The 144179-nt window shown below is 44.6% G+C and overlaps 4 protein-coding genes across 4 annotated transcripts in view; 1 reads left to right on the forward strand and 3 right to left on the reverse strand.

The window, feature by feature from the left end:
* Positions 1 to 59004: 59004 nt before the first annotated feature.
* Positions 59005 to 95445, reverse strand: LOC308172272 (pre-mRNA-processing factor 40 homolog A-like; the record flags this gene model as incomplete). The annotated part of the gene is made up of 2 exons (XM_080550783.1): positions 59005 to 59159; positions 93951 to 95445. 2 exons carry the CDS (start codon positions 95443 to 95445, stop codon positions 59005 to 59007), a joined length of 1650 nt encoding a protein of 549 aa, XP_080406909.1.
* A 16980-nt stretch (positions 95446 to 112425) lies between these two features.
* On the reverse strand, positions 112426 to 118004 carry LOC308172270 (caspase-8-like). Its single transcript, XM_080550781.1, has 6 exons — positions 117911 to 118004; positions 115886 to 116171; positions 115478 to 115554; positions 114671 to 114773; positions 113507 to 114089; positions 112426 to 113257 (listed from the first exon to the last, which is right to left on the reverse strand). The coding sequence occupies exons 2-6, from the start codon at positions 116151 to 116153 to the stop codon at positions 113113 to 113115; spliced, it is 1176 nt and encodes a 391-aa protein (XP_080406907.1). The 5' UTR covers positions 116154 to 116171; positions 117911 to 118004; the 3' UTR covers positions 112426 to 113112.
* A 5272-nt stretch (positions 118005 to 123276) lies between these two features.
* tmem70 (transmembrane protein 70) lies at positions 123277 to 125569 on the forward strand. The gene is made up of 3 exons (XM_080550782.1): positions 123277 to 123535; positions 123943 to 124051; positions 124803 to 125569. The coding sequence occupies exons 1-3, from the start codon at positions 123362 to 123364 to the stop codon at positions 125246 to 125248; spliced, it is 729 nt and encodes a 242-aa protein (XP_080406908.1). The 5' UTR covers positions 123277 to 123361; the 3' UTR covers positions 125249 to 125569.
* Positions 125570 to 135673: 10104 nt separating this feature from the next.
* Positions 135674 to 144179, reverse strand: part of jph1b (junctophilin 1b) — a gene marked incomplete at both ends in the record, with an annotated part of 15075 nt that continues 6569 nt past the window's right edge. Inside the window, 3 exons of the mRNA XM_080550779.1 lie at positions 135674 to 135754; positions 135928 to 136619; positions 143348 to 143466. Of these exons, the coding sequence (XP_080406905.1) occupies positions 135674 to 135754; positions 135928 to 136619; positions 143348 to 143466 (892 nt within the window). The remainder of the gene's footprint in view (positions 135755 to 135927; positions 136620 to 143347; positions 143467 to 144179) is intronic.

The raw sequence follows: 144179 nt of genomic DNA on the forward strand, positions 1-144179 counted from the left end.
TAAACCATAAAAGAGTTTTACTGAAAAGAAAAAGGGAAACGGCTAGAAGCAATATATGAAATCTGTAGCTTTATGTCTATACACAGTAATGTATAAGAAAAAGGTTATTTAAACATGTGACAATGTGCTGTATGTTTCTACGTTGAACAGTTGTTGTAGAAAATGAACAAACAAATTAGTTTAATTAATTCTATTAATTAATTTCTATAATAAGTTGTTCTATGCTACTTGGAAGTTTTGAGTCATATTTCAACTTGTCTGATTGCGATGACATGATTTGTGATGAATATAGGTCAACTCTACAATTTTATTATTCATGTTAAATACATCTGCTGGAGAAGGAATTCCTCATGAACCCCTAAATAGGTTTGCTGACAAAATGGACCCTGGCTATAACTGTGAGGTCACAGTGTCTGAAGTTAGAATTCTTCTAAAACATAAGTGATTGATGACAACCATAGAACATGCAGCTGGAGTTCTAGAATCCAGCTAGAGTACACATGCCGTTCATTTACCTGCAATTCATCTGTGAAGAGCTAGATAGATAAACGTTATTCGTTCTTTTCCCCCAAAAAATTGAAGACATGAATCCTAGTGCGCCTATTCAATGGATGGGGTCGTCAACATTCAGTGGGGTCGGCAACATCTTCGTTAAGGATTTAGTGGAGACGTTCAACAGCAAGCACCTCTACGACACGTTCTCGGAGTTTGGGAGCATCCTTTCCTGCAAGGTAGCGTCTGACGCGAATGGTAATGCTAAAGGCTATGGCTTTGTGCAGTATAACACCAAGGAGGCTGCTGAGAGAGCGATTAAGAGACTCAACGGCACGTTATTGAACGGCAGAAAAGTGTTCGTCAGAAAAGTGTTCTTCCAAACGCGCAAAGAACGAGAGGCTGAACTCGGATCCAGGGCCGGAGAGTTCACCAACGTGTATGTCAAGAACTTCGGAGAGGATATGGACGACCGACGCCTTCAGGAGAGGTTTGAAAGATTTGGACCAGTCCTGAGTGTCCGTGCCTTGACCGATGACGCTGGTAAATCCATGGGTTTTGGATTTGTCAACTTCGCAAGGCATGAGGATGCCAAGAGGGCCGTTGATGAGATGAACGGCCAGGAGCTAAATGGGAGGCGGGTCTACGTGGGCCGTGCCCAGAAGAGAGGAGAGCGCCAGACTGTGCTGAAGCGCCAGTTTGAGCATATAAATCAGGGCCACAGGACCAGATACCAGGTGTGTGTGTATATGAACAAACATAATACTGTATCAGAAAGCTCATAATCTTGGTAAGCATTGTTGATGTATTTGAGGCATGAAAAACATCTTAGTAAAACACAGTTTCTCTCTACCAGGGTGTCAATCTTTATGTCAAGAACTTGCACGATTGTTTGGACGACAAGCAGCTGCACAAAGAGTTCTCCCACTTCGGAACAATCACCAGCGCAAAGGTGATGACGGAGGGCGGACGCAGCAAGGGATTCGGCTTCGTGTGCTTCTCCTCCCCCGAGGACGCCACCAAGGCCGTGACCGTGATGAACGGTCGCATCGTGGCCACCAAGCCCCTGTACGTGGCCCTGGCCCAGGGCAAGGAGGAGCGCCAGGCTCGCGCAACCAACCAGCACGTGCAGAGTACGGCCAGCGGCTGCGCCGTTCCCAACCCAGGCATCAACCCCTACCAGGTTGCTCCCCCACCTGGGTTCTTCATGGCGGCCATTCCACAGGCCCAGAACTGTGCTGCACCGGACTTCACCAACCAGCTGGCTCAGCTGAGACCCACTCATCTCCTAGACACACCTCCTCAGCACTTCCAGAACACGCCCACCAACGCCATGTGTCCGTCGGCTACCAGGCCTAAGACCTTCAACGTTCCCAACCCAGGCATCAACCCCTACCAGGTTGCTCCCCCACCTGGGTTCTTCATGGCGGCCATTCCACAGGCCCAGAACTGTGCTGCACCGGACTTCACCAACCAGCTGGCTCAGCTGAGACCCACTCATCTCCTAGACACACCTCCTCAGCACTTCCAGAACACGCCCACCAACGCCATGTGTCCGTCGGCTACCAGGCCTAAGACCTTCAACGCTATGAAGGCCACGCCCTCCCTGGTTCCCCCTATGATGACCTCTCAGCGCGCGGGTCAGTATATTTAGTGAAGTAATCCTGCCCCAAAGAGCACTATCCAAACATTTGCCATAAATATCCCTTTGATTATGATTATCTTCCCTCTCAGCTACCCAGGCCTTGAGAAAGCACCCTGCCAGTGCAGACGCAGCTACAGCACGGATGCACACTGTGCCCCGTAACAAGTACACAGCTGGTGTACACCTCCTGCAGCACATGGCTCCCCAGCCACAGATCCCCATGAAGCAGCCTGCTATCCATGAGGAGCTTCGGACTGACTCCATTTTGGCTGCCGTTCCCCATGAGGACCTGAAGCAAATGATAGGCGAGTCTATTTGTTTGTTTCAATGAATCCCCCATTAGGTTAGTATAATTACTGTTACTGATATTTATTCTCCCCCTCCCTGCCCATCGCTCCCAAGGTCACTGGCATGCTGCTGGAGATGGACAACTCTGACCTGCTCCGCATGCTGGAGTCTCCACAGTTCCTGCGCTCCAAGGTGGACGAAGCGGTCGCTGCGCTGGAGGCCCACTCATTCATTCATTCATGGAAGACCATTCATTCATTCACTGGGCTGAGGAGGCTGTACAGAAATCTGGCCACGTCCCAGTTTGAGTTTCAAGCGGCTAACGCGTAAAAAAGGAGACGCGGACTTTGAAACCTACTTCACCGATAACTATGCAAAACGAATAAATGACTTCATCACAAAATGAAATCGATTGACTCAGCTATGTCTAAAAAAAGGGTAAGCTGTACCTCGATGATGAATGTAAAAGCACTGGTTGGACCAGGCTACACGTGAACGCGCAAAACGGAGATTAGGGGTGAAAACCTGTCAACATTGGGATTTGAAAATAAGGGATATTTCCCCGAAAATAAGGGATATCCCTCGCACGCCCCCGGGCCGTCCCCACCCCCACCCCCACCCCACCGTCCACAAACCATACCCCTTACATTTAGACAAGGGTACACACAGTCAATCCTAACATCACCACTAGACAACCATAGGATACCTCGATGGAGCATGCTGGTCACTTGTGGGGGAAACATGCACTGATCAATGGGCGAACCACTGCCACGTGACCTATTTTGATCTACAAGGCTTCTCACTCCCTCTCTCTTATTCATACAATACGATATTACAATATATTAGAAATATTGGTTTTAACATTATGTAGTTTTTTTTATTTTTTTGTGCTTTGCATTCATAACATTATAATGTACAATTGTGATTAAAATGCAATAGGAAACTATCAATTAAAATGTGGGTATGAACGACTGTCTGTGTTTTCTTTTTGTATAGTGTGTCAACACATTTTCGACCTTATCTGGACGTGTAGAGCACATCATATAATGTGCAACAATACTATGTGCAATATGACAACCCTTGTGTACATAAGGTTCAGATATAGGACTGCAAGCAGGATGCCATTTAATAAGTAACACCTTGACATTTTGTGTGGATATGCTCAGATCATAGTTCAGAATGACATACTACACATGATTGACAAAGAGACAAAGTAATTCATAATTAAATGAAAGCAATGAAGATTGAGAGCTGCTCGAATCTTAAAAGTGAGGCTAGCAGAAAATGGACCCTGATTCATTATGGTCGCAGTTGTGTGCACTGATCTCAAGTTAAGATTCCACCCATAGAACCCAAGGTATGGGCTCCAACTAATCATACCATTGCACAACCCTTTTTCAAAAGTATTCCTTTGTGCATCCATTCCAATTTAAGTCCACATGGGGGAGCTAGAGCATACTTCAGGAGAAGGGTGGGGCTGAAAAGGAAATAACATGATAGCATGATACCAAGACAGTTCACCTACATACACAAGTTGTTTCCTAACTCGGTTCTACTGTTTTTGGGCTTCCAGTTAACAAAATAACATGTAGCCTATGTTTTTAGTATAGCTCAACTTCACTATCCAAGGTTAGTGTGGTGTTCTCTCTGTGACCGTACTTCAAACTTCCTGTGATTGTGAAAAGAATACTCTGAGATTTACTGTATTTCTGCATTATAACTGCATTATTACAGAAGGTGAATTTCATACTTCACGGCTTTCATGATTTATTACTGTCTTTCCTGTGCACTCACAAATGCAATGTTGACCCAATGTGGGTGTGGCACATAATGTGCAAGTGTCCAGAAGTGTTCTAATTTTCAGTAGAAAATAACTTCACTGCAACTTTTGAAAATACATTTATTCTCTGGTATAAAAGATTAACAAACGCAGGAAAATCTTATAAAAACATGATTTAGTACATTTTTAAACCACTATTATGACCCTGAAAACATTTAACAGCTAAGCTGAGGCCTATTATAACACATTTTCAGTTCAAGCCAATGTCTTGGCAAAAATAGGGGTCCAATTCAATTACAATGTTTTTCATGATCAAACTGCATTTTGGGCCTTTCCTGATAACCATGTCAATGATGGCACGGGCTCTGTCTGCCCTTATCACTTTAGACATTACTGCCTCTGCTTCATGTGGATTCATCACTTTCTCTAGTTGAAGTTTGTCCAGTAGAGAGTCAAGATTTGGGCCTGATACTCCGTTCACAAACTTTGGCCGCACAGACGTCAGAGTGTCTGCTGCTGAAGATGTCTGACTGCAATCAGCCTGTGGCCTCTCCACTGATGCAGCACCTTGTATGGGAAACAAAAAGGGACATTCATCTAGTCTATGACGGTTGTGTTGTGCTATGTAGTCTATGACCAAACCAGTGTTGGTGAAGTGAAGACAGTTTTATGGCAGGTTGAAGTTCATCCGTTCTGCATTTACACCAGCTAATGATCAGCTAAGTCCTATTTCTTAAATCATCTTTAACCTTGAATATAGGGAGGGACTGATTCATTTCAGATCGGGGATACAAGATGAGTGAACTGACCAGGTATTATCCTGAACCTGACCACCAGACTTTAGGGTCAATTCCATTTCAATTCAGGAAGTCAGCTGAAAGTCTATTGAATTCTAATTTAAATTCCTCATTAAAAATAATGTTCATCTTCACAATACCTTCATGATTGAGTAATTAGCTCAACCAGATGGACTGGGCTAAAACTAAAATATCCAGCCTAGGGTGACAACATGATCTACAGAAACAGCTACAGAAACAATATTTGTACAGAATGTATCTCCACTCAGACTTATAATAGGTGAATTTAACTTAGAAACGTATTTTCTTTCTATTTCTATCTATTAGCACCGCCAAAGCCAGCCTGGCCTGGTTTACACACGTCCGTGAAAGTGAAAGTGAAACTAACAATTTCCCTTTATTTTCCATATTTCTACATAGTTCGTAATAGATAGTTGCATATTCAATGTTTTTTGTGTGTAACTAAACCAATTGCTGTTTGCTTCCCCAGCTTTTCCACATTGTTTTAATAAAATCATTTGGACAAGAGAAGTCACTTGTTTTGACAATTTCCATTCTCGACAACTTACATTTGATAAATTCCTCCAGTTCCACTGCCGGCTGGTTGTAGCCATTTGCCTTTAATACCTCAATCGCTACAGGGATGGCACCAGCGTCAGTGAATCGTGTGATTAAAAGTTTAACGATGTCAATAACATCCTTATCCTCCACATCGTTCTCGAAGATGCGCCGTTCCTGACCCTTCTGCGCGCGGTCGCAACGTTTAGATAAAAAGTTGCTGTTGTATAACTTTAAACATTGGATTAAAGAGATTATTAAGTGGATACAACTATATATTAAGCATTGTGTCCGTATTGAAATTGGAAAATGTAACCCTTGAGAACGAAACTTACAGAGCCATGCCTACATAACATGATGTGATGTTTAATGCTGAAACCCTAACTGACCTGCCTCTATTTTGCAACTTGCCTGCCTTGGCCCTATCAAAAAGAGCCTGAGTGTTCTACAGTGGCCTTCCCAATCACCGGATCTGAATCCAATAGAACACCTTTGGGATGTGGTAGAACGGGAGATTCACAACTTGAGAGTGCACCTGAAAAATCTATCAAGTCATGATGGACCAGAATCTCAAAGGAATGTTTAACATCTTGTGGAATCTATGCCACGAAGGATTGAGACTGTTTTGAGAGCAAAGGGAGGCCCTACCCAGTATTACAGTAGTAGGCTATAGTGTTCCTAATAAAGTGAGTGTAGTAGCCAAAGCCACGGTGTGGTTTTATTGGACCATAGCGAAAGTGAGGTAATGCAGAAATGTAATTCATCTAAATGTGATGTAAATTTGACTGAATTCCTGCCAGTTTACATTAGGGATGCAACCTCAGCAAATATGTTCAAGTCAAGACTAAAAACCCATCTTTTTAATATTGCCTTTAAATGACTAAATAATTAAATTATGATTATATAATGATTGGAGCACTTTGAGCTGCAACGTTTGCAGGAAAAGCGCTATACAAATAAAAAGTTATTATTATTATTATTATTATTATTATTATTATTATTATTATTATCTGTTTACTGTAGTTATATCAGTATTACAAAGCATTTGAGATGGGACAGTTCTGGTATTTTTGCCACCAAAATGCTAACTTTGATACACTTGGGTATCCATAAACCATAAAAGAGTTTTACTGAAAAGAAAAAGGGAAACGGCTAGAAGCAATATATGAAATCTGTAGCTTTATGTCTATACACAGTAATGTATAAGAAAAAGGTTATTTAAACATGTGACAATGTGCTGTATGTTTCTACGTTGAACAGTTGTTGTAGAAAATGAACAAACAAATTAGTTTAATTAATTCTATTAATTAATTTCTATAATAAGTTGTTCTATGCTACTTGGAAGTTTTGAGTCATATTTCAACTTGTCTGATTGCGATGACATGATTTGTGATGAATATAGGTCAACTCTACAATTTTATTATTCATGTTAAATACATCTGCTGGAGAAGGAATTCCTCATGAACCCCTAAATAGGTTTGCTGACAAAATGGACCCTGGCTATAACTGTGAGGTCACAGTGTCTGAAGTTAGAATTCTTCTAAAACATAAGTGATTGATGACAACCATAGAACATGCAGCTGGAGTTCTAGAATCCAGCTAGAGTACACATGCCGTTCATTTACCTGCAATTCATCTGTGAAGAGCTAGATAGATAAACGTTATTCGTTCTTTTCCCCCCAAAAATTGAAGACATGAATCCTAGTGCGCCTATTCAATGGATGGGGTCGTCAACATTCAGTGGGGTCGGCAACATCTTCGTTAAGGATTTAGTGGAGACGTTCAACAGCAAGCACCTCTACGACACGTTCTCGGAGTTTGGGAGCATCCTTTCCTGCAAGGTAGCGTCTGACGCGAATGGTAATGCTAAAGGCTATGGCTTTGTGCAGTATAACACCAAGGAGGCTGCTGAGAGAGCGATTAAGAGACTCAACGGCACGTTATTAAACGGCAGAAAAGTGTTCGTCAGAAAAGTGTTCTTCCAAACGCGCAAAGAACGAGAGGCTGAACTCGGATCCAGGGCCGGAGAGTTCACCAACGTGTATGTCAAGAACTTCGGAGAGGATATGGACGACCGACGCCTTCAGGAGAGGTTTGAAAGATTTGGACCAGTCCTGAGTGTCCATGCCTTGACCGATGACGCTGGTAAATCCATGGGTTTTGGATTTGTCAACTTCGCAAGGCATGAGGATGCCAAGAGGGCCGTTGATGAGATGAACGGCCAGGAGCTAAATGGGAGGCGGGTCTACGTGGGCCGTGCCCAGAAGAGAGGAGAGCGCCAGACTGTGCTGAAGCGCCAGTTTGAGCATATAAATCAGGGCCACAGGACCAGATACCAGGTGTGTGTGTATATGAACAAACATAATACTGTATCAGAAAGCTCATAATCTTGGTAAGCATTGTTGATGTATTTGAGGCATGAAAAACATCTTAGTAAAACACAGTTTCTCTCTACCAGGGTGTCAATCTTTATGTCAAGAACTTGCACGATTGTTTGGACGACAAGCAGCTGCACAAAGAGTTCTCCCACTTCGGAACAATCACCAGCGCAAAGGTGATGACGGAGGGCGGACGCAGCAAGGGATTCGGCTTCGTGTGCTTCTCCTCCCCCGAGGACGCCACCAAGGCCGTGACCGTGATGAACGGTCGCATCGTGGCCACCAAGCCCCTGTACGTGGCCCTGGCCCAGGGCAAGGAGGAGCGCCAGGCTCGCGCAACCAACCAGCACGTGCAGAGTACGGCCAGCGGCTGCGCCGTTCCCAACCCAGGCATCAACCCCTACCAGGTTGCTCCCCCACCTGGGTTCTTCATGGCGGCCATTCCACAGGCCCAGAACTGTGCTGCACCGGACTTCACCAACCAGCTGGCTCAGCTGAGACCCACTCATCTCCTAGACACACCTCCTCAGCACTTCCAGAACACGCCCACCAACGCCATGTGTCCGTCGGCTACCAGGCCTAAGACCTTCAACGTTCCCAACCCAGGCATCAACCCCTACCAGGTTGCTCCCCCACCTGGGTTCTTCATGGCGGCCATTCCACAGGCCCAGAACTGTGCTGCACCGGACTTCACCAACCAGCTGGCTCAGCTGAGACCCACTCATCTCCTAGACACACCTCCTCAGCACTTCCAGAACACGCCCACCAACGCCATGTGTCCGTCGGCTACCAGGCCTAAGACCTTCAACGCTATGAAGGCCACGCCCTCCCTGGTTCCCCCTATGATGACCTCTCAGCGCGCGGGTCAGTATATTTAGTGAAGTAATCCTGCCCCAAAGAGCACTATCCAAACATTTGCCATAAATATCCCTTTGATTATGATTATCTTCCCTCTCAGCTACCCAGGCCTTGAGAAAGCACCCTGCCAGTGCAGACGCAGCTACAGCACGGATGCACACTGTGCCCCGTAACAAGTACACAGCTGGTGTACACCTCCTGCAGCACATGGCTCCCCAGCCACAGATCCCCATGAAGCAGCCTGCTATCCATGAGGAGCTTCGGACTGACTCCATTTTGGCTGCCGTTCCCCATGAGGACCTGAAGCAAATGATAGGCGAGTCTATTTGTTTGTTTCAATGAATCCCCCATTAGGTTAGTATAATTACTGTTACTGATATTTATTCTCCCCCTCCCTCCAGGTGAGCGTTTCTCATCTATCCACAGCATGCACCCCATCGCTCCCAAGGTCACTGGCATGCTGCTGGAGATGGACAACTCTGACCTGCTCCGCATGCTGGAGTCTCCACAGTTCCTGCGCTCCAAGGTGGACGAAGCGGTCGCTGCGCTGGAGGCCCACTCATTCATTCATTCATGGAAGACCATTCATTCATTCACTGGGCTGAGGAGGCTGTACAGAAATCTGGCCACGTCCCAGTTTGAGTTTCAAGCGGCTAACGCGTAAAAAAGGAGACGCGGACTTTGAAACCTACTTCACCGATAACTATGCAAAACGAATAAATGACTTCATCACAAAATGAAATCGATTGACTCAGCTATGTCTAAAAAAAGGGTAAGCTGTACCTCGATGATGAATGTAAAAGCACTGGTTGGACCAGGCTACACGTGAACGCGCAAAACGGAGATTAGGGGTGAAAACCTGTCAACATTGGGATTTGAAAATAAGGGATATTTCCCCGAAAATAAGGGATATCCCTCGCACGCCCCCGGGCCGTCCCCACCCCCACCCCCACCCCCACCCCACCGTCCACAAACCATACCCCTTACATTTAGACAAGGGTACACACAGTCAATCCTAACATCACCACTAGACAACCATAGGATACCTCGATGGAGCATGCTGGTCACTTGTGGGGGAAACATGCACTGATCAATGGGCGAACCACTGCCACGTGACCTATTTTGATCTACAAGGCTTCTCACTCCCTCTCTCTTATTCATACAATACGATATTACAATATATTAGAAATATTGGTTTTAACATTATGTTGTTTTTTTTATTTTTTTGTGCTTTGCATTCATAACATTATAATGTACAATTGTGATTAAAATGCAATAGGAAACTATCAATTAAAATGTGGGTATGAACGACTGTCTGTGTTTTCTTTTTGTATAGTGTGTCAACACATTTTCGACCTTATCTGGACGTGTAGAGCACATCATATAATGTGCAACAATACTATGTGCAATATGACAACCCTTGTGTACATAAGGTTCAGATATAGGACTGCAAGCAGGATGCCATTTAATAAGTAACACCTTGACATTTTGTGTGGATATGCTCAGATCATAGTTCAGAATGACATACTACACATGATTGACAAAGAGACAAAGTAATTCATAATTAAATGAAAGCAATGAAGATTGAGAGCTGCTCGAATCTTAAAAGTGAGGCTAGCAGAAAATGGACCCTGATTCATTATGGTCGCAGTTGTGTGCACTGATCTCAAGTTAAGATTCCACCCATAGAACCCAAGGTATGGGCTCCAACTAATCATACCATTGCACAACCCTTTTTCAAAAGTATTCCTTTGTGCATCCATTCCAATTTAAGTCCACATGGGGGAGCTAGAGCATACTTCAGGAGAAGGGTGGGGCTGAAAAGGAAATAACATGATAGCATGATACCAAGACAGTTCACCTACATACACAAGTTGTTTCCTAACTCGGTTCTACTGTTTTTGGGCTTCCAGTTAACAAAATAACATGTAGCCTATGTTTTTAGTATAGCTCAACTTCACTATCCAAGGTTAGTGTGGTGTTCTCTCTGTGACCGTACTTCAAACTTCCTGTGATTGTGAAAAGAATACTCTGAGATTTACTGTATTTCTGCATTATAACTGCATTATTACAGAAGGTGAATTTCATACTTCACGGCTTTCATGATTTATTACTGTCTTTCCTGTGCACTCACAAATGCAATGTTGACCCAATGTGGGTGTGGCACATAATGTGCAAGTGTCCAGAAGTGTTCTAATTTTCAGTAGAAAATAACTTCACTGCAACTTTTGAAAATACATTTATTCTCTGGTATAAAAGATTAACAAACGCAGGAAAATCTTATAAAAACATGATTTAGTACATTTTTAAACCACTATTATGACCCTGAAAACATTTAACAGCTAAGCTGAGGCCTATTATAACACATTTTCAGTTCAAGCCAATGTCTTGGCAAAAATAGGGGTCCAATTCAATTACAATGTTTTTCATTATCAAACTGCATTTTGGGCCTTTCCTGATAACCATGTCAATGATGGCACGGGCTCTGTCTGCCCTTATCACTTTAGACATTACTGCCTCTGCTTCATGTGGATTCATCACTTTCTCTAGTTGAAGTTTGTCCAGTAGAGAGTCAAGATTTGGGCCTGATACTCCGTTCACAAACTTTGGCCGCACAGACGTCAGAGTGTCTGCTGCTGAAGATGTCTGACTGCAATCAGCCTGTGGCCTCTCCACTGATGCAGCACCTTGTATGGGAAACAAAAAGGGACATTCATCTAGTCTATGACGGTTGTGTTGTGCTATGTAGTCTATGACCAAACCAGTGTTGGTGAAGTGAAGACAGTTTTATGGCAGGTTGAAGTTCATCCGTTCTGCATTTACACCAGCTAATGATCAGCTAAGTCCTATTTCTTAAATCATCTTTAACCTTGAATATAGGGAGGGACTGATTCATTTCAGATCGGGGATACAAGATGAGTGAACTGACCAGGTATTATCCTGAACCTGACCACCAGACTTTAGGGTCAATTCCATTTCAATTCAGGAAGTCAGCTGAAAGTCTATTGAATTCTAATTTAAATTCCTCATTAAAAATAATGTTCATCTTCACAATACCTTCATGATTGAGTAATTAGCTCAACCAGATGGACTGGGCTAAAACTAAAATATCCAGCCTAGGGTGACAACATGATCTACAGAAACAGCTACAGAAACAATATTTGTACAGAATGTATCTCCACTCAGACTTATAATAGGTGAATTTAACTTAGAAACGTATTTTCTTTCTATTTCTATCTATTAGCACCGCCAAAGCCAGCCTGGCCTGGTTTACACACGTCCGTGAAAGTGAAAGTGAAACTAACAATTTCCCTTTATTTTCCATATTTCTACATAGTTCGTAATAGATAGTTGCATATTCAATGTTTTTTGTGTGTAACTAAACCAATTGCTGTTTGCTTCCCCAGCTTTTCCACATTGTTTTAATAAAATCATTTGGACAAGAGAAGTCACTTGTTTTGACAATTTCCATTCTCGACAACTTACATTTGATAAATTCCTCCAGTTCCACTGCCGGCTGGTTGTAGCCATTTGCCTTTAATACCTCAATCGCTACAGGGATGGCACCAGCGTCAGTGAATCGTGTGATTAAAAGTTTAACGATGTCAATAACATCCTTATCCTCCACATCGTTCTCGAAGATGCGCCGTTCCTGACCCTTCTGCGCGCGGTCGCAACGTTTAGATAAAAAGTTGCTGTTGTATAACTTTAAACATTGGATTAAAGAGATTATTAAGTGGATACAACTATATATTAAGCATTGTGTCCGTATTGAAATTGGAAAATGTAACCCTTGAGAACGAAACTTACAGAGCCATGCCTACATAACATGATGTGATGTTTAATGCTGAAACCCTAACTGACCTGCCTCTATTTTGCAACTTGCCTGCCTTGGCCCTATCAAAAAGAGCCTGAGTGTTCTACAGTGGCCTTCCCAATCACCGGATCTGAATCCAATAGAACACCTTTGGGATGTGGTAGAACGGGAGATTCACAACTTGAGAGTGCACCTGAAAAATCTATCAAGTCATGATGGACCAGAATCTCAAAGGAATGTTTAACATCTTGTGGAATCTATGCCACGAAGGATTGAGACTGTTTTGAGAGCAAAGGGAGGCCCTACCCAGTATTACAGTAGTAGGCTATAGTGTTCCTAATAAAGTGAGTGTAGTAGCCAAAGCCACGGTGTGGTTTTATTGGACCATAGCGAAAGTGAGGTAATGCAGAAATGTAATTCATCTAAATGTGATGTAAATTTGACTGAATTCCTGCCAGTTTACATTAGGGATGCAACCTCAGCAAATATGTTCAAGTCAAGACTAAAAACCCATCTTTTTAATATTGCCTTTAAATGACTAAATAATTAAATTATGATTATATAATGATTGGAGCACTTTGAGCTGCAACGTTTGCAGGAAAAGCGCTATACAAATAAAAAGTTATTATTATTATTATTATTATTATTATTATTATTATTATTATTATCTGTTTACTGTAGTTATATCAGTATTACAAAGCATTTGAGATGGGACAGTTCTGGTATTTTTGCCACCAAAATGCTAACTTTGATACACTTGGGTATCCATAAACCATAAAAGAGTTTTACTGAAAAGAAAAAGGGAAACGGCTAGAAGCAATATATGAAATCTGTAGCTTTATGTCTATACACAGTAATGTATAAGAAAAAGGTTATTTAAACATGTGACAATGTGCTGTATGTTTCTACGTTGAACAGTTGTTGTAGAAAATGAACAAACAAATTAGTTTAATTAATTCTATTAATTAATTTCTATAATAAGTTGTTCTATGCTACTTGGAAGTTTTGAGTCATATTTCAACTTGTCTGATTGCGATGACATGATTTGTGATGAATATAGGTCAACTCTACAATTTTATTATTCATGTTAAATACATCTGCTGGAGAAGGAATTCCTCATGAACCCCTAAATAGGTTTGCTGACAAAATGGACCCTGGCTATAACTGTGAGGTCACAGTGTCTGAAGTTAGAATTCTTCTAAAACATAAGTGATTGATGACAACCATAGAACATGCAGCTGGAGTTCTAGAATCCAGCTAGAGTACACATGCCGTTCATTTACCTGCAATTCATCTGTGAAGAGCTAGATAGATAAACGTTATTCGTTCTTTTCCCCCCAAAAATTGAAGACATGAATCCTAGTGCGCCTATTCAATGGATGGGGTCGTCAACATTCAGTGGGGTCGGCAACATCTTCGTTAAGGATTTAGTGGAGACGTTCAACAGCAAGCACCTCTACGACACGTTCTCGGAGTTTGGGAGCATCCTTTCCTGCAAGGTAGCGTCTGACGCGAATGGTAATGCTAAAGGCTATGGCTTTGTGCAGTATAACACCAAGGAGGCTGCTGAGAGAGCGATTAAGAGACTCAACGGCACGTTATTGAACGGCAGAAAAGTGTTCGTCAGAAAAGTGTTCTTCCAAACGCGCAAAGAACGAGAGGCTGAACTCGGATCCAGGGCCGGAGAGTTCACCAACGTGTATGTCAAGAACTTCGGAGAGGATATGGACGACCGACGCCTTCAGGAGAGGTTTGAAAGATTTGGACCAGTCCTGAGTGTCCGTGCCTTGACCGATGACGCTGGTAAATCCATGGGTTTTGGATTTGTCAACTTCGCAAGGCATGAGGATGCCAAGAGGGCCGTTGATGAGATGAACGGCCAGGAGCTAAATGGGAGGCGGGTCTACGTGGGCCGTGCCCAGAAGAGAGGAGAGCGCCAGACTGTGCTGAAGCGCCAGTTTGAGCATATAAATCAGGGCCACAGGACCAGATACCAGGTGTGTGTGTATATGAACAAACATAATACTGTATCAGAAAGCTCATAATCTTGGTAAGCATTGTTGATGTATTTGAGGCATGAAAAACATCTTAGTAAAACACAGTTTCTCTCTACCAGGGTGTCAATCTTTATGTCAAGAACTTGCACGATTGTTTGGACGACAAGCAGCTGCACAAAGAGTTCTCCCACTTCGGAACAATCACCAGCGCAAAGGTGATGACGGAGGGCGGACGCAGCAAGGGATTCGGCTTCGTGTGCTTCTCCTCCCCCGAGGACGCCACCAAGGCCGTGACCGTGATGAACGGTCGCATCGTGGCCACCAAGCCCCTGTACGTGGCCCTGGCCCAGGGCAAGGAGGAGCGCCAGGCTCGCGCAACCAACCAGCACGTGCAGAGTACGGCCAGCGGCTGCGCCGTTCCCAACCCAGGCATCAACCCCTACCAGGTTGCTCCCCCACCTGGGTTCTTCATGGCGGCCATTCCACAGGCCCAGAACTGTGCTGCACCGGACTTCACCAACCAGCTGGCTCAGCTGAGACCCACTCATCTCCTAGACACACCTCCTCAGCACTTCCAGAACACGCCCACCAACGCCATGTGTCCGTCGGCTACCAGGCCTAAGACCTTCAACGTTCCCAACCCAGGCATCAACCCCTACCAGGTTGCTCCCCCACCTGGGTTCTTCATGGCGGCCATTCCACAGGCCCAGAACTGTGCTGCACCGGACTTCACCAACCAGCTGGCTCAGCTGAGACCCACTCATCTCCTAGACACACCTCCTCAGCACTTCCAGAACACGCCCACCAACGCCATGTGTCCGTCGGCTACCAGGCCTAAGACCTTCAACGCTATGAAGGCCACGCCCTCCCTGGTTCCCCCTATGATGACCTCTCAGCGCGCGGGTCAGTATATTTAGTGAAGTAATCCTGCCCCAAAGAGCACTATCCAAACATTTGCCATAAATATCCCTTTGATTATGATTATCTTCCCTCTCAGCTACCCAGGCCTTGAGAAAGCACCCTGCCAGTGCAGACGCAGCTACAGCACGGATGCACACTGTGCCCCGTAACAAGTACACAGCTGGTGTACACCTCCTGCAGCACATGGCTCCCCAGCCACAGATCCCCATGAAGCAGCCTGCTATCCATGAGGAGCTTCGGACTGACTCCATTTTGGCTGCCGTTCCCCATGAGGACCTGAAGCAAATGATAGGCGAGTCTATTTGTTTGTTTCAATGAATCCCCCATTAGGTTAGTATAATTACTGTTACTGATATTTATTCTCCCCCTCCCTCCCCATCGCTCCCAAGGTCACTGGCATGCTGCTGGAGATGGACAACTCTGACCTGCTCCGCATGCTGGAGTCTCCACAGTTCCTGCGCTCCAAGGTGGACGAAGCGGTCGCTGCGCTGGAGGCCCACTCATTCATTCATTCATTCATGGAAGACCATTCATTCATTCACTGGGCTGAGGAGGCTGTACAGAAATCTGGCCACGTCCCAGTTTGAGTTTCAAGCGGCTAACGCGTAAAAAAGGAGACGCGGACTTTGAAACCTACTTCACCGATAACTATGCAAAACGAATAAATGACTTCATCACAAAATGAAATCGATTGACTCAGCTATGTCTAAAAAAAGGGTAAGCTGTACCTCGATGATGAATGTAAAAGCACTGGTTGGACCAGGCTACACGTGAACGCGCAAAACGGAGATTAGGGGTGAAAACCTGTCAACATTGGGATTTGAAAATAAGGGATATTTTCCCGAAAATAAGGGATATCCCTCGCACGCCCCCGGGCCGTCCCCACCCCCACCCCCACCCCACCGTCCACAAACCATACCCCTTACATTTAGACAAGGGTACACACAGTCAATCCTAACATCACCACTAGACAACCATAGGATACCTCGATGGAGCATGCTGGTCACTTGTGGGGGAAACATGCACTGATCAATGGGCGAACCACTGCCACGTGACCTATTTTGATCTACAAGGCTTCTCACTCCCTCTCTCTTATTCATACAATACGATATTACAATATATTAGAAATATTGGTTTTAACATTATGTTGTTTTTTTTATTTTTTTTGTGCTTTGCATTCATAACATTATAATGTACAATTGTGATTAAAATGCAATAGGAAACTATCAATTAAAATGTGGGTATGAACGACTGTCTGTGTTTTCTTTTTGTATAGTGTGTCAACACATTTTCGACCTTATCTGGACGTGTAGAGCACATCATATAATGTGCAACAATACTATGTGCAATATGACAACCCTTGTGTACATAAGGTTCAGATATAGGACTGCAAGCAGGATGCCATTTAATAAGTAACACCTTGACATTTTGTGTGGATATGCTCAGATCATAGTTCAGAATGACATACTACACATGATTGACAAAGAGACAAAGTAATTCATAATTAAATGAAAGCAATGAAGATTGAGAGCTGCTCGAATCTTAAAAGTGAGGCTAGCAGAAAATGGACCCTGATTCATTATGGTCGCAGTTGTGTGCACTGATCTCAAGTTAAGATTCCACCCATAGAACCCAAGGTATGGGCTCCAACTAATCATACCATTGCACAACCCTTTTTCAAAAGTATTCCTTTGTGCATCCATTCCAATTTAAGTCCACATGGGGGAGCTAGAGCATACTTCAGGAGAAGGGTGGGGCTGAAAAGGAAATAACATGATAGCATGATACCAAGACAGTTCACCTACATACACAAGTTGTTTCCTAACTCGGTTCTACTGTTTTTGGGCTTCCAGTTAACAAAATAACATGTAGCCTATGTTTTTAGTATAGCTCAACTTCACTATCCAAGGTTAGTGTGGTGTTCTCTCTGTGACCGTACTTCAAACTTCCTGTGATTGTGAAAAGAATACTCTGAGATTTACTGTATTTCTGCATTATAACTGCATTATTACAGAAGGTGAATTTCATACTTCACGGCTTTCATGATTTATTACTGTCTTTCCTGTGCACTCACAAATGCAATGTTGACCCAATGTGGGTGTGGCACATAATGTGCAAGTGTCCAGAAGTGTTCTAATTTTCAGTAGAAAATAACTTCACTGCAACTTTTGAAAATACATTTATTCTCTGGTATAAAAGATTAACAAACGCAGGAAAATCTTATAAAAACATGATTTAGTACATTTTTAAACCACTATTATGACCCTGAAAACATTTAACAGCTAAGCTGAGGCCTATTATAACACATTTTCAGTTCAAGCCAATGTCTTGGCAAAAATAGGGGTCCAATTCAATTACAATGTTTTTCATTATCAAACTGCATTTTGGGCCTTTCCTGATAACCATGTCAATGATGGCACGGGCTCTGTCTGCCCTTATCACTTTAGACATTACTGCCTCTGCTTCATGTGGATTCATCACTTTCTCTAGTTGAAGTTTGTCCAGTAGAGAGTCAAGATTTGGGCCTGATACTCCGTTCACAAACTTTGGCCGCACAGACGTCAGAGTGTCTGCTGCTGAAGATGTCTGACTGCAATCAGCCTGTGGCCTCTCCACTGATGCAGCACCTTGTATGGGAAACAAAAAGGGACATTCATCTAGTCTATGACGGTTGTGTTGTGCTATGTAGTCTATGACCAAACCAGTGTTGGTGAAGTGAAGACAGTTTTATGGCAGGTTGAAGTTCATCCGTTCTGCATTTACACCAGCTAATGATCAGCTAAGTCCTATTTCTTAAATCATCTTTAACCTTGAATATAGGGAGGGACTGATTCATTTCAGATCGGGGATACAAGATGAGTGAACTGACCAGGTATTATCCTGAACCTGACCACCAGACTTTAGGGTCAATTCCATTTCAATTCAGGAAGTCAGCTGAAAGTCTATTGAATTCTAATTTAAATTCCTCATTAAAAATAATGTTCATCTTCACAATACCTTCATGATTGAGTAATTAGCTCAACCAGATGGACTGGGCTAAAACTAAAATATCCAGCCTAGGGTGACAACATGATCTACAGAAACAGCTACAGAAACAATATTTGTACAGAATGTATCTCCACTCAGACTTATAATAGGTGAATTTAACTTAGAAACGTATTTTCTTTCTATTTCTATCTATTAGCACCGCCAAAGCCAGCCTGGCCTGGTTTACACACGTCCGTGAAAGTGAAAGTGAAACTAACAATTTCCCTTTATTTTCCATATTTCTACATAGTTCGTAATAGATAGTTGCATATTCAATGTTTTTTGTGTGTAACTAAACCAATTGCTGTTTGCTTCCCCAGCTTTTCCACATTGTTTTAATAAAATCATTTGGACAAGAGAAGTCACTTGTTTTGACAATTTCCATTCTCGACAACTTACATTTGATAAATTCCTCCAGTTCCACTGCCGGCTGGTTGTAGCCATTTGCCTTTAATACCTCAATCGCTACAGGGATGGCACCAGCGTCAGTGAATCGTGTGATTAAAAGTTTAACGATGTCAATAACATCCTTATCCTCCACATCGTTCTCGAAGATGCGCCGTTCCTGACCCTTCTGCGCGCGGTCGCAACGTTTAGATAAAAAGTTGCTGTTGTATAACTTTAAACATTGGATTAAAGAGATTATTAAGTGGATACAACTATATATTAAGCATTGTGTCCGTATTGAAATTGGAAAATGTAACCCTTGAGAACGAAACTTACAGAGCCATGCCTATAACATGATGTGATGTTTAATGCTGAAACCCTAACTGACCTGCCTCTATTTTGCAACTTGCCTGCCTTGGCCCTATCAAAAAGAGCCTGAGTGTTCTACAGTGGCCTTCCCAATCACCGGATCTGAATCCAATAGAACACCTTTGGGATGTGGTAGAACGGGAGATTCACAACTTGAGAGTGCACCTGAAAAATCTATCAAGTCATGATGGACCAGAATCTCAAAGGAATGTTTAACATCTTGTGGAATCTATGCCACGAAGGATTGAGACTGTTTTGAGAGCAAAGGGAGGCCCTACCCAGTATTACAGTAGTAGGCTATAGTGTTCCTAATAAAGTGAGTGTAGTAGCCAAAGCCACGGTGTGGTTTTATTGGACCATAGCGAAAGTGAGGTAATGCAGAAATGTAATTCATCTAAATGTGATGTAAATTTGACTGAATTCCTGCCAGTTTACATTAGGGATGCAACCTCAGCAAATATGTTCAAGTCAAGACTAAAAACCCATCTTTTTAATATTGCCTTTAAATGACTAAATAATTAAATTATGATTATATAATGATTGGAGCACTTTGAGCTGCAACGTTTGCAGGAAAAGCGCTATACAAATAAAAAGTTATTATTATTATTATTATTATTATTATTATTATTATTATTATTATCTGTTTACTGTAGTTATATCAGTATTACAAAGCATTTGAGATGGGACAGTTCTGGTATTTTTGCCACCAAAATGCTAACTTTGATACACTTGGGTATCCATAAACCATAAAAGAGTTTTACTGAAAAGAAAAAGGGAAACGGCTAGAAGCAATATATGAAATCTGTAGCTTTATGTCTATACACAGTAATGTATAAGAAAAAGGTTATTTAAACATGTGACAATGTGCTGTATGTTTCTACGTTGAACAGTTGTTGTAGAAAATGAACAAACAAATTAGTTTAATTAATTCTATTAATTAATTTCTATAATAAGTTGTTCTATGCTACTTGGAAGTTTTGAGTCATATTTCAACTTGTCTGATTGCGATGACATGATTTGTGATGAATATAGGTCAACTCTACAATTTTATTATTCATGTTAAATACATCTGCTGGAGAAGGAATTCCTCATGAACCCCTAAATAGGTTTGCTGACAAAATGGACCCTGGCTATAACTGTGAGGTCACAGTGTCTGAAGTTAGAATTCTTCTAAAACATAAGTGATTGATGACAACCATAGAACATGCAGCTGGAGTTCTAGAATCCAGCTAGAGTACACATGCCGTTCATTTACCTGCAATTCATCTGTGAAGAGCTAGATAGATAAACGTTATTCGTTCTTTTCCCCCCAAAAATTGAAGACATGAATCCTAGTGCGCCTATTCAATGGATGGGGTCGTCAACATTCAGTGGGGTCGGCAACATCTTCGTTAAGGATTTAGTGGAGACGTTCAACAGCAAGCACCTCTACGACACGTTCTCGGAGTTTGGGAGCATCCTTTCCTGCAAGGTAGCGTCTGACGCGAATGGTAATGCTAAAGGCTATGGCTTTGTGCAGTATAACACCAAGGAGGCTGCTGAGAGAGCGATTAAGAGACTCAACGGCACGTTATTGAACGGCAGAAAAGTGTTCGTCAGAAAAGTGTTCTTCCAAACGCGCAAAGAACGAGAGGCTGAACTCGGATCCAGGGCCGGAGAGTTCACCAACGTGTATGTCAAGAACTTCGGAGAGGATATGGACGACCGACGCCTTCAGGAGAGGTTTGAAAGATTTGGACCAGTCCTGAGTGTCCGTGCCTTGACCGATGACGCTGGTAAATCCATGGGTTTTGGATTTGTCAACTTCGCAAGGCATGAGGATGCCAAGAGGGCCGTTGATGAGATGAACGGCCAGGAGCTAAATGGGAGGCGGGTCTACGTGGGCCGTGCCCAGAAGAGAGGAGAGCGCCAGACTGTGCTGAAGCGCCAGTTTGAGCATATAAATCAGGGCCACAGGACCAGATACCAGGTGTGTGTGTATATGAACAAACATAATACTGTATCAGAAAGCTCATAATCTTGGTAAGCATTGTTGATGTATTTGAGGCATGAAAAACATCTTAGTAAAACACAGTTTCTCTCTACCAGGGTGTCAATCTTTATGTCAAGAACTTGCACGATTGTTTGGACGACAAGCAGCTGCACAAAGAGTTCTCCCACTTCGGAACAATCACCAGCGCAAAGGTGATGACGGAGGGCGGACGCAGCAAGGGATTCGGCTTCGTGTGCTTCTCCTCCCCCGAGGACGCCACCAAGGCCGTGACCGTGATGAACGGTCGCATCGTGGCCACCAAGCCCCTGTACGTGGCCCTGGCCCAGGGCAAGGAGGAGCGCCAGGCTCGCGCAACCAACCAGCACGTGCAGAGTACGGCCAGCGGCTGCGCCGTTCCCAACCCAGGCATCAACCCCTACCAGGTTGCTCCCCCACCTGGGTTCTTCATGGCGGCCATTCCACAGGCCCAGAACTGTGCTGCACCGGACTTCACCAACCAGCTGGCTCAGCTGAGACCCACTCATCTCCTAGACACACCTCCTCAGCACTTCCAGAACACGCCCACCAACGCCATGTGTCCGTCGGCTACCAGGCCTAAGACCTTCAACGTTCCCAACCCAGGCATCAACCCCTACCAGGTTGCTCCCCCACCTGGGTTCTTCATGGCGGCCATTCCACAGGCCCAGAACTGTGCTGCACCGGACTTCACCAACCAGCTGGCTCAGCTGAGACCCACTCATCTCCTAGACACACCTCCTCAGCACTTCCAGAACACGCCCACCAACGCCATGTGTCCGTCGGCTACCAGGCCTAAGACCTTCAACGCTATGAAGGCCACGCCCTCCCTGGTTCCCCCTATGATGACCTCTCAGCGCGCGGGTCAGTATATTTAGTGAAGTAATCCTGCCCCAAAGAGCACTATCCAAACATTTGCCATAAATATCCCTTTGATTATGATTATCTTCCCTCTCAGCTACCCAGGCCTTGAGAAAGCACCCTGCCAGTGCAGACGCAGCTACAGCACGGATGCACACTGTGCCCCGTAACAAGTACACAGCTGGTGTACACCTCCTGCAGCACATGGCTCCCCAGCCACAGATCCCCATGAAGCAGCCTGCTATCCATGAGGAGCTTCGGACTGACTCCATTTTGGCTGCCGTTCCCCATGAGGACCTGAAGCAAATGATAGGCGAGTCTATTTGTTTGTTTCAATGAATCCCCCATTAGGTTAGTATAATTACTGTTACTGATATTTATTCTCCCCCTCCCTCCAGGTGAGCGTTTCTCATCTATCCACAGCATGCACCCCATCGCTCCCAAGGTCACTGGCATGCTGCTGGAGATGGACAACTCTGACCTGCTCCGCATGCTGGAGTCTCCACAGTTCCTGCGCTCCAAGGTGGACGAAGCGGTCGCTGCGCTGGAGGCCCACTCATTCATTCATTCATGGAAGACCATTCATTCATTCACTGGGCTGAGGAGGCTGTACAGAAATCTGGCCACGTCCCAGTTTGAGTTTCAAGCGGCTAACGCGTAAAAAAGGAGACGCGGACTTTGAAACCTACTTCACCGATAACTATGCAAAACGAATAAATGACTTCATCACAAAATGAAATCGATTGACTCAGCTATGTCTAAAAAAAGGGTAAGCTGTACCTCGATGATGAATGTAAAAGCACTGGTTGGACCAGGCTACACGTGAACGCGCAAAACGGAGATTAGGGGTGAAAACCTGTCAACATTGGGATTTGAAAATAAGGGATATTTCCCCGAAAATAAGGGATATCCCTCGCACGCCCCCGGGCCGTCCCCACCCCCACCCCCACCCCACCGTCCACAAACCATACCCCTTACATTTAGACAAGGGTACACACAGTCAATCCTAACATCACCACTAGACAACCATAGGATACCTCGATGGAGCATGCTGGTCACTTGTGGGGGAAACATGCACTGATCAATGGGCGAACCACTGCCACGTGACCTATTTTGATCTACAAGGCTTCTCACTCCCTCTCTCTTATTCATACAATACGATATTACAATATATTAGAAATATTGGTTTTAACTATGTTGTTTTTTTTATTTTTTTGTGCTTTGCATTCATAACATTATAATGTACAATTGTGATTAAAATGCAATAGGAAACTATCAATTAAAATGTGGGTATGAACGACTGTCTGTGTTTTCTTTTTGTATAGTGTGTCAACACATTTTCGACCTTATCTGGACGTGTAGAGCACATCATATAATGTGCAACAATACTATGTGCAATATGACAACCCTTGTGTACATAAGGTTCAGATATAGGACTGCAAGCAGGATGCCATTTAATAAGTAACACCTTGACATTTTGTGTGGATATGCTCAGATCATAGTTCAGAATGACATACTACACATGATTGACAAAGAGACAAAGTAATTCATAATTAAATGAAAGCAATGAAGATTGAGAGCTGCTCGAATCTTAAAAGTGAGGCTAGCAGAAAATGGACCCTGATTCATTATGGTCGCAGTTGTGTGCACTGATCTCAAGTTAAGATTCCACCCATAGAACCCAAGGTATGGGCTCCAACTAATCATACCATTGCACAACCCTTTTTCAAAAGTATTCCTTTGTGCATCCATTCCAATTTAAGTCCACATGGGGGAGCTAGAGCATACTTCAGGAGAAGGGTGGGGCTGAAAAGGAAATAACATGATAGCATGATACCAAGACAGTTCACCTACATACACAAGTTGTTTCCTAACTCGGTTCTACTGTTTTTGGGCTTCCAGTTAACAAAATAACATGTAGCCTATGTTTTTAGTATAGCTCAACTTCACTATCCAAGGTTAGTGTGGTGTTCTCTCTGTGACCGTACTTCAAACTTCCTGTGATTGTGAAAAGAATACTCTGAGATTTACTGTATTTCTGCATTATAACTGCATTATTACAGAAGGTGAATTTCATACTTCACGGCTTTCATGATTTATTACTGTCTTTCCTGTGCACTCACAAATGCAATGTTGACCCAATGTGGGTGTGGCACATAATGTGCAAGTGTCCAGAAGTGTTCTAATTTTCAGTAGAAAATAACTTCACTGCAACTTTTGAAAATACATTTATTCTCTGGTATAAAAGATTAACAAACGCAGGAAAATCTTATAAAAACATGATTTAGTACATTTTTAAACCACTATTATGACCCTGAAAACATTTAACAGCTAAGCTGAGGCCTATTATAACACATTTTCAGTTCAAGCCAATGTCTTGGCAAAAATAGGGGTCCAATTCAATTACAATGTTTTTCATTATCAAACTGCATTTTGGGCCTTTCCTGATAACCATGTCAATGATGGCACGGGCTCTGTCTGCCCTTATCACTTTAGACATTACTGCCTCTGCTTCATGTGGATTCATCACTTTCTCTAGTTGAAGTTTGTCCAGTAGAGAGTCAAGATTTGGGCCTGATACTCCGTTCACAAACTTTGGCCGCACAGACGTCAGAGTGTCTGCTGCTGAAGATGTCTGACTGCAATCAGCCTGTGGCCTCTCCACTGATGCAGCACCTTGTATGGGAAACAAAAAGGGACATTCATCTAGTCTATGACGGTTGTGTTGTGCTATGTAGTCTATGACCAAACCAGTGTTGGTGAAGTGAAGACAGTTTTATGGCAGGTTGAAGTTCATCCGTTCTGCATTTACACCAGCTAATGATCAGCTAAGTCCTATTTCTTAAATCATCTTTAACCTTGAATATAGGGAGGGACTGATTCATTTCAGATCGGGGATACAAGATGAGTGAACTGACCAGGTATTATCCTGAACCTGACCACCAGACTTTAGGGTCAATTCCATTTCAATTCAGGAAGTCAGCTGAAAGTCTATTGAATTCTAATTTAAATTCCTCATTAAAAATAATGTTCATCTTCACAATACCTTCATGATTGAGTAATTAGCTCAACCAGATGGACTGGGCTAAAACTAAAATATCCAGCCTAGGGTGACAACATGATCTACAGAAACAGCTACAGAAACAATATTTGTACAGAATGTATCTCCACTCAGACTTATAATAGGTGAATTTAACTTAGAAACGTATTTTCTTTCTATTTCTATCTATTAGCACCGCCAAAGCCAGCCTGGCCTGGTTTACACACGTCCGTGAAAGTGAAAGTGAAACTAACAATTTCCCTTTATTTTCCATATTTCTACATAGTTCGTAATAGATAGTTGCATATTCAATGTTTTTTGTGTGTAACTAAACCAATTGCTGTTTGCTTCCCCAGCTTTTCCACATTGTTTTAATAAAATCATTTGGACAAGAGAAGTCACTTGTTTTGACAATTTCCATTCTCGACAACTTACATTTGATAAATTCCTCCAGTTCCACTGCCGGCTGGTTGTAGCCATTTGCCTTTAATACCTCAATCGCTACAGGGATGGCACCAGCGTCAGTGAATCGTGTGATTAAAAGTTTAACGATGTCAATAACATCCTTATCCTCCACATCGTTCTCGAAGATGCGCCGTTCCTGACCCTTCTGCGCGCGGTCGCAACGTTTAGATAAAAAGTTGCTGTTGTATAACTTTAAACATTGGATTAAAGAGATTATTAAGTGGATACAACTATATATTAAGCATTGTGTCCGTATTGAAATTGGAAAATGTAACCCTTGAGAACGAAACTTACAGAGCCATGCCTACATAACATGATGTGATGTTTAATGCTGAAACCCTAACTGACCTGCCTCTATTTTGCAACTTGCCTGCCTTGGCCCTATCAAAAAGAGCCTGAGTGTTCTACAGTGGCCTTCCCAATCACCGGATCTGAATCCAATAGAACACCTTTGGGATGTGGTAGAACGGGAGATTCACAACTTGAGAGTGCACCTGAAAAATCTATCAAGTCATGATGGACCAGAATCTCAAAGGAATGTTTAACATCTTGTGGAATCCAGTGGCGGGCGGTGCATTTCACACCTAGGCCTTCAGTGATGTCCGACACATTCCTACCTGAATTATTCTACCTCTTAATACCATCGTTATGACGCCATGGCTCTAGAAACTAGACAGAAACACAGTATAACCGGGCGTTGCATCACCTTAACATAGTCAGACAAGTACAACAGAGTTATATTAATATTTCCGAAGCATTTTTAATCAATAAATCCGCATTTACAATGAAGAGTGTTAAACTAACATCTTTAAGATCGCTACATTACCCACTTCTGTCGTCTCGTCCACCATAATAGCGACAAAGGGTGCCTTTTTAATCTCCATTTTGATCTCTTCTTCCATCACTTCAGCAATAGCAAAAATCAGGTCGTTTTGTATTTTGCCTGACGTCCCAGTAAACACTTTGTTTGTGGACAGGTGGTAATGTAAATCTGGGTTGTTTTCAGCCAGAAAAGAAAGAAGCTCAACGTAGTTTCCTCTGTTTGTGGACTTGGCGCTTTCATCCTGTCCCCTAAATGAAAGTTATTGTTTACCCAAAAACAGGACACAATCGATCAGTATTATCGATCAGTCAACGAAAGCTTTCGTTCTGAGGCTCCGTTTCCCTGTGCACTTTCAAAAGTTTCACATCTACCGGCATAGTTCCGCATCTCAATAGTGAATATCAATAGTGCGTAGCAATAGTGCGTAGCAATAGTGCGTATCCAATCAAAAGACGTGCTGGGTGCTGACATCATTGAGCCTTACAGCAGGCGCCGTTGTTGCTTTTGCTCGCATCTACGTAGGTTTACTAGGTACGCCACATGTTTTCTCGTTCCAACGTTAAGTTACAGGTCGAATCCGCTTCACCGTTTAATGTGAAGGCGGGCAGATTTTTGAGCCCCCTAGCAACACATTTTGATTGGATAAAAGCTCTAACATAAAGGCCAGCCCTCCAAATCTCAATCGGAGACTGGAAGCAGCGCAACCAAGAGGAAAGCTATGAAATGAAGAGAATAGACTATGGGGAATCATTAATACATATTTGTGGAAAATATATATTAAAATAAAATGTATATTCTGATGATGTTTAGACCAGCAGAGAAGGCCTTGCTGGCCCTGACGGCACACCACTGGTGGAATCTATGCCACGAAGGATTGAGACTGTTTTGAGAGCAAAGGGAGGCCCTACCCAGTATTACAGTAGTAGGCTATAGTGTTCCTAATAAAGTGAGTGTAGTAGCCAAAGCCACGGTGTGGTTTTATTGGACCATAGCGAAAGTGAGGTAATGCAGAAATGTAATTCATCTAAATGTGATGTAAATTTGACTGAATTCCTGCCAGTTTACATTAGGTATGCAACCTCAGCAAATATGTTCAAGTCAAGACTAAAAACCCATCTTTTTAATATTGCCTTTAAATGACTAAATAATTAAATTATGATTATATAATGATTGGAGCACTTTGAGCTGCAACGTTTGCAGGAAAAGCGCTATACAAATAAAAAGTTATTATTATTATTATTATTATCTGTTTACTGTAGTTATATCAGTATTACAAAGCATTTGAGATGGGACAGTTCTGGTATTTTTGCCACCAAAATGCTAACTTTGATACACTTGGGTATCCATAAACCATAAAAGAGTTTTACTGAAAAGAAAAAGGGAAACGGCTAGAAGCAATATATGAAATCTGTAGCTTTATGTCTATACACAGTAATGTATAAGAAAAAGGTTATTTAAACATGTGACAATGTGCTGTATGTTTCTACGTTGAACAGTTGTTGTAGAAAATGAACAAACAAATTAGTTTAATTAATTCTATTAATTAATTTCTATAATAAGTTGTTCTATGCTACTTGGAAGTTTTGAGTCATATTTCAACTTGTCTGATTGCGATGACATGATTTGTGATGAATATAGGTCAACTCTACAATTTTATTATTCATGTTAAATACATCTGCTGGAGAAGGAATTCCTCATGAACCCCTAAATAGGTTTGCTGACAAAATGGACCCTGGCTATAACTGTGAGGTCACAGTGTCTGAAGTTAGAATTCTTCTAAAACATAAGTGATTGATGACAACCATAGAACATGCAGCTGGAGTTCTAGAATCCAGCTAGAGTACACATGCCGTTCATTTACCTGCAATTCATCTGTGAAGAGCTAGATAGATAAACGTTATTCGTTCTTTTCCCCCAAAAAATTGAAGACATGAATCCTAGTGCGCCTATTCAATGGATGGGGTCGTCAACATTCAGTGGGGTCGGCAACATCTTCGTTAAGGATTTAGTGGAGACGTTCAACAGCAAGCACCTCTACGACACGTTCTCGGAGTTTGGGAGCATCCTTTCCTGCAAGGTAGCGTCTGACGCGAATGGTAATGCTAAAGGCTATGGCTTTGTGCAGTATAACACCAAGGAGGCTGCTGAGAGAGCGATTAAGAGACTCAACGGCACGTTATTGAACGGCAGAAAAGTGTTCGTCAGAAAAGTGTTCTTCCAAACGCGCAAAGAACGAGAGGCTGAACTCGGATCCAGGGCCGGAGAGTTCACCAACGTGTATGTGTAGCGGGTACAAATATATGCTGCGCCTTTAAGACGAGGTCACATGAACGCGCAGGTGTGAACGCGCAGGTGTGCTTGAGAGAGGAGCAGTGAGTTGGAACGAGCAACGTGGACGGAGCGGTAGCGGTGTGGGCTCTTTGCAAGTATATAGTTTTGATAAGAAGATATTGCCGAGTGGTCATACAAAGTACGGGATACGTTGATTTGCGAGTGTTTTGTTTGGGAAGAGCAGGCCTGAACGTCGTCGGTATCGAGAGGTGAAGCGTGCGCCAGCTCACCCCTCCCCCACCCCGTGTGTGAACTGCGAGAGAAAGGAGCTACACGTGGTTGGTGTTCATTGTCCTGTACAGAGGAGAAGCGTGCGCCAGTGAAGCGTGGGTTCAGCGAGGTTTCTCGGAGTTTGCCCTGCCAGCCATCAGACACCCTTGACGTGCGATCTCTGCTGGATGGGTAATCTCTGCACTACACCTTGCCATTAGCACTGGCCAACCACGCATACCGTGCGCGGACGAACAGAACTGTGAACTGAACGGACTAACGCTCGAACGCGCACAAACCCACACTGGGAGAAAAGGACTGCTCATTCAGACTGATGTTGTTAAATGTACTCTCTGTGAGACTGCTAGACTCTCTGTGAGACTGCTAGACTCTCTGTGTGACTGCTAGACTCTCTGTGTGACTGCTAGACTCTCTGTGAGACTGCTAGACTCTCTGTGAGACTGCTAGACTCTCTGTGTGACTGCTAATACATTACCATATTGAATTTATTGACCCAAATGTTAACCGTTTTGTGTTTGGATAATTTTCCATAAGCTCTGTGTTTATTTTTGAGTAAACATTTGAATGGAATAACAGCTGTAATTTCCCATTTAATTTACTTACCTGGGGGTAGGGGCGCCTCACCTGTTTAGCTAGACCTAGGTAAAGTAGGGGGTGGTGTCAGGTCAGTTCGGCACTTACCTCGCACACACTGCACACACTTTTCACGGCCACCTACTAAAGCCCACTTTACCCCGTCTAAGAGGTTGACGTTAACCCAAGCTACTAAACAGGAAACAACTTGCTCACTCACCTGAACATTGAGGCCATAGGTATTGGGTGTGGGGGACCTAGATCCTGTCCCACTCAGTCCTCCCCAGACTAAGTACTTTGTAACCCCTACAAGGCGGCGGTAATAATCCCGACCGTCACAATTGGCGTCACGAACAGGATAGAATAAGCAACCATTTTTAAGTGGAAGCCATGGCAGAATTAGAGGAACTTAAGAAGCAATTTGAGAGGATGATGGAGAGGTTCAATGACCAAGCTGAGGCCCTGATACAAGCTAGAAGCGAGCAAAGAGAAGCTCTGGCATTAGCTAAAGCAGTCATAGATCAGCAGAAAGAAAAGCCCCCTGCATCTATTGTGTATATCCCCAGAGACCGCAAGATTTCAGATTTCAGTGGTAAACAAGGTGATGTAGATATTGAAGAATGGATCACATCAATTAAATCTGCCCTTCAAATCATGAAGGTCCCTATAGAGGACCAAGCCGAGTTCATCAAGCAGCATCTTCAAAACGAAGCCAAACTCACAGTCAAGTATATGGCAGACAAAGCTAAGGATGCAGAGACCATATTTGAAGCACTGCGTAAGACTTATGGTGACAAAGTCCCTTTAGGCACCCGGCTCAAAGAATTCTATGACCGCAAGCAGTTGGCAGGAGAGACCATACGTTCTTACGCCTATGACATTCAAGAAAAGCTAATGCGAATTTGTCGTAGAGATGCCAAGCGTGTCCCTGATTCAGACGGAATGCTGAAAGAACAGCTTGCTCTTGGGCTTCGAGATGATATCTTAAGAAGAGAGATCAAGAGGAGACTGAAGGAAAAGGAGAGTCTTACTTTTGCTGAGCTAATGCAAGACGCCATCTCATGGTCTGAGGAGGAAGAGGTTCAGGGGTCTGATAGTGCGCAAAGCAGTTCCCGTGCCAAAGGTGCCATTAATGCTACCAGGGCTACCGACGAACCTGCTTCGCAGTTGACAATGGAGATGTTGTATGAAGCAATACAAAAGTTAGCCATCCGTCAAGATGAACTGTTCCAGATGATGGGCCACAGTGGCACTGGCATGACACAAGGGAAAGGCGAGAGGGCAAGAAGCCCCCCTTTGAAAAACGAAGATGGGCAGTTCATCTGCTACACGTGCAATGAGCCAGGACATACCAGCAGTAGTGCGGTGGCTTAAGACCATATTTGACAATAATGGGGACGCGCCGGACAAAAGCACCAAATTTTTTCCATGTGCTCTACATCACCATAGCTTTCAATTTTTGGTGGGAGCCACTTCATCAAGATGGCCGATGGCGGATTTCCAAGGTGGCCGCCATGTAAAATCTATAAGTGCAAATATCTCGGCTTCCAAGCCACTTAGAAGGTCAATCTTGGTGTCAAAATATACATTTTCTGGGTCAGGGAATGCATTAAAGCTATTGAGAATATCATTATGTGATTATTTTATATTTTTGGACCACTGCACTGACTGAGGCTGGTATCGCATCCTCTGGCACAGCTGACTCTTTCCTCAAAGCATCCCACCTCACTAGGACAAGACATGCCCACCAAGTGAGCGCTCTGGCACTGGGGAAGCTGCAGCAGGATGCCTTCTTGGACATGGTGACTGAGGGACCACGTGATGAGAAGATCAAGTGCCCACAGAGAACAGGATTTCCCCCTCTATGTGGAGTCACTGAAGGCTCTCGTCCCATGGTTCTTCGCCCTTGATCACCAGAACTATGCCAGATGGATTCCTGTCCACATCCGCGACATGGAAAGCTTGCCCACGTCCATTCACAATGAATTTGAAGAACATGGTCACTGGGTTATTCCCAAGACCACAAACAGATTCTCAAGCATACCGATAGACCAGGCTCATGAGCAGAATAATGATCTGGTGAAGGGTTCTGGGGGTGCAGTGGGACTCACCGAGAATCCCTCAGCATTCAAGAAGTGGATGATCGCAGGGCCTGAACAAGCACGACTCCTAAAAGAGTTTGAGCAGGAGTTTATTTCAGAAGAAGGCAATAAACAACAACACCATGAAGAAGGAATGTCTACACAGAAGACATTCAAAGAACAAGCACTAGCTCTGGTGCACACCATCACTGGGATGAGCAATCCATTCCTAGATGATACCCCCGAGCTTCTAATGCTGGACACACAAAATATAACTGACGAGTCTGTGGTTAACACAGTCCGCAATGTGGAATCAGTGGGCAGAGATCAGTACAACAAGTACCATGAGAGAGTGATCAGGAACCGCACACACTCCATTCACGAGCCCATCAAAAATAACTCACTGCCTCTCTTCAGATGCCCAACACCCAAGACCAAGACCAAGCAGGCAGGGCAGATCTCAATGTTGAAGGATGATGTTGCACTCTTCTCCCAATTATATATAGCCATGCAACACAGAGAGGGTGACATGAGCACCTTTTTTAAGCACGAAAACCATCCATACCCTCCCTCCCTATCTGACAGAGGGAAACTACGCTTGGGAAAGAAGTCAGATCTGCTAATTGTTCTGACAGAGAAGACACAACAGGAACCTCCAGGTACTTTTTTTTTTTTTTACAAACAAGTTGTAATCAGTCAGTGGCATTAAGTAATATCAGTAATAATCAGAAAAAATTGCATATCATTCTCTTCAAGGTCTGTAGAGAGTCCTTATTTACAGTTTGTTTTTCGTTTTTTAACTAACTTTCTTTTTTACCTCCAGGGACTTTTGATGTCAAAGTACTCGACGGTGCTGCTGTTGTGCACTTCCTGTCCACCACCAACATTACCACATTCGACGAATATGCCAGTTGTGTCTTTGTTCCCCACATCATGAAGCACTTGGAGACCTCTGCAAGAGTTGATGTGGTCTGGGATACTTACATCACCAGCAGCATAAAAGAGTCAACAAGGGAGAAACGAGGCAAAGGGATACGACGGAAGGTGGCTGGTCAGAACAAGCTGCCAGGGAATTGGCCAGATTTCCTGCGTGACCCTATGAACAAGCAGGAACTCTTCACCTTCCTCTCCAGGAAGATTGCATCCATTGCCTGGCCAGATGGTAAGCAGGTCTTCATTACATCTGGCACCAGAGTGGTCGGCACAGACACCAGCCACTTCATACTGCCATGTAACCATGAAGAGGCCGACACCAGGATACTGATTCATCTGCTTGATGCCCTGGAGCATCGCTCTTCTACCTGCTTGGTACACACTGTGGATACAGATGTTGTCGTTATCCTCATCGGCAAGTTCCATGCCCTGCCCTCCAAGTATCCAGCTGCAGACATCTGGGTCGCTTTTGGCACTGGCAAGAACTACAGATATCTTCATATCAATAACATCTGCCATACTCTGGGCAAAGGTAAGTCCACAGCACTTCCAGTCTTCCACTGTTTCACAGGCTGTGACACAACCTCAGCATTCTGTGGGAAGGGGAAGAAGTCAGCATGGGAGGCTTGGAAGTCCTACGCCGAGGTCACCCAGGCCTTCAACTACATGGCAGCGAATCCGCACAGTCCCGTGACCATAGATGCCCAGCAATTTCAACTTCTGGAGCGCTACACAATCGTCCTTTACGACAAGACGAGTGATGTGGAATCTATTAATGAAGCACGGAGAGAGTTGTTCTGCCAGAAGAACAGAACCATGGAACACATTCCACCAACACAAGATTCCCTTCTGCAGCACTTGAAGCGAGTTGTCTACCAGTCTGGGATCTGGGCAACATCTGAACTGGCTCAGCAGCCGACACCCAGTCCAGAAGGATGTGGATGGACATTGGATAGAGACAGCCAGGTCTGGCTTCCTGTGTGGAGCATTCTACCAATGGCTTCGAAAGCCTGCACTGAACTGGTCAAATGTGGCTGTAAAAGCGCAAGTGGCTGTGGTGCAAAGTGCTCATGCAAGAAAGCACACTGGAAATGCACAGAGCTTTGCAGTTGTAAATGTGACCGATAATTTGATGATATAAAATGCTTTGTTATGTTAAAAAGTGAAGCACATAAAGTTCAATTCAATTAATGCATGTTGTCCATTTTTCAATATACATGCCATTGAAAACATACATATTAATATATGTCCAGCTGCTTAGGAACCGAGTTGAAAATTATGGATACATTGCCAGAATGAACATATTTATTTGATCTTGGCACAAATAATCATCTAGTGATATTCTCAATAGCTTTAATGCATTCCTTGACCCAGAAAATGTATATTTTGACACCAAGATTGACCTTCTATGTGGCTTGGAAGCCGAGATATTTGCACTTATAGATTTTACATGGCGGCCACCTTGGAAATCCAAGATGGCCGCCATCGGCCATCTTGATGAAGTGGCTCCCACCAAAAATGTAAAGCTATGGTGATGTAGAGCACATGGAAAAAATGTGGTGCTTTTGTCCGGCGCGTCCCCATTATTTTGCTAAGCTGCCGCACTACAGACACTGTCCTCTGAACAGGGGAGCTATGGGCATAGCACGTCCTCCACTCAGAAGGGATGGGCCATCTGGGCCTGCAGGAAACGACCCCGGAGGGGCGATGCGCCAGAGTCCAGGTACCCCTGCAATTAGAAGTCACCTGGCAAGGCAGCCCTGTAACACTTCTCAAGCCTCAAGTGTAAGTGCCTTTGGAAACTGCTTGGTCGTTGAAGTGAAGATAGCAGGCGTGAAGACTGACTGCCTGTTGGACACAGGCTCAGAGGTGACCACAATCCGGGAATCTTACTTCAGAGAGTACTTTGGGAAGTCGGCGTTGTCCTCAGCCAACTGGGTCCAGCTCGCCGCTGCCAATGGCCTCGAAATTCCCGTCCTTGGATGCCTGGAGGCGGAGGTAGAGTGCATGGGGAAGACCGTTGGCAGGAAGTGTGTCTTTGTCCTTAAAGATGAAAGCCCAGATGTGGAAGAGATGAGAGGCCTCCCAGGTATCCTGGGAATGAATGTTCTAAGTGAACTGAAGGATCTTTTCGTTGCCACGGACGGCATGAAGAAGATGAATAAGTATCGGGAAACAGAGGCTAAGGTCCACAGGGTGCTAGCGAACATCAGAAAAGAGGCAGGGTCCCTCGGACAGAGTGACCGAATAGGATATGTTAAAGTGGCAGGCAGAGAGACAGTCATCATTCCTCCACTCAGCGAGCGCATCCTGGAGGGTTCGCCTCGCCTACGGAGAGGGCTCGCCTCGCCTACGGAGAGGGTTCGCCTCAACTACGGAGAGGGCTCGCCTCGTCTACGGAGAGGGCTCGCCTCGCCTACGGAGAGGGTTCGCCTCGCCTACGGAGAGGGTTCGCCTCGCCTACGGAGAGGGCTCGCCTCGCCTACGGAGAGGGCTCGCCTCGCCTACGGAGAGGGCTCGCCTCGCCTACGGAGAGGGTTCGCCTCGCCTACGGAGAGGGCTCGCCTCGCCTACGGAGAGGGCTCGCCTCGTCTACGGAGAGGGCTCGCCTCGCCTACGGAGAGGGCTCGCCTCGTCTACGGAGAGGGCTCGCCTCGCCTACGGAGAGGGCTCGCCTCGCCTACGGAGAGGGTTCGCCTCGCCTACGGAGAGGGCTCGCCTCGCCTACGGAGAGGGCTCGCCTCGCCTACGGAGAGGGCTCGCCTCGCCTCGCCTACGGAGAGGGCTCGCCTCGCCTACGGAGAGGGTTCGCCTCGCCTACGGAGAGGGCTCGCCTCGCCTACGGAGAGGGCTCGCCTCGCCTACGGGCAGGCACCCGTCCGGTAAGGACACCGACCCTGACATTGGCACAGGCTGCCCTGACTTCATATGCATCCCTGCCACTACACACATGCCCCACACAAACACAGGCCTGGGTATTAGAGAAGTAGTCGAGGAGCATTCAAATGATGAGGGTCAGATTGATGATGGGGCCATAGGTGAAGTTGCTAGGCCCATACATGAGGAGCTGGGAACTATGGGTGGGTCAGATGCTGGGATTGAAAGTGAGAGTGTGGCTGAACCCAGACGATCTCAAAGACAGACCAGAGGTAGAATTCCCTGTAGATTCAGGAGTGATTATGTTTTGAAATAATTTGTGCAATTGTAAATGTTTTATACTTACCTTCATGCATGTCCATGTTTTTAGGTATTGAGGAGTGAAAAGTGTTATGATGCCGTGTTTTATTGTTTTCAGCTCTTCTGAGGCATCCTTATGTACTGGTTGAAATGTTACCTGTGTTGTGAACCTACCTGTGGGTACTGTCGTATGGAGTGACATGTTGTATTTTTATTTCTTCTTTTACTGAGGTCGCATCGTCATTTGGATGTTGGATGGCATGGCAGGGTTTCGCAGGGGGGAATGTAGCGGGTACAAATATATGCTGCGCCTTTAAGACGAGGTCACATGAACGCGCAGGTGTGAACGCGCAGGTGTGCTTGAGAGAGGAGCAGTGAGTTGGAACGAGCAACGTGGACGGAGCGGTAGCGGTGTGGGCTCTTTGCAAGTATATAGTTTTGATAAGAAGATATTGCCGAGTGGTCATACAAAGTACGGGATACGTTGATTTGCGAGTGTTTTGTTTGGGAAGAGCAGGCCTGAACGTCGTCGGTATCGAGAGGTGAAGCGTGCGCCAGCTCACCCCTCCCCCACCCCGTGTGTGAACTGCGAGAGAAAGGAGCTACACGTGGTTGGTGTTCATTGTCCTGTACAGAGGAGAAGCGTGCGCCAGTGAAGCGTGGGTTCAGCGAGGTTTCTCGGAGTTTGCCCTGCCAGCCATCAGACACCCTTGACGTGCGATCTCTGCTGGATGGGTAATCTCTGCACTACACCTTGCCATTAGCACTGGCCAACCACGCATACCGTGCGCGGACGAACAGAACTGTGAACTGAACGGACTAACGCTCGAACGCGCACAAACCCACACTGGGAGAAAAGGACTGCTCATTCAGACTGATGTTGTTAAATGTACTCTCTGTGAGACTGCTAGACTCTCTGTGAGACTGCTAGACTCTCTGTGTGACTGCTAGACTCTCTGTGTGACTGCTAGACTCTCTGTGAGACTGCTAGACTCTCTGTGAGACTGCTAGACTCTCTGTGTGACTGCTAATACATTACCATATTGAATTTATTGACCCAAATGTTAACCGTTTTGTGTTTGGATAATTTTCCATAAGCTCTGTGTTTATTTTTGAGTAAACATTTGAATGGAATAACAGCTGTAATTTCCCATTTAATTTACTTACCTGGGGGTAGGGGCGCCTCACCTGTTTAGCTAGACCTAGGTAAAGTAGGGGGTGGTGTCAGGTCAGTTCGGCACTTACCTCGCACACACTGCACACACTTTTCACGGCCACCTACTAAAGCCCACTTTACCCCGTCTAAGAGGTTGACGTTAACCCAAGCTACTAAACAGGAAACAACTTGCTCACTCACCTGAACATTGAGGCCATAGGTATTGGGTGTGGGGGACCTAGATCCTGTCCCACTCAGTCCTCCCCAGACTAAGTACTTTGTAACCCCTACAAGGCGGCGGTAATAATCCCGACCGTCACATATGTCAAGAACTTCGGAGAGGATATGGACGACCGACGCCTTCAGGAGAGGTTTGAAAGATTTGGACCAGTCCTGAGTGTCCGTGCCTTGACCGATGACGCTGGTAAATCCATGGGTTTTGGATTTGTCAACTTCGCAAGGCATGAGGATGCCAAGAGGGCCGTTGATGAGATGAACGGCCAGGAGCTAAATGGGAGGCGGGTCTACGTGGGCCGTGCCCAGAAGAGAGGAGAGCGCCAGACTGTGCTGAAGCGCCAGTTTGAGCATATAAATCAGGGCCACAGGACCAGATACCAGGTGTGTGTGTATATGAACAAACATAATACTGTATCAGAAAGCTCATAATCTTGGTAAGCATTGTTGATGTATTTGAGGCATGAAAAACATCTTAGTAAAACACAGTTTCTCTCTACCAGGGTGTCAATCTTTATGTCAAGAACTTGCACGATTGTTTGGACGACAAGCAGCTGCACAAAGAGTTCTCCCACTTCGGAACAATCACCAGCGCAAAGGTGATGACGGAGGGCGGACGCAGCAAGGGATTCGGCTTCGTGTGCTTCTCCTCCCCCGAGGACGCCACCAAGGCCGTGACCGTGATGAACGGTCGCATCGTGGCCACCAAGCCCCTGTACGTGGCCCTGGCCCAGGGCAAGGAGGAGCGCCAGGCTCGCGCAACCAACCAGCACGTGCAGAGTACGGCCAGCGGCTGCGCCGTTCCCAACCCAGGCATCAACCCCTACCAGGTTGCTCCCCCACCTGGGTTCTTCATGGCGGCCATTCCACAGGCCCAGAACTGTGCTGCACCGGACTTCACCAACCAGCTGGCTCAGCTGAGACCCACTCATCTCCTAGACACACCTCCTCAGCACTTCCAGAACACGCCCACCAACGCCATGTGTCCGTCGGCTACCAGGCCTAAGACCTTCAACGTTCCCAACCCAGGCATCAACCCCTACCAGGTTGCTCCCCCACCTGGGTTCTTCATGGCGGCCATTCCACAGGCCCAGAACTGTGCTGCACCGGACTTCACCAACCAGCTGGCTCAGCTGAGACCCACTCATCTCCTAGACACACCTCCTCAGCACTTCCAGAACACGCCCACCAACGCCATGTGTCCGTCGGCTACCAGGCCTAAGACCTTCAACGCTATGAAGGCCACGCCCTCCCTGGTTCCCCCTATGATGACCTCTCAGCGCGCGGGTCAGTATATTTAGTGAAGTAATCCTGCCCCAAAGAGCACTATCCAAACATTTGCCATAAATATCCCTTTGATTATGATTATCTTCCCTCTCAGCTACCCAGGCCTTGAGAAAGCACCCTGCCAGTGCAGACGCAGCTACAGCACGGATGCACACTGTGCCCCGTAACAAGTACACAGCTGGTGTACACCTCCTGCAGCACATGGCTCCCCAGCCACAGATCCCCATGAAGCAGCCTGCTATCCATGAGGAGCTTCGGACTGACTCCATTTTGGCTGCCGTTCCCCATGAGGACCTGAAGCAAATGATAGGCGAGTCTATTTGTTTGTTTCAATGAATCCCCCATTAGGTTAGTATAATTACTGTTACTGATATTTATTCTCCCCCTCCCTCCAGGTGAGCGTTTCTCATCTATCCACAGCATGCACCCCATCGCTCCCAAGGTCACTGGCATGCTGCTGGAGATGGACAACTCTGACCTGCTCCGCATGCTGGAGTCTCCACAGTTCCTGCGCTCCAAGGTGGACGAAGCGGTCGCTGCGCTGGAGGCCCACTCATTCATTCATTCATGGAAGACCATTCATTCATTCACTGGGCTGAGGAGGCTGTACAGAAATCTGGCCACGTCCCAGTTTGAGTTTCAAGCGGCTAACGCGTAAAAAAGGAGACGCGGACTTTGAAACCTACTTCACCGATAACTATGCAAAACGAATAAATGACTTCATCACAAAATGAAATCGATTGACTCAGCTATGTCTAAAAAAAGGGTAAGCTGTACCTCGATGATGAATGTAAAAGCACTGGTTGGACCAGGCTACACGTGAACGCGCAAAACGGAGATTAGGGGTGAAAACCTGTCAACATTGGGATTTGAAAATAAGGGATATTTTCCCGAAAATAAGGGATATCCCTCGCACGCCCCCGGGCCGTCCCCACCCCCACCCCCACCCCACCGTCCACAAACCATACCCCTTACATTTAGACAAGGGTACACACAGTCAATCCTAACATCACCACTAGACAACCATAGGATACCTCGATGGAGCATGCTGGTCACTTGTGGGGGAAACATGCACTGATCAATGGGCGAACCACTGCCACGTGACCTATTTTGATCTACAAGGCTTCTCACTCCCTCTCTCTTATTCATACAATACGATATTACAATATATTAGAAATATTGGTTTTAACATTATGTTTTTTTTTTTTTTTTTTTGTGCTTTGCATTCATAACATTATAATGTACAATTGTGATTAAAATGCAATAGGAAACTATCAATTAAAATGTGGGTATGAACGACTGTCTGTGTTTTCTTTTTGTATAGTGTGTCAACACATTTTCGACCTTATCTGGACGTGTAGAGCACATCATATAATGTGCAACAATACTATGTGCAATATGACAACCCTTGTGTACATAAGGTTCAGATATAGGACTGCAAGCAGGATGCCATTTAATAAGTAACACCTTGACATTTTGTGTGGATATGCTCAGATCATAGTTCAGAATGACATACTACACATGATTGACAAAGAGACAAAGTAATTCATAATTAAATGAAAGCAATGAAGATTGAGAGCTGCTCGAATCTTAAAAGTGAGGCTAGCAGAAAATGGACCCTGATTCATTATGGTCGCAGTTGTGTGCACTGATCTCAAGTTAAGATTCCACCCATAGAACCCAAGGTATGGGCTCCAACTAATCATACCATTGCACAACCCTTTTTCAAAAGTATTCCTTTGTGCATCCATTCCAATTTAAGTCCACATGGGGGAGCTAGAGCATACTTCAGGAGAAGGGTGGGGCTGAAAAGGAAATAACATGATAGCATGATACCAAGACAGTTCACCTACATACACAAGTTGTTTCCTAACTCGGTTCTACTGTTTTTGGGCTTCCAGTTAACAAAATAACATGTAGCCTATGTTTTTAGTATAGCTCAACTTCACTATCCAAGGTTAGTGTGGTGTTCTCTCTGTGACCGTACTTCAAACTTCCTGTGATTGTGAAAAGAATACTCTGAGATTTACTGTATTTCTGCATTATAACTGCATTATTACAGAAGGTGAATTTCATACTTCACGGCTTTCATGATTTATTACTGTCTTTCCTGTGCACTCACAAATGCAATGTTGACCCAATGTGGGTGTGGCACATAATGTGCAAGTGTCCAGAAGTGTTCTAATTTTCAGTAGAAAATAACTTCACTGCAACTTTTGAAAATACATTTATTCTCTGGTATAAAAGATTAACAAACGCAGGAAAATCTTATAAAAACATGATTTAGTACATTTTTAAACCACTATTATGACCCTGAAAACATTTAACAGCTAAGCTGAGGCCTATTATAACACATTTTCAGTTCAAGCCAATGTCTTGGCAAAAATAGGGGTCCAATTCAATTACAATGTTTTTCATTATCAAACTGCATTTTGGGCCTTTCCTGATAACCATGTCAATGATGGCACGCGCTCTGTCTGCCCTTATCACTTTAGACATTACTGCCTCTGCTTCATGTGGATTCATCACTTTCTCTAGTTGAAGTTTGTCCAGTAGAGAGTCAAGATTTGGGCCTGATACTCCGTTCACAAACTTTGGCCGCACAGACGTCAGAGTGTCTGCTGCTGAAGATGTCTGACTGCAATCAGCCTGTGGCCTCTCCACTGATGCAGCACCTTGTATGGGAAACAAAAAGGGACATTCATCTAGTCTATGACGGTTGTGTTGTGCTATGTAGTCTATGACCAAACCAGTGTTGGTGAAGTGAAGACAGTTTTATGGCAGGTTGAAGTTCATCCGTTCTGCATTTACACCAGCTAATGATCAGCTAAGTCCTATTTCTTAAATCATCTTTAACCTTGAATATAGGGAGGGACTGATTCATTTCAGATCGGGGATACAAGATGAGTGAACTGACCAGGTATTATCCTGAACCTGACCACCAGACTTTAGGGTCAATTCCATTTCAATTCAGGAAGTCAGCTGAAAGTCTATTGAATTCTAATTTAAATTCCTCATTAAAAATAATGTTCATCTTCACAATACCTTCATGATTGAGTAATTAGCTCAACCAGATGGACTGGGCTAAAACTAAAATATCCAGCCTAGGGTGACAACATGATCTACAGAAACAGCTACAGAAACAATATTTGTACAGAATGTATCTCCACTCAGACTTATAATAGGTGAATTTAACTTAGAAACGTATTTTCTTTCTATTTCTATCTATTAGCACCGCCAAAGCCAGCCTGGCCTGGTTTACACACGTCCGTGAAAGTGAAAGTGAAACTAACAATTTCCCTTTATTTTCCATATTTCTACATAGTTCGTAATAGATAGTTGCATATTCAATCTTTTTTGTGTTTAACTAAACCAATTGCTGTTTGCTTCCCCAGCTTTTCCACATTGTTTTAATAAAATCATTTGGACAAGAGAAGTCACTTGTTTTGACAATTTCCATTCTCGACAACTTACATTTGATAAATTCCTCCAGTTCCACTGCCGGCTGGTTGTAGCCATTTGCCTTTAATACCTCAATCGCTACAGGGATGGCACCAGCGTCAGTGAATCGTGTGATTAAAAGTTTAACGATGTCAATAACATCCTTATCCTCCACATCGTTCTCGAAGATGCGCCGTTCCTGACCCTTCTGCGCGCGGTCGCAACGTTTAGATAAAAAGTTGCTGTTGTATAACTTTAAACATTGGATTAAAGAGATTATTAAGTGGATACAACTATATATTAAGCATTGTGTCCGTATTGAAATTGGAAAATGTAACCCTTGAGAACGAAACTTACAGAGCCATGCCTACATAACATGATGTGATGTTTAATGCTGAAACCCTAACTGACCTGCCTCTATTTTGCAACTTGCCTGCCTTGGCCCTATCAAAAAGAGCCTGAGTGTTCTACAGTGGCCTTCCCAATCACCGGATCTGAATCCAATAGAACACCTTTGGGATGTGGTAGAACGGGAGATTCACAACTTGAGAGTGCACCTGAAAAATCTATCAAGTCATGATGGACCAGAATCTCAAAGGAATGTTTAACATCTTGTGGAATCTATGCCACGAAGGATTGAGACTGTTTTGAGAGCAAAGGGAGGCCCTACCCAGTATTACAGTAGTAGGCTATAGTGTTCCTAATAAAGTGAGTGTAGTAGCCAAAGCCACGGTGTGGTTTTATTGGACCATAGCGAAAGTGAGGTAATGCAGAAATGTAATTCATCTAAATGTGATGTAAATTTGACTGAATTCCTGCCAGTTTACATTAGGGATGCAACCTCAGCAAATATGTTCAAGTCAAGACTAAAAACCCATCTTTTTAATATTGCCTTTAAATGACTAAATAATTAAATTATGATTATATAATGATTGGAGCACTTTGAGCTGCAACGTTTGCAGGAAAAGCGCTATACAAATAAAAAGTTATTATTATTATTATTATTATTATTATTATTATCTGTTTACTGTAGTTATATCAGTATTACAAAGCATTTGAGATGGGACAGTTCTGGTATTTTTGCCACCAAAATGCTAACTTTGATACACTTGGGTATCCATAAACCATAAAAGAGTTTTACTGAAAAGAAAAAGGGAAACGGCTAGAAACAATATATGAAATCTGTAGCTTTATGTCTATACACAGTAATGTATAAGAAAAAGGTTATTTAAACATGTGACAATGTGCTGTATGTTTCTACGTTGAACAGTTGTTGTAGAAAATGAACAAACAAATTAGTTTAATTAATTCTATTAATTAATTTCTATAATAAGTTGTTCTATGCTACTTGGAAGTTTTGAGTCATATTTCAACTTGTCTGATTGCGATGACATGATTTGTGATGAATATAGGTCAACTCTACAATTTTATTATTCATGTTAAATACATCTGCTGGAGAAGGAATTCCTCATGAACCCCTAAATAGGTTTGCTGACAAAATGGACCCTGGCTATAACTGTGAGGTCACAGTGTCTGAAGTTAGAATTCTTCTAAAACATAAGTGATTGATGACAACCATAGAACATGCAGCTGGAGTTCTAGAATCCAGCTAGAGTACACATGCCGTTCATTTACCTGCAATTCATCTGTGAAGAGCTAGATAGATAAACGTTATTCGTTCTTTTCCCCCAAAAAATTGAAGACATGAATACTAGTGCGCCTATTCAATGGATGGGGTCGTCAACATTCAGTGGGGTCGGCAACATCTTCGTTAAGGATTTAGTGGAGACGTTCAACAGCAAGCACCTCTACGACACGTTCTCGGAGTTTGGGAGCATCCTTTCCTGCAAGGTAGCGTCTGACGCGAATGGTAATGCTAAAGGCTATGGCTTTGTGCAGTATAACACCAAGGAGGCTGCTGAGAGAGCGATTAAGAGACTCAACGGCACGTTATTGAACGGCAGAAAAGTGTTCGTCAGAAAAGTGTTCTTCCAAACGCGCAAAGAACGAGAGGCTGAACTCGGATCCAGGGCCGGAGAGTTCACCAACGTGTATGTCAAGAACTTCGGAGAGGATATGGACGACCGACGCCTTCAGGAGAGGTTTGAAAGATTTGGACCAGTCCTGAGTGTCCGTGCCTTGACCGATGACGCTGGTAAATCCATGGGTTTTGGATTTGTCAACTTCGCAAGGCATGAGGATGCCAAGAGGGCCGTTGATGAGATGAACGGCCAGGAGCTAAATGGGAGGCGGGTCTACGTGGGCCGTGCCCAGAAGAGAGGAGAGCGCCAGACTGTGCTGAAGCGCCAGTTTGAGCATATAAATCAGGGCCACAGGACCAGATACCAGGTGTGTGTGTATATGAACAAACATAATACTGTATCAGAAAGCTCATAATCTTGGTAAGCATTGTTGATGTATTTGAGGCATGAAAAACATCTTAGTAAAACACAGTTTCTCTCTACCAGGGTGTCAATCTTTATGTCAAGAACTTGCACGATTGTTTGGACGACAAGCAGCTGCACAAAGAGTTCTCCCACTTCGGAACAATCACCAGCGCAAAGGTGATGACGGAGGGCGGACGCAGCAAGGGATTCGGCTTCGTGTGCTTCTCCTCCCCCGAGGACGCCACCAAGGCCGTGACCGTGATGAACGGTCGCATCGTGGCCACCAAGCCCCTGTACGTGGCCCTGGCCCAGGGCAAGGAGGAGCGCCAGGCTCGCGCAACCAACCAGCACGTGCAGAGTACGGCCAGCGGCTGCGCCGTTCCCAACCCAGGCATCAACCCCTACCAGGTTGCTCCCCCACCTGGGTTCTTCATGGCGGCCATTCCACAGGCCCAGAACTGTGCTGCACCGGACTTCACCAACCAGCTGGCTCAGCTGAGACCCACTCATCTCCTAGACACACCTCCTCAGCACTTCCAGAACACGCCCACCAACGCCATGTGTCCGTCGGCTACCAGGCCTAAGACCTTCAACGTTCCCAACCCAGGCATCAACCCCTACCAGGTTGCTCCCCCACCTGGGTTCTTCATGGCGGCCATTCCACAGGCCCAGAACTGTGCTGCACCGGACTTCACCAACCAGCTGGCTCAGCTGAGACCCACTCATCTCCTAGACACACCTCCTCAGCACTTCCAGAACACGCCCACCAACGCCATGTGTCCGTCGGCTACCAGGCCTAAGACCTTCAACGCTATGAAGGCCACGCCCTCCCTGGTTCCCCCTATGATGACCTCTCAGCGCGCGGGTCAGTATATTTAGTGAAGTAATCCTGCCCCAAAGAGCACTATCCAAACATTTGCCATAAATATCCCTTTGATTATGATTATCTTCCCTCTCAGCTACCCAGGCCTTGAGAAAGCACCCTGCCAGTGCAGACGCAGCTACAGCACGGATGCACACTGTGCCCCGTAACAAGTACACAGCTGGTGTACACCTCCTGCAGCACATGGCTCCCCAGCCACAGATCCCCATGAAGCAGCCTGCTATCCATGAGGAGCTTCGGACTGACTCCATTTTGGCTGCCGTTCCCCATGAGGACCTGAAGCAAATGATAGGCGAGTCTATTTGTTTGTTTCAATGAATCCCCCATTAGGTTAGTATAATTACTGTTACTGATATTTATTCTCCCCCTCCCTCCAGGTGAGCGTTTCTCATCTATCCACAGCATGCACCCCATCGCTCCCAAGGTCACTGGCATGCTGCTGGAGATGGACAACTCTGACCTGCTCCGCATGCTGGAGTCTCCACAGTTCCTGCGCTCCAAGGTGGACGAAGCGGTCGCTGCGCTGGAGGCCCACTCATTCATTCATTCATTCATGGAAGACCATTCATTCATTCACTGGGCTGAGGAGGCTGTACAGAAATCTGGCCACGTCCCAGTTTGAGTTTCAAGCGGCTAACGCGTAAAAAAGGAGACGCGGACTTTGAAACCTACTTCACCGATAACTATGCAAAACGAATAAATGACTTCATCACAAAATGAAATCGATTGACTCAGCTATGTCTAAAAAAAGGGTAAGCTGTACCTCGATGATGAATGTAAAAGCACTGGTTGGACCAGGCTACACGTGAACGCGCAAAACGGAGATTAGGGGTGAAAACCTGTCAACATTGGGATTTGAAAATAAGGGATATTTTCCCGAAAATAAGGGATATCCCTCGCACGCCCCCGGGCCGTCCCCACCCCCACCCCCACCCCACCGTCCACAAACCATACCCCTTACATTTAGACAAGGGTACACACAGTCAATCCTAACATCACCACTAGACAACCATAGGATACCTCGATGGAGCATGCTGGTCACTTGTGGGGGAAACATGCACTGATCAATGGGCGAACCACTGCCACGTGACCTATTTTGATCTACAAGGCTTCTCACTCCCTCTCTCTTATTCATACAATACGATATTACAATATATTAGAAATATTGGTTTTAACATTATGTTGTTTTTTTTATTTTTTTGTGCTTTGCATTCATAACATTATAATGTACAATTGTGATTAAAATGCAATAGGAAACTATCAATTAAAATGTGGGTATGAACGACTGTCTGTGTTTTCTTTTTGTATAGTGTGTCAACACATTTTCGACCTTATCTGGACGTGTAGAGCACATAGAGTAATGTAGAGTAATGTGCAACAATACTATGTGCAATATGACAACCCTTGTGTACATAAGGTTCAGATATAGGACTGCAAGCAGGATGCCATTTAATAAGTAACACCTTGACATTTTGTGTGGATATGCTCAGATCATAGTTCAGAATGACATACTACACATGATTGACAAAGAGACAAAGTAATTCATAATTAAATGAAAGCAATGAAGATTGAGAGCTGCTCGAATCTTAAAAGTGAGGCTAGCAGAAAATGGACCCTGATTCATTATGGTCGCAGTTGTGTGCACTGATCTCAAGTTAAGATTCCACCCATAGAACCCAAGGTATGGGCTCCAACTAATCATACCATTGCACAACCCTTTTTCAAAAGTATTCCTTTGTGCATCCATTCCAATTTAAGTCCACATGGGGGAGCTAGAGCATACTTCAGGAGAAGGGTGGGGCTGAAAAGGAAATAACATGATAGCATGATACCAAGACAGTTCACCTACATACACAAGTTGTTTCCTAACTCGGTTCTACTGTTTTTGGGCTTCCAGTTAACAAAATAACATGTAGCCTATGTTTTTAGTATAGCTCAACTTCACTATCCAAGGTTAGTGTGGTGTTCTCTCTGTGACCGTACTTCAAACTTCCTGTGATTGTGAAAAGAATACTCTGAGATTTACTGTATTTCTGCATTATAACTGCATTATTACAGAAGGTGAATTTCATACTTCACGGCTTTCATGATTTATTACTGTCTTTCCTGTGCACTCACAAATGCAATGTTGACCCAATGTGGGTGTGGCACATAATGTGCAAGTGTCCAGAAGTGTTCTAATTTTCAGTAGAAAATAACTTCACTGCAACTTTTGAAAATACATTTATTCTCTGGTATAAAAGATTAACAAACGCAGGAAAATCTTATAAAAACATGATTTAGTACATTTTTAAACCACTATTATGACCCTGAAAACATTTAGCTAAGCTGACGCCTATTATAACACATTTTCAGTTCAAGCCAATGTCTTGGCAAAAATAGGGGTCCAATTCAATTACAATGTTTTTCATTATCAAACTGCATTTTGGGCCTTTCCTGATAACCATGTCAATGATGGCACGGGCTCTGTCTGCCCTTATCACTTTAGACATTACTGCCTCTGCTTCATGTGGATTCATCACTTTCTCTAGTTGAAGTTTGTCCAGTAGAGAGTCAAGATTTGGGCCTGATACTCCGTTCACAAACTTTGGCCGCACAGACGTCAGAGTGTCTGCTGCTGAAGATGTCTGACTGCAATCAGCCTGTGGCCTCTCCACTGATGCAGCACCTTGTATGGGAAACAAAAAGGGACATTCATCTAGTCTATGACGGTTGTGTTGTGCTATGTAGTCTATGACCAAACCAGTGTTGGTGAAGTGAAGACAGTTTTATGGCAGGTTGAAGTTCATCCGTTCTGCATTTACACCAGCTAATGATCAGCTAAGTCCTATTTCTTAAATCATCTTTAACCTTGAATATAGGGAGGGACTGATTCATTTCAGATCGGGGATACAAGATGAGTGAACTGACCAGGTATTATCCTGAACCTGACCACCAGACTTTAGGGTCAATTCCATTTCAATTCAGGAAGTCAGCTGAAAGTCTATTGAATTCTAATTTAAATTCCTCATTAAAAATAATGTTCATCTTCACAATACCTTCATGATTGAGTAATTAGCTCAACCAGATGGACTGGGCTAAAACTAAAATATCCAGCCTAGGGTGACAACATGATCTACAGAAACAGCTACAGAAACAATATTTGTACAGAATGTATCTCCACTCAGACTTATAATAGGTGAATTTAACTTAGAAACGTATTTTCTTTCTATTTCTATCTATTAGCACCGCCAAAGCCAGCCTGGCCTGGTTTACACACGTCCGTGAAAGTGAAAGTGAAACTAACAATTTCCCTTTATTTTCCATATTTCTACATAGTTCGTAATAGATAGTTGCATATTCAATGTTTTTTGTGTGTAACTAAACCAATTGCTGTTTGCTTCCCCAGCTTTTCCACATTGTTTTAATAAAATCATTTGGACAAGAGAAGTCACTTGTTTTGACAATTTCCATTCTCGACAACTTACATTTGATAAATTCCTCCAGTTCCACTGCCGGCTGGTTGTAGCCATTTGCCTTTAATACCTCAATCGCTACAGGGATGGCACCAGCGTCAGTGAATCGTGTGATTAAAAGTTTAACGATGTCAATAACATCCTTATCCTCCACATCGTTCTCGAAGATGCGCCGTTCCTGACCCTTCTGCGCGCGGTCGCAACGTTTAGATAAAAAGTTGCTGTTGTATAACTTTAAACATTGGATTAAAGAGATTATTAAGTGGATACAACTATATATTAAGCATTGTGTCCGTATTGAAATTGGAAAATGTAACCCTTGAGAACGAAACTTACAGAGCCATGCCTACATAACATGATGTGATGTTTAATGCTGAAACCCTAACTGACCTGCCTCTATTTTGCAACTTGCCTGCCTTGGCCCTATCAAAAAGAGCCTGAGTGTTCTACAGTGGCCTTCCCAATCACCGGATCTGAATCCAATAGAACACCTTTGGGATGTGGTAGAACGGGAGATTCACAACTTGAGAGTGCACCTGAAAAATCTATCAAGTCATGATGGACCAGAATCTCAAAGGAATGTTTAACATCTTGTGGAATCTATGCCACGAAGGATTGAGACTGTTTTGAGAGCAAAGGGAGGCCCTACCCAGTATTACAGTAGTAGGCTATAGTGTTCCTAATAAAGTGAGTGTAGTAGCCAAAGCCACGGTGTGGTTTTATTGGACCATAGCGAAAGTGAGGTAATGCAGAAATGTAATTCATCTAAATGTGATGTAAATTTGACTGAATTCCTGCCAGTTTACATTAGGGATGCAACCTCAGCAAATATGTTCAAGTCAAGACTAAAAACCCATCTTTTTAATATTGCCTTTAAATGACTAAATAATTAAATTATGATTATATAATGATTGGAGCACTTTGAGCTGCAACGTTTGCAGGAAAAGCGCTATACAAATAAAAAGTTATTATTATTATTATTATTATTATTATTATTATTATTATTATCTGTTTACTGTAGTTATATCAGTATTACAAAGCATTTGAGATGGGACAGTTCTGGTATTTTTGCCACCAAAATGCTAACTTTGATACACTTGGGTATCCATAAACCATAAAAGAGTTTTACTGAAAAGAAAAAGGGAAACGGCTAGAAGCAATATATGAAATCTGTAGCTTTATGTCTATACACAGTAATGTATAAGAAAAAGGTTATTTAAACATGTGACAATGTGCTGTATGTTTCTACGTTGAACAGTTGTTGTAGAAAATGAACAAACAAATTAGTTTAATTAATTCTATTAATTAATTTCTATAATAAGTTGTTCTATGCTACTTGGAAGTTTTGAGTCATATTTCAACTTGTCTGATTGCGATGACATGATTTGTGATGAATATAGGTCAACTCTACAATTTTATTATTCATGTTAAATACATCTGCTGGAGAAGGAATTCCTCATGAACCCCTAAATAGGTTTGCTGACAAAATGGACCCTGGCTATAACTGTGAGGTCACAGTGTCTGAAGTTAGAATTCTTCTAAAACATAAGTGATTGATGACAACCATAGAACATGCAGCTGGAGTTCTAGAATCCAGCTAGAGTACACATGCCGTTCATTTACCTGCAATTCATCTGTGAAGAGCTAGATAGATAAACGTTATTCGTTCTTTTCCCCCAAAAAATTGAAGACATGAATCCTAGTGCGCCTATTCAATGGATGGGGTCGTCAACATTCAGTGGGGTCGGCAACATCTTCGTTAAGGATTTAGTGGAGACGTTCAACAGCAAGCACCTCTACGACACGTTCTCGGAGTTTGGGAGCATCCTTTCCTGCAAGGTAGCGTCTGACGCGAATGGTAATGCTAAAGGCTATGGCTTTGTGCAGTATAACACCAAGGAGGCTGCTGAGAGAGCGATTAAGAGACTCAACGGCACGTTATTGAACGGCAGAAAAGTGTTCGTCAGAAAAGTGTTCTTCCAAACGCGCAAAGAACGAGAGGCTGAACTCGGATCCAGGGCCGGAGAGTTCACCAACGTGTATGTCAAGAACTTCGGAGAGGATATGGACGACCGACGCCTTCAGGAGAGGTTTGAAAGATTTGGACCAGTCCTGAGTGTCCGTGCCTTGACCGATGACGCTGGTAAATCCATGGGTTTTGGATTTGTCAACTTCGCAAGGCATGAGGATGCCAAGAGGGTCGTTGATGAGATGAACGGCCAGGAGCTAAATGGGAGGCGGGTCTACGTGGGCCGTGCCCAGAAGAGAGGAGAGCGCCAGACTGTGCTGAAGCGCCAGTTTGAGCATATAAATCAGGGCCACAGGACCAGATACCAGGTGTGTGTATATGAACAAACATAATACTGTATCAGAAAGCTCATAATCTTGGTAAGCATTGTTGATGTATTTGAGGCATGAAAAACATCTTAGTAAAACACAGTTTCTCTCTACCAGGGTGTCAATCTTTATGTCAAGAACTTGCACGATTGTTTGGACGACAAGCAGCTGCACAAAGAGTTCTCCCACTTCGGAACAATCACCAGCGCAAAGGTGATGACGGAGGGCGGACGCAGCAAGGGATTCGGCTTCGTGTGCTTCTCCTCCCCCGAGGACGCCACCAAGGCCGTGACCGTGATGAACGGTCGCATCGTGGCCACCAAGCCCCTGTACGTGGCCCTGGCCCAGGGCAAGGAGGAGCGCCAGGCTCGCGCAACCAACCAGCACGTGCAGAGTACGGCCAGCGGCTGCGCCGTTCCCAACCCAGGCATCAACCCCTACCAGGTTGCTCCCCCACCTGGGTTCTTCATGGCGGCCATTCCACAGGCCCAGAACTGTGCTGCACCGGACTTCACCAACCAGCTGGCTCAGCTGAGACCCACTCATCTCCTAGACACACCTCCTCAGCACTTCCAGAACACGCCCACCAACGCCATGTGTCCGTCGGCTACCAGGCCTAAGACCTTCAACGTTCCCAACCCAGGCATCAACCCCTACCAGGTTGCTCCCCCACCTGGGTTCTTCATGGCGGCCATTCCACAGGCCCAGAACTGTGCTGCACCGGACTTCACCAACCAGCTGGCTCAGCTGAGACCCACTCATCTCCTAGACACACCTCCTCAGCACTTCCAGAACACGCCCACCAACGCCATGTGTCCGTCGGCTACCAGGCCTAAGACCTTCAACGCTATGAAGGCCACGCCCTCCCTGGTTCCCCCTATGATGACCTCTCAGCGCGCGGGTCAGTATATTTAGTGAAGTAATCCTGCCCCAAAGAGCACTATCCAAACATTTGCCATAAATATCCCTTTGATTATGATTATCTTCCCTCTCAGCTACCCAGGCCTTGAGAAAGCACCCTGCCAGTGCAGACGCAGCTACAGCACGGATGCACACTGTGCCCCGTAACAAGTACACAGCTGGTGTACACCTCCTGCAGCACATGGCTCCCCAGCCACAGATCCCCATGAAGCAGCCTGCTATCCATGAGGAGCTTCGGACTGACTCCATTTTGGCTGCCGTTCCCCATGAGGACCTGAAGCAAATGATAGGCGAGTCTATTTGTTTGTTTCAATGAATCCCCCATTAGGTTAGTATAATTACTGTTACTGATATTTATTCTCCCCCTCCCTCCAGGTGAGCGTTTCTCATCTATCCACAGCATGCACCCCATCGCTCCCAAGGTCACTGGCATGCTGCTGGAGATGGACAACTCTGACCTGCTCCGCATGCTGGAGTCTCCACAGTTCCTGCGCTCCAAGGTGGACGAAGCGGTCGCTGCGCTGGAGGCCCACTCATTCATTCATTCATTCATGGAAGACCATTCATTCATTCACTGGGCTGAGGAGGCTGTACAGAAATCTGGCCACGTCCCAGTTTGAGTTTCAAGCGGCTAACGCGTAAAAAAGGAGACGCGGACTTTGAAACCTACTTCACCGATAACTATGCAAAACGAATAAATGACTTCATCACAAAATGAAATCGATTGACTCAGCTATGTCTAAAAAAAGGGTAAGCTGTACCTCGATGATGAATGTAAAAGCACTGGTTGGACCAGGCTACACGTGAACGCGCAAAACGGAGATTAGGGGTGAAAACCTGTCAACATTGGGATTTGAAAATAAGGGATATTTTCCCGAAAATAAGGGATATCCCTCGCACGCCCCCGGGCCGACCCCACCCCCAACCCCACCCCACCGTCCACAAACCATACCCCTTACATTTAGACAAGGGTACACACAGTCAATCCTAACATCACCACTAGACAACCATAGGATACCTCGATGGAGCATGCTGGTCACTTGTGGGGGAAACATGCACTGATCAATGGGCGAACCACTGCCACGTGACCTATTTTGATCTACAAGGCTTCTCACTCCCTCTCTCTTATTCATACAATACGATATTACAATATATTAGAAATATTGGTTTTAACATTATGTTGTTTTTTTTATTTTTTTGTGCTTTGCATTCATAACATTATAATGTACAATTGTGATTAAAATGCAATAGGAAACTATCAATTAAAATGTGGGTATGAACGACTGTCTGTGTTTTCTTTTTGTATAGTGTGTCAACACATTTTCGACCTTATCTGGACGTGTAGAGCACATAGAGTAATGTAGAGTAATGTGCAACAATACTATGTGCAATATGACAACCCTTGTGTACATAAGGTTCAGATATAGGACTGCAAGCAGGATGCCATTTAATAAGTAACACCTTGACATTTTGTGTGGATATGCTCAGATCATAGTTCAGAATGACATACTACACATGATTGACAAAGAGACAAAGTAATTCATAATTAAATGAAAGCAATGAAGATTGAGAGCTGCTCGAATCTTAAAAGTGAGGCTAGCAGAAAATGGACCCTGATTCATTATGGTCGCAGTTGTGTGCACTGATCTCAAGTTAAGATTCCACCCATAGAACCCAAGGTATGGGCTCCAACTAATCATACCATTGCACAACCCTTTTTCAAAAGTATTCCTTTGTGCATCCATTCCAATTTAAGTCCACATGGGGGAGCTAGAGCATACTTCAGGAGAAGGGTGGGGCTGAAAAGGAAATAACATGATAGCATGATACCAAGACAGTTCACCTACATACACAAGTTGTTTCCTAACTCGGTTCTACTGTTTTTGGGCTTCCAGTTAACAAAATAACATGTAGCCTATGTTTTTAGTATAGCTCAACTTCACTATCCAAGGTTAGTGTGGTGTTCTCTCTGTGACCGTACTTCAAACTTCCTGTGATTGTGAAAAGAATACTCTGAGATTTACTGTATTTCTGCATTATAACTGCATTATTACAGAAGGTGAATTTCATACTTCACGGCTTTCATGATTTATTACTGTCTTTCCTGTGCACTCACAAATGCAATGTTGACCCAATGTGGGTGTGGCACATAATGTGCAAGTGTCCAGAAGTGTTCTAATTTTCAGTAGAAAATAACTTCACTGCAACTTTTGAAAATACATTTATTCTCTGGTATAAAAGATTAACAAACGCAGGAAAATCTTATAAAAACATGATTTAGTACATTTTTAAACCACTATTATGACCCTGAAAACATTTAACAGCTAAGCTGACGCCTATTATAACACATTTTCAGTTCAAGCCAATGTCTTGGCAAAAATAGGGGTCCAATTCAATTACAATGTTTTTCATTATCAAACTGCATTTTGGGCCTTTCCTGATAACCATGTCAATGATGGCACGGGCTCTGTCTGCCCTTATCACTTTAGACATTACTGCCTCTGCTTCATGTGGATTCATCACTTTCTCTAGTTGAAGTTTGTCCAGTAGAGAGTCAAGATTTGGGCCTGATACTCCGTTCACAAACTTTGGCCGCACAGACGTCAGAGTGTCTGCTGCTGAAGATGTCTGACTGCAATCAGCCTGTGGCCTCTCCACTGATGCAGCACCTTGTATGGGAAACAAAAAGGGACATTCATCTAGTCTATGACGGTTGTGTTGTGCTATGTAGTCTATGACCAAACCAGTGTTGGTGAAGTGAAGACAGTTTTATGGCAGGTTGAAGTTCATCCGTTCTGCATTTACACCAGCTAATGATCAGCTAAGTCCTATTTCTTAAATCATCTTTAACCTTGAATATAGGGAGGGACTGATTCATTTCAGATCGGGGATACAAGATGAGTGAACTGACCAGGTTGTTGTGAATCCCTCTTCGGCTCCGCCCCCTTCTGCCTCGTTGGCGCTCGTTGAGCCTCATCAGGCTCAAGTGGAGACAGCTGGGTCCAGCTATCAACTCAGGAGGAGGCAGCCCTATAAAGAGCCCCAGAGACCTTCCTCCGACGCTTGATTATTTTGACCCATGTGGAACCTGCCTCCCCCCCCCTGCCTAGACCTCCTGCCTGCCTATCGACTACGTCTCCTGCCTATGTCCCTGCCTGCCTAACGACCACCCCTCCTGCCTATGCCCCTGCCTGCCTACCGCCTACTCCTCCTGCCTAACCCCTGCCTGCCTGCCGCCTACTCCTCCTGCCTAACCCCCCCGTCTGCCTGCCTGCCGACTATTCCCCCTCTCTGCTCTGGACTGGTTAGTACACGCACATATTTCAACACTTCACTCATCTACATATCTACACCACACTAGTTTTGCACGCTAGACACACACACCCAGACACATAGAGTACAGTTCCACTCACACCTCATTTACATTATCCAGTTCTCTGGCATCCACACATTCCCCCCACTTAGGCCCCGTTAGAGTAGGGTTATTCTTTTGTCCCTCATTTTTATTAAATCCTTTTATTATTAATTTGCCTCTTGTGTCCGTCTGTTCTGGGGTTCTGCCACACTTGACTCTTTAGCTAGTGCTACCATAACAGAATAATCAAGCCAAAATGAGTCAAGGCAGCACCTCGGGGCAGACGCCCGCAGTTAAGCCCAACCCAGTGTCCCATTCAGTTGACGAGCTTGTTTCCGCCCACGCGGCCGAGCTCGCGTCCCTCCAGGCGGAGTTGTGTAAGGCTTTCCCCTCCGTTCAGGGTAACATCGCTGAGCTCCAGAAGTCGTCCACCTCCGCCTCAGCTGCTCTCGCCTCCCTTGCTGTCCAGATGGGCACTCTAGTCTCTGCGGTGGCTTCCATCCAGCTGAGGCTGAACACGCTCCCTGGAGGAGCTGCAGTCCCTGCTCCCCCTGCTGATTCACCGGGGGTTCCAGCCCCCCCAGGGCGAGCTCCCGCCCAACCCGAGCCCAACCTGGTTACCCCTCGACCCTTTGGAGGGAACTTTGATCTGGGCAGAGGGTTCCTGACCCAGTGCGAACTTTTTTTTGCTTTCCAACCGTCCAAGTATGGGTCAGAAGAGGCTAAAGTAGCCTTCATTATGTCCCTCCTGGTGGACAAGGCTCTAGACTGGGCCATAGCCGTGGTGGGCAGAGACCCACATCTTGCCCAGGACTACGAGGCGTTCCGCCGGGAGTTTTCCTTTTTGTTTGACCACCCCTCTGACGGCGCGGACGCCGCCTCCAGGATGCTGGAACTCCGGCAAGGCTCCAGGACCGTCGCGGACTACACCTTAGAGTTCCGGATCCTCGCCGCCGACAGCGGGTGGGGAGACATAGCGCTCCTTTGCGCCTACCGGCGGGGTCTGAGTGAGGCGGTGAAGGACCTTATCGTCCGGGACCGCCCAGGCTCCCTTCAAGAACTGGTCACCTTGTCCCTACAAATGGATGAGCGCCTGCGGGAGCGCCGCCAGGAGCGCAGTCAACGCGCCGTGGGGCCCCCTCACTCGGTCCCCAGCCGCACGTCCTCTCTCCCCCGTTTTGCGGCCGCCCACTCGGCCCTGCCCCCTCGGGTTCCCATGCTCTCCCCAGCCCCGTCCACCTCTGAGTCAGCAGAGGAGCCCATGCAGGTCGGCCGGTCCCGCCTCTCTCAGGAAGAGAGAGAGCAGAGAATGCGGGGCGGGCTGTGCCTGTATTGCGGAAGACCCGGACACGTCCTCCGAACCTGCCCGGCGCGGCCAAAAGACCCGGCTCACTAAAGGAAGGGTTTTTGGTGAGCCGTGCCTCGATCCCCCAACCCATCAAGAACCACAACCGGCTGTTCCCAGCCACCCTCTCCTGGGGTGAGGAGTCCTTTTCTGCCGGCGCCCTCATTGATTCCGGGGCCGACGAGTGCTTGATGGACATCTCCCTCGCTCGTCAGGCCGGCATCCCGCTCGTTCCCCTCGACCATGCCTTGTTCCCCCAAGCCATCGATGGTAGGCCCTTAGGTAGGATCACTCACAGCACGGAATCCCTCACCCTCACCATGTCCGGTAATCACGTCGAGACGGCACGTTTTCTTGTCCTCCACGCCCCCACTGCACCCCTTGTATTAGGTAGGCCGTGGTTGGAGAGACACGATCCCCACATCTCCTGGACCACTGGGCGGATTTTGGGCTGGAGCATCCCCTGTCATGCCAACTGCCTACGCTCCGCCCTCTCTCCGTCCAGCGGTCCCAGGCCCGTAGTCTCTCCCCCGGACCTCACTGGTGTCCCCTCTACGTATCTTGACCTGGCCATGGTGTTTAGTAAGGACCGCGCCCTTTCACTTCCTCCTCACCGGCCGTATGATTGTCCCATCAACCTCCTTCCCGGGGCAGCCCTTCCCAAGGGTCGTCTCTACAACCTCTCGGTCCCGGAGAAGGAGGCAATGCGCAATTATATAGCCGAGTCCCTAGCCTCGGGTGTAATTCGACCATCGTCTTCCCCCCTCGCGGCGGGCTTCTTCTTTGTGGCGAAGAAGGATGGTGGCCTGAGGCCCTGTATAGATTTTCGTAGTTTAAACACCATCACTGTTAAGAATAAATACCCACTCCCCCTTATGAGTTCCACTTTCGAGCCACTCACTCACGCCCGGGTGTTCACTAAACTTGACCTCCGCAACGCCTACCATCTGGTTAGGGTCAAGGAGGGGGACGAGTGGAAGACCGGGTTCAACACCCACCTCGGTCACTTCGAGTACCTGGTCATGCCCTTTGGCCTGTCCAATGCCCCCGGAGTCTTCCAGGAGCTGGTCAATGACGTGCTGAGGGACATGATAAATGTTTTCGTGGTTGTTTACCTGGATGATATCCTGATCTTTTCCCCGACCATGGAGGAACACCACCAACACGTGCGCCTGGTCCTACAACGGCTCCTGGAGAATCGCCTCTTCGTCAAGGCGGAGAAATGCGTCTTCCACTCCTCCTCTGTGACGTACCTGGGTAACGTCGTGGAGGAAGGGCAAATGCGCGCCGACCCGGCTAAGATTAAGGCGGTGGCAGAGTGGCCACGACCCACCGACCGAACACAACTCCGGCGCTTCCTCGGGTTCGCCGGGTTTACCCGGCGGTTCATCAAGGGGTTTAGCCAGGTGGCGGCCCCTCTCACTGCTTGTACCTCCACCGTTCGCCCGTTCTCTTGGACCCCTGAGGCTGAGGCGGCCTTCTCCACCCTGAAGGGCCTCTTTACGACCGCGCCGGTGTTGGCCCACCCGGATCCAGCCAGGCAGTTCATCGTGGAGGTAGACGCTTCAGACACGGGCGTCGGGGCCGTTCTCACCCAGCGGTCGGAGGAGGACCAGAAGGTCCACCCGTGTGCCTACTACTCTCGCCGGTTTGACCCTGCCGAGAGGAACTACGATGTGGGCAACAAGGAGTTGCTGGCCATCCACGCTGCCCTCGGAGAGTGGAGGCACTGGCTGGAGGGGGCTAAGCTGCCGTTCCTAGTGTGGTCTGACCACAAGAACTTGACCTATATGAGGACGGCAAAAAGGCTTAACCCTAGACAGGCACGCTGGGCCCTGTTCTTCAGCCGATTCGACTTCACCCTCACCTACCGCCCGGGGTCAAAGAACGTCAGGGCGGACGCCCTCTCCCGGCTGTTCCCGGGGGAGTCCCCGGATATGCCGGTGACCCAAGACACCATCCTCCCCCCTACCCGGGTGGTAGGTGTCGTCACCTGGGCCATCGAGTCGGTGGTCAGACAGGCCCAGCGTGCCGAGCCGGACCCAGGTACCGGACCCCGGCACAGACTTTTTGTTCCCTCCACTGTCCGGCCGCAAGTGCTAGAGTGGGGGCACTCTAGTCACTTTGCCTGCCACCCTGGCTCCCACCGGACAGCGGAGTTTATCAGCCGACGTTTTTGGTGGCCCACACTCCGGGGGGACGTTAAGGAGTTTGTGGGTGCCTGCACCATCTGCTCCCGAAGTAAGGCCTCCCATCGTCCTCCTTCGGGCCTCCTATGTCCCCTCCCTATCCCCGGTCGTCCTTGGTCCCACATCGCGTTAGACTTCGTTACGGGGCTCCCCTTATCCAAGGGTAAGGACACCATCCTAACCATTGTGGACAGGTTTTCCAAGGCTGTCCACTTTGTCGCCCTTCCCAAGCTCCCCTCCGCGGCCGAGACTGCTGACCTCCTCACGCTCCATGTGGTGAGGCTCCACGGCATTCCCCACAACATTGTGTCCGACCGGGGCCCCCAGTTCATCTCCAAGGTGTGGCAGGCCTTCTGTAAGGGAATTGGGGCCTCGGTCAGCCTCACCTCTGGATACCATCCGCAGTCCAACGGACAGGCCGAGCGGACCAACCAGGCCCTGGAGGCAGCCCTGCGTTGTGTCACCACCAGCAACCCCGCCTCCTGGGCCAAGTACCTACCATGGGTGGAGTATGCCATCAACACCATGGAGAGCTCCGCCACGGGTATGTCCCCTTTTGAGTGCTCCTTGGGCTATCAACCTCCTCTCTTTCCCCAACAGGAGCTGGAGGTGGCAGTCCCGTCCACCAGGGTCCACCTCCGCCGGTGTCGGCGCATCTGGAGGACCACCCGGACCGCTCTGCTGCGGGCCACTGAGCGGTCCCGTCGCTGTGCCGACCGGCGGAGGGTGCCAGCCCCGGCCTATCGTCCCGGCCAGAAGGTCTGGCTGTTGGCCCGGGACCTGCCCCTCCAGACCGCCCAGACCTCCTCCCGTAAGCTAAATCCCCGCTATGTTGGGCCCTACACTATTGACCGGATTATTAACCCTGCAGCGGTTCGATTAAACCTTCCCCCTGCTCTCAAGGTCCACCCAGTATTTCACGTGTCCCTCCTCAAGCCTGTTTCCACTAGCCCCCTGTCCCCCCCCGTTCCAGCCCCCCCACCTCCCCGGGTCCTGAAGGATGGCGACCAGGTGTGGACGGTTGACCGCCTACTGGCTGTCCGCCGTAGGGGACGGGGGTTCCAGTATCTGGTGGACTGGGTGGGTTACGGCCCCGAAGACCGGAGCTGGGTGCCCCCGTCCTACCTCGCCGACCCCACACTCCTGGAGGATTTTTATCGGGCCCACCCGGACGCTCCAGGACGGTCGTCAGGTGCCTCCCCTAAGGGGGGGGGTACTGTTGTGAATCCCTCTTCGGCTCCGCCCCCTTCTGCCTCGTTGGCGCTCGTTGAGCCTCATCAGGCTCAAGTGGAGACAGCTGGGTCCAGCTATCAACTCAGGAGGAGGCAGCCCTATAAAGAGCCCCAGAGACCTTCCTCCGACGCTTGATTATTTTGACCCATGTGGAACCTGCCTCCCCCCCCCTGCCTAGACCTCCTGCCTGCCTATCGACTACGTCTCCTGCCTATGTCCCTGCCTGCCTAACGACCACCCCTCCTGCCTATGCCCCTGCCTGCCTACCGCCTACTCCTCCTGCCTAACCCCTGCCTGCCTGCCGCCTACTCCTCCTGCCTAACCCCCCCGTCTGCCTGCCTGCCGACTATTCCCCCTCTCTGCTCTGGACTGGTTAGTACACGCACATATTTCAACACTTCACTCATCTACATATCTACACCACACTAGTTTTGCACGCTAGACACACACACCCAGACACATAGAGTACAGTTCCACTCACACCTCATTTACATTATCCAGTTCTCTGGCATCCACACATTCCCCCCACTTAGGCCCCGTTAGAGTAGGGTTATTCTTTTGTCCCTCATTTTTATTAAATCCTTTTATTATTAATTTGCCTCTTGTGTCCGTCTGTTCTGGGGTTCTGCCACACTTGACTCTTTAGCTAGTGCTACCATAACACAGGTATTATCCTGAACCTGACCACCAGACTTTAGGGTCAATTCCATTTCAATTCAGGAAGTCAGCTGAAAGTCTATTGAATTCTAATTTAAATTCCTCATTAAAAATAATGTTCATCTTCACAATACCTTCATGATTGAGTAATTAGCTCAACCAGATGGACTGGGCTAAAACTAAAATATCCAGCCTAGGGTGACAACATGATCTACAGAAACAGCTACAGAAACAATATTTGTACAGAATGTATCTCCACTCAGACTTATAATAGGTGAATTTAACTTAGAAACGTATTTTCTTTCTATTTCTATCTATTAGCACCGCCAAAGCCAGCCTGGCCTGGTTTACACACGTCCGTGAAAGTGAAAGTGAAACTAACAATTTCCCTTTATTTTCCATATTTCTACATAGTTCGTAATAGATAGTTGCATATTCAATGTTTTTTGTGTGTAACTAAACCAATTGCTGTTTGCTTCCCCAGCTTTTCCACATTGTTTTAATAAAATCATTTGGACAAGAGAAGTCACTTGTTTTGACAATTTCCATTCTCGACAACTTACATTTGATAAATTCCTCCAGTTCCACTGCCGGCTGGTTGTAGCCATTTGCCTTTAATACCTCAATCGCTACAGGGATGGCACCAGCGTCAGTGAATCGTGTGATTAAAAGTTTAACGATGTCAATAACATCCTTATCCTCCACATCGTTCTCGAAGATGCGCCGTTCCTGACCCTTCTGCGCGCGGTCGCAACGTTTAGATAAAAAGTTGCTGTTGTATAACTTTAAACATTGGATTAAAGAGATTATTAAGTGGATACAACTATATATTAAGCATTGTGTCCGTATTGAAATTGGAAAATGTAACCCTTGAGAACGAAACTTACAGAGCCATGCCTACATAACATGATGTGATGTTTAATGCTGAAACCCTAACTGACCTGCCTCTATTTTGCAACTTGCCTGCCTTGGCCCTATCAAAAAGAGCCTGAGTGTTCTACAGTGGCCTTCCCAATCACCGGATCTGAATCCAATAGAACACCTTTGGGATGTGGTAGAACGGGAGATTCACAACTTGAGAGTGCACCTGAAAAATCTATCAAGTCATGATGGACCAGAATCTCAAAGGAATGTTTAACATCTTGTGGAATCTATGCCACGAAGGATTGAGACTGTTTTGAGAGCAAAGGGAGGCCCTACCCAGTATTACAGTAGTAGGCTATAGTGTTCCTAATAAAGTGAGTGTAGTAGCCAAAGCCACGGTGTGGTTTTATTGGACCATAGCGAAAGTGAGGTAATGCAGAAATGTAATTCATCTAAATGTGATGTAAATTTGACTGAATTCCTGCCAGTTTACATTAGGGATGCAACCTCAGCAAATATGTTCAAGTCAAGACTAAAAACCCATCTTTTTAATATTGCCTTTAAATGACTAAATAATTAAATTATGATTATATAATGATTGGAGCACTTTGAGCTGCAACGTTTGCAGGAAAAGCGCTATACAAATAAAAAGTTATTATTATTATTATTATTATTATTATTATTATTATTATTATCTGTTTACTGTAGTTATATCAGTATTACAAAGCATTTGAGATGGGACAGTTCTGGTATTTTTGCCACCAAAATGCTAACTTTGATACACTTGGGTATCCATAAACCATAAAAGAGTTTTACTGAAAAGAAAAAGGGAAACGGCTAGAAGCAATATATGAAATCTGTAGCTTTATGTCTATACACAGTAATGTATAAGAAAAAGGTTATTTAAACATGTGACAATGTGCTGTATGTTTCTACGTTGAACAGTTGTTGTAGAAAATGAACAAACAAATTAGTTTAATTAATTCTATTAATTAATTTCTATAATAAGTTGTTCTATGCTACTTGGAAGTTTTGAGTCATATTTCAACTTGTCTGATTGCGATGACATGATTTGTGATGAATATAGGTCAACTCTACAATTTTATTATTCATGTTAAATACATCTGCTGGAGAAGGAATTCCTCATGAACCCCTAAATAGGTTTGCTGACAAAATGGACCCTGGCTATAACTGTGAGGTCACAGTGTCTGAAGTTAGAATTCTTCTAAAACATAAGTGATTGATGACAACCATAGAACATGCAGCTGGAGTTCTAGAATCCAGCTAGAGTACACATGCCGTTCATTTACCTGCAATTCATCTGTGAAGAGCTAGATAGATAAACGTTATTCGTTCTTTTCCCCCAAAAAATTGAAGACATGAATCCTAGTGCGCCTATTCAATGGATGGGGTCGTCAACATTCAGTGGGGTCGGCAACATCTTCGTTAAGGATTTAGTGGAGACGTTCAACAGCAAGCACCTCTACGACACGTTCTCGGAGTTTGGGAGCATCCTTTCCTGCAAGGTAGCGTCTGACGCGAATGGTAATGCTAAAGGCTATGGCTTTGTGCAGTATAACACCAAGGAGGCTGCTGAGAGAGCGATTAAGAGACTCAACGGCACGTTATTGAACGGCAGAAAAGTGTTCGTCAGAAAAGTGTTCTTCCAAACGCGCAAAGAACGAGAGGCTGAACTCGGATCCAGGGCCGGAGAGTTCACCAACGTGTATGTCAAGAACTTCGGAGAGGATATGGACGACCGACGCCTTCAGGAGAGGTTTGAAAGATTTGGACCAGTCCTGAGTGTCCGTGCCTTGACCGATGACGCTGGTAAATCCATGGGTTTTGGATTTGTCAACTTCGCAAGGCATGAGGATGCCAAGAGGGTCGTTGATGAGATGAACGGCCAGGAGCTAAATGGGAGGCGGGTCTACGTGGGCCGTGCCCAGAAGAGAGGAGAGCGCCAGACTGTGCTGAAGCGCCAGTTTGAGCATATAAATCAGGGCCACAGGACCAGATACCAGGTGTGTGTGTATATGAACAAACATAATACTGTATCAGAAAGCTCATAATCTTGGTAAGCATTGTTGATGTATTTGAGGCATGAAAAACATCTTAGTAAAACACAGTTTCTCTCTACCAGGGTGTCAATCTTTATGTCAAGAACTTGCACGATTGTTTGGACGACAAGCAGCTGCACAAAGAGTTCTCCCACTTCGGAACAATCACCAGCGCAAAGGTGATGACGGAGGGCGGACGCAGCAAGGGATTCGGCTTCGTGTGCTTCTCCTCCCCCGAGGACGCCACCAAGGCCGTGACCGTGATGAACGGTCGCATCGTGGCCACCAAGCCCCTGTACGTGGCCCTGGCCCAGGGCAAGGAGGAGCGCCAGGCTCGCGCAACCAACCAGCACGTGCAGAGTACGGCCAGCGGCTGCGCCGTTCCCAACCCAGGCATCAACCCCTACCAGGTTGCTCCCCCACCTGGGTTGTTCATGGCGGCCATTCCACAGGCCCAGAACTGTGCTGCACCGGACTTCACCAACCAGCTGGCTCAGCTGAGACCCACTCATCTCCTAGACACACCTCCTCAGCACTTCCAGAACACGCCCACCAACGCCATGTGTCCGTCGGCTACCAGGCCTAAGACCTTCAACGTTCCCAACCCAGGCATCAACCCCTACCAGGTTGCTCCCCCACCTGGGTTCTTCATGGCGGCCATTCCACAGGCCCAGAACTGTGCTGCACCGGACTTCACCAACCAGCTGGCTCAGCTGAGACCCACTCATCTCCTAGACACACCTCCTCAGCACTTCCAGAACACGCCCACCAACGCCATGTGTCCGTCGGCTACCAGGCCTAAGACCTTCAACGCTATGAAGGCCACGCCCTCCCTGGTTCCCCCTATGATGACCTCTCAGCGCGCGGGTCAGTATATTTAGTGAAGTAATCCTGCCCCAAAGAGCACTATCCAAACATTTGCCATAAATATCCCTTTGATTATGATTATCTTCCCTCTCAGCTACCCAGGCCTTGAGAAAGCACCCTGCCAGTGCAGACGCAGCTACAGCACGGATGCACACTGTGCCCCGTAACAAGTACACAGCTGGTGTACACCTCCTGCAGCACATGGCTCCCCAGCCACAGATCCCCATGAAGCAGCCTGCTATCCATGAGGAGCTTCGGACTGACTCCATTTTGGCTGCCGTTCCCCATGAGGACCTGAAGCAAATGATAGGCGAGTCTATTTGTTTGTTTCAATGAATCCCCCATTAGGTTAGTATAATTACTGTTACTGATATTTATTCTCCCCCTCCCTCCAGGTGAGCGTTTCTCATCTATCCACAGCATGCACCCCATCGCTCCCAAGGTCACTGGCATGCTGCTGGAGATGGACAACTCTGACCTGCTCCGCATGCTGGAGTCTCCACAGTTCCTGCGCTCCAAGGTGGACGAAGCGGTCGCTGCGCTGGAGGCCCACTCATTCATTCATTCATGGAAGACCATTCATTCATTCACTGGGCTGAGGAGGCTGTACAGAAATCTGGCCACGTCCCAGTTTGAGTTTCAAGCGGCTAACGCGTAAAAAAGGAGACGCGGACTTTGAAACCTACTTCACCGATAACTATGCAAAACGAATAAATGACTTCATCACAAAATGAAATCGATTGACTCAGCTATGTCTAAAAAAAGGGTAAGCTGTACCTCGATGATGAATGTAAAAGCACTGGTTGGACCAGGCTACACGTGAACGCGCAAAACGGAGATTAGGGGTGAAAACCTGTCAACATTGGGATTTGAAAATAAGGGATATATTCCCGAAAATAAGGGATATCCCTCGCACGCCCCCGGGCCGTCCCCACCCCCACCCCCACCCCACCGTCCACAAACCATACCCCTTACATTTAGACAAGGGTACACACAGTCAATCCTAACATCACCACTAGACAACCATAGGATACCTCGATGGAGCATGCTGGTCACTTGTGGGGGAAACATGCACTGATCAATGGGCGAACCACTGCCACGTGACCTATTTTGATCTACAAGGCTTCTCACTCCCTCTCTCTTATTCATACAATACGATATTACAATATATTAGAAATATTGGTTTTAACATTATGTTGTTTTTTTTTATTTTTTTGTGCTTTGCATTCATAACATTATAATGTACAATTGTGATTAAAATGCAATAGGAAACTATCAATTAAAATGTGGGTATGAACGACTGTCTGTGTTTTCTTTTTGTATAGTGTGTCAACACATTTTCGACCTTATCTGGACGTGTAGAGCACATCATATAATGTGCAACAATACTATGTGCAATATGACAACCCTTGTGTACATAAGGTTCAGATATAGGACTGCAAGCAGGATGCCATTTAATAAGTAACACCTTGACATTTTGTGTGGATATGCTCAGATCATAGTTCAGAATGACATACTACACATGATTGACAAAGAGACAAAGTAATTCATAATTAAATGAAAGCAATGAAGATTGAGAGCTGCTCGAATCTTAAAAGTGAGGCTAGCAGAAAATGGACCCTGATTCATTATGGTCGCAGTTGTGTGCACTGATCTCAAGTTAAGATTCCACCCATAGAACCCAAGGTATGGGCTCCAACTAATCATACCATTGCACAACCCTTTTTCAAAAGTATTCCTTTGTGCATCCATTCCAATTTAAGTCCACATGGGGGAGCTAGAGCATACTTCAGGAGAAGGGTGGGGCTGAAAAGGAAATAACATGATAGCATGATACCAAGACAGTTCACCTACATACACAAGTTGTTTCCTAACTCGGTTCTACTGTTTTTGGGCTTCCAGTTAACAAAATAACATGTAGCCTATGTTTTTAGTATAGCTCAACTTCACTATCCAAGGTTAGTGTGGTGTTCTCTCTGTGACCGTACTTCAAACTTCCTGTGATTGTGAAAAGAATACTCTGAGATTTACTGTATTTCTGCATTATAACTGCATTATTACAGAAGGTGAATTTCATACTTCACGGCTTTCATGATTTATTACTGTCTTTCCTGTGCACTCACAAATGCAATGTTGACCCAATGTGGGTGTGGCACATAATGTGCAAGTGTCCAGAAGTGTTCTAATTTTCAGTAGAAAATAACTTCACTGCAACTTTTGAAAATACATTTATTCTCTGGTATAAAAGATTAACAAACGCAGGAAAATCTTATAAAAACATGATTTAGTACATTTTTAAACCACTATTATGACCCTGAAAACATTTAACAGCTAAGCTGAGGCCTATTATAACACATTTTCAGTTCAAGCCAATGTCTTGGCAAAAATAGGGGTCCAATTCAATTACAATGTTTTTCATTATCAAACTGCATTTTGGGCCTTTCCTGATAACCATGTCAATGATGGCACGGGCTCTGTCTGCCCTTATCACTTTAGACATTACTGCCTCTGCTTCATGTGGATTCATCACTTTCTCTAGTTGAAGTTTGTCCAGTAGAGAGTCAAGATTTGGGCCTGATACTCCGTTCACAAACTTTGGCCGCACAGACGTCAGAGTGTCTGCTGCTGAAGATGTCTGACTGCAATCAGCCTGTGGCCTCTCCACTGATGCAGCACCTTGTATGGGAAACAAAAAGGGACATTCATCTAGTCTATGACGGTTGTGTTGTGCTATGTAGTCTATGACCAAACCAGTGTTGGTGAAGTGAAGACAGTTTTATGGCAGGTTGAAGTTCATCCGTTCTGCATTTACACCAGCTAATGATCAGCTAAGTCCTATTTCTTAAATCATCTTTAACCTTGAATATAGGGAGGGACTGATTCATTTCAGATCGGGGATACAAGATGAGTGAACTGACCAGGTATTATCCTGAACCTGACCACCAGACTTTAGGGTCAATTCCATTTCAATTCAGGAAGTCAGCTGAAAGTCTATTGAATTCTAATTTAAATTCCTCATTAAAAATAATGTTCATCTTCACAATACCTTCATGATTGAGTAATTAGCTCAACCAGATGGACTGGGCTAAAACTAAAATATCCAGCCTAGGGTGACAACATGATCTACAGAAACAGCTACAGAAACAATATTTGTACAGAATGTATCTCCACTCAGACTTATAATAGGTGAATTTAACTTAGAAACGTATTTTCTTTCTATTTCTATCTATTAGCACCGCCAAAGCCAGCCTGGCCTGGTTTACACACGTCCGTGAAAGTGAAAGTGAAACTAACAATTTCCCTTTATTTTCCATATTTCTACATAGTTCGTAATAGATAGTTGCATATTCAATGTTTTTTGTGTGTAACTAAACCAATTGCTGTTTGCTTCCCCAGCTTTTCCACATTGTTTTAATAAAATCATTTGGACAAGAGAAGTCACTTGTTTTGACAATTTCCATTCTCGACAACTTACATTTGATAAATTCCTCCAGTTCCACTGCCGGCTGGTTGTAGCCATTTGCCTTTAATACCTCAATCGCTACAGGGATGGCACCAGCGTCAGTGAATCGTGTGATTAAAAGTTTAACGATGTCAATAACATCCTTATCCTCCACATCGTTCTCGAAGATGCGCCGTTCCTGACCCTTCTGCGCGCGGTCGCAACGTTTAGATAAAAAGTTGCTGTTGTATAACTTTAAACATTGGATTAAAGAGATTATTAAGTGGATACAACTATATATTAAGCATTGTGTCCGTATTGAAATTGGAAAATGTAACCCTTGAGAACGAAACTTACAGAGCCATGCCTACATAACATGATGTGATGTTTAATGCTGAAACCCTAACTGACCTGCCTCTATTTTGCAACTTGCCTGCCTTGGCCCTATCAAAAAGAGCCTGAGTGTTCTACAGTGGCCTTCCCAATCACCGGATCTGAATCCAATAGAACACCTTTGGGATGTGGTAGAACGGGAGATTCACAACTTGAGAGTGCACCTGAAAAATCTATCAAGTCATGATGGACCAGAATCTCAAAGGAATGTTTAACATCTTGTGGAATCTATGCCACGAAGGATTGAGACTGTTTTGAGAGCAAAGGGAGGCCCCAGTATTACAGTAGTAGGCTATAGTGTTCCTAATAAAGTGAGTGTAGTAGCCAAAGCCACGGTGTGGTTTTATTGGACCATAGCGAAAGTGAGGTAATGCAGAAATGTAATTCATCTAAATGTGATGTAAATTTGACTGAATTCCTGCCAGTTTACATTAGGGATGCAACCTCAGCAAATATGTTCAAGTCAAGACTAAAAACCCATCTTTTTAATATTGCCTTTAAATGACTAAATAATTAAATTATGATTATCTAATGATTGGAGCACTTTGAGCTGCAACGTTTGCAGGAAAAGCGCTATACAAATAAAAAGTTATTATTATTATTATTATTATTATTATTATTATTATTATCTGTTTACTGTAGTTATAACAGTATTACAAAGCATTTGAGATGGGACAGTTCTGGTATTTTTGCCACCAAAATGCTAACTTTGATACACTTGGGTATCCATAAACCATAAAAGAGTTTTACTGAAAAGAAAAAGGGAAACGGCTAGAAGCAATATATGAAATCTGTAGCTTTATGTCTATACACAGTAATGTATAAGAAAAAGGTTATTTAAACATGTGACAATGTGCTGTATGTTTCTACGTTGAACAGTTGTTGTAGAAAATGAACAAACAAATTAGTTTAATTAATTCTATTAATTAATTTCTATAATAAGTTGTTCTATGCTACTTGGAAGTTTTGAGTCATATTTCAACTTGTCTGATTGCGATGACATGATTTGTGATGAATATAGGTCAACTCTACAATTTTATTATTCATGTTAAATACATCTGCTGGAGAAGGAATTCCTCATGAACCCCTAAATAGGTTTGCTGACAAAATGGACCCTGGCTATAACTGTGAGGTCACAGTGTCTGAAGTTAGAATTCTTCTAAAACATAAGTGATTGATGACAACCATAGAACATGCAGCTGGAGTTCTAGAATCCAGCTAGAGTACACATGCCGTTCATTTACCTGCAATTCATCTGTGAAGAGCTAGATAGATAAACGTTATTCGTTCTTTTCCCCCAAAAAATCGAAGACATGAATCCTAGTGCGCCTATTCAATGGATGGGGTCGTCAACATTCAGTGGGGTCGGCAACATCTTCGTTAAGGATTTAGTGGAGACGTTCAACAGCAAGCACCTCTACGACACGTTCTCGGAGTTTGGGAGCATCCTTTCCTGCAAGGTAGCGTCTGACGCGAATGGTAATGCTAAAGGCTATGGCTTTGTGCAGTATAACACCAAGGAGGCTGCTGAGAGAGCGATTAAGAGACTCAACGGCACGTTATTGAACGGCAGAAAAGTGTTCGTCAGAAAAGTGTTCTTCCAAACGCGCAAAGAACGAGAGGCTGAACTCGGATCCAGGGCCGGAGAGTTCACCAACGTGTATGTCAAGAACTTCGGAGAGGATATGGACGACCGACGCCTTCAGGAGAGGTTTGAAAGATTTGGACCAGTCCTGAGTGTCCGTGCCTTGACCGATGACGCTGGTAAATCCATGGGTTTTGGATTTGTCAACTTCGCAAGGCATGAGGATGCCAAGAGGGCCGTTGATGAGATGAACGGCCAGGAGCTAAATGGGAGGCGGGTCTACGTGGGCCGTGCCCAGAAGAGAGGAGAGCGCCAGACTGTGCTGAAGCGCCAGTTTGAGCATATAAATCAGGGCCACAGGACCAGATACCAGGTGTGTGTGTATATGAACAAACATAATACTGTATCAGAAAGCTCATAATCTTGGTAAGCATTGTTGATGTATTTGAGGCATGAAAAACATCTTAGTAAAACACAGTTTCTCTCTACCAGGGTGTCAATCTTTATGTCAAGAACTTGCACGATTGTTTGGACGACAAGCAGCTGCACAAAGAGTTCTCCCACTTCGGAACAATCACCAGCGCAAAGGTGATGACGGAGGGCGGACGCAGCAAGGGATTCGGCTTCGTGTGCTTCTCCTCCCCCGAGGACGCCACCAAGGCCGTGACCGTGATGAACGGTCGCATCGTGGCCACCAAGCCCCTGTACGTGGCCCTGGCCCAGGGCAAGGAGGAGCGCCAGGCTCGCGCAACCAACCAGCACGTGCAGAGTACGGCCAGCGGCTGCGCCGTTCCCAACCCAGGCATCAACCCCTACCAGGTTGCTCCCCCACCTGGGTTCTTCATGGCGGCCATTCCACAGGCCCAGAACTGTGCTGCACCGGACTTCACCAACCAGCTGGCTCAGCTGAGACCCACTCATCTCCTAGACACACCTCCTCAGCACTTCCAGAACACGCCCACCAACGCCATGTGTCCGTCGGCTACCAGGCCTAAGACCTTCAACGTTCCCAACCCAGGCATCAACCCCTACCAGGTTGCTCCCCCACCTGGGTTCTTCATGGCGGCCATTCCACAGGCCCAGAACTGTGCTGCACCGGACTTCACCAACCAGCTGGCTCAGCTGAGACCCACTCATCTCCTAGACACACCTCCTCAGCACTTCCAGAACACGCCCACCAACGCCATGTGTCCGTCGGCTACCAGGCCTAAGACCTTCAACGCTATGAAGGCCACGCCCTCCCTGGTTCCCCCTATGATGACCTCTCAGCGCGCGGGTCAGTATATTTAGTGAAGTAATCCTGCCCCAAAGAGCACTATCCAAACATTTGCCATAAATATCCCTTTGATAATGATTATCTTCCCTCTCAGCTACCCAGGCCTTGAGAAAGCACCCTGCCAGTGCAGACGCAGCTACAGCACGGATGCACACTGTGCCCCGTAACAAGTACACAGCTGGTGTACACCTCCTGCAGCACATGGCTCCCCAGCCACAGATCCCCATGAAGCAGCCTGCTATCCATGAGGAGCTTCGGACTGACTCCATTTTGGCTGCCGTTCCCCATGAGGACCTGAAGCAAATGATAGGCGAGTCTATTTGTTTGTTTCAATGAATCCCCCATTAGGTTAGTATAATTACTGTTACTGATATTTATTCTCCCCCTCCCTCCAGGTGAGCGTTTCTCATCTATCCACAGCATGCACCCCATCGCTCCCAAGGTCACTGGCATGCTGCTGGAGATGGACAACTCTGACCTGCTCCGCATGCTGGAGTCTCCACAGTTCCTGCGCTCCAAGGTGGACGAAGCGGTCGCTGCGCTGGAGGCCCACTCATTCATTCATTCATGGAAGACCATTCATTCATTCACTGGGCTGAGGAGGCTGTACAGAAATCTGGCCACGTCCCAGTTTGAGTTTCAAGCGGCTAACGCGTAAAAAAGGAGACGCGGACTTTGAAACCTACTTCACCGATAACTATGCAAAACGAATAAATGACTTCATCACAAAATGAAATAGATTGACTCAGCTATGTCTAAAAAAAGGGTAAGCTGTACCTCGATGATGAATGTAAAAGCACTGGTTGGACCAGGCTACACGTGAACGCGCAAAACGGAGATTAGGGGTGAAAACCTGTCAACATTGGGATTTGAAAATAAGGGATATTTTCCCGAAAATAAGGGATATCCCTCGCACGCCCCCGGGCCGTCCCCACCCCCACCCCCACCCCCACCCCCACCCCACCGTCCACAAACCATACCCCTTACATTTAGACAAGGGTACACACAGTCAATCCTAACATCACCACTAGACAACCATAGGATACCTCGATGGAGCATGCTGGTCACTTGTGGGGGAAACATGCACTGATCAATGGGCGAACCACTGCCACGTGACCTATTTTGATCTACAAGGCTTCTCACTCCCTCTCTCTTATTCATACAATACGATATTACAATATATTAGAAATATTGGTTTTAACATTATGTTTTTTTTTTTTTTTTTTGTGCTTTGCATTCATAACATTATAATGTACCAGTGTGATTAAAATGCAATAGGAAACTATCAATTAAAATGTGGGTATGAACGACTGTCTGTGTTTTCTTTTTGTATAGTGTGTCAACACATTTTCGACCTTATCTGGACGTGTAGAGCACATCATATAATGTGCAACAATACTATGTGCAATATGACAACCCTTGTGTACATAAGGTTCAGATATAGGACTGCAAGCAGGATGCCATTTAATAAGTAACACCTTGACATTTTGTGTGGATATGCTCAGATCATAGTTCAGAATGACATACTACACATGATTGACAAAGAGACAAAGTAATTCATAATTAAATGAAAGCAATGAAGATTGAGAGCTGCTCGAATCTTAAAAGTGAGGCTAGCAGAAAATGGACCCTGATTCATTATGGTCGCAGTTGTGTGCACTGATCTCAAGTTAAGATTCCACCCATAGAACCCAAGGTATGGGCTCCAACTAATCATACCATTGCACAACCCTTTTTCAAAAGTATTCCTTTGTGCATCCATTCCAATTTAAGTCCACATGGGGGAGCTAGAGCATACTTCAGGAGAAGGGTGGGGCTGAAAAGGAAATAACATGATAGCATGATACCAAGACAGTTCACCTACATACACAAGTTGTTTCCTAACTCGGTTCTACTGTTTTTGGGCTTCCAGTTAACAAAATAACATGTAGCCTATGTTTTTAGTATAGCTCAACTTCACTATCCAAGGTTAGTGTGGTGTTCTCTCTGTGACCGTACTTCAAACTTCCTGTGATTGTGAAAAGAATACTCTGAGATTTACTGTATTTCTGCATTATAACTGCATTATTACAGAAGGTGAATTTCATACTTCACGGCTTTCATGATTTATTACTGTCTTTCCTGTGCACTCACAAATGCAATGTTGACCCAATGTGGGTGTGGCACATAATGTGCAAGTGTCCAGAAGTGTTCTAATTTTCAGTAGAAAATAACTTCACTGCAACTTTTGAAAATACATTTATTCTCTGGTATAAAAGATTAACAAACGCAGGAAAATCTTATAAAAACATGATTTAGTACATTTTTAAATCACTATTATGACCCTGAAAACATTTAACAGCTAAGCTGAGGCCTATTATAACACATTTTCAGTTCAAGCCAATGTCTTGGCAAAAATAGGGGTCCAATTCAATTACAATGTTTTTCATTATCAAACTGCATTTTGGGCCTTTCCTGATAACCATGTCAATGATGGCACGGGCTCTGTCTGCCCTTATCACTTTAGACATTACTGCCTCTGCTTCATGTGGATTCATCACTTTCTCTAGTTGAAGTTTGTCCAGTAGAGAGTCAAGATTTGGGCCTGATACTCCGTTCACAAACTTTGGCCGCACAGACGTCAGAGTGTCTGCTGCTGAAGATGTCTGACTGCAATCAGCCTGTGGCCTCTCCACTGATGCAGCACCTTGTATGGGAAACAAAAAGGGACATTCATCTAGTCTATGACGGTTGTGTTGTGCTATGTAGTCTATGACCAAACCAGTGTTGGTGAAGTGAAGACAGTTTTATGGCAGGTTGAAGTTCATCCGTTCTGCATTTACACCAGCTAATGATCAGCTAAGTCCTATTTCTTAAATCATCTTTAACCTTGAATATAGGGAGGGACTGATTCATTTCAGATCGGGGATACAAGATGAGTGAACTGACCAGGTATTATCCTGAACCTGACCACCAGACTTTAGGGTCAATTCCATTTCAATTCAGGAAGTCAGCTGAAAGTCTATTGAATTCTAATTTAAATTCCTCATTAAAAATAATGTTCATCTTCACAATACCTTCATGATTGAGTAATTAGCTCAACCAGATGGACTGGGCTAAAACTAAAATATCCAGCCTAGGGTGACAACATGATCTACAGAAACAGCTACAGAAACAATATTTGTACAGAATGTATCTCCACTCAGACTTATAATAGGTGAATTTAACTTAGAAACGTATTTTCTTTCTATTTCTATCTATTAGCACCGCCAAAGCCAGCCTGGCCTGGTTTACACACGTCCGTGAAAGTGAAAGTGAAACTAACAATTTCCCTTTATTTTCCATATTTCTACATAGTTCGTAATAGATAGTTGCATATTCAATGTTTTTTGTGTGTAACTAAACCAATTGCTGTTTGCTTCCCCAGCTTTTCCACATTGTTTTAATAAAATCATTTGGACAAGAGAAGTCACTTGTTTTGACAATTTCCATTCTCGACAACTTACATTTGATAAATTCCTCCAGTTCCACTGCCGGCTGGTTGTAGCCATTTGCCTTTAATACCTCAATCGCTACAGGGATGGCACCAGCGTCAGTGAATCGTGTGATTAAAAGTTTAACGATGTCAATAACATCCTTATCCTCCACATCGTTCTCGAAGATGCGCCGTTCCTGACCCTTCTGCGCGCGGTCGCAACGTTTAGATAAAAAGTTGCTGTTGTATAACTTTAAACATTGGATTAAAGAGATTATTAAGTGGATACAACTATATATTAAGCATTGTGTCCGTATTGAAATTGGAAAATGTAACCCTTGAGAACGAAACTTACAGAGCCATGCCTACATAACATGATGTGATGTTTAATGCTGAAACCCTAACTGACCTGCCTCTATTTTGCAACTTGCCTGCCTTGGCCCTATCAAAAAGAGCCTGAGTGTTCTACAGTGGCCTTCCCAATCACCGGATCTGAATCCAATAGAACACCTTTGGGATGTGGTAGAACGGGAGATTCACAACTTGAGAGTGCACCTGAAAAATCTATCAAGTCATGATGGACCAGAATCTCAAAGGAATGTTTAACATCTTGTGGAATCTATGCCACGAAGGATTGAGACTGTTTTGAGAGCAAAGGGAGGCCCCAGTATTACAGTAGTAGGCTATAGTGTTCCTAATAAAGTGAGTGTAGTAGCCAAAGCCACGGTGTGGTTTTATTGGACCATAGCGAAAGTGAGGTAATGCAGAAATGTAATTCATCTAAATGTGATGTAAATTTGACTGAATTCCTGCCAGTTTACATTAGGGATGCAACCTCAGCAAATATGTTCAAGTCAAGACTAAAAACCCATCTTTTTAATATTGCCTTTAAATGACTAAATAATTAAATTATGATTATCTAATGATTGGAGCACTTTGAGCTGCAACGTTTGCAGGAAAAGCGCTATACAAATAAAAAGTTATTATTATTATTATTATTATTATTATTATTATTATCTGTTTACTGTAGTTATAACAGTATTACAAAGCATTTGAGATGGGACAGTTCTGGTATTTTTGCCACCAAAATGCTAACTTTGATACACTTGGGTATCCATAAACCATAAAAGAGTTTTACTGAAAAGAAAAAGGGAAACGGCTAGAAGCAATATATGAAATCTGTAGCTTTATGTCTATACACAGTAATGTATAAGAAAAAGGTTATTTAAACATGTGACAATGTGCTGTATGTTTCTACGTTGAACAGTTGTTGTAGAAAATGAACAAACAAATTAGTTTAATTAATTCTATTAATTAATTTCTATAATAAGTTGTTCTATGCTACTTGGAAGTTTTGAGTCATATTTCAACTTGTCTGATTGCGATGACATGATTTGTGATGAATATAGGTCAACTCTACAATTTTATTATTCATGTTAAATACATCTGCTGGAGAAGGAATTCCTCATGAACCCCTAAATAGGTTTGCTGACAAAATGGACCCTGGCTATAACTGTGAGGTCACAGTGTCTGAAGTTAGAATTCTTCTAAAACATAAGTGATTGATGACAACCATAGAACATGCAGCTGGAGTTCTAGAATCCAGCTAGAGTACACATGCCGTTCATTTACCTGCAATTCATCTGTGAAGAGCTAGATAGATAAACGTTATTCGTTCTTTTCCCCCAAAAAATCGAAGACATGAATCCTAGTGCGCCTATTCAATGGATGGGGTCGTCAACATTCAGTGGGGTCGGCAACATCTTCGTTAAGGATTTAGTGGAGACGTTCAACAGCAAGCACCTCTACGACACGTTCTCGGAGTTTGGGAGCATCCTTTCCTGCAAGGTAGCGTCTGACGCGAATGGTAATGCTAAAGGCTATGGCTTTGTGCAGTATAACACCAAGGAGGCTGCTGAGAGAGCGATTAAGAGACTCAACGGCACGTTATTGAACGGCAGAAAAGTGTTCGTCAGAAAAGTGTTCTTCCAAACGCGCAAAGAACGAGAGGCTGAACTCGGATCCAGGGCCGGAGAGTTCACCAACGTGTATGTCAAGAACTTCGGAGAGGATATGGACGACCGACGCCTTCAGGAGAGGTTTGAAAGATTTGGACCAGTCCTGAGTGTCCGTGCCTTGACCGATGACGCTGGTAAATCCATGGGTTTTGGATTTGTCAACTTCGCAAGGCATGAGGATGCCAAGAGGGCCGTTGATGAGATGAACGGCCAGGAGCTAAATGGGAGGCGGGTCTACGTGGGCCGTGCCCAGAAGAGAGGAGAGCGCCAGACTGTGCTGAAGCGCCAGTTTGAGCATATAAATCAGGGCCACAGGACCAGATACCAGGTGTGTGTGTATATGAACAAACATAATACTGTATCAGAAAGCTCATAATCTTGGTAAGCATTGTTGATGTATTTGAGGCATGAAAAACATCTTAGTAAAACACAGTTTCTCTCTACCAGGGTGTCAATCTTTATGTCAAGAACTTGCACGATTGTTTGGACGACAAGCAGCTGCACAAAGAGTTCTCCCACTTCGGAACAATCACCAGCGCAAAGGTGATGACGGAGGGCGGACGCAGCAAGGGATTCGGCTTCGTGTGCTTCTCCTCCCCCGAGGACGCCACCAAGGCCGTGACCGTGATGAACGGTCGCATCGTGGCCACCAAGCCCCTGTACGTGGCCCTGGCCCAGGGCAAGGAGGAGCGCCAGGCTCGCGCAACCAACCAGCACGTGCAGAGTACGGCCAGCGGCTGCGCCGTTCCCAACCCAGGCATCAACCCCTACCAGGTTGCTCCCCCACCTGGGTTCTTCATGGCGGCCATTCCACAGGCCCAGAACTGTGCTGCACCGGACTTCACCAACCAGCTGGCTCAGCTGAGACCCACTCATCTCCTAGACACACCTCCTCAGCACTTCCAGAACACGCCCACCAACGCCATGTGTCCGTCGGCTACCAGGCCTAAGACCTTCAACGTTCCCAACCCAGGCATCAACCCCTACCAGGTTGCTCCCCCACCTGGGTTCTTCATGGCGGCCATTCCACAGGCCCAGAACTGTGCTGCACCGGACTTCACCAACCAGCTGGCTCAGCTGAGACCCACTCATCTCCTAGACACACCTCCTCAGCACTTCCAGAACACGCCCACCAACGCCATGTGTCCGTCGGCTACCAGGCCTAAGACCTTCAACGCTATGAAGGCCACGCCCTCCCTGGTTCCCCCTATGATGACCTCTCAGCGCGCGGGTCAGTATATTTAGTGAAGTAATCCTGCCCCAAAGAGCACTATCCAAACATTTGCCATAAATATCCCTTTGATAATGATTATCTTCCCTCTCAGCTACCCAGGCCTTGAGAAAGCACCCTGCCAGTGCAGACGCAGCTACAGCACGGATGCACACTGTGCCCCGTAACAAGTACACAGCTGGTGTACACCTCCTGCAGCACATGGCTCCCCAGCCACAGATCCCCATGAAGCAGCCTGCTATCCATGAGGAGCTTCGGACTGACTCCATTTTGGCTGCCGTTCCCCATGAGGACCTGAAGCAAATGATAGGCGAGTCTATTTGTTTGTTTCAATGAATCCCCCATTAGGTTAGTATAATTACTGTTACTGATATTTATTCTCCCCCTCCCTCCAGGTGAGCGTTTCTCATCTATCCACAGCATGCACCCCATCGCTCCCAAGGTCACTGGCATGCTGCTGGAGATGGACAACTCTGACCTGCTCCGCATGCTGGAGTCTCCACAGTTCCTGCGCTCCAAGGTGGACGAAGCGGTCGCTGCGCTGGAGGCCCACTCATTCATTCATTCATGGAAGACCATTCATTCATTCACTGGGCTGAGGAGGCTGTACAGAAATCTGGCCACGTCCCAGTTTGAGTTTCAAGCGGCTAACGCGTAAAAAAGGAGACGCGGACTTTGAAACCTACTTCACCGATAACTATGCAAAACGAATAAATGACTTCATCACAAAATGAAATAGATTGACTCAGCTATGTCTAAAAAAAGGGTAAGCTGTACCTCGATGATGAATGTAAAAGCACTGGTTGGACCAGGCTACACGTGAACGCGCAAAACGGAGATTAGGGGTGAAAACCTGTCAACATTGGGATTTGAAAATAAGGGATATTTTCCCGAAAATAAGGGATATCCCTCGCACGCCCCCGGGCCGTCCCCACCCCCACCCCCACCCCCACCCCACCGTCCACAAACCATACCCCTTACATTTAGACAAGGGTACACACAGTCAATCCTAACATCACCACTAGACAACCATAGGATACCTCGATGGAGCATGCTGGTCACTTGTGGGGGAAACATGCACTGATCAATGGGCGAACCACTGCCACGTGACCTATTTTGATCTACAAGGCTTCTCACTCCCTCTCTCTTATTCATACAATACGATATTACAATATATTAGAAATATTGGTTTTAACATTATGTTTTTTTTTTTTTTTTTTGTGCTTTGCATTCATAACATTATAATGTACCAGTGTGATTAAAATGCAATAGGAAACTATCAATTAAAATGTGGGTATGAACGACTGTCTGTGTTTTCTTTTTGTATAGTGTGTCAACACATTTTCGACCTTATCTGGACGTGTAGAGCACATCATATAATGTGCAACAATACTATGTGCAATATGACAACCCTTGTGTACATAAGGTTCAGATATAGGACTGCAAGCAGGATGCCATTTAATAAGTAACACCTTGACATTTTGTGTGGATATGCTCAGATCATAGTTCAGAATGACATACTACACATGATTGACAAAGAGACAAAGTAATTCATAATTAAATGAAAGCAATGAAGATTGAGAGCTGCTCGAATCTTAAAAGTGAGGCTAGCAGAAAATGGACCCTGATTCATTATGGTCGCAGTTGTGTGCACTGATCTCAAGTTAAGATTCCACCCATAGAACCCAAGGTATGGGCTCCAACTAATCATACCATTGCACAACCCTTTTTCAAAAGTATTCCTTTGTGCATCCATTCCAATTTAAGTCCACATGGGGGAGCTAGAGCATACTTCAGGAGAAGGGTGGGGCTGAAAAGGAAATAACATGATAGCATGATACCAAGACAGTTCACCTACATACACAAGTTGTTTCCTAACTCGGTTCTACTGTTTTTGGGCTTCCAGTTAACAAAATAACATGTAGCCTATGTTTTTAGTATAGCTCAACTTCACTATCCAAGGTTAGTGTGGTGTTCTCTCTGTGACCGTACTTCAAACTTCCTGTGATTGTGAAAAGAATACTCTGAGATTTACTGTATTTCTGCATTATAACTGCATTATTACAGAAGGTGAATTTCATACTTCACGGCTTTCATGATTTATTACTGTCTTTCCTGTGCACTCACAAATGCAATGTTGACCCAATGTGGGTGTGGCACATAATGTGCAAGTGTCCAGAAGTGTTCTAATTTTCAGTAGAAAATAACTTCACTGCAACTTTTGAAAATACATTTATTCTCTGGTATAAAAGATTAACAAACGCAGGAAAATCTTATAAAAACATGATTTAGTACATTTTTAAATCACTATTATGACCCTGAAAACATTTAACAGCTAAGCTGAGGCCTATTATAACACATTTTCAGTTCAAGCCAATGTCTTGGCAAAAATAGGGGTCCAATTCAATTACAATGTTTTTCATTATCAAACTGCATTTTGGGCCTTTCCTGATAACCATGTCAATGATGGCACGGGCTCTGTCTGCCCTTATCACTTTAGACATTACTGCCTCTGCTTCATGTGGATTCATCACTTTCTCTAGTTGAAGTTTGTCCAGTAGAGAGTCAAGATTTGGGCCTGATACTCCGTTCACAAACTTTGGCCGCACAGACGTCAGAGTGTCTGCTGCTGAAGATGTCTGACTGCAATCAGCCTGTGGCCTCTCCACTGATGCAGCACCTTGTATGGGAAACAAAAAGGGACATTCATCTAGTCTATGACGGTTGTGTTGTGCTATGTAGTCTATGACCAAACCAGTGTTGGTGAAGTGAAGACAGTTTTATGGCAGGTTGAAGTTCATCCGTTCTGCATTTACACCAGCTAATGATCAGCTAAGTCCTATTTCTTAAATCATCTTTAACCTTGAATATAGGGAGGGACTGATTCATTTCAGATCGGGGATACAAGATGAGTGAACTGACCAGGTATTATCCTGAACCTGACCACCAGACTTTAGGGTCAATTCCATTTCAATTCAGGAAGTCAGCTGAAAGTCTATTGAATTCTAATTTAAATTCCTCATTAAAAATAATGTTCATCTTCACAATACCTTCATGATTGAGTAATTAGCTCAACCAGATGGACTGGGCTAAAACTAAAATATCCAGCCTAGGGTGACAACATGATCTACAGAAACAGCTACAGAAACAATATTTGTACAGAATGTATCTCCACTCAGACTTATAATAGGTGAATTTAACTTAGAAACGTATTTTCTTTCTATTTCTATCTATTAGCACCGCCAAAGCCAGCCTGGCCTGGTTTACACACGTCCGTGAAAGTGAAAGTGAAACTAACAATTTCCCTTTATTTTCCATATTTCTACATAGTTCGTAATAGATAGTTGCATATTCAATGTTTTTTGTGTGTAACTAAACCAATTGCTGTTTGCTTCCCCAGCTTTTCCACATTGTTTTAATAAAATCATTTGGACAAGAGAAGTCACTTGTTTTGACAATTTCCATTCTCGACAACTTACATTTGATAAATTCCTCCAGTTCCACTGCCGGCTGGTTGTAGCCATTTGCCTTTAATACCTCAATCGCTACAGGGATGGCACCAGCGTCAGTGAATCGTGTGATTAAAAGTTTAACGACGTCAATAACATCCTTATCCTCCACATCGTTCTCGAAGATGCGCCGTTCCTGACCCTTCTGCGCGCGGTCGCAACGTTTAGATAAAAAGTTGCTGTTGTATAACTTTAAACATTGGATTAAAGAGATTATTAAGTGGATACAACTATATATTAAGCATTGTGTCCGTATTGAAATTGGAAAATGTAACCCTTGAGAACGAAACTTACAGAGCCATGCCTACATAACATGATGTGATGTTTAATGCTGAAACCCTAACTGACCTGCCTCTATTTTGCAACTTGCCTGCCTTGGCCCTATCAAAAAGAGCCTGAGTGTTCTACAGTGGCCTTCCCAATCACCGGATCTGAATCCAATAGAACACCTTTGGGATGTGGTAGAACGGGAGATTCACAACTTGAGAGTGCACCTGAAAAATCTATCAAGTCATGATGGACCAGAATCTCAAAGGAATGTTTAACATCTTGTGGAATCTATGCCACGAAGGATTGAGACTGTTTTGAGAGCAAAGGGAGGCCCTACCCAGTATTACAGTAGTAGGCTATAGTGTTCCTAATAAAGTGAGTGTAGTAGCCAAAGCCACGGTGTGGTTTTATTGGACCATAGCGAAAGTGAGGTAATGCAGAAATGTAATTCATCTAAATGTGATGTAAATTTGACTGAATTCCTGCCAGTTTACATTAGGGATGCAACCTCAGCAAATATGTTCAAGTCAAGACTAAAAACCCATCTTTTTAATATTGCCTTTAAATGACTAAATCATTAAATTATGATTATATAATGATTGGAGCACTTTGAGCTGCAACGTTTGCAGGAAAAGCGCTATACAAATAAAAAGTTATTATTATTATTATTATTATTATTATTATTATCTGTTTACTGTAGTTATATCAGTATTACAAAGCATTTGAGATGGGACAGTTCTGGTATTTTTGCCACCAAAATGCTAACTTTGATACACTTGGGTATCCATAAACCATAAAAGAGTTTTACTGAAAAGAAAAAGGGAAACGGCTAGAAGCAATATATGAAATCTGTAGCTTTATGTCTATACACAGTAATGTATAAGAAAAAGGTTATTTAAACATGTGACAATGTGCTGTATGTTTCTACGTTGAACAGTTGTTGTAGAAAATGAACAAACAAATTAGTTTAATTAATTCTATTAATTAATTTCTATAATAAGTTGTTCTATGCTACTTGGAAGTTTTGAGTCATATTTCAACTTGTCTGATTGCGATGACATGATTTGTGATGAATATAGGTCAACTCTACAATTTTATTATTCATGTTAAATACATCTGCTGGAGAAGGAATTCCTCATGAACCCCTAAATAGGTTTGCTGACAAAATGGACCCTGGCTATAACTGTGAGGTCACAGTGTCTGAAGTTAGAATTCTTCTAAAACATAAGTGATTGATGACAACCATAGAACATGCAGCTGGAGTTCTAGAATCCAGCTAGAGTACACATGCCGTTCATTTACCTGCAATTCATCTGTGAAGAGCTAGATAGATAAACGTTATTCGTTCTTTTCCCCCCAAAAATTGAAGACATGAATCCTAGTGCGCCTATTCAATGGATGGGGTCGTCAACATTCAGTGGGGTCGGCAACATCTTCGTTAAGGATTTAGTGGAGACGTTCAACAGCAAGCACCTCTACGACACGTTCTCGGAGTTTGGGAGCATCCTTTCCTGCAAGGTAGCGTCTGACGCGAATGGTAATGCTAAAGGCTATGGCTTTGTGCAGTATAACACCAAGGAGGCTGCTGAGAGAGCGATTAAGAGACTCAACGGCACGTTATTGAACGGCAGAAAAGTGTTCGTCAGAAAAGTGTTCTTCCAAACGCGCAAAGAACGAGAGGCTGAACTCGGATCCAGGGCCGGAGAGTTCACCAACGTGTATGTCAAGAACTTCGGAGAGGATATGGACGACCGACGCCTTCAGGAGAGGTTTGAAAGATTTGGACCAGTCCTGAGTGTCCGTGCCTTGACCGATGACGCTGGTAAATCCATGGGTTTTGGATTTGTCAACTTCGCAAGGCATGAGGATGCCAAGAGGGCCGTTGATGAGATGAACGGCCAGGAGCTAAATGGGAGGCGGGTCTACGTGGGCCGTGCCCAGAAGAGAGGAGAGCGCCAGACTGTGCTGAAGCGCCAGTTTGAGCATATAAATCAGGGCCACAGGACCAGATACCAGGTGTGTGTGTATATGAACAAACATAATACTGTATCAGAAAGCTCATAATCTTGGTAAGCATTGTTGATGTATTTGAGGCATGAAAAACATCTTAGTAAAACACAGTTTCTCTCTACCAGGGTGTCAATCTTTATGTCAAGAACTTGCACGATTGTTTGGACGACAAGCAGCTGCACAAAGAGTTCTCCCACTTCGGAACAATCACCAGCGCAAAGGTGATGACGGAGGGCGGACGCAGCAAGGGATTCGGCTTCGTGTGCTTCTCCTCCCCCGAGGACGCCACCAAGGCCGTGACCGTGATGAACGGTCGCATCGTGGCCACCAAGCCCCTGTACATGGCCCTGGCCCAGGGCAAGGAGGAGCGCCAGGCTCGCGCAACCAACCAGCACGTGCAGAGTACGGCCAGCGGCTGCGCCGTTCCCAACCCAGGCATCAACCCCTACCAGGTTGCTCCCCCACCTGGGTTCTTCATGGCGGCCATTCCACAGGCCCAGAACTGTGCTGCACCGGACTTCACCAACCAGCTGGCTCAGCTGAGACCCACTCATCTCCTAGACACACCTCCTCAGCACTTCCAGAACACGCACACCAACGCCATGTGTCCGTCGGCTACCAGGCCTAAGACCTTCAACGTTCCCAACCCAGGCATCAACCCCTACCAGGTTGCTCCCCCACCTGGGTTCTTCATGGCGGCCATTCCACAGGCCCAGAACTGTGCTGCACCGGACTTCACCAACCAGCTGGCTCAGCTGAGACCCACTCATCTCCTAGACACACCTCCTCAGCACTTCCAGAACACGCCCACCAACGCCATGTGTCCGTCGGCTACCAGGCCTAAGACCTTCAACGCTATGAAGGCCACGCCCTCCCTGGTTCCCCCTATGATGACCTCTCAGCGCGCGGGTCAGTATATTTAGTGAAGTAATCCTGCCCCAAAGAGCACTATCCAAACATTTGCCATAAATATCCCTTTGATTATGATTATCTTCCCTCTCAGCTACCCAGGCCTTGAGAAAGCACCCTGCCAGTGCAGACGCAGCTACAGCACGGATGCACACTGTGCCCCGTAACATGTACACAGCTGGTGTACACCTCCTGCAGCACATGGCTCCCCAGCCACAGATCCCCATGAAGCAGCCTGCTATCCATGACCAGGAGCTTCGGACTGACTCCATTTTGGCTGCCGTTCCCCATGAGGACCTGAAGCAAATGATAGGCGAGTCTATTTGTTTGTTTCAATGAATCCCCCATTAGGTTAGTATAATTACTGTTACTGATATTTATTCTCCCCCTCCCTCCAGGTGAGCGTTTCTCATCTATCCACAGCATGCACCCCATCGCTCCCAAGGTCACTGGCATGCTGCTGGAGATGGACAACTCTGACCTGCTCCGCATGCTGGAGTCTCCACAGTTCCTGCGCTCCAAGGTGGACGAAGCGGTCGCTGCGCTGGAGGCCCACTCATTCATTCATTCATGGAAGACCATTCATTCATTCACTGGGCTGAGGAGGCTGTACAGAAATCTGGCCACGTCCCAGTTTGAGTTTCAAGCGGCTAACGCGTAAAAAAGGAGACGCGGACTTTGAAACCTACTTCACCGATAACTATGCAAAACGAATAAATGACTTCATCACAAAATGAAATCGATTGACTCAGCTATGTCTAAAAAAAGGGTAAGCTGTACCTCGATGATGAATGTAAAAGCACTGGTTGGACCAGGCTACACGTGAACGCGCAAAACGGAGATTAGGGGTGAAAACCTGTCAACATTGGGATTTGAAAATAAGGGATATTTTCCCGAAAATAAGGGATATCCCTCGCACGCCCCCGGGCCGTCCCCACCCCCACCCCCACCCCACCGTCCACAAACCATACCCCTTACATTTAGACAAGGGTACACACAGTCAATCCTAACATCACCACTAGACAACCATAGGATACCTCGATGGAGCATGCTGGTCACTTGTGGGGGAAACATGCACTGATCAATGGGCGAACCACTGCCACGTGACCTATTTTGATCTACAAGGCTTCTCACTCCCTCTCTCTTATTCATACAATACGATATTACAATATATTAGAAATATTGGTTTTAACATTATGTTTTTTTTTTTTGTGCTTTGCATTCATAACATTATAATGTACCAGTGTGATTAAAATGCAATAGGAAACTATCAATTAAAATGTGGGTATGAACGACTGTCTGTGTTTTCTTTTTGTATAGTGTGTCAACACATTTTCGACCTTATCTGGACGTGTAGAGCACATCATATAATGTGCAACAATACTATGTGCAATATGACAACCCTTGTGTACATAAGGTTCAGATATAGGACTGCAAGCAGGATGCCATTTAATAAGTAACACCTTGACATTTTGTGTGGATATGCTCAGATCATAGTTCAGAATGACATACTACACATGATTGACAAAGAGACAAAGTAATTCATAATTAAATGAAAGCAATGAAGATTGAGAGCTGCTCGAATCTTAAAAGTGAGGCTAGCAGAAAATGGACCCTGATTCATTATGGTCGCAGTTGTGTGCACTGATCTCAAGTTAAGATTCCACCCATAGAACCCAAGGTATGGGCTCCAACTAATCATACCATTGCACAACCCTTTTTCAAAAGTATTCCTTTGTGCATCCATTCCAATTTAAGTCCACATGGGGGAGCTAGAGCATACTTCAGGAGAAGGGTGGGGCTGAAAAGGAAATAACATGATAGCATGATACCAAGACAGTTCACCTACATACACAAGTTGTTTCCTAACTCGGTTCTACTGTTTTTGGGCTTCCAGTTAACAAAATAACATGTAGCCTATGTTTTTAGTATAGCTCAACTTCACTATCCAAGGTTAGTGTGGTGTTCTCTCTGTGACCGTACTTCAAACTTCCTGTGATTGTGAAAAGAATACTCTGAGATTTACTGTATTTCTGCATTATAACTGCATTATTACAGAAGGTGAATTTCATACTTCACGGCTTTCATGATTTATTACTGTCTTTCCTGTGCACTCACAAATGCAATGTTGACCCAATGTGGGTGTGGCACATAATGTGCAAGTGTCCAGAAGTGTTCTAATTTTCAGTAGAAAATAACTTCACTGCAACTTTTGAAAATACATTTATTCTCTGGTATAAAAGATTAACAAACGCAGGAAAATCTTATAAAAACATGATTTAGTACATTTTTAAACCACTATTATGACCCTGAAAACATTTAACAGCTAAGCTGAGGCCTATTATAACACATTTTCAGTTCAAGCCAATGTCTTGGCAAAAATAGGGGTCCAATTCAATTACAATGTTTTTCATTATCAAACTGCATTTTGGGCCTTTCCTGATAACCATGTCAATGATGGCACGCGCTCTGTCTGCCCTTATCACTTTAGACATTACTGCCTCTGCTTCATGTGGATTCATCACTTTCTCTAGTTGAAGTTTGTCCAGTAGAGAGTCAAGATTTGGGCCTGATACTCCGTTCACAAACTTTGGCCGCACAGACGTCAGAGTGTCTGCTGCTGAAGATGTCTGACTGCAATCAGCCTGTGGCCTCTCCACTGATGCAGCACCTTGTATGGGAAACAAAAAGGGACATTCATCTAGTCTATGACGGTTGTGTTGTGCTATGTAGTCTATGACCAAACCAGTGTTGGTGAAGTGAAGACAGTTTTATGGCAGGTTGAAGTTCATCCGTTCTGCATTTACACCAGCTAATGATCAGCTAAGTCCTATTTCTTAAATCATCTTTAACCTTGAATATAGGGAGGGACTGATTCATTTCAGATCGGGGATACAAGATGAGTGAACTGACCAGGTATTATCCTGAACCTGACCACCAGACTTTAGGGTCAATTCCATTTCAATTCAGGAAGTCAGCTGAAAGTCTATTGAATTCTAATTTAAATTCCTCATTAAAAATAATGTTCATCTTCACAATACCTTCATGATTGAGTAATTAGCTCAACCAGATGGACTGGGCTAAAACTAAAATATCCAGCCTAGGGTGACAACATGATCTACAGAAACAGCTACAGAAACAATATTTGTACAGAATGTATCTCCACTCAGACTTATAATAGGTGAATTTAACTTAGAAACGTATTTTCTTTCTATTTCTATCTATTAGCACCGCCAAAGCCAGCCTGGCCTGGTTTACACACGTCCGTGAAAGTGAAAGTGAAACTAACAATTTCCCTTTATTTTCCATATTTCTACATAGTTCGTAATAGATAGTTGCATATTCAATCTTTTTTGTGTTTAACTAAACCAATTGCTGTTTGCTTCCCCAGCTTTTCCACATTGTTTTAATAAAATCATTTGGACAAGAGAAGTCACTTGTTTTGACAATTTCCATTCTCGACAACTTACATTTGATAAATTCCTCCAGTTCCACTGCCGGCTGGTTGTAGCCATTTGCCTTTAATACCTCAATCGCTACAGGGATGGCACCAGCGTCAGTGAATCGTGTGATTAAAAGTTTAACGATGTCAATAACATCCTTATCCTCCACATCGTTCTCGAAGATGCGCCGTTCCTGACCCTTCTGCGCGCGGTCGCAACGTTTAGATAAAAAGTTGCTGTTGTATAACTTTAAACATTGGATTAAAGAGATTATTAAGTGGATACAACTATATATTAAGCATTGTGTCCGTATTGAAATTGGAAAATGTAACCCTTGAGAACGAAACTTACAGAGCCATGCCTACATAACATGATGTGATGTTTAATGCTGAAACCCTAACTGACCTGCCTCTATTTTGCAACTTGCCTGCCTTGGCCCTATCAAAAAGAGCCTGAGTGTTCTACAGTGGCCTTCCCAATCACCGGATCTGAATCCAATAGAACACCTTTGGGATGTGGTAGAACGGGAGATTCACAACTTGAGAGTGCACCTGAAAAATCTATCAAGTCATGATGGACCAGAATCTCAAAGGAATGTTTAACATCTTGTGGAATCTATGCCACGAAGGATTGAGACTGTTTTGAGAGCAAAGGGAGGCCCTACCCAGTATTACAGTAGTAGGCTATAGTGTTCCTAATAAAGTGAGTGTAGTAGCCAAAGCCACGGTGTGGTTTTATTGGACCATAGCGAAAGTGAGGTAATGCAGAAATGTAATTCATCTAAATGTGATGTAAATTTGACTGAATTCCTGCCAGTTTACATTAGGGATGCAACCTCAGCAAATATGTTCAAGTCAAGACTAAAAACCCATCTTTTTAATATTGCCTTTAAATGACTAAATAATTAAATTATGATTATATAATGATTGGAGCACTTTGAGCTGCAACGTTTGCAGGAAAAGCGCTATACAAATAAAAAGTTATTATTATTATTATTATTATTATTATTATTATCTGTTTACTGTAGTTATATCAGTATTACAAAGCATTTGAGATGGGACAGTTCTGGTATTTTTGCCACCAAAATGCTAACTTTGATACACTTGGGTATCCATAAACCATAAAAGAGTTTTACTGAAAAGAAAAAGGGAAACGGCTAGAAACAATATATGAAATCTGTAGCTTTATGTCTATACACAGTAATGTATAAGAAAAAGGTTATTTAAACATGTGACAATGTGCTGTATGTTTCTACGTTGAACAGTTGTTGTAGAAAATGAACAAACAAATTAGTTTAATTAATTCTATTAATTAATTTCTATAATAAGTTGTTCTATGCTACTTGGAAGTTTTGAGTCATATTTCAACTTGTCTGATTGCGATGACATGATTTGTGATGAATATAGGTCAACTCTACAATTTTATTATTCATGTTAAATACATCTGCTGGAGAAGGAATTCCTCATGAACCCCTAAATAGGTTTGCTGACAAAATGGACCCTGGCTATAACTGTGAGGTCACAGTGTCTGAAGTTAGAATTCTTCTAAAACATAAGTGATTGATGACAACCATAGAACATGCAGCTGGAGTTCTAGAATCCAGCTAGAGTACACATGCCGTTCATTTACCTGCAATTCATCTGTGAAGAGCTAGATAGATAAACGTTATTCGTTCTTTTCCCCCCAAAAATTGAAGACATGAATCCTAGTGCGCCTATTCAATGGATGGGGTCGTCAACATTCAGTGGGGTCGGCAACATCTTCGTTAAGGATTTAGTGGAGACGTTCAACAGCAAGCACCTCTACGACACGTTCTCGGAGTTTGGGAGCATCCTTTCCTGCAAGGTAGCGTCTGACGCGAATGGTAATGCTAAAGGCTATGGCTTTGTGCAGTATAACACCAAGGAGGCTGCTGAGAGAGCGATTAAGAGACTCAACGGCACGTTATTGAACGGCAGAAAAGTGTTCGTCAGAAAAGTGTTCTTCCAAACGCGCAAAGAACGAGAGGCTGAACTCGGATCCAGGGCCGGAGAGTTCACCAACGTGTATGTCAAGAACTTCGGAGAGGATATGGACGACCGACGCCTTCAGGAGAGGTTTGAAAGATTTGGACCAGTCCTGAGTGTCCGTGCCTTGACCGATGACGCTGGTAAATCCATGGGTTTTGGATTTGTCAACTTCGCAAGGCATGAGGATGCCAAGAGGGCCGTTGATGAGATGAACGGCCAGGAGCTAAATGGGAGGCGGGTCTACGTGGGCCGTGCCCAGAAGAGAGGAGAGCGCCAGACTGTGCTGAAGCGCCAGTTTGAGCATATAAATCAGGGCCACAGGACCAGATACCAGGTGTGTGTGTATATGAACAAACATAATACTGTATCAGAAAGCTCATAATCTTGGTAAGCATTGTTGATGTATTTGAGGCATGAAAAACATCTTAGTAAAACACAGTTTCTCTCTACCAGGGTGTCAATCTTTATGTCAAGAACTTGCACGATTGTTTGGACGACAAGCAGCTGCACAAAGAGTTCTCCCACTTCGGAACAATCACCAGCGCAAAGGTGATGACGGAGGGCGGACGCAGCAAGGGATTCGGCTTCGTGTGCTTCTCCTCCCCCGAGGACGCCACCAAGGCCGTGACCGTGATGAACGGTCGCATCGTGGCCACCAAGCCCCTGTACGTGGCCCTGGCCCAGGGCAAGGAGGAGCGCCAGGCTCGCGCAACCAACCAGCACGTGCAGAGTACGGCCAGCGGCTGCGCCGTTCCCAACCCAGGCATCAACCCCTACCAGGTTGCTCCCCCACCTGGGTTCTTCATGGCGGCCATTCCACAGGCCCAGAACTGTGCTGCACCGGACTTCACCAACCAGCTGGCTCAGCTGAGACCCACTCATCTCCTAGACACACCTCCTCAGCACTTCCAGAACACGCCCACCAACGCCATGTGTCCGTCGGCTACCAGGCCTAAGACCTTCAACGTTCCCAACCCAGGCATCAACCCCTACCAGGTTGCTCCCCCACCTGGGTTCTTCATGGCGGCCATTCCACAGGCCCAGAACTGTGCTGCACCGGACTTCACCAACCAGCTGGCTCAGCTGAGACCCACTCATCTCCTAGACACACCTCCTCAGCACTTCCAGAACACGCCCACCAACGCCATGTGTCCGTCGGCTACCAGGCCTAAGACCTTCAACGCTATGAAGGCCACGCCCTCCCTGGTTCCCCCTATGATGACCTCTCAGCGCGCGGGTCAGTATATTTAGTGAAGTAATCCTGCCCCAAAGAGCACTATCCAAACATTTGCCATAAATATCCCTTTGATTATGATTATCTTCCCTCTCAGCTACCCAGGCCTTGAGAAAGCACCCTGCCAGTGCAGACGCAGCTACAGCACGGATGCACACTGTGCCCCGTAACAAGTACACAGCTGGTGTACACCTCCTGCAGCACATGGCTCCCCAGCCACAGATCCCCATGAAGCAGCCTGCTATCCATGAGGAGCTTCGGACTGACTCCATTTTGGCTGCCGTTCCCCATGAGGACCTGAAGCAAATGATAGGCGAGTCTATTTGTTTGTTTCAATGAATCCCCCATTAGGTTAGTATAATTACTGTTACTGATATTTATTCTCCCCCTCCCTCCAGGTGAGCGTTTCTCATCTATCCACAGCATGCACCCCATCGCTCCCAAGGTCACTGGCATGCTGCTGGAGATGGACAACTCCTGCTCCGCATGCTGGAGTCTCCACAGTTCCTGCGCTCCAAGCGGTCGCTGCGCTGGAGGCCCACTCATTCATTCATTCATGGAAGACCATTCATTCATTCACTGGGCTGAGGAGGCTGTACAGAAATCTGGCCACGTCCCAGTTTGAGTTTCAAGCGGCTAACGCGTAAAAAAGGAGACGCGGACTTTGAAACCTACTTCACCGATAACTATGCAAAACGAATAAATGACTTCATCACAAAATGAAATCGATTGACTCAGCTATGTCTAAAAAAAGGGTAAGCTGTACCTCGATGATGAATGTAAAAGCACTGGTTGGACCAGGCTACACGTGAACGCGCAAAACGGAGATTAGGGGTGAAAACCTGTCAACATTGGGATTTGAAAATAAGGGATATTTTCCCGAAAATAAGGGATATCCCTCGCACGCCCCCGGGCCGTCCCCACCCCCACCCCCACCCCACCGTCCACAAACCATACCCCTTACATTTAGACAAGGGTACACACAGTCAATCCTAACATCACCACTAGACAACCATAGGATACCTCGATGGAGCATGCTGGTCACTTGTGGGGGAAACATGCACTGATCAATGGGCGAACCACTGCCACGTGACCTATTTTGATCTACAAGGCTTCTCACTCCCTCTCTCTTATTCATACAATACGATATTACAATATATTAGAAATATTGGTTTTAACATTATGTTGTTTTTTTTATTTTTTTGTGCTTTGCATTCATAACATTATAATGTACAATTGTGATTAAAATGCAATAGGAAACTATCAATTAAAATGTGGGTATGAACGACTGTCTGTGTTTTCTTTTTGTATAGTGTGTCAACACATTTTCGACCTTATCTGGACGTGTAGAGCACATCATATAATGTGCAACAATACTGTAACCAGGGAGTAGCTAAAAGGACTGTAGAATTTAGGAAGGGCTGGTTATCTAACTAACTCTGAGCTAAATAGGCAGTGTAGGAGGATACAGGCAGGGGGCGCCAGCAACCCTTTAGACTAGCAGTACTATCGTTAGCATTAGCATTAGCATTAGCATTAGCATTAGCATTAACATTAGCTAACAGACGACTAAACACACAGTAACGGTATCCCATATGAACAAACACATTTATTTATACAAATTATACACATCCCAAATATACTCCCTCCCCGCCGGCCACACACACACTCACTCACTCACAGTATCTGGCCTGAACAGGCTTAGAGTCCCGGACTGAAAGGAGCGCGTTGAGGCCTGGTTGGAGCTCGTATGTGCTTCGAGGAAGGTAGCAGACAAAGGGGGGGGGTGACGTAGCAACTCGAAGGGAAAGGGGCTTCTTCGTAGTCCACGACGAGGTGTGAAGGGCTCAGGTCCGGGGGTCCACGGTAAGCTCCGGTGGAGTCAGCGGTCGGTCGCAATCCACTCGTGGAGGCGACGGCTCTGTCCAGCTTGGGTCTCGCTTGGTCCAACGTTAGCAGCCGGCTGCTGGCAAGGCTGGCTAACGGGGACACAGCTAAACGGGCTATCACAGTTGTGAACTCAAGAATCACTCTTCAGGTCTTCAGCTTCAGCACGGTGTGCGTGTTACTGACTCCGCCATCTTAGATCGACTTCTCGTTTTCTCTGCTTCTTCTCACTCTCGTTACTCTCATCACTCTGACGCACAGACCACTTCCGTCGCTATATATACACCAACCGAACATACATCCGGTCACGTACGCAGCATCCGGGTCACGGACACACCCCGGATATACTACGTCATCAAACATATACATAAACATTACAATAACAATACATACACTTCACGAAAACGTACATGAATAGTATGGAAAATAATAAAGTAAATAACAGGGGCAAAATAGGGCTGATTTGGGGAAACTAACTGGCTCTAAGTTGTGGGCCTTCATAACAGCCGCCCCATGAAACCCTCGGTTTCATTTAACTAGGGAAGGCACACTGGCTAGGCTGCTCTAAGCAGCGTGAGGTAGGAGGTGATAGTGTCCTTCGTAATTTGAGGGAGCTCAATCAGGCGTGCCACAGGTCGGGTGTAAGTGCGACCACCAACGTCCACGATGGCCGTCCGCACCCTTCCATCCGGACCCGGCAGGACCTTGGTCACTCTGCCTGTCTGCCAGGCGGCGCGTGGAAGGGACTGGTCGATCACCAGTACCACGGCACCTTCGGACAAGTTGTCTCTCTCCCTCAGCAGAGTCTTCTGCTTCTCCTCGTCCTCCTCCTTCTCCAGGGCGCGGATGTGCTCCTCGAAGCAGATCAGAGCGTCTTCCTTGTCCATGTTCTGCAGCTCCTCGCCCTCAGCGAAGGTGGGGTTGTCCAGCAGGTACTGCTGGGCCTCGGACCAGGTGGTGCGGTAGGTGACGTTGGCCATGTTGTCCAGAATGTTCTTCAGCGCCTCCCAGTTCCTCTTCCTGAGCTGCTTGGCTTGTTCCTTCTCCTTCTTAGCCAGGTAAAAGAGGACGTCTTCATAGATCTCAAGCCTGTCTCTCTCTGGGACACAGCTCCAGACGTCCAGCTCTGCAAACATCTGCTCTGCTTTCTTGTATCTGGTGGTCGAGGACATTTTGTCATGGTTCTCCAGGAATCGCTGATACGTCTCTTTAGACTCCTTGTACTTGATCCTGACCTCCTCCTCCGTCTGCACCTTGTAGGCATTAAACGCTTGCTTCTTCTCACTCAGCTTGGGCAGGGCGCTGTAGCGTGGGTCGTTGACGATCATTTTCATGGCTTGCTCCCATGACGCGTTGGATGAAACACCCTTCTCCTTCAGAAACTCTTTGAAGGCCTGCTTGGCCTCCTCCTTTGTGTTCCACTTGTACGTTTGCTTCGCCAACTCCGGCCTTTCCTCCTTGGAGGCGTCTACAATACTGGCTGAGACTTCCATGGCTGACGTGTCCTCGACGGAGTTGACGGGTGCGTCAATGCTGACCTCGGCCACGTGAGGGTGCATGGCCACCTGCAGGTGTTCCTCGGCAACAGCTGTTGCCGCCATGGCCTCCATGTCCATCATGGTCGCCATGGTAGCAGCAGGATCAACCTGAAGAGTGGGGACGGGGGCGGTGCCAGGAGCTGCAGCTTCTACCGTCCCATTCTCCTCCGCTTTGATCATCGCTTCCAGATCTTCCAGCTCTTTGGGCTTGGTCCACCGGGACTCCTTAGTCTGGGAGTTGTAGTAGTAAGGCTTTCCCGTGTCAGACTTGTACTCCTTCCACGGGCACTTAGACAACATTTGCTCAGCAGGAGATTTCAGGTCGTCTGGTTTCTCCCATGAGGACTGTTTAGTCTCTGTGTTGTAGAAGTAGGTCTTCCCATCCAGAGACTTATGCTCTGTCCACAGAGACTTCTTCTTTGGTTGGTCATCCTGTGGTGAACCATTTGTGGTACTAACTGTTCCAGGTGCACTGGCAGCAATAGATTCCACTCCAGGCGGTCCTGTTGGCTGCATCGCTGCAGCTGGCATGTGATGGGGCATCATCATCCCGGGCATCATGGGTGGCATCATGCCTGGCATCTGTCCCATTGGTGGCCCCCCCATAGGTGGCATCATGCCGTGCGGCATCATACCCGGGGGCATAGGAGCCATGGTGGGGGGCCTCTGCCCCATAGGGGGCATTCCCATCGGTGGGTAATGAGGCGGCATTCCAGGAGGTCCCATCATGTTGACTGAACAGTGAGCGTCCAGACTTGGCCACTCCGCAATAACGTGCGATCTGGTTGGTTGGTTTGCTTCTTCGGTTCGGACATGGAGGGATGACGTAGCTCTCCCGTCTCTATCTCTCCACTCGGTAGCGCCTTGGAGGACCCACCCAAGCGCAGTCTTAACAGCCATCGGGCAGCCTCGTGGTCCTCTCAGCGGAGGACGGAGCGACACGATCAGTGCAGCGTTGTCCGAGCCGATGAGAAGGGTTGGCTCCGCTCCTTCTATCGGATGTAGGTCTACTCGCCGTAGGTGGGAATATCTTGCGCGTAATCTCTCCAGGGGGTAGTCGTAGCGGGAGAGCGCTAGCTGGTCTGCGGTGAAGACATTCCGAAGCCGATATCTGTCCGACGGCCGCCCTGCCGGGGAGATAGAGAAGTTGATTCTCGCCCCGGTGACCTCTTTAAGGTCGCGACGTATCGTGCGCAGAGTCAGCTTCTCCGCAGTCCCTTGGAGCCCCAACTGGCGCACTGCCCCCTGGAGAAGGATGGTCCGTTCCGACCCGTCGTCTAGAACGGCGTACGTGTCGTACACAGCGTTGTTGTGGTGAAGTCGGACCTTCACCACCTTCAGTAGGACCTTGGAGCCGCTGCTCTGGGTTGGGTCTAGATAGTAGACCGGTGTTTCCTCTTCCGGTGCGCTACCGGACCTAGGGCTTCTGGTGCCCTCCGTGGACCTGGCGAGGGAGACCTCGTGTAGGATGTTGAGGTGGACCTCCTCACAGCGGTTGCACTTTCTCCTCAAGGTGCAGTTCTTAGCCAGATGGTCGCGCCCACAGTTCCAGCACCTCTTGTTCTCCTCTAGCCACCTCTGCTTGGCCTCGGTACTCAGGTTGTTGAAGTCACTGCACTCATTGAACCAGTGCTCGCTGGTGCAGTACGGGCATGGCGGTGGACCTCTCCGTCCCCTTTGAGGGGGTTGAGAGGAATCCCTTCCCTCAGGTCGGGCTTTCCTCTCTCTCCGAGGCTCCTCCTCCGTGTGCAGCACTCCTACTGGGCGTCCTCTGTTCGAGCTCGGCCTGTCCCAGCGGTCTCCCTTCTCCCTCTCCTTCTTCGGCTCAGCGTAACCCATGGCGTCTACGTTGGTGTCATGCACTTCCTCCAGTAGGAACTCCGCGAAGGCAGCCATGCTCAGACCCAACTTCCCGGGGTTACGAACGCGCTGCTGTCGCCGGAACCTCTCCTGCCGGAAGCGTGGGATCTTGCGGAGCAGCCGCTCTACGTTGGAGGTGCTGTTGATCTCGCTGGCGCCAGCTGGGCCCTGCGTCTTCAGCATTCCAACCAAGGTGTGCACGCGGAGCGCGAAGTCATCCAGCGCCCGTTCATCCTTGATGGGGGCCTGCTGTTCGAGGGCTTGCAGTTCAGCAAGGGCGTGGTTCCAGGGACGACCGTAGCGGGCATCCAAGTCGGCGAGCGCTCTGGTGTAAGGTGTCGGTGCGGAGGCATGGGCCAGAACCATGTTGTGGGCTCTGGGGTTCCTCACATGCTGAAGGAGAATCGCATATTTGTAGGACTCTGAGCAGGAGTCGTCCAAGAGCGTGTCTAGGCAGATGCGTAGTTCCACATACTGGCTCCTGTCCTCGTCCTTGAAGAAGGGGAACTTGGGTCCCTCCACCTGGGGAAACATCCTGTAGTGGATGATCGGGGCTGGAGTGACGGTCTGGGTGTCCGGCCTGCATGCATTTTGGTGCACTGGAGGACCTAGGGGTGTGCTACGCTCTTGGGGAATGGCTCCCCTCCCGGGCAGCGACGCTGGCTCCCTCTGGGCCGCGTAGCGGTCGGGTCCCTGGTCCTCTTCCTTCAAGGTGGTCAGCTGGGCCTGTAGTTGGACAGTCATGGCGGGGGTCATGGAGCCATCGGCGGGGGGTTCAGGAGATGGCACTCGAGAGGGCCGTGCGGATGATGCTCTGGAGCTACGGGCCGACGGAGCTCTGCTGATGCACACGTCGCGCATGGTCTGCATCACTTCCGCCATCGTCTCCGCGTGCAGTTGCTCTCTCCCCATCTGGAGGCGCTCGCGCTCGAACTGGATGCGTTCCCTCTCTAACGCCTCCTGGCGCTGTCTCTCCGCCGCACGTTCCGCTCCTTCCATCTGGAGGCGCTCGCGCTCGAACTGGAGGCGTTCCCTCTCTAACGCCTCCTGGCGCTGTCTCTCCGCCGCGCGTTCCGCCCCCTCCATCTGCCTCGCCGCCGCGCGTTCCGCCCCCTCCATCTGGAGGCGTTCACGCTCGAACTGGAGGCGTTCCCGCTCTAACGCCATCTCGGCCTGTTGGCGCATACATTCTGACAGCGCGGCACTACTCCCTCTGGAGTGCATGCTATCCGCCCCAGAGGCAGAACTGCCCACGGAAACCCTGGACCGGGAGGAAGCCACTGAACGGCAGGAGCTAGGTCTCGCGCGCGCCGTACTGGGAGGCAGATCGTTAAGGCTGAGGCCCTCCCTCTTCCGCCCGCAGGCGCTGTCAGACCGGGCCTCTCCTTCCTGCTCTTCCGTGTCTACGGCAAAACCCTGCTGTTCTGCCATCTCATCCTCAGGCTGGTGCTCTTTGATGGCTGTCTCGGTGCTAGCCACCCGCGCGCCGGCGGACACCTCGGCCTCTCCGACCACTGTATCCCGTGGAGTGCGCTCCTCACTACCACTCAGTGAGCTTTCGAGCTCAAGCTCATACTCCTGTAACCTCGGAGGCAATCGCGGGACTCTCTGTGGTCGTGGCTCTGGCTCAGGGGGCGGAGAAGGGGGGGTAACTGTCTTGTCTGGTTGGCTGCGCTCAGCCATGCTATCACTACACAACCTATCCGGCTCGAAGGACCAATTGTAACCAGGGAGTAGCTAAAAGGACTGTAGAATTTAGGAAGGGCTGGTTATCTAACTAACTCTGAGCTAAATAGGCAGTGTAGGAGGATACAGGCAGGGGGCGCCAGCAACCCTTTAGACTAGCAGTACTATCGTTAGCATTAGCATTAGCATTAGCATTAGCATTAGCATTAACATTAGTTAACAGACGACTAAACACACAGTAACGGTATCCCATATGAACAAACACATTTATTTATACAAATTATACACATCCCAAATATACTCCCTCCCCGCCGGCCACACACACACTCACTCACTCACAGTATCTGGCCTGAACAGGCTTAGAGTCCCGGACTGAAAGGAGCGCGTTGAGGCCTGGTTGGAGCTCGCATGTGCTTCGAGGAAGGTAGCAGACAAAGGGGGGGGGTGACGTAGCAACTCGAAGGGAAAGGGGCTTCTTCGTAGTCCACGACGAGGTGTGAAGGGCTCAGGTCCGGGGGTCCACGGTAAGCTCCGGTGGAGTCAGCGGTCGGTCGCAATCCACTCGTGGAGGCGACGGCTCTGTCCAGCTTGGGTCTCGCTTGGTCCAACGTTAGCAGCCGGCTGCTGGCAAGGCTGGCTAACGGGGACACAGCTAAACGGGCTATCACAGTTGTGAACTCAAGAATCACTCTTCAGGTCTTCAGCTTCAGCACGGTGTGCGTGTTACTGACTCCGCCATCTTAGATCGACTTCTCGTTTTCTCTGCTTCTTCTCACTCTCGTTACTCTCATCACTCTGACGCACAGACCACTTCCGTCGCTATATATACACCAACCGAACATACATCCGGTCACGTACGCAGCATCCGGGTCACGGACACACCCCGGATATACTACGTCATCAAACATATACATAAACATTACAATAACAATACATACACTTCACGAAAACGTACATGAATAGTATGGAAAATAATAAAGTAAATAACAGGGGCAAAATAGGGCTGATTTGGGGAAACTAACTGGCTCTAAGTTGTGGGCCTTCATAACAAATACTATGTGCAATATGACAACCCTTGTGTACATAAGGTTCAGATATAGGACTGCAAGCAGGATGCCATTTAATAAGTAACACCTTGACATTTTGTGTGGATATGCTCAGATCATAGTTCAGAATGACATACTACACATGATTGACAAAGAGACAAAGTAATTCATAATTAAATGAAAGCAATGAAGATTGAGAGCTGCTCGAATCTTAAAAGTGAGGCTAGCAGAAAATGGACCCTGATTCATTATGGTCGCAGTTGTGTGCACTGATCTCAAGTTAAGATTCCACCCATAGAACCCAAGGTATGGGCTCCAACTAATCATACCATTGCACAACCCTTTTTCAAAAGTATTCCTTTGTGCATCCATTCCAATTTAAGTCCACATGGGGGAGCTAGAGCATACTTCAGGAGAAGGGTGGGGCTGAAAAGGAAATAACATGATAGCATGATACCAAGACAGTTCACCTACATACACAAGTTGTTTCCTAACTCGGTTCTACTGTTTTTGGGCTTCCAGTTAACAAAATAACATGTAGCCTATGTTTTTAGTATAGCTCAACTTCACTATCCAAGGTTAGTGTGGTGTTCTCTCTGTGACCGTACTTCAAACTTCCTGTGATTGTGAAAAGAATACTCTGAGATTTACTGTATTTCTGCATTATAACTGCATTATTACAGAAGGTGAATTTCATACTTCACGGCTTTCATGATTTATTACTGTCTTTCCTGTGCACTCACAAATGCAATGTTGACCCAATGTGGGTGTGGCACATAATGTGCAAGTGTCCAGAAGTGTTCTAATTTTCAGTAGAAAATAACTTCACTGCAACTTTTGAAAATACATTTATTCTCTGGTATAAAAGATTAACAAACGCAGGAAAATCTTATAAAAACATGATTTAGTACATTTTTAAACCACTATTATGACCCTGAAAACATTTAACAGCTAAGCTGAGGCCTATTATAACACATTTTCAGTTCAAGCCAATGTCTTGGCAAAAATAGGGGTCCAATTCAATTACAATGTTTTTCATTATCAAACTGCATTTTGGGCCTTTCCTGATAACCATGTCAATGATGGCACGGGCTCTGTCTGCCCTTATCACTTTAGACATTACTGCCTCTGCTTCATGTGGATTCATCACTTTCTCTAGTTGAAGTTTGTCCAGTAGAGAGTCAAGATTTGGGCCTGATACTCCGTTCACAAACTTTGGCCGCACAGACGTCAGAGTGTCTGCTGCTGAAGATGTCTGACTGCAATCAGCCTGTGGCCTCTCCACTGATGCAGCACCTTGTATGGGAAACAAAAAGGGACATTCATCTAGTCTATGACGGTTGTGTTGTGCTATGTAGTCTATGACCAAACCAGTGTTGGTGAAGTGAAGACAGTTTTATGGCAGGTTGAAGTTCATCCGTTCTGCATTTACACCAGCTAATGATCAGCTAAGTCCTATTTCTTAAATCATCTTTAACCTTGAATATAGGGAGGGACTGATTCATTTCAGATCGGGGATACAAGATGAGTGAACTGACCAGGTATTATCCTGAACCTGACCACCAGACTTTAGGGTCAATTCCATTTCAATTCAGGAAGTCAGCTGAAAGTCTATTGAATTCTAATTTAAATTCCTCATTAAAAATAATGTTCATCTTCACAATACCTTCATGATTGAGTAATTAGCTCAACCAGATGGACTGGGCTAAAACTAAAATATCCAGCCTAGGGTGACAACATGATCTACAGAAACAGCTACAGAAACAATATTTGTACAGAATGTATCTCCACTCAGACTTATAATAGGTGAATTTAACTTAGAAACGTATTTTCTTTCTATTTCTATCTATTAGCACCGCCAAAGCCAGCCTGGCCTGGTTTACACACGTCCGTGAAAGTGAAAGTGAAACTAACAATTTCCCTTTATTTTCCATATTTCTACATAGTTCGTAATAGATAGTTGCATATTCAATGTTTTTTGTGTGTAACTAAACCAATTGCTGTTTGCTTCCCCAGCTTTTCCACATTGTTTTAATAAAATCATTTGGACAAGAGAAGTCACTTGTTTTGACAATTTCCATTCTCGACAACTTACATTTGATAAATTCCTCCAGTTCCACTGCCGGCTGGTTGTAGCCATTTGCCTTTAATACCTCAATCGCTACAGGGATGGCACCAGCGTCAGTGAATCGTGTGATTAAAAGTTTAACGATGTCAATAACATCCTTATCCTCCACATCGTTCTCGAAGATGCGCCGTTCCTGACCCTTCTGCGCGCGGTCGCAACGTTTAGATAAACATTGGATTAAAGAGATTATTAAGTGGATACAACTATATATTAAGCATTGTGTCCGTATTGAAATTGGAAAATGTAACCCTTGAGAACGAAACTTACAGAGCCATGCCTACATAACATGATGTGATGTTTAATGCTGAAACCCTAACTGACCTGCCTCTATTTTGCAACTTGCCTGCCTTGGCCCTATCAAAAAGAGCCTGAGTGTTCTACAGTGGCCTTCCCAATCACCGGATCTGAATCCAATAGAACACCTTTGGGATGTGGTAGAACGGGAGATTCACAACTTGAGAGTGCACCTGAAAAATCTATCAAGTCATGATGGACCAGAATCTCAAAGGAATGTTTAACATCTTGTGGAATCTATGCCACGAAGGATTGAGACTGTTTTGAGAGCAAAGGGAGGCCCTACCCAGTATTACAGTAGTAGGCTATAGTGTTCCTAATAAAGTGAGTGTAGTAGCCAAAGCCACGGTGTGGTTTTATTGGACCATAGCGAAAGTGAGGTAATGCAGAAATGTAATTCATCTAAATGTGATGTAAATTTGACTGAATTCCTGCCAGTTTACATTAGGGATGCAACCTCAGCAAATATGTTCAAGTCAAGACTAAAAACCCATCTTTTTAATATTGCCTTTAAATGACTAAATCATTAAATTATGATTATATAATGATTGGAGCACTTTGAGCTGCAACGTTTGCAGGAAAAGCGCTATACAAATAAAAAGTTATTATTATTATTATTATTATTATTATTATTATTATTATTATTATTATTATTATTATCTGTTTACTGTAGTTATATCAGTATTACAAAGCATTTGAGATGGGACAGTTCTGGTATTTTTGCCACCAAAATGCTAACTTTGATACACTTGGGTATCCATAAACCATAAAAGAGTTTTACTGAAAAGAAAAAGGGAAACGGCTAGAAGCAATATATGAAATCTGTAGCTTTATGTCTATACACAGTAATGTATAAGAAAAAGGTTATTTAAACATGTGACAATGTGCTGTATGTTTCTACGTTGAACAGTTGTTGTAGAAAATGAACAAACAAATTTGTTTAATTAATTCTATTAATTAATTTCTATAATAAGTTGTTCTATGCTACTTGGAAGTTTTGAGTCATATTTCAACTTGTCTGATTGCGATGACATGATTTGTGATGAATATAGGTCAACTCTACAATTTTATTATTCATGTTAAATACATCTGCTGGAGAAGGAATTCCTCATAAACCCCTAAATAGGTTTGCTGACAAAATGGACCCTGGCTATAACTGTGAGGTCACAGTGTCTGAAGTTAGAATTCTTCTAAAACATAAGTGATTGATGACAACCATAGAACATGCAGCTGGAGTTCTAGAATCCAGCTAGAGTACACATGCCGTTCATTTACCTGCAATTCATCTGTGAAGAGCTAGATAGATAAACGTTATTCGTTCTTTTCCCCAAAAAAATTGAAGACATGAATCCTAGTGCGCCTATTCAATGGATGGGGTCGTCAACATTCAGTGGGGTCGGCAACATCTTCGTTAAGGATTTAGTGGAGACGTTCAACAGCAAGCACCTCTACGACACGTTCTCGGAGTTTGGGAGCATCCTTTCCTGCAAGGTAGCGTCTGACGCGAATGGTAATGCTAAAGGCTATGGCTTTGTGCAGTATAACACCAAGGAGGCTGCTGAGAGAGCGATTAAGAGACTCAACGGCACGTTATTGAACGGCAGAAAAGTGTTCGTCAGAAAAGTGTTCTTCCAAACGCGCAAAGAACGAGAGGCTGAACTCGGATCCAGGGCCGGAGAGTTCACCAACGTGTATGTCAAGAACTTCGGAGAGGATATGGACGACCGACGCCTTCAGGAGAGGTTTGAAAGATTTGGACCAGTCCTGAGTGTCCGTGCCTTGACCGATGACGCTGGTAAATCCATGGGTTTTGGATTTGTCAACTTCGCAAGGCATGAGGATGCCAAGAGGGCCGTTGATGAGATGAACGGCCAGGAGCTAAATGGGAGGCGGGTCTACGTGGGCCGTGCCCAGAAGAGAGGAGAGCGCCAGACTGTGCTGAAGCGCCAGTTTGAGCATATAAATCAGGGCCACAGGACCAGATACCAGGTGTGTGTGTATATGAACAAACATAATACTGTATCAGAAAGCTCATAATCTTGGTAAGCATTGTTGATGTATTTGAGGCATGAAAAACATCTTAGTAAAACACAGTTTCTCTCTACCAGGGTGTCAATCTTTATGTCAAGAACTTGCACGATTGTTTGGACGACAAGCAGCTGCACAAAGAGTTCTCCCACTTCGGAACAATCACCAGCGCAAAGGTGATGACGGAGGGCGGACGCAGCAAGGGATTCGGCTTCGTGTGCTTCTCCTCCCCCGAGGACGCCACCAAGGCCGTGACCGTGATGAACGGTCGCATCGTGGCCACCAAGCCCCTGTACGTGGCCCTGGCCCAGGGCAAGGAGGAGCGCCAGGCTCGCGCAACCAACCAGCACGTGCAGAGTACGGCCAGCGGCTGCGCCGTTCCCAACCCAGGCATCAACCCCTACCAGGTTGCTCCCCCACCTGGGTTCTTCATGGCGGCCATTCCACAGGCCCAGAACTGTGCTGCACCGGACTTCACCAACCAGCTGGCTCAGCTGAGACCCACTCATCTCCTAGACACACCTCCTCAGCACTTCCAGAACACGCCCACCAACGCCATGTGTCCGTCGGCTACCAGGCCTAAGACCTTCAACGTTCCCAACCCAGGCATCAACCCCTACCAGGTTGCTCCCCCACCTGGGTTCTTCATGGCGGCCATTCCACAGGCCCAGAACTGTGCTGCACCGGACTTCACCAACCAGCTGGCTCAGCTGAGACCCACTCATCTCCTAGACACACCTCCTCAGCACTTCCAGAACACGGCCACCAACGCCATGTGTCCGTCGGCTACCAGGCCTAAGACCTTCAACGCTATGAAGGCCACGCCCTCCCTGGTTCCCCCTATGATGACCTCTCAGCGCGCGGGTCAGTATATTTAGTGAAGTAATCCTGCCCCAAAGAGCACTATCCAAACATTTGCCATAAATATCCCTTTGATTATGATTATCTTCCCTCTCAGCTACCCAGGCCTTGAGAAAGCACCCTGCCAGTGCAGACGCAGCTACAGCACGGATGCACACTGTGCCCCGTAACAAGTACACAGCTGGTGTACACCTCCTGCAGCACATGGCTCCCCAGCCACAGATCCCCATGAAGCAGCCTGCTATCCATGAGGAGCTTCGGACTGACTCCATTTTGGCTGCCGTTCCCCATGAGGACCTGAAGCAAATGATAGGCGAGTCTATTTGTTTGTTTCAATGAATCCCCCATTAGGTTAGTATAATTACTGTTACTGATATTTATTCTCCCCCTCCCTCCAGGTGAGCGTTTCTCATCTATCCACAGCATGCACCCCATCGCTCCCAAGGTCACTGGCATGCTGCTGGAGATGGACAACTCTGACCTGCTCCGCATGCTGGAGTCTCCACAGTTCCTGCGCTCCAAGGTGGACGAAGCGGTCGCTGCGCTGGAGGCCCACTCATTCATTCATTCATGGAAGACCATTCATTCATTCACTGGGCTGAGGAGGCTGTACAGAAATCTGGCCACGTCCCAGTTTGAGTTTCAAGCGGGTAACGCGTAAAAAAGGAGACGCGGACTTTGAAACCTACTTCACCGATAACTATGCAAAACGAATAAATGACTTCATCACAAAATGAAATCGATTGACTCAGCTATGTCTAAAAAAAGGGTAAGCTGTACCTCGATGATGAATGTAAAAGCACTGGTTGGACCAGGCTACACGTGAACGCGCAAAACGGAGATTAGGGGTGAAAACGGAGCCAGAGCATACCTGTCAACATTGGGATTTGAAAATAAGGGATATTTTCCCGAAAATAAGGGATATCCCTCGCACGCCCCCGGGCCGTCCCCACCCCCACCCCCACCCCACCGTCCACAAACCATACCCCTTACATTTAGACAAGGGTACACACAGTCAATCCTAACATCACCACTAGACAACCATAGGATACCTCGATGGAGCATGCTGGTCACTTGTGGGGGAAACATGCACTGATCAATGGGCGAACCACTGCCACGTGACCTATTTTGATCTACAAGGCTTCTCACTCCCTCTCTCTTATTCATACAATACGATATTACAATATATTAGAAATATTGGTTTTAACATTATGTTGTTTTTTTTATTTTTTTGTGCTTTGCATTCATAACATTATAATGTACAATTGTGATTAAAATGCAATAGGAAACTATCAATTAAAATGTGGGTATGAACGACTGTCTGTGTTTTCTTTTTGTATAGTGTGTCAACACATTTTCGACCTTATCTGGACGTGTAGAGCACATCATATAATGTGCAACAATACTATGTGCAATATGACAACCCTTGTGTACATAAGGTTCAGATATAGGAAATGTTAGGATATTTATAGCATAGCATAGAGTACAGCAGGGGCGGCGCTAGGGGGTGGCTACTGGGGCTCAAGCCCCGGATGTTTTCTGAAAAGCCCCGAATGTTTTACTTTAAAAAAAAAAAAAAAAAAAAAAAAAAAAAAAACTCTCGTGAGTAACGTGCAGTACCGGAGTCCAACAGAGAGGCAGCAGCTGCGCGACATTAGCCGGCATACTGCGTAGCCTGCCCTGCTCTGAAGAAGATGTGATCTCAATCAGTGCCTGACTTGCACAATTGTAAGGATGGATATCCCAAAGTTGTTTTCAACAAAACAAGCGCCAAGAACTGTTGCAGCAGCCGTATCAGCAGCTGACAACAATGACTTCACCAGCAGTGATGACATAGATGATGTTTCAGGTTTGTGAATCTTATTAGAAAGGTGACTGACTCACTGACACTACTTTTCCGGTTTGCTAATGCTAGCAGGCTATCATAACATAACGTTATGTTATAATGAAAATGAAACATAGCAAGGTACTGTTACGGTACATGGTAAGAAATCAAACAAAGGATAATACTTATTCAAATAAAGTAATATTATACTTATAATACTTATTCAAATAAAGTGAATAACAGGCTGATAGTCTTTGATATCTGCACTCTGGTTGACTGAGTAACAAGTGAAAAAGAATGATGTAACGTTAATGTTACAGCTAGTAAACATGGAGTAACCACATTAAGTATGCCCTTATGGTAGTATGTATGTATACAGAACATGACTCAAATCTATCCTAAGATGTAACTCTAACTAACTAAGTTTGTTTAATGTCCCTGGGGGGATTTGATTTCACAGTACTATACACAGGCCAACAATACATGTAATATATCGTCATATAACACAGGACAAGACTCTAAATACAATATAAGTGGTGAGCACAGAGTCTGCCCTGATATACATACTGTAACATAACTAGCCTCAGCCCATCAATTATGTAATTCTATACAAATATAAATGATGGTGACTGACAGGGGGAGCTACGTGTGCTGACCTCCCTCTGTGCCCAGAACCACCACAATTAGTTTGCTTCATTAAAGTGCCTTTAAGGTGGTGGTAAGTTGAAGGTTGAAGGCAAAAAAGTTCGGCGCGCTCTGCGCGCACATTATATTCTCCCTCTGGGCTAAGCCCCGGATCTCCTACGATCCTAAATCCGCCCCTGGAGTACAGCACAGTGTTTTATTGTATAGTATAGTAGTATAGTATAGTAGATAGTGTACATAGCCTTTATTTATGTAAACCAGCTCTTTTCCCTTTTTTATTTTACCCTCTTGTTTTTAGTCTTTTTCCAAGCACCAGGGGAGCCCCCCCTACTACATTTCGTTGTATGGTACCTGTACTGTATTAATGACAATAAAGACCATTCATTCATTCATTCATTCATTAATTCATAACAGTAATAGTAGGCCGGAAAATATACTTTTCTTAGGACCATTACGGTAGTAATGGCGCGGTTACGTCTCGATTCCCATTTGTCCGTGGTCACGACATACAATCCATAACACTGTGGACTAGAGGAGGCAGCTGAAAGAGCAGTCTCCAAGCAACAGAGAACGCACGTTTGGACAGGTTGATTCAACGTAAGTAACGGTGCAGGAGTATTCATGACGTGTGCAGAGAGGTATTCAGAAGTTGAAATACAGTTTTGTATTGTTTTCGTGACTGTTTATGGTGTGAAATATGAGACCTGGTGCTTTCATAGTTACGCAGTTATCTATTTGCACTTTGCTCTAGATTTTTACTAGAAGCAACACTCCTAAACCATATCCCATTTTTGTGTCTCTTTCTCTCACTATAATAAATATTAAACAAATGATCTGACCCATTGGACTAACCCTAACCCTAGGTATAATTACTACACTATTGCGAATGTTACCAAATCATTGCGTTGTAACTACATAAGGCAGCCTTGTCAATGAGTGGCGCTAGACCCTCATCTTCTTGAAGAGCACTCAATAATTTCTGTCGCAAATTATTTGCATTAATGTCTAGTAATAGTAATTGTAACGTTTTTCATACATTGATCTTGACTGCAAATTCTATAATACGAATGAAATCAATATAAAAATAGACAGTTTTGTGCATTATTGAGAGAGGGTGGTGCTCTCTGCGGGTAGTCAACAACATGAACGTTTCTCTCCCTCTCTCTCCCAACAGGAGATGGCGCTTGGGTGTGTGTGGTCACAGGGGCCTCCCGGGGCATTGGCAGGGGCATCGCCCTGCAACTGTCAGAGGCAGGAGCCACTGTCTACATCACTGGGCGTCAGGAGAGGACTCTGAAGGAGACTGCAGCACAGGTGAGCACAATCACTGCACAAAGACAACTACATAGTTCAGAGTAAAGTTGAACTAAGATTCCTGGGATAACTGGAAGGATTAGGGTTACATATTGTCTTTAAATTATGCTCACTTGGGGTATGAACCCAATTTATACTTCTGCGTAAAATCTACGGCGTTGACGCGCACCTCTCCAAAAATGTAACTACGCGGCAGTGCCTACGCAGACCGTAAGCACTGTGATTGAGAGGACCACTATTTTTGATTGGTGAATGGTACAGAACGACTAGGCCTACAGTACCCGAAAACCTTTCTTTCTCCATTCTCGATGACAGGTAAAAGAGAGGGGTGGAAACTGTGTGCCAGTTATCTGTGACTCTTCAAAGGAGGAAGATATCAAAGAACTTTTTGATCAAATCCAACGCGAGCAGAATGGCAGACTGGATATCCTTGTGAACAATGCGTATGCTGGTGTACAGGTCAGTGGCATCCCGGCCTGGTAAACAGGACTTAAGCCTGATTTATACTCCTGCGTCGAATTTACGCGCGGCTACGCCGTAGCCTACGCGAGGGCTCTCCAAGTTTATAGTTCGACGTTGGTCCGCGGACCGCGTCGCGTTGGTCGGTGTACTCATAGCAGCATAATAGCGATCAAAAAACGTGCTTGTTGTAAAGAAAATGTCTATAATGCATTGAAATGACAGTAAACTAAGATAATAAGATGCAGGGGCGGCGCTAGGGGGTGGCTACTGGGGCTCAAGCCCCGGATGTTTTCTGAAAAGCCCCGAATGTTTTACTTAAAAAAAAAAAAAAAATCTTGAGTAACGTGCAGTACCGGAGTCCAACAGAGAGGCAGCAGCTGCGCGACATTAGCCTGCGTACTGCGTAGCCTGCCCTGCCCTGAAGAAGAAGTGATCTCAATCAGTGCCTGACTTGCAAAATTGTAAGGATGGATATCCCAAAGTTGTTTTCAACAAAACAAGCGCCAAGAACTGTTGCAGCAGCAGTATCAGCAGCAAGAATGACATCACCAGCAGTGATGACATATATGATGTTTCAGGTTTGTGAATCTTATTAGAAAGGTGACTGACTCACTGACACTACTTTTCCGGTTTGCTGATGCTAGCTGGCTATCATAACATAACGTTATGTTATAATGAAAATGAAACATAGCAAGGTACTGTTACGGTACATGGTAAAAAATCAAACAAAGGATAATACTTTGTTACACACAAATACACAAATAAAGTGAATAACAGGCTGATAGTCTTTGATATCTGCACTCTGGTTGACTGAGTAACAAGTGAAAAATAATGATGTAACGTTAATGTTACAGCTAGTAAACATGGAGTAACCACATTAAGTATGCCCTTATGGTAGTATGTATGTATACAGAACATGACTCAAATCTATCCTAAGATGTAACGCTAACTAACTAAGTTTGTTTAATGTCCCAGGGGGGATTTGATTTCACAGTACTATACACAGGCCAACAATACATGTAATATATCGTCATATAACACAGGACAAGACTCTAAATACAATATAAGTGGTGAGCACAGAGTCTGCCCTGATATACATACTGTAACATAACTAGCCTCAGCCCATCAATTATGTAATTCTATACAAATATAAATGATGGTGACTGACTGACAGGGGGAGCTACGTGTGCTGACCTCCCTCTGTGCCCAGAACCACCACAATTAGTTTGCTTCATTAAAGGGTGTGAATGTATATGTGTTCTCCAGTGCCTTTTGTCCGCTTTAAGGTGGTGGTAAGTTGAAGGTTGAAGGCAAAATTTTCCGCACATTTTCCGCACATTACATTCACATTACATTCTCCCTCTGGGCTAAGCCCCGGATCTCCTACGATCCTAAATCCGCCCCTGATAAGATGGTTATCATACATTTTCAAATCTTTCAAATCTTTATTATTAAGTAATTACAGAAAAAGTAAATTACATTTCTGTCATGACTTCCGCATTTACGAGAGTCGGAATGTGACGCTACCAAGCGGACCAATCATAGTTCTTATAGATAACTTAACATTAAATATGTCTATCATAAATATAATTTAAACCCAACGAACAGCCATGGGGCTCCCTGTAACTAATCATTTATTTCTAAATAAACAGGATTGTACATCTCGTAAATGTGAATCGCCCCGAGAAATAGGAGACAGCCAATTGGAGCGCTGCTACAGCTCACGTGTAAGCCAAAAGTATTTGCAGTGCCATAGACTGTCTTTATACATTTTGATTTAACATTTGGGGCTGGGCTGTCGCTCCTCCCCCTATCTGCGAACTCCTTTCGGTGTGAGTGCGAGTGTACTGTGTGTTATCTTCTTCTTCTGGCCCCCGGCCGTTGTCATGGTGAGAGTGCCACACTTTGTCGGCAACTGTATCCACCTGTGTGAGCAGCCTAGTCTTGCGCAACGTTAGACGCACACACATTCTGTTATGTTTTTAAGAAATCAGTAAGCATATGCACACAGTTATGTTTTTAGGATGTACAGACATTTTTATACAGTTAATTCTACGTGCGTTCTAAAGCACTAATTGGCCAGTTATTTGATCTTCAAACCCATTCCCTCATGACTAGGTCAGTATGTCCTTATCAGAATGGCTTGTGAAAACATAACTGTTGCCAGGCCCACAGAGTCCCATGACTTGGGATTCGATTAACAAGTTAAAATACAGTATAGAAGAATAGACGTATCATTAATCATTAGTTATGAAAGTATAAAATCAGTACAGGAAAATAGAATATCATAACAGCAGGTGCAAAATGGTTGTTAGCACATAGGTAAAAATAAGTAATTTACAGGCGGTTTGAATCATAATACTTTCTTTTAGTCTAGCTTTTCTTCTTCAAGTCGCTCAAAAGCAGAACCTCTCTTTTGGCTTTGTGAGACCTTCCCTTTTTTTCTCAACTGACCTCAGTCACATATTATTTAAATGAGCACATAGTACATAATTTATCACTTTTAATTATTTTAATACAAATCCCCAACAAGGCCCATATACTGTGTCTATCGATTTAGCGCTAAAGAAAAAAACATAGTCGGTATGTATTTAAACATAGAGTAGCCTATAGTATGTATTTACCCATTGAGTAGCCTACAGTATGTATTTTAGTGTAGCTTACTGACCCAGGAGCATCTGCTGTACCTACAATATGACTGCACTTTGAACTTCCTGTGATGTTGTAATGTACCTTTTATTAGTTCTACTGAAACTGCAACCATTGCCCCCAAAAACCATGCTGAAGAGTTGTAAGGTATTGTTTGCTCTGCTCGGTACTATTTGCTGAATCAAAGTGGGGTCCTATTATGTTAACATTCAATGTCTCTCTTTACTCATTCAAGTTCATGCATCAGTCAATCGTCACTTGTTCCTATATGCACTTACAAATGTGACAGTCCAAATCTTTATTTACTAAAAAGATAAGAAATGTATTGTATAAAGGATTTTACAAACATAGAAACACTTTGGAATACATGTTTTAAAATCAAGTCAAATCCCTTTCTATCATCACTAGTTGTGTATGCTGTTCATTTTTGCACTTTTCATACGCCACAACCCTGGTGACAACATTCTCCCATGACATCACTGTATTTAGAAAATGTGTTTTATATATATATATTTTAAAAAAGAATACCAAAAACGTTGTTCCATCACATTAGTTGAGACAAACTTACTAAAAAGGTATACAAGGTGTTGGGTAAGATACAGGTAAGGTGGTTCTATCAACTAAACAGATGTTGTGTAATCTTAAAGGTAGACTCTGGGATATGGTGTCACGCTTGTGAAAACAGAGCAACTATGTTCATCAAATATATTGTAGTGAACAAGAGCGAACAGTTTTACTACCTTTCACTTTCTTTCTTCCCATGTCTCTGCGTTTCTTTTCTTCTTCCTGGTTCCATTTATCTGAAAACTAGCCTCGAGTAAACAGCTGGAGTTGACACCTGGATCCAAAGATCCAAAGAACCAAAGATATTTCAATTCTGTCAGAAGACACTCAAAATTGCACAACAAAACTTGCTCTATTGTCTAGGGACTCTAGTCTGTTGCATTTCTGATTGGGAAAGTTTCAAGCAGCAAATGTCGCCATATTAGTTTTTTGCTGTGATGTCACATCCCTGAGTGTACCTTAAATGTACATTTAAGTGACTCATTTGTCACTATTAGGGCTGGGCAAACGCTAAAAAAATTCTTTTTCGATAATCACAAGAATTAACGATCAATTATCAATGAATTGATAAGCTTTTTTTCCATTAAAACAACGCCTAGGGCAGAAATAACAAGCATGTTTTCCTTGGGGACATTTTTTTATTCTTGTATTCCTTCCAGGCATTCCATTTCACAAAGCATTTCGAAAGAAAATCGCACGAAATCCTCTACCCTCGACAAAACTGAGCGGCAGAATATCTGTTTCGATTAATTTGCAGATGGCCATCGTTACTTTCTCACACATAACGTGGACAAACTAATTTCCACTCAATTTATTAATGATTATCGAGCAAAATATTTTGCGATCGACCAAGATCCTTATCAATAAATTATCGATCGTCGATAATTGATGCCCACCCCTAGTCACTATGCTCCAACTTTCATAGTGTTGGTGTTGAATAAGGCCAAGCCCCTTGATCAAGTGTTCAGAGACATACATACATCAGTTAGTGGCATCACGTTATGGTGGGGGGGACACAGGAAGTAGTAATGGTCTCACTGGGGAATTGAAAATGTGAGTCTCTTCCTCAGGAACCACTCGAATCCTGATGCTTGCTTGACAACTTTGCCATTCAATGTGCTTTCCTTCTTACCGACAGCTGCATTGACCGCTGTGAGGATCTCAAAGAGTTCCTCATTCCTGGAGGAAACAGGAAACAGACAGACAGACAGACAGACACACGATGCATGCACGAACGCGCGCGCGCACACACACACACACACACGCACACACACACACACACACACACACACACACACACACACACACACACACACACACACGCACACACACACACACACACACACACACACACACACACACAACTTTATTTCAGGATCTCAATTAATGATTTAAAAAGTGTTTGTGTCTCACAATATTAGGCATTACCTGCGGCAGCCCTCTTCCAGAAGGTGACACAGAGTCGAGATGAACCAGGACCCCGTGGTTTTGTTCCTGTAGGAGACATGCTTATGAACAGTGGCCCGAAGAACCAGGACGTCTCCTTCGTCAGGGATCTTGCGGCATTCCAAGGTGGTGTCCTCCTGCAGCTCAGCTTCAGGTTCTCCGTCTGCCTCATCTGCCTCGACTGCCGCTCCAGCCATTCTCCCCCCCCCCCGACATGCCTGGATGATGAACACTTTGGGTTTGCCGGCGAGGTGAGGACACTTGCTGCTGTTGAAGGTTGTGAAGATCTGATCGGTGGGGAGGACCTTTCCGTCAGTTCCACAGATACCCACTTCTGTGCCGTGACTCAGAAGGCAGCAAATGAAGGCGTCTGCATGCTGTGGAAGCGCCTTCAGCTTGGTGAACTCCAAGTTATCAGCGTCCCATTCTCGAGCACCATGGTACCTCAGCTGAGATAACTCTGGCTCAGAGATGAGATTCAGGATATCCTTCATCTGCGCCTCAGTCTTATCCTGGCACATCAACACCTTGAACCCCAACAAGCTGAAGACCCTCGTCAGGTGGACTGCAGGAGAGAAGAGAAAACACCAAACATTATCACATGGATTGGCCCCTCTCTACCTCTCTGAGCTTCTGCACCGCCACAGCCCCTCCAGATCCCTTAGATCAGCAGACCAGCTACTGCTGGTGCCTGGTGGTGCCCAGAACCAGGCTAAAAACCAGGGGAGACGGAGCTTTTGCGGCCACTGCACCCAAGCTCTGGAACAGCCTCCCCCTCCATGTACGGGCCGCTCAGACCCTGGAGGTTTTTAAATCCCTCCTAAAAACCCACCTGTTTTCCCTGGTCTACAATCTACTACATTAGCCATAGTTAGGTCCCTGGCTTTTATTGTTTTATTGTAGGTCCCTGGCTTTTATTGTTTTAAGTCCTTTTATCTTCTCTTCTTTAATTTTACCATATCTTGTATTGTGTTGCATCTTATTTAATATCCGGCACTTTACCTGTTCTACATCTGTGAAGCACTTTGGTTCAGCTGCTGCTGTATGTAAATGTGCTATATCAATAAAGCTGACTTGACTTGACTTGACATCAAACTGTAACTATGGTGAAATACAGAGATGTGTGTTATTGAGAAGGTTACATACCAACATCAGCGTTTGACCCATCTCTGTTCTTAGATGAAAGTTGAAAGTGCTGGTTGTTGATAATCACACAGAGGCCGCGTGGCAAGCTGGTCATCTTGTAGAACTTAGAAACAGTGGAAAAGGTGTTATTTAAGAAGATGGTTTTGTTGATATATGATGAAAACCTTTATTGTCCCCAATGGGGAAATTTTGCTGTCAAACAGCTTAGTTAGGGCAGACAGAAAACATTCAATAAATAAATAGATAAAACAGATAAATAGATAAAACAGTGCAGGCTCAGTACCGTATGTTCTAAACAAAAACGTAGTATCTGGTTAGTATCACACTGATTCAGTAGTCTTTTGTTGTTTATAAACATTACATCGGGGAGGGGGGTATTCCATCAATGTCGCTAAAGGAAAATCCAGCCTGATTTTAACGAGTATCGCAAGACTTATCAAAAATAAGCCTGGATTTTCCTTTAGTGATGTTGATGGAATACCCCCCAGGTGCCATCAGTGTTGTTGCTATAGTAATGAGGAATCACAGTCAGAGGCACAGTACTGGCAGGTAATTGTACTGATCACTGAGACGAGGTGTATAAAAACATCAGTCACTGTTTAACTTCATACTTGATACCTTTGCCCCATTTAGTATCTTGGAAAAGGGTTGTTGGACTTTCATTTTTGTTTTAACTGAAGTCACTTTAGTGATAAGGTATACGGTTCAGTGGAGGCTGGTAGAGGTAGAAATCGGAGGATGAGCTCCTCCAGCCGCTCCTAGAGTACAGTTGTAATAGTATAGGACAGGTTTAAGGTTTTGGGATACCTTTCCATCATCTGCTGTGACAACCTTAGGAGGGGTCACCACCTTACTACTGCTGGCCCCACCCTGGTCAGGAGCATCTGAAACACAGAGCAAATTGGATTTACAGACTCTAAGCAATTAATTGTGGTAGGTGTCCTATGGTCTTGTTCTCATCATGTCCAGGTGCCATACGTTTAGGTTCTATTATGTAGGCCTACAGATTACTTTATATAGGCCTACCTCTTTTGAGACCTGCAGCAATCATCATACATTTTTAAACAATGTAATTATTGTGAGGATTTAGAATTGGGGAGGAAGTGCCTCAACATGGACGGGCACCAATATGTGTGATATGATACTTATGGTCAGTGTCCAGTCAGATATGATTCTTATAATAGATGTGTATCGTTCAGAAGGCCTATAGATTACCTTGTTTGGGAACTGCTCCTTCCAATGTTGAAGCGAGCTTGTTAAGAGTCATCTTCCTCAGAATTGTCCCTGTGACACTCACAGCACGCTCTTCGTAGATCTCCACAATCTTTGCGGCGATGTCCTCCCTTTCAGTATTCTCCAGATCAGATTTTGCGATTGGTTCAAAGCCATCATTCTTCTGGGTGAGGTGGTTGAGGTGCCATACAAGTTTCTTCACTTCTTTAAGGTCCATGCGCTTCAGAGTTTTCAACAGATGATTCTCCATGACTGTCACTGTGAATCACTGCAAATGCAACATTATATCATTGGCAGGTGGAATAAGAGGGGTTCTGGATATCGAGGAGCTTGTGAGTCAAAGCGACCCGACATTGGGACATACACACCTCGACACACACAAACCCATGCGCAAGGAATTGTATAGGATCATATAATTTCGAGGTTACCCCATATAATGGAATTAGTCGAGATTGATTAGTCTATATAACCACAGAGTTTAGTTTATCTTAAAAATCATTACGGAAAACCATCAGATCTGTGGGATAATTATCCGCTGCCAAGAATCACAGTTTCACTATTTAAACCCAGGCCGATAGGCTGGCCTGAATAAAATAAAGTAACTCTAGCTATATTATTATATTAACATAATTATATTATGTTATCAGGCAAAAATATGTTTTATTTTTATCAAGCCTATACAACACAATGCAAGCGGCAGATCAGGCCTTTTCATTCCTTTAGATTAGATTCAACTTTATCATTGACGAGTACAAGTACAAGACAATGAAATGCAGTTTAGCTTTGAACCAGAAGTGCAAATAGTGATATAGTCTATAGACAAGATAGTGTAGACAAAAAAGAGGATATACAGTTATTGAAGTAGGATATGCACAGTTATTAAATTATAAGTACAGTATGATAAGGAGAGTATGTATTTACAATAGATGGCCAATAATAAGGTATATATTATGGTATGTACATTTGGTGTAGGAAAGATACAAAAGATAGTGTACATTATCAGTTTTTCTCTATCACACAATCACACTCCTCATATGGGCAAACGCCTATAGCTTTTAAATTGGCAATCTTAGCTTTAGCAATAAAAGGGCCAAAGGTGAGCTCTCTTGTGTTGAAATATATCTGAAGTATATATCAGGGCTGGATTTGTCATGCCAGGCGATACTTTCCCCTCTGCTTGGCCAGGAAGAACATTGCCTGTGATGTCGACGAGGTCTTGTGGCCTTTGTGAAGAGTATGCTGAAGGCTTATTTAATTTTTTTCTATTGTTTGTTCTGTTTGAAGAACACTTTACACATCCAACTGCCAGATGTGTAGGCTACATTCTTTCAGAATTATAACAGGCAACTGTACGTATGTACAGTTTGCCCTCCCAAATTTCGTTGTTTGGTACCTGTACTATATCAATGACAATAAAGACCATTCATTCATTCATAGTGTAACTTTGAAAATGCAAAAGGCCTACTGATAATCTTATCATAGTACTGTTTTCCGCTCATCATAGTGTTTTCCATTGTGCACACAATGTTCAATTGGTTCTAACAAGTGTCTCTTCATTTGAGACAGTGTGATATAATTTCGAGGGTACCAATTAGCTATGTCGTGAGCTATAGAATTATAAGGTTCTATCTCCATTTTGGTCAAAATTGAGTTTTTTACATAATCTGATCCATTAGGTGTTTATTAATGCCTGTGTGGTGTTGTTTTTTTTTTTAAAAGTTGACATTTTTGAGTTAGTAATTCATAAAATACAAAGGTTCCATCTCACAAAACATAATGGAATGTAAAAACTTTGACGCTCAATATCTCTGAACTACCCTAAACGGAGATAGAACCTGACATTCTAAACTCACTGTGAAGCATAGATAAGTGCCCCCGATCGCCACGCACCCGTGTAATTACGTTAGATATTTACATTTGGCATTTAGCAGCCTTTATCCAAAGCGACTTAATTCACGTTTTTCAAATAGCAGCCTAGACAAAAAAACAACGTTTTCGATGTCTTACCTTCATAGGCGTAAAATGTAATGTCAACACGTTTGTCGTTTTCCTTAATTAGACTTAAACACGAACTTCTTAGTGAATGGTTCCTTTCGCTTTCGTTCATTGGGTAAAGTAAGTGCATTATTGCAACGTAATGCGTATGTTTTAACCAATCACCACCGAGGGTTACTCAACGATAGTACTAAATGGAAATGTTGTAACATGGTACCTACTCGTTTTGGGCTTACAGCTGACATAATAACATGTAGCCTGTGTTTTAGTATATAAACTTCCTTATCCAAGGTTAGGGTGTTATATGACTACTTCAAACTTCCTGTGATTGTGTAAAGAGTAAAGACTGTAGGCCTACTCTGAGATTTACTGTATTTCTGCATTATAACTGCATTATTACAGAAGGTGAATGTCATACTTCACAGCTTTCATGATTTATTGCTGTCTTTCCTGTGCACTCACAAATGCAATGTTGACCCCAATGTGTGTGTGGCACATAATGTGCAAGTGTACACACGTCTCAAGTGTTCTGATTAGCATGAAAGAAAGCACTGCAACTCTTGAATTCAAAATACATTTATTTTCTGGTATGAAAGATTTATAAAAAACATGATTTAGTACATTTTTAAACCACTATTATGACCCTGAAAACATTAAATCCCTCAAATGGAAATTATGCAAAAAGATAAGTAAAGCTTATGGTGGATTCCTCTTTTAATTGAGCGTTAAACATTTGTATATTAAGAAAGGTTAAATTGTGCTGAATTATATATGCCTCTCTAGAGGCATATTATAACACGTTTTCAGTTCAAGCCAATTTCTTGGCAAAAAAAGGGGTCCAAATCAATTAGAATTCTTATCATTATCAAACTGCATTTTGGGCCTTTCCTGATAACCATGTCAATGATGGCACGGGCTCTGTCTGCCCTTGTCACTTTAGACATTACTGCCTCTGCTTCATGTGGATTCATCACTTTCTCTAGTTGAAGTTTGTCCAGTAGAGAGTCAAGATTTGGGCCTGATACTCCATTCACAAACTTTGGCCGCACAGACGTCAGAGTGTCTGCTGCTGAAGATGTCTGACTGCAATCAGCCTGTGGCCTCTCCACCGATGCAGCACCTTGTATGGGAAACAAAAAGGGACATTCATCTATGTAGTCTATGACGGTTGTGTTCGTTGAGCCAAACCAGTGTTGGTGAAGTGAAGACAGTTTTATGGCAGGTTGAAGTTCATCCGTTCTGCATTTACACCAGCTAATGATCAGCTAAGTCCTATTTCTTAAATCATATCACCTTGAATATAGGGAGGGACTGATTCATTTCAGATCTGGGATACAAGATGAGTGAACTGACCAGGTATTATCCTGAACCTGACCACCAGACTTTAGGGTCAATTCCATTTCAATTCAGGAAGTCAGCTGAAAGTCTATTGAATTCCAATTTAAATTCCTCATTAAAAATAATTTTCATCTTACTTCCTAAATTGAATTGACCCTATACCCTGCTGACCACAATACCTTCATGATTGAGTAATTAGCTCAACCAGGTGGACTGGGCTAAAACTAAAATATGCAGCCTAGGGTGACAACATGATCTACAGAAACAGCTACATCAGAAACAATATTTGTACAGAATGTATGTCCATTCAGACTATAGGTGAATTTAAGTTCAGCAATATATAGACTAGATTACTCTCTTATTACCTTGTTTGGGAACTGATCCTTCCAATGTTGAAGCGAGCTTGTTAAGAGTCATCTTCCTCAGAATTGTCACTGTGACATTCACAGCACGCTCTTCGTAGATCTCCACAATCTTTGCTGCGATGTCCTCCCTATCAGTATTCTCCAGATCAGATTTTGCGATTGGTTCAAAGCCATCATCCTTCTGGGTGAGGTGGATGAGGTGCCATACAAGTTTCTTCACTTCTTTAGAGTCCATGCCCTCCAGAGTTTTCAACAGCTGATTCTCCATGACTGTCACTGTGAATCACTGCAAATACAACATGATATCATTGGCAGGTGGAATAAGAGGGGTTCTGGATATCGAGGAGCTTGTGAGTCAAAGCGACCCCGACATTAGATAGAGAATGACATACTCCTCTACACACGTAAACCCCTGAGGAAGCGGTTGTACAGTGTGATATAATTTCGAGGGTATACCCCTAATTGGTCCGGATAAGTAATTGATTAGCCTATAGCCAACCACAGAGTTGTTTATCTTAAATATCATTACGGAAAACCATCAGATCTGTGGGATAATGATCCTCCACCAACATTATCGCCATTTCACTATTTAAACCCAGGCCAATCGACATGGCCTGAGAGGCTGTGCAGGTGCCCGATCTATGACGCAATCGATAAAAAACAATCAAAGAAAGTTAACTCTATAGGCCACTTTTATCTGATCAAGTTAGAATAAACTAATTATGTATTTTTTATCAGGTCTATACAACTCATGCATGCGCCAGACCAGGCGATATGTCGATATTTCCCCCAAAATAGACCTATTCATTCCTTCACAAAATATAGTGCTGTGCATTATTACAGTAATAGGATATACAAACATGTAGGCTAACTTCAATAACGTCTTTCAGCGGGGTGTTTCATGATCACTTCTACAATTAGATTATCATTTCTACAATTAGCTATGTGTCTGTGTGCCCCCGATCGCCACGCACCCGTGTAATTACCTTAGATATTTACATTTGGCATTTAGCAGCCTTTATCCAAAGCGACTTATGAACTCCTTAATTCACGTTTTTCAAATAGCAGCCTAGACAAAAAAAAAAAGCTTTTCGATGTCTTACCTTCAAGTATAGTCTTAAATGTCAACACGTTTGTCGTTTTCCTTAATTAGACTTAAACACGAACTTCTTAGTGAATGGTTTCTTTCGCTTTCGTTCATTGTGTAAAGTAAGTGCATTATTGCAACGTAATGCGTATGTTTTGACCAATCACCACTGAGGGTTACTCAACGATAGTACTAAATGGAAATGTTGTAACATGGTACCAGGTTCTACTCGTTTTGGGCTTACAGCTGACATAATAACATGTAGCCTGTGTTTTTAGTATAGATAAACTTCCTTATCCAAGGTTAGTGATGTTACAGTATATCTCAAAAGTGAGTACACCCTTTAGATTTTTGCAAATATTCTGTCATATCCTTTCAGGGGATAACACTATCTTAATGAAACTTTGATATAACTTAAAGTAGTCAGTGTGCTGCTTGAATAACAGTATAGATTTATTGTCCATTGAAAATTACTCAGTACACAGCTGTTAATGTCTAAACAGCTGGCAACAAAAGTGAGTACACCCCATAGTGAACATGTCTAAATTGTGCCCAAAGTGTCAATATTTTGTGTGACCAGTGACCACCATTGTTATCTAGCACTGCTTTAACCCTCCTGGGCATGGAATTCACCAGAGCTGCACAGGTTGCTTCTGGAATCTTCTTCCACTCCTCCATGACGACATCACGGAGCCCACGGATGTTGGACACCTTGCACTCCTCCACCTGCCTCTTGAGGATGCCCCACATGTGCTCAATTGGGTTTAGGTCTGGAGACATACTTGGCCAGTCCATCACCTTAACCTTCAGCTTCTTCAGCAAGGCCGTTGTCATCTTGGAGGTGTGTTTAGGGTCATTATCATGTCACAAAACGCTGTAGAAGCTGTGTGTCAAAAGGTCTCCAAAGTATGACGTTGGCTCCTCCTTAGTAGTGAGTCCTAAAAAGCTTCGATCATGTCAACCCAAAGCCTGTGGCATTCATTGTGTCATATGTGAGGGGGAGATATGGATGACCTTCACAAGGCAGTAACAGATAATGTTGATTCCAATCTGAAAAGCTGGGCAGAATCCTGTAAACATTTTTAGCTTCTTGGTAGATTAGTTACACAAGCTTCCGATGTGCACGCAGCAGGTGTGTACTACATGCCAAATGTTATCTCATGTTGCGATATGCAGCAAAACGGCAAGCATCTCATGACACTGCCAGGCCAGGGTGTCAGAAGGGGATGCATCTACCAGTGAGTGGGGGACAGCCTTTGACCATCTAACTATTGCACAAATTGTTGCTCTGGTTGAGGATTCAGATCCTCCTTCACAATCTCCTATTACGGCAACTCTACAGGAACCTTATGAAAGAACACAGGTGTTTGTGTCTGATTATGAACCCCACACAACAACATTCAAGCAACATCTCCTCAGCTCTCTGCCTGAATAGAGTGAACACCAGAAGGGGAGGGAAACCTACATCGCAAACAAGGAACAAGTGGCTAAGAGGAACAACTGTCTCAGGATGAGGCAATTCTGTTGATGAGGGCTGCCTTGGTTTTACACAAGTACTGCTTACAATGAGGCCACACATTGTATACGCATTGTTTGTTATTTTTCTGGTTTTGATCGCTTATGGATTATTTTTGTACGTCGCCAAGTTTGATTGTTCTATTCAATAAATGCTCTAAAACGTACTTTTCATCTCAGCGGATTGTTTGGCGCGTCATACAATTACCAGCCCAGACCCTGGTTGCGTCTCTCAGCGACTTTTTACTTTTGGCTCTATCTATCTCGCTACAGGTGTCATATAACCCTAACCCATATCCTGTCATATGAAACTACCTTATGGAATCTCCAGGTAATGTATTTTATGACATCCATCACTTTTGCTGTCGTTAAGATACTTTATTTTCCTGTTTTGGTAGTCTGACCAATGTGATGCCCTCCTCCACCGGCCCTAGTTTTGGATCTAGGGATTTACACGGCAAGTCAAATGAAGAACTACAAATCCCTGATGACAGGGAGATGACGTATGATGTCTGCTCTGATGAATCAACCCCGATTTAAACATTGATCGTATATAATAGTTTGCCTAACTGGCCATCGGATTTGGGCTCCTAATATCTAAAAAGCACTACGGTTTTCTTATTTTATCGGATTAAAGTAGCGAAGACCAGAAATTCCCATTGGCCGCCAGTCAAACCTCGACACTTCTATCACCCAAAAAGGGGCGTGACGGGAGAGCAAAGTACCCGGATGCGTTGCTCTTATGGATGCGTTGCTCTGATGAATGCGTTGCTCTGATGAACACCATTACTATTATTATTATTATTATTATTATTATTATTATTACTATTATTATTATTATTATTATTATTATTGTTACTATTATTAATATTATTACTAGTATTATTATTATTATTACTAGTATTATTATTGTTATTATTATTATTACTAGTATTATTATTATTGTTATTATTATTATTACTAGTATTATTATTATTGTTATTATTATTGTTATTATTATTACACTCAAGCGGACTTTTATTGTGACATTGTCGTTTCGCACAGGAAGTCCCTTGCACTACTAGACGGGGGAGGAGGGCTCAGACACGGAGCAGCCAAGCCTCACGCTCAGTCAATTAGCGAGCTAAGCAGGATTGCCTGACTTTAGCTTTTTCCATAATGTTTCAGCTTTGTATTGCACGTGGACTTCGCCCTTGTATATCGCAAACGTTCAGTCTCCAGCTCGTCGCTCTCAGAAAGGCGAGGGTCGCATCCAGGAGGCTGCTGCCATCGAGGAGCCAAGAGCACTCGTATCACGCAGCCAGAAGGTCGTTTCTTAACGAGGCCAAAACGGTAGATGTCAAACTGTTTTCTGAGCTAGATATTGAGGTTTCAATGCAATATTCAGATGCCTTATTATCAATATGTTTGCATTTAGGTGACCCTTAGAAAAGGTGTTGAGTGTTTAGTGATAGCCCTACGAGCTGTCAAGTAATCTGCGTTCGATTGGGCAACAATTGTTGTGCTCGGTCTGGCTCAGGCAAGTAAATCAAACCCAGAGAGACCAAACCAATGTCATGTATTGTAACTTAGGACAATACGATAAGCAGATGTTCTTCTGATAAGAAGTTAGACTTGGCAGGTCGAGACGTTGCATTTAAATAGTTGTTAATGTTGTTCTCTGTCTGTATCTTTCTTTTTTCTCTGTCTGGCTGAATGAATGAATGAATCATTCATTCTGTCTGGCTGTCTCCGAACAGGTTCAGTTGACCACCCTACCACGGACAGTTCGCAGCTTTGCCTCTTCATCCACAGACCACCCGGATGGGAGACTGGTCTACACAGGCAGCCTGGGAAAGTCAGTCTTGGGTACAGTAGACTATTACTTTGATCCAATGGAGGTAGAAATCGGAGGACAAGTTCATTGTATTGCATGGAATGGAACGTGTTTGATACCATTCCTTATTCTGTCCCATGTATTACAATGAGCCCATCCTCTGATTTCTACCTCCACCAGCCTCCCCTGCTTTGATCATCATCATCATCATCATCATCATCATCGTCATCGTCTTTCATGAGCAGCGTCAATGTTCAATATCGATGTTAAACTGACTGACACTACAGCTTGTTTTTCCTATTTATCGTAGGCCTTTTATTTTTGTTCATTTGTTGTCAGGGACCGCATACACAACAAGTATTGAACCAGTTTTAGATAGAGATACTACTTTATTGATCCTCGGGGGGGAAATGAAGGCGTTACAGCAGCTCACACCACAAACAACAACAAAATAAAGTGACATTTGAATAATATAATAATTTAAATAATAAAAAATACAAATAGACATGAATAGACATTTGAAAAGTTATAACAACAGTCCAGTATGACTTAACATCCCCCAGCCTGACTGATCATCCCGATTGAGCCAGCTGGAGGAGGAGTTGTACAGTCTTATTGCGGCAGGCAGAAAAATCTCATATAGGATCTCCTATCCTTAGTGCAATGTGGGTTTAATAGTCTGTTGCAAACTATTACAACCACGTTTAGCCACAATACACAGCTAGTTTCAATCTTGCCTTATAATTCAAGATAACATAACCCAATGGTCTATGTGGTTTCCAGGCGTGAAGCTGTTCTCCTACTCCAGCAGTGGGTTCAGCCTGTCTATGATGCCCTACATCCTGCTGAAGACGGGCATCGGAGTGAAGAGTGTCGTCCTGAAGGTCTCCTTCTGTGCCTTCATCGGTTTCTTCACCTTCCTGACGCCTGTCCTCCTCCACCTCGTCACCAAGGGTTACGTGGTCCGCCTGTACCACAACCATGACACGGACACTTACACGGCTGTGACTTACAACGTCTTCCTGATGGAGAAAAAGACTGTGTTTCACCAGAGGGACGTGAGAATACCGGGCGTCGCTCAGATGTTCACCACTATCTATGCCGATAAGAAGGGACTGCTGGTGAACCCCGTGAACTTCTTGACACCCCACGACTATAACCACCTCATGGGCTATGACCAGCCCTTCTCCTTCGATATGGATGACTTGGACAAACCTGATAAAAATTAATGGGGGAAGTGGGATGTTCAGAACCTGACAGAATGTTTAGATGTGTCAGTCATGTGAGGTTGTGTCAGCTATTTACAGATCTATCTACAACCTTGTGAACGTTTGACATGCCTGGCCTCGACAGATGGCCTCTTACAGCTATCTGAACTGTTCGAGGAAGTGTTTCATTGTGTGTGAGTGAGTGAGTGTGGCAAAGTTGTTGAAATATTAACTATTGTCTAGTGTGCTCTACTAAAACCGTTGATAGGTTTTGGTGACATCACCAATAACTAGTAAGATGCAATGTATAGACACAGGAGATGATTACAGTATGTCAATAAAGTTGGGTTCTTTCTGAATAATTGTGAATTCATGTCATCAATGAATTATATTTCAGTTGACCTTCGACCTCATGATAGAGTCATAACCGTTATTCCGCTTCAACAATGGCTCTTATTTAGGAACACATCTACCTCACCAAAGTTCATTGGGCAAAATGAAAAATTGAGGAAGTTTTTGTTACATTTTGAGGAAGTTATGATACCCAGATTTGCTTAGTTTGTAAACAGCATCAGAACAGCAGACAGTCAGTTTGAAAGTATCAGTCCACTCCTGTTGTAATCTTAGTAATGTTTCGATGTCTGGCAATTGTTGTGTTGAGTCTTTTGCCTGCTTTTGGGCAGAAAAGATTACTCTGCGATTCAGAAAGTGTAGAGGCCTGGTACACTTACAGTGGTGAGTGAAGCAATTTTTAATCTAGGGTCCAATTGTAGAAAAATCTAATTTTTACAATTCAATCATGCATATACTTTTGCTGTGACTGGATATGTGTGTCTGTATGGATTTGTATATCACCTAAAATGTACTCAACATTATTTTATTAGGAGGGATGTATGATTTTTCTGTGTCTGTTTCACCTTGCTTCAATGGAATGGAAGAATGGACTATGACCTACTCAGTGATTCCATGTGAGAACATTTCTTGTTTCTTCAGATTTTTACTCACTTATGTACAACACAGAACACCTCTGTGCGATTGATTGAATAGCTGCCTTTACTTAACATGCTTTGTATTTTATATTTCAGTGTTTGAATTTAGCCGCATCGGCTACAAGATAGTGGTCTGGTACAACAATCAGAAGTGGTTTGAACAAACCAGGACAGATTTATTATGCCCTGATCTGAAAATATGTACCATCCTCAAAGGAGGTATGTATCACAAATAAATAACTACAATTTAAATGTAACCATGTTGTCTGCTGTGGTTGGATCTAATCAAAGGAACAGGATGTGGGTGCAGCTCTAACCAAGAGTCTAAACATTTATATGTAACCAAACAAGGTTAATGACAGGAAAAATGCAATTTCTGTTAAGAAAAGTAGCTATGACCTCTCTCCATTCCCCACCCTCCTCACCAACCCTTGCCTTGTCCTGGTTGTTTTTATGATATAGCATTATGATTTCCAATGGCCCTTGGCCATAGCATAGATTACTTTTTCTTATGATGACTGTTGGAAAGATGATTCACTTACTTAGATAAATGTAGCAGTTGTAAGTGGCTTTGGATAAAGGTGTCTGCTAAATGCCTAAATGTAAATGTACGTCCTACAAGACTAATTGCCTATGCCAACTCTTACAGTATAACTATCTAGCTTTATCCAACTCTTACAGTATAACTAGCTAGCTTTATCCAACTCTTAACTCTGTATCTCTGTCTTCAACTCTGGTGGTTGCATATAATATGTAACAGCCCTTTTTACTTGCTTTCAGAATCCCTGCATGATACTATTCCCTTTTCTACTATACCATATCTGCTGCCACAGGTGAGTGAGTACTATCATTATTTTTGAAAATAGATATATCTATACTGTATGAGATGCCATGGCACGTAGGTACTGTGCTATACTGATGTGCCATTTTTTATTTCCTTGGTCTTGTAAATCACAGTTTGTACTATGTGCGCTATATAAATCACGTTTTATTTGATTTGGTGTAAAGAACTACAGTATGTAGGCCAGTAAATGTAGACAATTATTACCTATTCATTTAATTACATTTTTATTTTATTTAGTACATTTATTAGTACAATTTAGTACATTTCATTAATTTACTGTTTCATTTCAGGGGAGGTATGACGTCTACGTTGAGATGTTGAATTTGAGTGGCATCCTGGATGTGGAAAATTTAAAAATCAACATCACTGCTGATGTGAAATAGAGGACAAAATACACTAGACTAGAGTGTAGCTTGATATTGACTGTCATTTTCATGTTTTGATGTGTTTGTGTGTGACTGAGGAAAGAGTATGAAATATGCGTCTTAATAAAGATGTCATTGTTTGAAAGTAGTAATAAAGATCCTCTCTTTCCAAAAATCAGTATCACGTTATCAGTATCAATGTATCCGGTCTGCTTTATGGATGTAATGAATGACCAACACCACTAGGAGGCAGTGGCAGTCAAATAAAGATGATTTAAAAATAAATAAATAAATAGGTGTGGTAATCTGATGTCATAAACCAATGTTGGGTAACCTATGGGATTAGTCATCTAAATACATCTTGTTTCTCAGATGAATAATGTCCTTTATCTGTATGAATAAATTGTTTTCGCAAACAAAAAATGGGGTGGCTGTGGCACAGGAGGTAGAGCCGGCGTCTAATGATCGCAAGGTCAGCTGTTCAATCCCCAGCTCCTGTCCACGTGTCGAGGTGTCCTTGGGCAAGACACTGAACCCCAAAATTGCTCCCAATGAGTCAGCTGGCGCCTTGCATGGTAGCTTGCTGCCATTGGTGAATGGGTGAATGAGAGGCCATTGTAAAGCTTTGGAATAAGGTGCTATATAAGTGCAGACCATTTCCCAAAAAACAGGACCACGTTCCACACAAGCCTGGTTGTGGATTGAGATACACGGGGGTATTTTCAGCCTGTGGGAGGTGGTTAACCAGAAAGGAAAGCCCAGAAACTTTCAAGCATCCCTCCCTCCCTCCTCCCTCTTTCCTCCTCCCGCTTCTTCCACCCTCCCTCCTTCTCTCCTATCTCAATAGTCTCAAGTGGCTTTCTCACCTTGTCTCCTAAACAAACAGGTGAGCATATCAGGTGAGCTTGCACCTGTCCAGTTCTGTCGAGTCATTTCAAATTCACTTCACTATTCAAATACTACCTCTACCATCCACTGCCACCGAGTGCAATACTACTGCTATTTCTGTTATTTGTATTTCTACCACTATTGTATTGCTCAATTTGCAGCTTGTCTTATTGTCTCTTGTAACTATTGCCTCTCTGCCTTATTTGCCTGATTTGTCTGTTCATAACTTTTGACATTTTATTTCTCTTGTCGCTGCAATGTCAGGGAACTGAAGCCTAAGAAATGATATGTATAATGGAATGTAACAAGAAACTTGAAACTTCTGATTTTTTGCACTTTTCAAGAATAGGCTGAAGATGTTCTGTTCGGCTTTTAATTTACTGTATTTTAAACGCTGACAGTGAAGGCTTGGTTTTTAACTGATGGATTTATTCTTATTTTTTTTATTTAAAATTGTTATTTTTTAATTGTTAGTATATTGCACTTTTTTCTTTCTTTAATGTATTTATCTTTCCTGCAAAGCACTATGAATTTGCATTCAGTTATGTTCTTAAATAAATACATTTCCCTCTCTCCCTCCCCCCTCTCTCCCTCCTCCCTCTCTCCCTCCTCCCTCTCTCCCTCCTCCCCTCTCCCTCCTCCCCCTCTGCCTCCCTCCTCCCCCTCTCCCTCCTCCCCCTCTGCCTCCCTCCCTCTCTCCCTCCTCCCCCTCTGCCTCCCTCCCTCCTCCCCCTCTCCCTCCTCCCCCTCTGCCTCCCTCCCTCTCTCCCTCCTCCCCCTCTGCCTCCCTCCCAGGCTGCCATTTTGGTACTCAGTTGTGACTCATGGGGAGCCACATAATCAGCTGCTGAGTATTGTCATTCATTGAGGAACTGGCTTCATATCTGATTTCCCTGCTCCAACCCAACAGGAAGGGAGGGATGGATGGAGCATCTCATAAATAAAACCCCAGCATCGATTGATATCAATCGAAATATAGTGACTTAAAATAAAAGAAAGAATCTAATCTATTGATCATAGGTGTGATGGGTCCACAGTATCTTGTGATTGATGGCATGCCATAAATGCTTGGGTCACCAGGCTAGAAGTTACTGAACATACATCTCATACCTCCTAGCAAGATATCAATGAATCAGTAGTTGCAGCTTACTCCCTTTGTAGAAAAGCCGAATGATATTCAGCCTGTGTTTTTACAGCAGGCCCGAGGCCTAGCTGGCAGGTGAACCCATATGTAACCAATGACGTACTTGGGGCAATCCAACAATGTGGTCTATATATAAATGTGCCATGGCACTGTGTGTGTGTGTGTGTGTGTGTGTGTGTGTGTGTGTGTGTGTGTGTGTGAAGAACTTGACAGTCTGGGGTTGGAGGTTGGGAGCGGGCGAAAGCCCTGCAGCCGGTGCAATGTTGCCATGCCGATGACGAGGAAGAGCAGGTGCCACTGGACAGACAAAACGACCTCGGAGCTTTGACCCAGAGGGTCTATCAATCTAGCTCTAATGGCAGAGTGGTGTGTGTGCGCGCATGTGCGTGTGCTCACACGTGTGTGCCTGTGTGTGTATAGAGGGTGGTGGGTGGGCAGGGTTAATTGAGGAGCCTCCCCCAGCCCCAGAATGTGCTCAAAATGGAGAAGTGAGGAGGACAAATCAGCTGAGCAACATCTACATGTATTACCTCAGGGGACCAGAGTGAAGTTGTTGAGCAGGTTTTACATGTATTACAGCAGGGTGAAGTTGTTGAGCAGCTTTTACATGTATTACAGCAGGGTGAAGTTGTTGAGCAGCTTTTACATGTATTACAGCAGGGTGAAGTTGTTGAGCAGGTTTTACATGTATTACAGCAGGGTGAAGTTGTCGCAAGGGACTGATCCAGGATCAACATGCTCTCCCCAAATACTAACCTTGACCACTAGTGGGAGAAGCTAAGAACCGACCCAAGATCAGTGTCTAGGAGCAAATTCACAGCACTTTACTGTGACATGGACTTGTGACAGCTTCAGCTTTTGAAGATATATATTGCTGTTCTCTCATTTTCATGTTTCATCTGATTGGAATATGTGTATCAATGCGAAAGAAGGTAATGCGACAATACCATCTCATGATTATCCAACACAGTCAGAGTTAGCCTAACTTGACAAACTTAACTTGGTGAAAATCAAATGAAAAGTAAATGTGTGTTGTATTGGGACAGGAGCAGAAATGATGACCTGTGAAATGTGAGCCTGTGTGTGTGTAGTGGGAGATGGTTGAGGTTTGACACTGTCTCTCATTCACATGCCTACTATCCCCTGTAACTGGCGCTGGGTGACCTTGGCGTTTCCCACAGAAATATCTCTCAAACACACACACACACACACACACACACACACACACACACACACACACACATACACACACCGACTAAGTTTATACTCCACTCTCTTTTTTAGTTCCAGGCCCTCTCTTGAGAGTGGGGATAAGTCTAGAGCAGATACATCAAGAGGTTGTTGAATGGTAAGGGAGGGAATTTAAAAAGGATTCGCCCCCCCTCCACACACACACACACACACACACACACACACACACACACACACACACACACACACACACACCCCTTTCCCCAGAACTCCGAAGCATTGCTTTCAACCTTCAGACCTGTGACACCAGGTGAGTGAACTTAATAGCCAACCAATGACATTCATGCATTCATCAATGAACTCTGTGGCGGAAAGGGTTCTATCGAGGTGGTGGAACCAAAAAAGATTTCCCCAAAGGGTCTTCCTACAGGGACAAGCCAGAGAACCCTTTTGTATCGTGAGTACAGAGAGAGACCCACAACCACAACCACCTCATTCAGAGCCCCCAAAAGTGACACTCTCCCATGCACCCGGAGCAGCAGCTGTCCAGAAGGCCTATTTTAGTCCCAGGATTGCCACAGCTATCCCCCAGACAAGGGCCAATTTTCACACTGGAGGGTTAGACTGCCTCTAATAGAATAGTACGCCTGCTGCTAGGGCAGATCAACTTAAGCAAGGGGGAATTCCCCCCCTCCGATCCTGCCTCCTAACACACCCTTTAATAAGAGGTTTAATAACACAAAGTATTGTAGGACAGTAAGAACAGAATATGTAATTCAAATTGTCACGTGAATATGTTTGAGGAAAAACATGGCATGAAACATGTACGTAATTGTGAAATTAAATGAGTGCACCAATGCATGTACTGTAGATCTGAGTCCAAGTGTGGCTCACTTAAAAATAAAAGATTACACATACAATTGGACGGACACAAAATGAATGTAAACTCACTTTTTTAATTTGCTACTGATGGAAACATTTGCCGAAAAATACAATCGTTATTGTCTGAATAACATCAAATATCAAAACTATTGTCAATATCTCAACAATGCTTACATACAATGAGATTTCCTTTCAAGTCTGGCAACAGTCTAGAAATATTTAATTGATTTTAAAAATGACCAAATGAATCTATCAAATATACTCTTACAGTTACATTTCCCAAACAGGCTAGTTTTCCAAAACACAGTTTAAAACATTTTAGAAAACCCACAGACAGACTCTGAGTTGTGCTTTGTAAAAAGGCCTAGAAATCGTACAGAATGTATATTGACATATAAATCGTACAGAAAAAGACTGTCACTGTGCATTAAACATCAACGACAACAGCTCAATCATTCTGGGCAACAAAAAAAACAATGGCTGCAGCATCAGTTAAAACTAGTAGAAAATAGCCTTATACATAGCTGTGTGCAAATACAGTTTAGACAAGAAAAATACAATTCTATATCATTCATGGCTCTTGCAGCCTTTCTTTTAACTCATCAAGATATAAACATTCAGAAGTACATTATAGTACAGTATTCAATTCTCCATCTGAAGCTGTCTCCTTCCCTCACTCCTTCTCACATACTATGGCAGCCTGACCAAACCTCTGTAAAAACACCTCAATGTTACCACTGCCCTGAAATCCCATTCAAGCTCAATTCATAGTAGGGAGCGGCACCATGTTGGCACCAAGGTTCCGTGACAAGAACATTCTAATGGCACAAGAATGGGACTGTCATAGAATCTTTCCATGACAACAACATTCTAATTCCAATAGAATGTGAGTGTAGAACCTTTGGTGTCAACATGGGGCCACTTAAAGTTCCACGGTTTGCCGAACTCTGTAAATTGTTTATGAATCTGAGGCAGACTATTGCACGAGAGCATCTACTACAAACTGAGCTTAATACATCCTTCGCATGAAACACACACCATACTTTCAGCATTTTCCTCAATGAAAATGTAACCCCTGCCAGAAAATAAAAATCTATATCTCATACAACTGTCAACAGTTACCTATCTTACACTCTATATATTCAAAGTCATATAATACATTTTAATCTATTCAAACAGAACAAACAGAACATATTAATAATTCCCCCAAAAATAAACAAAATCTGCATGCATAAATTAACTAGGCACACAAACATGATGATAGGGTAACGGTGTCATAAATAAGTTATAATAATAATAATAATAATAATAATATTAATGAAATACAGCAATCAGTCTATTATATCACAGGATTAAGACAAGGACCTCTTCCTCTGTGTCCTCAGGGGTAAACTGGAACATTTGTATACAAGCCCAGCTGACGGGCATCCATCTCCAGACAACTGAACATGTTCAACACCGTTCCACAAGTAGCTTTGAAACATGACGAAAATAAAACTAAAAATCCAATAATGGATTCATTGAGTGTACATAAATCTATTAGGTCATCTTTCATGGCTACACGACTAGGTGTTATTCAGTGGAGGCTGGGGAAGGTACAAATCGGAGGACGGACTCGTTGTAATGCATGGAATGGAATTAATGTTCCATTACATGCATTACAATGATCCTGTCCTCCGATTTGTACCTTCCCCAGCCTCCCCTGGTGTTATTCCAGAAAGAGTGATGGAGAGGGGCGTTGAGCTGCTCTAACTACCATGCAGGTTTCACAACCATGCAGGTGAGTAAAGGAGGCCTATGAGGTACGGCCTGGCTCCTGTCCCAGACCAGCCCCTGGTAGACACCTGCGTACATCTGTAAGGATTGGATGGACAGGTATTACAATATATGCTACAGGTGCAATACGCAGACATTGTTTGTCTTCATACGAAGTACAAATGTGTGTGTCTTCTTTATCAAATCATAGAGGTGCGTTAGATTTTCTCAGACGACCCTGATTGGAAATCAGGGGACCCCAAGTTTGGGAACTGCTGGGCTAGGGGTTGTTTTAGAGTTGGGGGGCTGCTGGGGTAGCTGGGACCCAGGGTTGGACAAATTAAAAGATATCAGGATGCAAAATAAATTAGACATTGATTAACCAACCCAAGCGCAAAAAATAATATATGTCGTCTATTTCTATGTGAGAAAATCAAACACAGTTCCTGAACATTATTCTACAAAATGCAACTACATTCCCTTATTTCAAATGTAATTGCTCACAGTCAAATCAAACTACTCTCTCGTTCTCTCAGGATCTCAATCTGTATATTTATTCTTCTATTCATGAGACTATAAATAAATATCATGTGTCATATTTGCAGCAAATACATGAATTTGTGTATATCGAAATGAACAATAAAGCCTTCATTGCACAAAACAATTCCCACACTTGCCTTTGTGCATAATGTGGCAACTAATTAATTGAGTCAATGCAAGTCTTCCAACTTCATCCTCATGTAATGTAAAAATGTGTTAAATGGAAAGCAACCAATTTGGTACAATATGAAGTGTGTGAACGATAGTAATCGGTAATCATTTTGCCTAAGAGCAAAACATCTAACCCTTGTTTCATTGAATCAGGAAAAACATGACTAAATACCACATATGTTTTTATTAGGGCTACTACTACGTAGCTCTAAATTACTTCAGAAAATAAATCTCTAAAAAAGAATATAATCAATCAAATATATATAATTGTATCTAATAATTGTTGCCAGGCTCTAACCACTACAACTGGTTATTCAGATTCTAATGAAAGTGTCAAATGCTTGACTCTCGCCCTCTTTGTCAAACAGACAAAGAGTTCAGATACAGTAAAGACATTGAAATTAAACTTTGCAGTTGGTAAATATTGCACAATAACTGTTTTGTGTAACATAGGCTTTATGGAAACTCCTTTGGATTTGAAGGACCTTGAAACAGTCAGAGAAAAAAATATATTAAAAAAATACTTTTTGATACCTCATAATATCTACGGATAAACAAAAGGGACAAAAGGCAAAGGGGAAAATAACAGACAACTATACAAGACTAATGCAGGTTGAAACAGGGCCATGCACAAGTACACCATTAACAGTGTGTGGTGGTTCTGTGATGAGAAGTTACTGTACAGGCAAATACTTTCAAATACTTTGAGCGTCTGCTTGTGCCTGCCTGGGGAGCCAGATGGGGTGGGCTTTGACCTTTTGGTAGTATCTCGTTGGTTCCACAGTGCTAGGCAAACTCAATCAATCACAGATGAAATGACTTCCAAATACTATTTAGACCCAGGTCTGGTACACACACCACGCACACACAGAGGGGTGTCTTCCACAGAGGGTAGTGTACAGCAAACACAGACTACCACTTGAACTCCAACTCCCACGGGCAGCAAAGACTACACCACCACCACACATTCCCCCCTGGCAGCCCTTTGGCTCATAGATCTCCCCACTAAAACGTCAGATGGTAAAATAGTAAGGCAGCTGTTTGCTTCTGTCAACTAAAAGTGCATCTCTGAACATATCTAGTCGAATCCCCCCCCCTCCCTCCTCCCTCCCCCCTCCTCCCCCCCTCCCCCCCCCCCTCCTCCCTCCAGGGCAGATGGAGTGGCAAAGCACTTGACTGGTAACAGCTTGGATCAGCAGATTTCTATCTCTTTTTTTTTTTTTTTTTTTTTTTTTGCTTTCCCAACGACTGCTTGCTTCAGCTTTCACAGAACCCAAGCAGGTCACAAATCATCGCCAGCGAAACTGGGCAGCAGCCTCGGAGGCCCAGCGGTCCTGGGGTCTCATCTTTCTCTCCACCGTGTTTCACTCTATTTCCAGTCCTCCGTTTGCCTGTGTCTGTGTCTGTCTGACCGGCGCCATTTTTAAAGGCCGTTGATGCAACTTGCAGAGAGAGTTAGGGGCCTACGCCGCTAGTTTTGATGAGTTCACTGAGGGGGTCAAAACAGTTAGAGGGTTAGGAAGTGAAGTTGAATCACATTCAGAACTGTCTTTGATATTCATCATAACATTGCCGTCAACACTGAAGCTATTGTGAAATGTAATGTTGAAATAATGAAATAACCAAAATGCAGTGTTGTGCTGTGTTTAACTGTGTCTTACCTGAGTTCAGATTCCGTCAGGTTAAAAAATGGACAAAAATTATTGCTAGACCAACATTCAACAGCATAACTAGGGCAACCAGAATTGAATTAGGACCCTGTGAAATAAAGACAAAAGAAAAAAAAATGCAGGACAACATTTTAATCGGGGCATTAGAACGACAGATATTCACACTGACCTGTTTTAACGTTTTACACAGTTTTCTTCAAATGACACCTTTCTCTGTCTCCTTGGACCCATTATCTGGCTTCTAGAATATGTGTTACTTACTGACTCCTCTACGTTGTCGCTGGCGATCTCCATGCTGGCTTGTTTGGTGTCTGCCAGGCTCCTCGGCTTAATCGACTCCTGTTTCTTAAGTTTGGGCTCTTTTGGCTCAGGTTTGCTCTCTTTGGCGAGGACGACATAGGCGGGTTTTGGCGTCACAGGTCTCGGGCTGGGCGCTCTGATCATCTTGGCGGGTGGGGGCAACCGGGCGAGGGCGGAGGGGTGCACCTCCCCGTGTTCCTCTGGGTCTTCGGGGGGGATCTTAACTTCGGCCTTCACCGGGTAACCGTGGTACTGAGTATGCAGCTGCCCGTTGACGGAGGTGCTGCCCGCCGGCTCCACCGCGTTGGACAGCTTCGGCTGGGGCGCTGCTTCCTGCCTGACTTCCTGTTTGAGTGAGAGCTTGGAGGCTGCCTTGGTGATGCCTGCGGTCAGGCTCTCAGCGGTGGGGGTCTTGTTGTCCTTGCTGCCGAAGAAGCTCTTCTTTGGGGCCGGGGCCGGAGCCGGGGCCGGGGCCGGTGCCGGGGGTGGGGGGGACGGAGGTGGCGAGGCCACAGGGCTGTTGGACGGGGAGTGGTCAGGGGTGGTGCCTTTGCGGTAGAAGTGAGGGCTCCCCGAAGGAGACTTCTCTTTCTTCACCTCTGGGACTGGTACATCAATAGGCTCGTTGAATCTTTGCTTTATGTAGTCAGGGCCTGGAAAATGGAAGGAGACATATAATACGTATTTATTAAGATTAAGATCACTTTATTGTCCATAGGACATTTTTACAAACACATGAATGCACATGTTGTATTTTCTTTATTTGTAGCACAGTACTCTACTCAACTTTCAAGTCAATGCCATGTTGTTTTCTATCACAATCAACACACATTTGTCTGTTGCTTTAGTTGACTTGAGGATAAACTTATATGTGACACGTTCTAATGCTTTGGTCCTCATATCGGCAATCAATCAAAATGTTCAGACTTTTCTTTTGAAACATGGAACTACGTTTCAACGTTGGTTAGAATCACAACACAAACTCGTTAGTCGAGCCAAAATACTGCAACGAAATAGATTTGATGAATAATCCCCACTGCTACCTAGTTAACTATAACACTACTTTACATTGTTAGCAGGCTCACAAAACAAGCTGTGTTAGTTGACTAGCGAGTGTGTCATTGATTTTAAACAACTTTCTTTCTTTTTTTCTGATTTATTCACATTTTTCGAAAGAAAAGTCCAATCATTACATCGGATCCCGACATGAGGACTAAAGCATTAGAATGTGTCACATATATATACAGTGCAATCCACAATTATTGGCACCCTTGGTAAAGATGAGTAAACAGGGTTATAAAAAGTTAACCTTTTGGTGAATTAGATTAATGTCACACTGAAAAAAAAAAAGAGAAACACCCAACCTTTAATTGAAGTAAATTTATTCTGAGAAAAAACAGTTCTGTCATCAAGAAATATTTTTTTCTAACAAATATATACATACAGTATATATCATGTATATCATTTGATGTTGCCCTTAGGGATCACAATTCACCCTTAGTTCACTGTCAGTTAGCTCAGGGTTATCATGCCTGTTCTGGAGAGATGATTTCACATACAGAGTAATCACTCCACTCCTTAGTTAACGGAGTTTCAGAGCCTCTCCAGTTGGTTTACGATTCCTGTTAGAGGTTCCAGGCATTCTTTGGATTCTCCTAACCACCGATGAGGCCAGAGCTATCCTACAGCTGACACCTCCACAGCTTCTCAGGCCAACAAGGCTGACACCTCTTTTCTGCAAGCTTGTTGTAGCATGTTGTTTTCAAATGGAAAGTTTACTCTATCTGTCCATCTATCTATCTATCTATCTATCTATCTATCTATCTATCTATCTATCTATCTATCTATCTATCTATCTATCTGTCTGTCTATCTATCTATCTATCTATCTATCTATCTATCTATCTATCTATCCATCTATCTATCTATCTATCTATCTATCTATCTATCTATATATATCTGTCTGTCTGTCTGTCTGTCTGTCTGTCTGTCTATCTATCTATCAATATGTCTGTCTGTCTATCTATCTATCTATCTATCTATCTGTCAATATGTCTGTCTGTCTATCTATCTATCTATCTATCTATCTATCTGTCTGTCTGTCTGTCTGTCTATCTATCTATCTATCTATCTGTCAATATGTCTGTCTGTCTGTCTATCTATCTATCTATCTATCTGTCAATATGTCTGTCTGTCTGTCTGTCTATCTATCTATCTATCTATCTGTCAATATGTCTGTCTGTCTGTCTATCTATCTATCTATCTATCTATCTATCTATCTATCTATCTATCTATCTATCTATCTGTCTATCTGTCTATCTGTCTATCTGTCTATCCATCTTCATTCACTGATGTCATGTCAAGTGACAAAGGTCAGACTGGGTTTGAGGGTTCAAAGCTGAGCTGGGGTTAGGGACTCAGCAATGTGACATCATCACACAAAACAGGTCAACAGGGCAGGCTTAAATACATGACACTGTGACCTTATTGCTCTTTTGAAAATGTTCCTCTCTAAACGCTGACCTTGTCTTTTTCCCCGGAGGTGGATGTGCATATGCTGGAGAGCACCAATTGAGTTATGCTAATTATATTCCACCCCTCACAAAAGATATTCCACCCCTACATTTCCATTTCAGATTAGCATATGCATCAGTCTCAGACTCAACAGGATGAAGAGACATCAACCAGACACAAAGGACATGGGACAAAGCAGGTTACATGGAGGGGGTAGTGATGGTGGGGTCTAGTTGCCCCTGGGGGCAGCTGCTCATGGGCACCGATCTACAACCAGTTAACCCTACCAACAACCTAGCCATAACCATTGGAGGGGAGATCTCCAAACTGACCCGAGACCAGGGGGGTCATTTATAAAACTTTGTGTAGAACTGGCGTGAAAAGGTTGTACGTAGACAAGCAAGAACGTTTACGCACACAAAGATTCTGATTCATAACACAGTGCAAACGCACGTCCCACGCCTTTTCCCTTTATAAATCACAATCAACTCTAACTTTTGCGCATGTGAACGAGTGTCTTGTCCCACCCTTTTAACGCCCATAGTTGCCTATAAATGATCAGTGAAACACACTTGTATCTGCCCGATTGAAGCATCGAAAACAGAATCAGCTTAAATTTAATTTGTCCTCCTGTTCACCTTATTATTTATGAGAATACATTTCATAACATGTATTGTATTGTAAGTATTGTTTCATAATTACAGATCCAACATATTTGTACAACATATTTGAGGGGTTGTTTCGCAAAAACAATCTCCGTTTCCTAAATCATGTTTTAATTGTTTCTTTTTTTTTACATTCAATTCAACTTTATTGACAGAGTACAAGCACTAAGACAACGAAACACAGTTCAGCATCTAACCAGATAGTGTATAGTGCAAAAGCCATGAATGTATGGACAGTATAGGCTACGGTATTACAGTGAGTATTATAAGTAAATGAATATAACGTTGGTATACGTGCAATGAATATGAATGTGAATGTGGCGTGTTCCAAGATGGCGGCGCGATCAGACGCGAGGCTGGAGGGGCTACCGACGTTGGTGCTTTTTAGTGTTTTTAAGTACATTTGTATGTACATTTTTATTTTAGTACTTATAGGGAACGGTTGTGTAAATAGTACCTACAGCAGACTAGACTTACTAGAAGTTGGTGCGCAAAACGAGAGGACAGTAACAGCAGAGTTCCTGAAGCAACAAAAGATCCCACTCGACATTGCTCGGTCGCCGGGAGAACAATGGTACTCAGTCCCGTCTCTGAGGCGCAAACGTCGGCGTCGAGACCGTAAGCAACGCCGAGGCCGCAGGGGAGGCCTGCTAGCTAGGCTAAAGAGGAGCCCAGATAAGCCTGCTTTGCCGAGTATCTTTCTGCTTCCAATAACACCGTGGGGGACAGCTGTGTGATTATTCTCACAGAAACCTGGCTCAACGACTCCATCTTGGACTCGGCCGTCGGGCTAGAAGGCCGCACTCTACACAGAGCGGACAGGACATTGCTTAGTGAGAAGACGCACGGAGGCGGCCTCATTATATCTACGAAGGACAGCTGGTGCTTAAACACAAAAACTGTAAGTAGCCACTGCTCCCCAGACCTGGAATACTTGACTGTTAAATGCCGACCCACATACCTCCCGAGGGAATTCAACGCGGTGTACATAACATCTGTTTACATTGCGCCTAGCGCGGATGGTAGCTTAGCATTGGCGCGGCTACATGACGTCATCAGTAGTGGACAGAGCGCAGACCCACAGGCAGTTCATATAATCGCCGGGGACTTCAATCATGCTGACCTGAAGGTAGTACTACCGAAGTTCTATCAGCATGTTAAATGTGCAACAAGAGGAGAAAAAACACTGGATAAGGTATACACCAACATCAAGCTTGCTTACAAGGCTAGACCGCTATCTCATCTAGGCATGTCTGACCACGTGTCAATCCTCCTGATCCCAGCCTACACTCCCATGAGGAAAAGTGCTCCCATCACCACTAAGACTGTCAGAACCTGGCCAGCAGGGTCCGCTCCACTGCAGATCTGCCTGAATGACACCTCATGGCAGGAATATGAGCATGAGGACCTGGAACAGTTCACGTCGTCGGTTCTGAACCACATAGTGAACTGTACCAACTCAGCCACCGTGGACAAACGTGTCCGGGTCTACCCCAACACGAAGCCATGGATGACTGTGAAGGTCCAAAAACTGCTCAAGGAGAGGGACAACGCCTTCTCAGCGAAGGACACACTGCTGTACAGCACCACCAGGGCTAACCTAAAGCGTGGCATCCGGGAGGCCAAGGCAGACCACAGAGAGAAGATTGAGGAATGTTTCCTGAGCAACGACTCCAGGCGGGTGTGGCAGGGGGTTCAGCACATGACAAACTTCAGAGCCAACAGGCTCACAGCCGCGGAGGACGACCCCCTGCTGGCGGAAAAGCTGAACTCCTTCTACGCCCGGTTTGACGAGGGTCGAACGGAGGTAACCACAACACAAACACCACTCTCTCCAGCTCTCAGCAGCCTCACCCTCACAGAGCATGAAGTGAGACGCGTGCTGAAGGCGGTGGACCCCAGGAAAGCCTCAGTGCCGGATGGCGTCCTGGGACGGGTGCTGAGGGACTGCGCCGACCAGCTGGCCGGGGTTTTCACCAACATCTTCAACCAGTCCCTGTCCCAGGCCACCATCCCACCCTGCCTGAAAACCTCAACTATCATCCCAGTCCCGAAGAAAAGCACGGTGAGCTGCCTAAACGACTACCGCCCGGTGGCACTCACACCAATCATCATGAAGTGCTTCGAGAAACTAGTCCGGGCCCACATAGTCACACGCCTCCCGCCCAACCTGGATCCATACCAGTTCGCCTACAGAGCCCACAGGTCCACAGAGGACGCCATCGCGACGACTCTCCACTCCACTCTATCCCACCTGGAGAGGGGAAACAGCTACTCTAAACAGACTGCTCTTTGTGGACTTCAGCTCTGCCTTCAACACCATCCTTCCAGACAGGCTAGTGACCAAACTACTAGACCTGGGACTATCACACTCTATATGTGCATGGATCAAGGACTTCCTGTCTGACCGCCCCCAGAGGGTGCGGGTGGGCTCCCACACCTCCACAGCCCTCAGACTCAGCACTGGGTCCCCCCAGGGCTGCGTGCTAAGCCCCATCCTCTACAACCTCTACACCTACGACTTCACCCCCGTCCACCCCAGCAACTCCATCGTAAAGTTTGCAGACGACACCACCGTGGTGGGCTGCATCTCGGGGGGGGGACGAGGCGGCGTACAGGGATGAGGTGGAGCAGCTGGGCAAGCTGTGCAAGGTTAACAACCTGCTGCTGAACCAGTCAAAGACCCAGGAAATCATCGTGGACTTCAGGAGGAAAAAATCTGAGGTCCAGCCCCTGCTCGTCGATGGAGGGAGCGTGGAGAGAGTCTCAACCCTCCGATTCCTGGGGGTGCACATACAGGATGACCTGTCCTGGAAGACCAACACAGCAGCCATCATCAAGAAGGCACAACAGCGGCTCTACTTCCTGAGAGTCCTCAGGAAAAACCACATCGGACAGGAGATGCTTGTGACCTTCTACCGCTGCGCAGTGGAGAGCATCCTCACCTACTGCATCTGCGTGTGGTTCTCCAGCTGCACAGCCGCAGAGAGGAATGCGCTACAGAGAGTCGTGAGATCGGCCCAGAAGATCACCGGCGCCCCCCTCCCCTCTCTGGAAGAGCTGTACAACACACGCTGCCTCAGGAAGGCCTCCAAGATCTCCAGAGACCCATCCCACCCTGGGAACGAACACTTTGCTCGGCTGCCCTCGGACAGGCGGTTCAGGACCATGTTCGCAAGGACAAACAGACTGAAGCTCAGCTTCTACCCCAGGGCCATTCAGGCCCTGAACACAGCAAAGACCTAGGTTCTAGGCCCTGGACAATCTAGACAATTTGATGGCAGCTACTAGATTGAAATCAAGTGCAATACTGAAACACAACTGTGAACATTTCAAACCTGCAAACTGCGACACTTTAAATGAATGTGCAATAACACTATGTGCAATATGACAACCCTCGGGTACATAAGGTTCAGAGATAGGAAATGTTAGAATAGGTATAGCATAGCATAGAGTACAGCACAGTGTTTTATTTGTATAGTATAGTATAGTGGATAGTGTACATAGCCTTTATTTATGTAAACCAGCTCTTTTCCCTTCTTGTTTTTAGTTTTTTTTCCTAGCACCAGGGGAGCCCCCCCTCCCAAATGTCGTTGTTTGGTACCTGTACTATATCAATGACAAATAAAGACCATTCCATATATGTAATATATTTGCATGAATATCAATATGTACAGTAAAGATATATGTACAGTGTGATATGTACAGGACAAGGATGAATATACTGTATGTACAGTTTGCAGTGTGCGCATATATTTTTTGTGTGCACTCCAGGGAACTCTTCATATAATACGTGAGAGGTAATATTTCGATTTATTTTACTCAATGGTATCAATTTCAAAGCGTTTCTCGGTTTTCATCCTTCAGCCATCGAAGTCGCAGTTGCTTATTTTTCCAGTTTCTGTGCGTACGCATGGGTCCGAGTGTACGTAGAGGACTGCACATTTTCATGTCAAGTAGTTTTTTTTATAAATCCCAAAATTGGCTTTACGCATGCTTTATTGCGTACACAACGTTTATAAATTACCCCCCCAGCACAGTGAGCCGAGTAGGGGTCACCAGGCTGATGGAAGACTGGGGACAGTTTGGGGGTGATGTACACAAATGATCCTTTGTTTTTTTTAGGCTATAGTACCTGGTTAATGGAGGTGTGGAGGGGCATAGGGAGGGGACTGAGAGTGTGGGGTTTGATTGTCAGGTTACCTGGTTGATGGAAGCCGGGAGCTAGCTCCCTGGCCACGGACCTGGCGATGTCAGAGTCCTGACTGGCAGACTGGCCCGCCTGGTCAGCTGCATCTCCCTTAGCCCTGGCGTGGGACGTCCTGGAGGAAAACACAGTTACAGTTAGGTCTGGTTAGGACTGAAACCAAGCACAGTTAGGTCTGGTTGGGACTGAAACCAAGCACAGTTAGGTCTGGTTAAGCCTGAAACCAAGCACAGTTAGGTCTGGTTAGGACTGGAACCAAGAACAGTTAGGTCTGGTTAGGACCTGAACCAAGCCCTGTTAGGTCTGGTTAGGACTGGAACCAAGAACAGTTAGGTCTGGTTAGGACTGGAACTATGCCCAGTTAGGTCTGGTTAGGACTGGAACCAAGAACAGTTAGGTCTGGTTAGGACTGGAACTATGCCCAGTTAGGTCTGGTTAAGACTGGAACCAAGAACAGTTAGGTCTGGTTGGGACTGGGAGAGGTGGTTAGTGTCGGTAAAGTCAACTTAGACCTGAAGACTTGTTACGTGTTAGCTTGCAGAGCTAATGTGTAGGCTTGTGGCACCCGTTATTGTGCTTCAGTGATAACTGAAAAGGATGTATTCATTCAGTCATTTTATCATTTGGAAACATAACCATGTTACCAAGAACATGAATGAATAAATAAATAAATAGATGAATTGAATTTGTTTCAATGACTGAACAGCTCAATAATATTTTAAGAGGTATTTTCATATATTTCTATATGGGTGTCTGTAATGTAATTCAACCACTCTAATCATTCTATGAATTCCATTTGATTCTACCTGTCCTTTCAACAATCTTGTG

The sequence above is a fragment of the Nansenia antarctica genome, assembly GCF_963989245.1.
Source record: "Nansenia antarctica genome assembly, contig: SUPER_16_unloc_1, whole genome shotgun sequence".
Classification (NCBI taxonomy): domain Eukaryota; kingdom Metazoa; phylum Chordata; class Actinopteri; order Argentiniformes; family Microstomatidae; genus Nansenia; species Nansenia antarctica.

What these genes read in the sequence shown, in the direction of transcription:
- LOC308172270 (XM_080550781.1), bottom strand. Translation starts at nt 116,153, where the DNA reads ATGGAGAATCATCTGTTGAAAACTCTGAAGCGCATGGACCTTAAAGAA. An exon ending in AGGAGCAGTTCCCAAACAAG is followed by an intron (nt 115,555 to 115,885) that starts GTAATCTATAGG and finishes TCTGTGTTTCAG; the next exon opens with ATGCTCCTGACCAGGGTGGG. An exon ending in TGGGTCAAACGCTGATGTTG is followed by an intron (nt 114,090 to 114,670) that starts GTATGTAACCTT and finishes TCTCTCCTGCAG; the next exon opens with TCCACCTGACGAGGGTCTTC.
- tmem70 (XM_080550782.1), top strand. Translation starts at nt 123,362, where the DNA reads ATGTTTCAGCTTTGTATTGCACGTGGACTTCGCCCTTGTATATCGCAA. An exon ending in TTCTTAACGAGGCCAAAACG is followed by an intron (nt 123,536 to 123,942) that starts GTAGATGTCAAA and finishes GTCTCCGAACAG; the next exon opens with GTTCAGTTGACCACCCTACC. An exon ending in CCTGGGAAAGTCAGTCTTGG is followed by an intron (nt 124,052 to 124,802) that starts GTACAGTAGACT and finishes TGTGGTTTCCAG; the next exon opens with GCGTGAAGCTGTTCTCCTAC.